Genomic DNA, 121,896 nt, shown 5'->3' with positions numbered 1-121,896 from the left:
AAGGACTTCTTTGTTTTGGGTAATGTTCCAGCTCCCTTTCCCTGTAAAAATCATCTTCAGCTTCTTGGCTTAATAGAGGGAAGGCTGCAGGGTTTTAAAAACAACCAACTAACCAAACAAACAAACAAAAAAAAACCCGACTCTGGAAATACTAAGGAGGAAAAATACATCATATGGTATTTCAAAGTATTGCGCACTGTAATCAGCCAAACTAAACTGTTTCTCTTCCTCAAATATGCTGGACTGCCCTGCTTCCACATCTTGCTTGCGTTGTTCCCTTCACTCCAGGAATTCTATTTTAACTTCATACTTGCTTTGCTGTTGCCTGGCTTTTTACATTGGTTGATGAGCCGATTTCTCTCTTGATTCTAGATTAAAAAAAAAAAATTAGCAACGAAGCAATGAAAATGACTCCTTACCGATGTCATAACTGACCTGGTGTGCCACACAGTCTTGGGCAGCCGTCTTACACTTTCTAAATAAATGAAAATACACAACATGTATATGGCAGAAAGGGCCTCCGTGTAATAACCTGATGTCCACTCCTAGTGGCTGAAAGTTCTCTGTTTTGTGGGAGAGTGACCTTATCCACTACGATTTAAATAAAATTGGCTCGAACCTACATAGAATGAAAGAACTCAACACTCTTCCATGATGTGTAGGAATTCTTGAGGGGGACATGTTTTTCCAGGTTATCTCATGATTCTGGTCACTGCTTGCTTCCTCTAAATGTTCAATTCTCTTAAGTCTCACCACTTACAACGATTCCCCTTTCCTTCTTCCTTTCACCCCCTTGTGACATCAGATGTGTAACACAGACCCTTTCCTTTGATTTCTGAAAAACGCCACTCATCCTGGGCAAATATGAGTAGGAGACGTTGGGGTTAGGACAGGACTGAAGAAAGTGTTACCCTGTCATGCCAACCTCAGTTCTGTCTCCTAGGCATTCTCACGATCAAGAACCTCTCGCGAACATCACCTGCCTTGCTGGACTCTGTCCCCCTTACCACCTATTTTCCTTTCCTACAGCCACGCCCCATTCTCAGCACTTCTGCCAAGTCCCCATAATGCTATATCTTCACAGACCTAAATATTTCTGCTTCAATTCGTTTTCATTGCATCCCAAACCGTTCCAAACAAGTGTTTGTTTAGCAATTAGGATTGGACTCAGCTGGCCACCTTCATGCATCTGCTGTTGGCGGCAGGATGGCTGTGCTTCTGATAACTGGGCTTTCACAAATCTGGGGCCTCGGCTAGAACAAATGGGCTGACTTGATTAGGCTCCATGCAGTCACTCATTCTCCGATAGGCTAGCTAGCCTGGGCTTGTTCACATGAGGTTGAGCTGGGTTCAGTGAAAACAGGCAGAAGCTCTCCAGGCTTTCTTAGAAACAATGTTACACCATCTCTTCAGCTGCATTCTATCAATCCGAGCAAGTCAGCAGTCTCCACTTGGTGGAGTGAGGTACAAAGTTACACTGCAAAGAAGCGTGCCTATGTCAGGGTACCGGTGCAGTGGGGAATAATTACAGCCATTTTAACAAATAATTTACCACAGTTTCTTAATTCTCTTATACAGAGCTGTTTAATTCTCTTTGCCTCACTATGAACCGTGCCAGCACAACTCCTAAGGACTATCTTTCCACAGTCAAATAATCCTTAAGTTGTTTTTACTAAAAAGACATTTCTCTCCTCTCAGAAGAATTTTGCAGCCGCCTCTTAAACTTCTGGATTTTTCCTTTCTGAGAACACATGGAAGTAATGCTAGCGTGTGAGGGGGAAGGAGTTGTAAGAAATAAAAGTCATTATTTTGGCTCCTTGGATTATGGTGATAATTTAATTTTTAATTTTCAAAATGTGTTATTATAGTGACTTTAAGATAAGCAAACAATATAAAGACATATTTACATCTGTTTTATTTTATTTTATTTCACACAGAATTACATGAGGGCTGGCATCCTAATACTCCAATGTGGCGATCGGACAGGTTTCTAACTACCCTGATATTTGCATTTTGTAGAAAATGAGTCAATCACAAACCATGAAATAGATTTCAAGTACACTGGAGATAATTACTTGTTATAAAATGTATCATAAGGCAAAGATTATTTCTAATTCAATTTTCAATAATAGTAGAGTTAATAAAGAACTAAAAGAAAATTGAAACTTCTGTGAAAGTCATAAAAATATATATAACATTTCTTTCCTAAGGAAAAGGAAAGAAACTGATGAGGAAAAAATAATCAGTTCTGGGAAAGCAAATTTTAACAAGTATAGGGCCCTGGCAAGAAAAAAAAAAAAAAGACTTGATGGGAAGGAAGAAAAGAGTCCAGAAGAGCTGGATGCTCTTTAAACAAACAATTCTGGCAGGTGAACAAACTATATGGGAAGTGCAGGACAGGGAACGGCCAGCCAAATTGGCAAAGCAGAGCTATGCAAAGTTCTGAAAGGCAAATTAGGGAACTGAGAAAAGATGTCCAGCCAGATCACCAAGGATGAACAAAAAGAAGGGTCACAACTGTGTAGGGACCACATCAAAAGTGAGATAGATAATACAGCGCAGGGTGGACATAAAAGACATCAGGAAGCAGTTAATCAGCTGCATTTACAAAACCCAAGTTTTTTTTAAAAAAGATATTATTGACTATGTTACCATGTGGCCAAGTAATCAGTCGTGGACTTCATATAGGGCTCTGCAAGCCTGTTGCCTAGCCCCACGATCGGCATCAATTAAGATATACTTGATTGCAAATAGCAGAAACTCTAACTCAAATGGCTTTTTAAAATAAAGGGAATTTATTGCTTTGTGTAACTGCAAAGGTAGAATGGTCTTCAGGTCAAGTTTCATCAAGGTTTGAATTCTATTTTTCTGAAATTATCTCAGCTGTGCCGTCTTCCGAATGTTGGCTTTATTGTCAGATTGGTTCCCTCGGGGTTGCAGAATGGCTGCAGCAATTCCAAATCTCATCTCCTCACGCTACACCGTTCCGACGACTTTGTCTTCTGCCAGCCCCTAAGCAAACTGTCTAGGTCAGGCTGATTGAACTGACCCAGGTAGTGACGACATAGATTAATTTAGGCCTAGGCATATCCATCCCTGAAGAGCCAAGTAAGGGGACGGATTTATGCTGATGTCTCTGGGTCATGTGCAGACTGGAACATGGGGCTCCATCTCACCCAGTCCACATGGCTGGCACTCAATGGGGAACGTGGGCAGTGGAGGGAAGAAGCCAGAAAAGTGCTAGCTTGGGTTAGTTTGGGCTGTGGAAGAGGATCAGGAATAGATTTTCCTTTACTAATCTGCACCGATTTGGATGAATAAACAGACAAGTAATCAGACACGAGGCTATTATGTAGTAAACCACGGCAGGTTAGAGAATAATCTCAGGACTGAACCTTAGCCTGGATCGCTCCGCCTTCAGCCTTAAAGAAAAGCAAGTTCTATGTAACAGAAGGTGTGAAGAGATGCTGTGCGGCCATCTATCTTCTAAATTACTGTAATCCCTTGACCTGTGGGGCGTGAATCCCACCTCTTAAACTGGATCTCGAAAGAGTCAAACATTCTTGTGCTTACAGCTCGCTTTGTAAGAAAGCTGAACACATTTCAATGCAAATTCGGTCCTCCCGTTAATGTCTGAATAAATTCTCATTTAATTGGTGAGGATAAATGTGAGAGATACACTTTATGCTCTTAAATTAACAGTGATTTTTTTTCTCCTACGATTACGAGTCTTGAGGTCTTTGCAATTTCTAGAAAAACATTATTTCTTAGAGAAAATGTTTAGAGCCAGCCTCTAAACCTCAACTGCAAAACAAAAATAATTACACCAGTTTCATAGGGTGTCATGAGAATTAAAGGAGCTAAAGGCACAAGAGAGCCGCATACCTAATATAATATCATTAATATTATATAATAAATACATCTATATCATATATAATGATATACATCTGTATCATTCATTATAGATGTAATATACAATATCATTATAATATATAATAGTAATATCATTGTTACCCCATTTTACCTGTATTCACTCAGTCCCATTTTACAGAGAAGGAAGCTGAGGCATAGGTAATAAACAGAACTATTGGTTTTCTAAAGTATGAAACTGGCAGAACTTTTTTCTTGGTAAATAACTGAGCAAGATTCATACCTTAAAAATAACTTTGATTTACTAATCTCTTCTACTTTCCTTGAACTTTCTTCTGATTACTAACTACTGTGTTTAGTTAAAGACAGTACATGCATGAATGAGAGGCTATCTCTGTTATTCATTCATGGTCAAGCTACTCTACTGGGTTTTTATTTGTTAGGTACCTTCTATCTTCCAGACTCTTTCTTTTATTTTCAGTTTATAGATTACATAATCTTACATTTACGCTTAACTATCTAGCCTTATAATTAGACTTAAATACCTAGCACTTAGTAGGCATACATTAATATTTATTGAGGAAACGAATGAATGTAATGTAACATTATAAAGAAAGAAAAAGACTTACAGGAAAGATGGAAACCCTAATTCTAACACCATCTCTCAGGCCAATGAAAGAACTAAAAGAATATAAAAATGGGAGAAAACCTGAACTAGCTGTGGAAACTAGAAAAAGGTAGCATTTACATGTCAGAAATATTACAGAATTTCTGCAAAATATAATGGGAACAGGAATAGACCAAAGGAAGTCATGGAATGCCAGCTGTAAATAGAGTTTTACAAACTGCTTTTATCCTCTAGCAACATGTCTTAAAATATTTTCCCAGTGAATATCAATATTACCACTTCAATTGCTTATAAACATTACCTTATTGATATGTATAATGATTTATTTAATTCTTGCTAACATTTAATTGCATCAATTTTTGCTTTCACAAAACTGCCATTGAACATCAAGAATGTTTCTTATGTTTGAAGGCAACTGCTTGTAGAATGAAAAAAGATTATAATTTTCAAAAATTACAAGAAAAATCAAATAAAACCAATACATATACCAAAATATTACAGAGCCAAAAAAATCTCCGAGAAATTGAAAACAGCAAAATAAGATCAAAGAAGAGCAAATATATTATTAAATGAATAAAAATAGATGAATGTACCTCTTAAGAGGTTAAAACCCTGTGTTTGGGTCCAAAACAACTCAATTTTATTCAGTTTATATAAGGCACTAAAAGAAAAGTTTCACATAAAAATTAAAAGGATATTCAAAAAGAAATTCAGCAAATGATTGCTTGGAGGACCTGAGTTCTTTCCATCTCTCTGCTCTGTCATCCCCTGCGTTGGGTTTTAGGCTTGTAGTAAGATGATTGTAGCAATTCCAGGTGTCATAACAGAAACAGCAATATTCAGGTGGCTCTTGCTCAGAAGAAAACTATCCCAGAGGCTCACCACGTACCAGCACACTTCGTTGTAGCTAGCACTGGCTCTCATGCCCAATGACCAATCAACTAAAAATCAGAATGGACTCGCCCTTAAACCAAACCTTCACCTGTGTAAGAGGAAGCTGGCTACCTGAACAAAACTGAGTTTTTATTGGAAAGAAGAGGGATAAATGGATCGTGGTTGGACAGTGATGATTACAATACCAGATAAATATTGAACAAAGGAAAGTTGAAATATACTAAACAGACTTAAGGGCAAAAAAGCATTATTAAGGATTTACTTAATGATAAATTCATCTGGGAAACAATTATTCTGATTCCGTATCCACCTAAAACATAGCCTCAAAATTCATGCATCAAAAAAGTAAGCAGAAATCTAAGGGAGAAATTAACAATCTACAATGATAGATCATGGTGAAAAAATTTTAGCACCTTTCTCAAAGACAGATTGAGCAAATCGAATTTTAGTAAGAGTTAAGAAAATTATTAAACTTGACATAATATATATATGTGTATATAATGTATACATATACACTCTATATGTATGTAGTCCTAGAAATAAATAAATACATATTAATTTCAAGCACACATTGAATATCTTCACAAATTGATCTTATACTTGACCACAAACACAGCTCAACAAAAAACAATGCAATAAAATTGCAGATGCTATCAATAGCTAAACATAGTCAGGAAACTGATAAATTCAGAAATTTTAAAACCTATAACTAAATAATTCATGAGTAAAAAAATCATATTGAAAATTATCATATAGAACTGACTGACAAGGTAAACCTGACTGACATATTAAAAACACAGGATTATTTGCAGGGAAAATTCTTTCTGAGCAAACTGGAGCTAATCTTTCTTCTACAGCATATTTCATCCAAAATGTTGACACTGATAGACAAATTTAAGAAAATATTTTACTTCTTTCATGTACATTGGGAAGACTGCCCTTGGTTCTTTTTTTCCCTGGATGTTTTCATGAAGCCTCAGCTAGAATCCATATGCTGTTTATTTTCTCTTTATTAAGCATTTTTTTGTGGGAATTCCATAGAAACAGTCAGTCCAGTAATGGTCAGCCTTTCTGCACTGCTACCCCACCTGGGAATGCTTTTCTTATCCTATCAGGTGGCTATCAGAAAAGTGTCCAGCTCCCCTCTTGGCCACTCCACAAAGAAATTTAAATGCCCAGGTATTGGCAACCCGACCATCTCCTCATCGACTGCTGCTACCTTCATAACCGCACATCGGCGACTGCCTCTTCCTTGAACATCCTCATATGTAAATTTAAAAACCTACAGAAAAGAGAGACATTAGATCAAAGCCATGCAACATATCCTTCTAACTGTAACTCAATTGAATTGCATGATCAACCTCATACAAAGAAGGAGGAAGAAAGAAATGAGCATTACAATGTCTGCCCTGTAATAGAGAGGGTCTGCAGGGTCTTTCTCTTTACTTTTTGTCTAATGGGGATGCTAATGAGCCCAAATAAAAAAAATGGATAGAATGATTTCAGTTTCTAGGGTATATTATAAAAATATTGCATTATTATTTTATTGAAAATGGATTTCTTCTCATGGGTACTTAAAAATGCACAAATATTTTTACAGATCATCTGTTATGGTAAAGAGTGGTTTTGCACATGGTTGCATTAAGGAAAACCCATTTTAGTTTCCTTTGACTTCATTCTAAGATCACAAATGTTGGCACTCTTAACAGAACAAAGGATAGACTTCCTTAAGCATGTTTCATGATAATAGCTTTCATTTTATTTTGGTTGGCTAGATGTATATTGCCTCTCCAAGACCTCAATTATATAACCTGGGATTTCCACAATGTTTTTGACAGAAAAATAGAACAAAAATAAGTTATGCAGACCAAATTTGAAACACATGATATGGAATCGAAAGGACTTAGTGATGAAAACGTTGTCTGAGTTAGTGGTAATCAAATCTTGAAATAGATTTCTTCTTAAACAAGCAAACAGCTCAAAGTATTTGGCTGTGCATCACTATTTTTTCAGGCTTGAAAAGATTATATTGCTCCGTCTCTCAACTATAGTATATTTACAGCTGGACTTTGAAACTAATGCAGTAAACATCAAACTCTTAGTCTAGTCCTGAGTTATCCTCTCCATTAAGCAGCCTCTGCAAGCGAGGCTTTGGACACTCTCAGTAAAATAACAGGTTTCGAAAACCATGGACTGTTGCAACAGATGTTGTGCTTTTGTCATTTCAAAAGATTAAGTTGCCTTAATCTTCTAATGCAGTAGAGCCAGGTTATAGTCAACTCTTATTTAGTATCTTTCATTCAATACCTTACGAGCTCTTAATCTATTTTGAGGTCAGAGATGCTTATGTGCATCTGATGAAAGCTATGGAACTGTATCTTCAAATTTTTGACTCTCATTTCATTGGACTTGTGAACTCATAAATTCACTCATGGACTCCAGTTAAGAATCTCGATCCTAAGGAATCTGAGAATGTAAAAATCTAGAGAAAAGAAGTAATTTATTTTTTTTTAACTTTTGAAATACAAGTTAGATCAGGTTCCATGTCCAGGCAGTTTTATTTTTTCCTCTTCATTCTACTAGATAAGAAAATTCTAACTCATAATTATGGGTCATCAGAACTGGCAGAAAGTCTTTTACGGCTTTGACAAATGGTTCTAGATAACTGGATTTAAATTATGGAGAAATTTTCAACTGAAGACTACTTTCAGTGTTCTGTCAAAGAGTAAATCAATGAACATACCACACTCAAAAGCTAGACTTGTTGTATACTTTGAGTTTGGATTTTGGTGCAAATGATTTCCATTCTTTGGTTGTATTATATTCTGGAAAGCATTCCTACTTCTGTGACAGCATATATATGTGGTTTTATAATGCGCCCAATATGATGTCATTATTTTTTCCCTCTGTAGATGGAGGAAAATTGAATATTTGCTGTTTGAAAAGAGTCATACGCACAGTGATAGAGCTGTTTGTACTAATTTGGTTTTCTCAAGATATTCTCTTTTTTTCCCTCTTCAACATTAAAAAATCAAGTTATTTTTGGTGCCGAAGTGCTAGAAACAGGCTATTAATCAAACCTAGTAGACTATAATACATGGTACTTTAGCGAATTGCTTGAAATCATAAAAAGAGTCTTTACTGGCATTCTTTAAAAGAAATTGAAATGTATAATATAACATTTCTTATTAAAGTTGAGGCCCTCCCTCTCATTTGTTCACTGAACACGCTGATTACAACTTACGACCAATGGTATAATTTGATTATATTCCCATTTTCACTATTACCCCAATATTTAATCAACAATAGGAAGCATATTAATGGCCACTATATCAGTTAGGACATAGACATCACTGCAGGTCCAATGAAAATACATAGTCCAAAACAAGAAAAAAGCTTATTTTTCTCTACACACAAATATCCACGCTGGTACCAAGGGTCTGTTCCATAAAATCAGAGATGTGTATGCTCCTCTCTCTTGGCATAGTGCTGTTCTGGATTGTTGCCCTTGTCTGAATAATCCAAGAAAGCCTACCAGATCCATAATTAGCCTGTGGCAAAGAAGAAAAGGGAAGGAAGGGTATAAACCTCAGAAGTTGTACATATCACTGTGCACATATCCCATCCTATAGTCATATGGCCACACCTGGCTGCTAGAGAGGCTGGACAATGACACCTTTATTCCGGGTGGCCATTTGCCCAGCTAAAATAGTCTAATACCATTCAAATAAGGGAACATAGACTTCGAGTACAATTAAGATTCTTTGCCAGAGTCACCAGCTATTCCCTGTGAATCAAGCATTATAGATTTGACTTTCGGTTATAATCTTTTATTCTCAAGCAACACCTGTCTTGCACACAGACTTATACTCAATTAAGTGCTTTCTAATTCAACTTTTTTCCTGGTCTTCAGCATGGATCACAATCATTAACTAAACAAACAAAAACATTCTTCGTCCCTAATATGGGTTTTTGGTGATAAACAGAATTTTTAAAAACCATTGAGCACTTTCTCTTAAAACTTTCACAACATATGGTTTTGAATAGATTAATATGAAGCATATAAATAATTTAATTTGATAGTAAAGCAAAATATCTAAAGGCACAACTTACGCAATTAGAGAGTTTTCTTTAGGTCCAATTTGAATTGGGAACTTGTTGGTTCTGATAGCAGGGACTTTCCAAGGGGTGATGCTGGCTTCCAGCACCAGTTATCTACAGTCCACATTTGGGGAACAGACTTAGGGGTATGTATAAATTAGAGGGGTTTTTTTATTGCAAACAATAGAAATCGACTCTGAAAAACAATAGAAATTAAGCCAGGGGAAAAGGAAGGAATGCATCACCATGTTACAGGGGTTGCTCATAGGAAAAAAGAGAAAGCAAAAGGACCAGGTCTCATGAATGACAGAAACCAAAGCAGGGCAGGCAGCCCTGGGGAGCTGTCGGAAAAACCCTCAGGACACCTCTGCCACAGTGAAACAGCCCTTACGGTCTTATGTCCTCGGTCATTGTTCTCTGGATTCTAACTCTTGGGAGAAGACTCTGAAGCTTAGTGTCATGGGCTGATTGTGTGTGTCACTCACCTCCATCCCCTCCTCCCCCCAAAATCTCCTATGTTGAAGTCTTAACCCCCAGTACCTCAGAATGTGACTATATTTAGAGAGTCTTTAAAGAGGTTATTAAATTAAAATGAGGACATTAGAGTGGACCGTAATCCAATATGACTGGTGTCTTTATAAGAAGAGGAAGTTTAGACACAGACACCTATAAAGGAGAGTGTCATGTGAGCATGAAGGTAGCCATCTACAAGCCAAAAAAGCCTCAGAAGAAGCCCATCCTCCTGATATCTTGATCTTGGACTTCTAGGCTCCTGGAAAAAAAATTTCTATTGTGTACCCAGACTGTGGTGCCTTTTTTTATGGCAGCCCTACCAGACATAACATTTGGCTTATCTTTTCTTTAAGACTGCGTGCAGTGAAACAGAGGCAGCCTGCCCAAAGAAGGGGGAAAGAACCAGGAGAAAAAGTTCAAAATAGAAAACATGATACATATCTCCAAATACTTGAGGGCTCTTCATATGGAAGAGATATTAAATTTATTCCATGTTAAGAGAAAATTAGTGTCACTGGAAGATCTGAGAAAACATATAATGACAAATATAATAAAGAGCTGCCTAATATAACAGAATACAATCAACTGTAATATAATAATATAATATAATAATAATTAAAACAAATATTATCAGTATTATAGGTAACATTTATTGAGTACTACTGTGGGCCAAGAACCGTGGAAGCTATTTTCCTGCATTATATTATTTAATACACTCAAAAACCTCATGAGCAAGTGACTTTTATAATCCTTATTTTTAAAATGATGAAATTGAAATTAGCAAATGATAAAAGCATATGTTGAACCCAGGCCTATCTGAGTTTGGAGCTAGAATTCCAATCCTAGCAAGCAATACTAACTTTAAAAGTATTCAAACAGCAGCTCAACTTATTGTGGAGGCAGAATTCATAACTGCAGTTTTCCAAACCCATAATCTTTGCTCAAGCTTTTGATTTCAAGAGGCGATGTACTTTTCTTTGTTTTAGCCCTGGTCGGTACATTCTTAGGGGAGGCAGAGACTGGCAGGCTTCAAGAGCTGCAGTTACAAAGAAGCTTTAGAAGGTTAAGAGATTGTTGAAGTATGTGCTGGACTGTATAAGGCAGGTAAAAATTGCTAGATCAAAACAAATGCTTGGAGTGTTCCCAAGATATTTAACTACTACCTATGTTGAAGAAAAGTCCCCTCAGTCAGAGTTTATATGTTTCATGTCTTATAACTACTCTGCACCTTGTAACCATAGATATGACTCAGTGCTAAATTTTTTATAAGAAGTCTACTTTTTGAGGTCAGGCTAAAATGTTTAGGGCTGTCTCCTCTATAATGGATCATCCTATTTAGTGTAGCATCTGCCGGCCTAGGCTGTGCATTAGAAAACGTGGAAGAGCTGTTAAACAATATATAAGCCTGAGCCTCATTCCCAGAAATGATAATTCAGTTGGTCTGGGATGCGGATATTTTTAGAACTTGCCCCCAGTGCTTCTAATATGCATCCAGGGTCAAGAACCACTGTCTAAGAACTCTATGTTCTAACTGTGCTTCAAACCAATAAAATTCTTTTTCTATAAGAAACCTACCTGAATTTTTTCTAAGTTAGAAAAGCATCAAACTGTCTCTGGATTTTATTCTTTCTAATAGAAAGGCTCATGGTATGAATAAATCCATCCTGTCAAACAACAAAGATATGAAACTTTTTCTTATTCACTATCAATGATGCAGGAAATTACTGATGTAGTTGCAAAATTTGACCAAATGATGTCTATACTTTTTTATTCTAGATTATTACATTTTCATATTCTGTTTAGTTAAAAAAATTTTATGAACATGAAAGAAAGTCGCTTAGAAATGGGACTTAGTTAATGTATGCTTATCTGTTGTGACGATAACACTGCATAACAAATAGCCACAAACCCTCACTGCCAGAGAATGTTGTGTTCGTAGACCATGCATATGAGGTGACTTGAGGATTGGCTTAGTGATTCTGCTGTTCTTGGCGGAACTAGTTCATACAACTGGGGATGAGCTGGCCATTGTCTGATCCAGGTGACTAGATGTGACTGAGGTGACCAGGCTCTGTTCACATTTCTCACAACCTCCAGCAGGCTGACCCAAAGATAATCTATGGCGATGGCAGAGGTGTCAGAGAGCAAGCCACAGACACCCTTTTCAAGACATTGCTTGTGTCAGGTCAGCTAACATCTTATTAGCCAAAGCGAGTCATCTGTCTGGCTGAGCCCAATATTAAGGGATGATGGGCAGTTACTCCACCCACTTGCAAAAGGCGTGAAAACAGGGAGGTAAGGAGAATTGAAGCCATCACTGTAATTCTACCACTGTTGGAAAAACAAATCCAATAATGTCAAGCTATGAATTGGAGTATAGAAACTAAAGAAAGATAATGATATGGTAAAAGAAAATATTGTAAAGATAATTTTTAAGCAGAAATGGGAGGCTAATGGTATACTTTTGTCAGCTTCCAATCTGCTAAATACCAGAGAATGTGGAGGAAGAAATTAGCTCCTACTTTCTACTACCTTTTTTCTATTTAATACATGACTGTTAAACTCTATGGAATATGGATAAATTATAATGTATTCGAGGGAACTTGAAGGAAAAACATGTCACTGTGAGTACATTTCAAACTATGTAGTTAAACTATCATAATACATCAATGAAGTCACCAAAATTATCAGGGAATAAATATGTGTTTGAGTCAACTACTACGAATACACCAATTAGGTACAAGCTATTTTCGTAAATCTCTTAATCATTTAAAAATCAACTTTAAGATGCTATTCTATCAAATTTCATATTATTTGTTTACCTGACTTTAAGCAATAAAACAGATGTTTGGCAGAACATTATTAAAATATGGATCCTGGCATCTGTTTAATAACTCTATACTGCAGTTTCCTTGGTCTTCTCAATTTCAGTTAGGTAATCCTTTAAATGATTTTATTTATATACAAATCCTAATAAAAGTGGTTCTTAAACCTTTTATCATCTTAAAATTTGGCCTAGCTCTTGGGATGAATAACCAGACATAGTTTTTTAAACTTTAAAAAATGATTTGAACTGACTGAATGATATTTAGTGAAACTATCACATTATTTTGAAGGTTTGGAACACAGAAGATGAGCTTCTATGTAAATGCTAATATTGCTTAATCTTTGGATCAGATTAATTAAAGAAACAAAGGAAAGACTTATTACTAACTACCTCCACATAAGACACAGAAAAATCAGAAAAATAGAAATCTGGCAGAATTTTAAAATCTGGCATAGCTAAGATAATAAGAAATTACAAAGTACGCATGGTTTTTTAATGTTTAGCTATCATTTTTTCCACATTAAGGAGTACTTTTCCATAAATGTGTTATATATGTGGTATTGGAACATCAGTGCCATATTTTTTAGACAAGAAGATTTTTGTACTTGAAGGAAACTTGAGGTCACCTGATTTAGCCCCTCAATTTATACAACTGGAAAGTAATCCTCAAATAAGTTGAAGTGATTTGCCAAAAATCATGCAGCAATTTAACCATCATCTTAATATCTAATATTTATGTAGTTTACAAAGCATTTTATAGTCACTATGTCTAATAATTAAAATTACAGACATAGTGTAATTTTAATAACACCCTCGTGAAAGTATGCAGCACAATTCTCATCATCTTTATTGTTTAGATGAGTAAACCAAGGCACAGAGACATTACATAGTTTATCCAATGTCACAGAACTATAAAAGGACACACAGTTCCACTATACCACTCTGCCTACTTACAGCATCAAAGTAGCCCAGTTGGAAATGCAAATGAAAACCACAGTGAGATGCTGCTACACGCCCATTAGAATTAGAATGTCTACACTCAAAAAGAGTGACCATATCAAATGTTGGTGATGCAATGAAAGAAACTGAACTTTCATCTCCTGCTGGTAGGATATGACATCATGGCCACTTTAGATAATAGTTCGACAGTTTTTTTAGAAGTTAAGCATTTACTTACCACATTACTCAGCCTCTCCACTCTTAGGTATTTATCCAAGAGAAGAGAAAGCCTATGTCCATACAAAGGCTTGCACACCAACGTTGATAACAACTTTTTGTAATAGCCCTAACCTGGAAATGCAACAATATCAATGACTCTCAAAATAGTTATGCTGATTGAAAGAAGCCAGACCAAAAAAAGAGTACATAATTGATTATTTCATTTATTTAAAACTCTACAAAATTCAAACTAATCTTTAGTGACAAAAAGCAGATGAGGTAGTGGGAGGGTGAGAAGGATCTGGAAACAACAGAAAGGGCCAAGAGAAAACTCGGGGGTGATGAAATGTTCGTTCTCTTGATTGTGGTGATGGTTTCATGGGTATATGTATATCAAAATGTATTAAATGATGCACTTTAAAATATGTAGTATACTATATATTTCAATAAGTATGTCTACCTTGCTAAAGTGTTAAAAACAAAAAAGTGGCCCAGCTAAAGTTAAGATTCTAAAAAATCTATTTAATTATACCTAAACTGGCTAGATCATACTAATCCAAAAAGTGCCTTTCTACTTTTTTGATTGAAATAAACCATAGTAATCAAAAACTTCACAATAACAATAGTATTGTCACACCTTTACAGCTTTTAAGGCAATTGCAATTATTTTTATGTTCTTTCTAACCCATAGTACTACAAATTCTAACAATAAGAAGTTAGTGGTGTGTTTTGTTGATTTGTTTTGTTTTAGTAAAAGTAAAGATTCAATCAGAGAGGCACACTTAACCCATGCTGGTGGGAGCACAAATTAGAACAACTTTTTTGGGTACATAATTTGGCAGAGCTGTTTCAAGGACCTTAAAAATCGTCCTATTCTTTTGTCAGGTAATTACACATCTGGCAGTTTAACTTAAGAAAATGATCTCAAAACAAAAAGATTTGTACAAAAATTACTCCTCCAAGCATTATTTATAATAGCCAGAAATGGAAACAAATTTAATGTCCAAAAACAGGGGAATTCTTAAGTAAATCATGTTACAGTCACTCAGTGGACTGTTCTAGGCAAGTAAATAAATAATTCGTAATGGTATTTGGGGAATCACCTGAAGACTTTCCTGGAAAAAGTGAATCGAAATCATAAAATACCCTTCCCTTAAAATTAATGAAATGAGAAAAAGTAGGTAAAAACAGAAGAAAAAACCCAGCAGTCAGAGAAAAGGCCAACTTCTTGTAATAATACTTGAAAAGTGGCAGTCAGGGCAAGAGAGAGACCAATTATGTCATTTGGATGAGCTCCTAACTCTCCATTCCTGAGCAGTGAGGGAAATGAGAGGGAGAAAGAAGGTGAGTGTATAAACTCCTAAACATTCTTGTGAATCCTATTCAGTTTGGGGAAGACTTATTTGAGACAGAGGGAAGCTGGTATGGAAAAAGAAAAGAAGCAGACTCTTGTGGAAGCAAAAGCCCTTGTAGCCATGTCTGTATCTCACTAGTGACAAAGAAAAGTGTCATGGCTCACCATTCTTGTTTTCCTTGACTAGAAGAAGACGTGAAGGGCACTGCAGAGCAGTCAGTAGTAAAGCACAAACAGTTCAGCAATAAACAAGAATGTACTGCAACAGAAAGCAAAGGAAAAGAAGACAAGTCCATTTGCAAGAGTTGGAGGATGGGGTGTAGCAATATGGGGAGTTTCCGTCATTCCTTGCCCTCCCACGCCCCGATCTAAGAATGTCTAGACCAAAACCCTTGGGTTTTCCTCTCTTGAAACCCTTGAGACACAGCAGCATTATTCACACTAGTCAAAAAGTAGAAACAACCCAAATGTCCATTAACTAAATGATGAATAAACAAAATGTGGGCTATCCATACAACGGAATATTATTTGAAAATAAAAAGAGATGAAGTACCGATACATGCTGAAACTTGGATAATGAAAATGTGTTATATACATACAATAGAACATTATTCAGCCTTAAAAGGAAAAAAGAAGGAAATCCTGTAATATGTGACATGGATGGACCTTGAGGACATGACGCTAAGTGAAACAAGCCAGTCACAAAAGGACAAACACTGTATGATTCTACTGCTTCTGCGAGGTATCTAATGTAGTCAAACTCATAGAAGCAAAGAATAGATTGGTGGGTGCCAGGGCCTGCGGTGAGGGGCAGGGGGAGGGGGCAGGGATGGGAAAATGGGGAGTTACTAATCAACCTGTGTAAAATGAATAAATCTTAGAGATCTACTGTACAACATTGTGCCTATAGACAAAAATACTGCTTTATAGACTTAAAATTTTGTTAAGAATGTAGATCACATGTTAAGTGTCCTTACCACAATTTAAAAAATAAATAAATAAATAACCATGGCTGAAGCCTGAACGCATCATGCTAAATGAAAGACGCCAATCACAAATGGTCATACACTGGATGATTTATTTATATTAAATGTCCTGAATAAGCAAATCCATAGCAAGTAGATTAGTGATTCCCAGGAAACTAGGAAAGGGGCAGGGAGGACTGTGGGTAGGGACTGCTAACAGGTGGAGGGTTTCTTTGGGGGAGTAATGAAAATGTCCTAAAATTAGATAGTGGTGATGATAACACAACTCTGTGAATATACTAAAAATACACTGAATTGTACTTAAAAGGATGAATTTTAGGGTTTGTGAATTATGCCTTAATAAAGCTAAGATTTAAAAAAAGAAGTCAGAGAAGAGTGTGAACAGCAGCTGGGGAGAGCTGGGGGAAGTGAAGGAAATGACTCTTAGCTGAAGTGCTAGATCCTGAGCCGGAGGAAGGATCTGAAGCGGAATTAACCCCATTAAATTATAGAAGAAAGATCAGGACTCGTTCACTAAAAAATGACTGACTAGGTACTCACCGAGCTTTCCCTCTTGATTGAGAACCTCAGGCTTCCTCCAAAACAGCCAGAACATTAATACCCACTGAGCTTTCAGATAAATGAGAAGGGAGACTCACTAACGGTCAGATGAGGGAGAAAATCTCGGCAGAGCTGCCTGCAGTAAAGAAATAACACAGTCACTATATATAAATACACTACGGCAAAGAAAATCAGAGAAAGATCATAAAAAAGATAAAAGGTGAGCAATCCTTGCTCATAGAAAACGCAACTCAAAGACTAAAAGAAAATCCCATACGAAATAGAAAACGACATGTTATAAAAAAAACATGAAAGAACATAATCAGATTTTTAAAAAGGTTTTTAGAACCACGGAAATTGTGTTTTAAAAAATGGCACCACCACTGCAAAAAAGTAAAAACACTAAAATAAACTTTTGGTATAATGCTAAATAAAAAAGATACATTCACACACACACACACACACACACATTACACACATACACATCAGGATTATAAATATTTATTTAATAGGAATACAGAAAATTCCCAAGCCTGATAGAAGTAACTGTTTAAGTGATTGGGTAATAGATCTTCTTTCCTTCTTATGTTTTTGTATTTTCTAAGTTTTCTATAATATGCATGTATTATTTTTAAAATGTATCTCTTAAAAGGTAATGGTTTTTAAATGGCACAGTTGTAAGTGAGCTTGTGCATGGGTCAGGTTCTGTGTGGACAGCGTGTGGCAGCAACGGACTTTCTATCTGAATAGCAGACTGACTAAAACAAGGTTTCTTACCCTTCCTCCCAAAATTTCATTGCAATTTCAAAGGAGGTAAATAGTAAAAGGAATAAATCCATAACAGTGCTAGAAACCAAGGACAAGTATCATTAATAAACCAGATATTATGAAGAACTTCTGTAGGACACAAAGCAAAAGGATTGATCATGAAAAAACCAGAGCCAAGTGCCCATAGCTCCGAGCACATCTAGGAGAAGATGGCCAGAGAAGCAAGTTACCATCTTCCCCTCAAGAACCCTCTCAGCGACCTTGGTGGGAGTCAGTAAACCCGTGGAGCCAAGTGAGCCATGCTCTCTCAGAGGAATACCTACTTAAAACTTTGCAGAAATATTAGTCTAGTAGCCCACAGAAACAGGCAGTTTCACCAGAATAAAGCCTGAAGAAACATTCTCTAGATAAAGCAAAGGGACTATATGGTATCTTTGTGGAGTCAGAGGTTAAATATGGTTAAGGGGGGGAGCGGGGGGAGCAATAGAATAAAACTCCAAACACTTAAGACAGACAAATTTTCAGATTAAAAGATATCCCCAAGCCAAAAGTCTGAGCAAGGATAGCAAAGAAAGCAAAAGAGACAACTATATATAGCCTGTTTTTCAAAGAACAGAAAAAGAGAAAAAGCTACCTCAATTATTTCATTAGGCTAATTAATATATCCTTGATACCAGAACTAGACAAAAACAATAGAAACGTAAAGAAGAAACCAATCTCACCTTTGAATATAGACGCAAAATCAAGTCAGAAATATACAAAAAGTAATAATATTTAAAAATTGTATCCTATTAATAAGGTGTTTGAATATTAAAAATAACTAACAATGTATTCTAATGCATTAAAAGATTACAGTAGAAAAAACATACTTATTTCTGTAATTGAAAAAAGTTTGATAAAATTCAAATGTGCACAATTTAAAAAAAAAAAATAAACCTAGCAAACTAGGACCAGAAGGCAGAAAAAATAATTAGTTGTCTCCTCACAAGCCACCTTTACTTCTTCCCTCCAAAAAGAACTGGCACTTTTATTCACTCTCCTCTCATGGCCATGGCAATTGTGGTTTTCAAATATGTCCACAAAGTCTTTGACACTCCTCTCCTCAAGAGGTAGAGTCTAATGATGAATAAAATAAAGTGTAAACAGCAGTGTGTGAATTGGGCAATTAGGTAATAAAAGGCAATACAGCTTCTTCCTTGCTCTCTTTTATAGTGCTTGCCCTAGGGGAAGTTAGCTGCCATGTCATGAGCAGCCCTGTGGGGAGGTTCACATGACAAAAAACTGAGGTCGCCAGCCAGCGGTCATACGAGCGAGCCATCCTGGAAGCAGATCCTTCAGCCTTGGTCAAGCCTTCAGATTGCTGTCATTTTATCTGACAAATGTACTGCAACCTCATTAAAGACCCTCAATCGCAACCACACAGCTAAGCATTCTCAGATTCCACTGTCACGAACTGTGTGAGATAATAAATGTATAATAAATAAGTGTAAGCTGCTAAATATGAGGAGTAATTTGTTAGGCAGCAATAATTAATACAACCAGTCTTCCGGGAAGGCTGGACTTCTCCCCAGCCTTAAGGGTAAGTGTTCACTGAAGCAAGGAGATCACGGTGATCTCATTGTTCAGGACTCGGTCCTGGACAGTTAGACATTAAGTATGCTTCATGGGATCAAAAACGCTTCTACACTTTGCAAAAGTCACAAATATTCCCATTTCTGCCTCAAAAAGTTGTCTGAATGAGACACCTGGAACTGTGGCAGCAATTTCAAGATCATGAGAAAAGAAAGAAAGACCTCAACAGGAGCACAATGTGCTGAGAACTGGAGAGTGAAAAGATAAAGGAACCTTGATGGAGTGGTAAGATTACCAAGACCTGGGATTCCTTGCAACTCTGATGTTCTTAAGAGGGGATAACAAATGCCTTGAATGTTTAACCCCTTTTAATTACACTTTCTGTTTAATTGTAGGTGAGTGTACCCTGATGGATTCAAAAGAAAATTCTTGTATTAGTTAGCTCGGGCTGCCATACCAAAATACTATAGACTGAGTGACTTCACAATATATCACAGCTCTGAAGGATGAAAGTCTAAGATCACAGAGCCAGCCTGTGCTGGTTCCGGTGAGGACCCTCCTCCCAGTTTAGAGACAGCCACCTTCTACCATTGTCTCCACATGGCACACAAGAGAGAGAGCTTTCTCTTCCTCTTCTTATGAGGACACTAATCTCATTATGGGAGCCCCACCCTTATGACCTCATCTAAATATAATTATCTCCCAAACGTCCCACCTCCAAATACTATCATATTGGGGGTTAGGGCCTCAACATATGAATTGGGGATTGGGAGGGAGGGGTTGGCAAAACTTTCAGTACATAACAACACTTTTAATCTGATAAAAGATATCTATCAAAAACCCACAATAAAGATCATATTTACTCATAAAACTATAGGAACAGTCTCACTAAAGATATGATCAAGACAAGGATGCCTGACACTACTACTTCCATTCAGCATTCAAATGAAAGTCCTAGCAAATAAAATGAGAAAAGAAAAAAACTGAGTAAGAACTGGAAAAGAAGTGTTTAAAATTCCCTTCTTTTGGTTAATGCTATGATTATTTATATAAAAATCCAAAGGAATTTTGGAACAATTTTTATCTATTTTTGATGTTACTGTAAACTAGTAGCGTTTTGTATGATAATTAGATAGCATCTACTAAAATTTTAAAGGTACAACTTCTAATTAAGTATACCAAGTTCGGGAATCTTATAGAAAAATTTCAAAGTGAGTAAAAATGTGTGTGTGTGTGCGTGTGTGTGTGTGTGTGTGTGTATATATATATGTTGTTTATCATAATATTATTGGTAATATAAATTTAATTGGAAATAACCTAAATGCCCAGTTGATCGAGGAATGGTTAAGTAAATTCTAGTAAATATAATATTATATAATTGTTTAGAAGAATGAAGTAATTTTATATGTTGACATAGAAAAACTATCAATAAAAGTAGGGAGAGATAAAAACTCGTTAAAAATCCATTTGCACATAGGTGTATGTGTAACATCTAGAAGAATATACGTCAAAGTGTTAAACTATTATGTACATATTTTGTATGTACCTCTGAATAATTTGAAATTTTTCAATGAGAAAATTTTATTTTTTATAAAAATAACTTTGTTAAAATACTTGGTAAACAATAATTTTCCTGGAATTTCTCAGGTATGTGGTCTCTCTGACTCATGTATGTGGGGTTCTCATATGTACATACATAATTAAACCGATTTTTTCTTGTTAAAAAAATAATTTTCCTGATTTTAAAAGAATTTTAAAATAAAAATAATCTAATATACCTACCCAAAATGAATTACTAAAGATAGGCTACATACAGTGTCCTATGTAAGAATAATTATATCAAATTTGAGTGTTAATTTCAGATTTGGATATCGGGAATACATCATATTTTGTCAGGTATCCAAACAGGTATTATAATCGCTTCACATCTAACTTCAGATCAGAGAAAACAAAAAGTCTAATCTGATAAAAAAAAAAATTAGACATGTTACTTGAAGCTTTTAAGAGTATTTTGATATTTTATTTAATTAATGAATGTAATTATTTTTAAAATTTGCAAAAAGGTGTTTATACTCATTCTGCTCATGTCGAATTGTTTCAAACATCTTAGAAGCTCAATATTATTTTTAAAGAACGTTTATTGCAAACACTACACTGCAAATAAGATTGATATCCTCCGTCCTTCCAAAATTGCAATTCTCCTTTTCTGTCTCTACCCCCACGGCACAAAGCATCGGATGGTTCAGCACTCCAAGGAGAGGAGGTGGAGAATGTAGAAGAGAAAGGGAGGAAAATGAAGTCGTCTTCCTACGATCATGGAAAGAGCGATCAATCCATTCATTAATAATAAAAATAACCACAGGAGTCTCAACTTTGTCCCCCGCCCCTCCCCACTAAAAACCTTTGATTTTTAAGTAATGCCAATTGGATTGTCTAAAGTGTCGTTTTCCTCACAATGTTCTGGAACAAAGCTTGTCCTTGCGGAACAGCTGCTCTCTCTGCCCGGGAGGCCATGGAAGTGACCGAGAAGCTGGCCTTGCAGAGAGAACCGCCCAGCTACGAGGCGACCTTCCCCAGACGGTGAGCCCACAGAGGCTACCTTCACAAGAAATTTCAACTCCCGAGCCTGAACCACTTTGCTTTTTTTCCCCAAAGACACCCCCTTTCCATGAGATAACTGTTCTTCTCTGGTTCAAAACTACTTCCAGAACAGTCGTGTCCCAGGGTGTCATATACAAGAAAGAGATAGTCAGTGAATTGAGAAGTGGGCATCTTTTGAGATATTTTAGAAATAAAGGAGTTTCCTAAAGTGAGAAAATTGGGTCGAGGTGGCCGGCTGGGGGAGAGGATTCAACCTCCTCTCTTCCTTAGCATTTTTCCCTTTTCTTCTCTTTATCACTTTTTAAACATTCCCACAACGTTCTCTGAGGAAGTAACGCTCATAAACACCATATTCTGGTAATCGACTTGTCTCTGCGAAAGCGGCTGTAGCTTCCCCTAGACAGACAGGGAGGAGCGGGGCTGCCCAAGTGTCTGCGGCATTTAGGGTCTCTCCTCACCCAAAGGAGGCAGTGATTTAGGGGCGCAGAGGCTCTCACCCAGGCCTGACTCACGACAGGTTTCCAAATGGCGCGTCTTGTGGATAGTTTGCGAAAACTATCCCAAGCAGCTTACGAGTTTCTTCCACATTTAAAAGGGCCTGTTAACACTGAGCCGCATGAAAAAATTATACTCTGGAGGGATTTTCCCCCCTCCGTGATGTGATTAACATCTGAAACGACTCAAATTGTGCTCCGATGAGGAAAACTTAAACAAGAAAAGCTCTCTTCAACATTAAAAGAATCTACTTGTTTTGTAATCTGCACTTTTATTTCCAAAAGTCCTTTCATTCCAGGTCTAATTCTGCAGGATCCTCCGGCACTGCTTTTTTGGGGGCTATATACTTTGATGTTAGTATCCATCTTACTGGTGGATGGTCACAAGTTTTGAAGTACTTTGAAAGCACAGTTCTTGTCTGCTAATCGTAGAGACACATGAGCTTCGTATGTCAATCCTTTGATGGTGAAAATCTCTGACAGGATTTGGACACTCAGAGTTTTGCTTATAAATTATTCTGCCAGGTTTCGTCACCCGAACTTGGCAGTTTATCTTTTTCCTTTCTATCTTTCTTTTCAGAAAACATTTTTTTTCTTGCCTTTGATCTCTGTGTGCTCTTACCTCGAATTTTAATTTAATAAACAAAAGGGAAGCTACTTAAAATGAATAAAAAGAGGCAGCAAGACACTGAGCACGAAACTCCTCTGACTTGCAGAGGCCACCAGTCTCAGAGTGGCCTCAGTTTCTTCATCCATAAAATGGAGTTAATCCGAACTCCCTAAGGCAGGATTTCCAAGATTTGCTTAATATATGGAGACCTTTAGGAAATATAAAACCCTAATGTTGACTCAAATCTCAAAATGTTTTTAATTTAATACTACTGAGCTATGTATAAACATAAAACTAGGTACGAATTCTTCATGCTTATGCTTCTTATACCAATTGGATTAGTCAACTACTACAAAAATAATGCTGCATAACTGATAACCCCCCAAATCTCAGTAACTTATGAATCAAATATTTGTTTCTCGTATTCACGATGGGATTTGGCCGATGTCAGCTGGGCGCGGTAAGGATTAGCACCAAGTTACAAGTAGATTCAGTCTGTTTCCCAGATCTTCTTCATTCTGAGATTGGAAACTACATGGGAAATGGGTTGGTTGGTGAGTTAGTTGGTTTGGGGTTTGGGGGGGGTTATTTTTAATGATGTATCACAGGACTTCAAAAGCCAAACAGACCATTCGCGCATATTTAAAGCCTCATCTCGTGTCTGTTCATTAACATTCCAGCTATGTCCAGCCTCCATGGGGTAGTCAAATTTATTCTTGCCTGTCGTGAAGGTCCTGCAAAGTCCCATGGCAACAAGCATGGAGGTATGAATCTACAACTGAGAGGAAGTGAAGAACGGAGAAAAATAGTCTCCCTCACGGAAACTATTCATTTTGTTCTCTTATGTGGTGCACTCCTCCGGTGCCCCTCAAAACATGCCAAAGCCTCATCCAATCACGACATCAAAGTTCAGGATCTGTGTTCCACAGTGGGGCCAGGCGTGGCTCTTCTTGATGCACATATGTCTAAACAAAAAGATAATCTGTCGCCCTACAGGCCAACATACAATCGTGAAATAGGAATAAGGAATAACAATAAGTTATGTAGTGGTCACCAGCCCGTTGAAATTCTGCAATCCTATTATAAAAGTATTGACCAGTTTCCCCTGGGATTGGGAGCATTCCATTACGAGGTAGGACCTGTCAATGCCCCAGAGAGTCATGCCCCAGTCCACTGTTCTTGAATGCCCCACTGTGCCTCGGGCATGACCTTCCTTTTCCTGCATCCTTCCTGGCCACATTTTAAGAGAATATTGGAGAATCTGAGCAGCTCTATCATTTACTTGGGCTCCTAGTCCGGAGTCCAGAGCTCTTTTATCCTTCTCAAAGTCAGTCTCTTTTCATCTAGCATGGCGGCAAACATAGCTCTTAAAAACCCGCAGGTTTTTGATGAGGTTAATGACCTGTGATCCAATGCGCCAAAAGCCATGCTTGTAAGATTTGTGAGGCAAGTCTCCCTAGACTTAATTACAAGTATGTTGGGTGCATCAGGCATGAGTGGGACCACTTATTCAACCACTTTTCTAAAAGTAATTTTGTCCAGGTAAAAGTACCCACTGTTGATATCACCTTGAGGTTTGTCTTGGATCGTGCCAGGTTTCTGTCATTCCCTGGGGCTATTTTAGTAGATCTTTCAAATATAAGATATTTCTCAATTTTGGAAACCAGAAACAATTTGATTTATCAACCCAACAGCTTCTGGAATTTCCAGGCCCTCCGCATTCCCTCTCCATTTTGCTTACAAACTGGCCAATTCTCTTCTGAGCTCATCGCTTTCTTGTACCTTTTCAAATGTAGCAAATTGCAGCCTATTCGCATAATCAACATTCTGACTGAGAACCTCTTGTCCCATGCCACAAGTTTATTAGGTACAATTTTTTTTTGTCTTCACGTTATTGAAAGTGACAGTTTTGCCAATGTTTTACTGCCACATAACACAGGTTGCCTTTTTTCCAGGCTTCTATAACATTCTGCCTCTCTAATGAGAAGTACTACAAAGTCACAGGGTACAAGCTTGGCTGTATAAAGCTATAACAGAGAGAGAGTAAAAAAACGAGAAGAATAATCTAATTTACTACACCGATATAAATCAACACAAATTTGTAAATCTGTTCAAATACTCATCAAAATAACAAAACTCAAAGAAACAATATTAACAATGTATTAGTCTTGCTTATAGCAAATTGTAGCTTTTAGAATATGACTTCACTACCGTATGCCAGGTGATGACTCAAATCTCTTAGCCCTGTTCTGAACAGGAGCTCCTGCAATGCCATCAACCATTTCATATATTATGAGGTCTTTTGGCCTTTACTTGGCGTACATGTGTCGTTTTCATATTAAATCTTCCTTGGTGTCTTTCTCATAGTCTACCTCATTTAAAGTTGTGCAATGAGATGCCATATGACTCTTTAGCTTTAAGTAGTTTTGATTATAAGATGATCTTTCTGATGATCCAGAATATGCTCATCTATAGATATCAACTAAGAATGCCTGAGGGCACTCACCTGGGCCCATATCACTTGTGGGACTTGACACACATTCCCCCCGACCAAAGCCAGTGTTGTAGTTGTAGACCAGCCCTTGTAGTTCTTATTATGATTGCAAGACACACTTCAGCAACAATCATGGGGGAACTTGAAAAAAATAAGGGTTATTATTCACAGGTCCTAGAGCTACGTACATGGCACATCAGAGGGCCACACACCAAGGTAGTGAGTAGAGAAGGATCGAGTGTGAACTTGGGGTTCTGACTTTATGGGGTCCAAGGGTGGGGTGCCTAGGGTTTTGTGAGTTCACTCTTTATGGAAGAATTTAAAACTTAAGAGCAGGAATTAAAGCTTGGGAGGGAAAAGCAAGGTCACTCAAATGGTTAGTTATCCAGATTACCAAGAATTTATTGGGTGGGTCACTAAATTCTTTATCCAATTGTTTAGCTAGCAACTGTGTAATACAACTGGCAATATGTTTATTCGAATTAGATGCTTTTGAAATGGATGCTTCTGCAATCAAAATCTTACTGTCAAGCACTTACGCTTCATCACGTCGAACGTTTTAATATTATTTTTGATGTGAAAACAGATTTTTAAATCTCCCCACTCGTGTATTAGTGAGAATATGGTCTGTAGATCCCCAAGCTTAGAACATTGATCTGAAAGGTTATTGGGGATTTTAAATGACATGACATTGTTTAAAGAGCTTAACACAATACTTGAGTAAGTGCTCAGTAATTTTCAGTTTCCTTCCCTTCCCTTTTCACTTTATAGATTAGAGTTTCATAGTCCACTGTGAGCATTAATTTGTTCAGCTCAGGCTTCAGGTGGAACATCTGTATAAATCCAGCTTTGTGAATATTTTTAAACTGAGAGCTTTTCCATCTGTTTTGGAGTCACGGCCATCCACATTATCCTCATTTGAGCTCTTAATGATATATGTGTGATGGAAACAAGACGTTTTAATGTGTAAGTATTCACAGCCTCCCCATTCTTGTCTGTGCAGATTCTACCCTCCCCCACCATCTGAGCCATTCTTTTTCTCCCAGTCTAGTTCTTGGTATTTTTTGTGATGCAAAAATTAAGAGACAGAATGCTACCAGGACAGAGATGCAGAAAGAAAGGGGAAAGGATTTTGGCTTTTTGGGTCAGCCCTGGGTTCTTTCTTGTGGAGAATCCAGGTAATGAGCAAAGCAGAAATGAAACTATAAAAGCTCAATTCTGAATTGGTCTATAGAAGAAAGAGCTCGAGGTGAAGGCAGGAGGAAGAAGGTTGAAGAGCCATAAAAGGTGGATGTTGGGAGAGTTGGGGGAGTTCTGGAAGACTCTGGAACAAATTTGGAGTATGAAAGAAGAGTGGAAGAGAGACATTGTATTTTTAAGGATTGTTGTGGGTTATAACATAGATCTTCTTAACGTTTCTTGAGAAATGCACATAGAATGTTAAAATTTCTTATAAATTACTTCGGGCTGCTGAAGTGCATATTTCTTTAAATGGAACGCTATGTTAAAACTGACCCATCTGAACCCTATACACAGACATTAGCGCAAGACACACACACACACACACACACACACACACACACACACACACACTTTTATTTGGATTTTATATGGTCCTTCCTAGTTAAACAGCCAGCACCATGATTACACATTCTCTTTCAACTCAGCAAAATCATTAAGGTTCATTTTCTGGAGTGTCTTCTGTGTATTTTGTGTAAGATTTTCGTTTAAACATGATTTTAAGAAGAGAAAGTTACTAATATTGATATTACCTATAAACACAGGTACTTTTTTTCAGATTTCGAAATACATTTTAAAACTTCTAAGTAAGGTTATTTTATAAACACACACAGAGTCGCATAGTGTTGAAGGTTGCTTATCAATCCTCAGTTTATCTTCCCTTATCTAGCCTCACAGCTTGAGGTTGAATTTCCCAGCTTCCCTTGCAACTAGTTGGCCATTGGACTATTTGTGCCAGTGGAAAGTAAGCAGAGGTGATGGTACAAGTTCCACATCATACACTTAAAAGAAAATTGCATGCTCCCTACCTTTTCTCCTGATCCTTTTCTGCAGGCTGAATTCTGGACAAGGAGGTTAGCCAGTTTCAATCATTTGGATAGAATGCCACCATAGTAACAACACAGAAGGAACCTGCTCTCCATGACCTTTTTTCCACCCACCCTGGACAATGACTTCCCTCGAGACTGTTTGCATGAGAGAGAAGTAACACTTCTATTATGTTTGAACCAGCGACTTATAGTAGTATCTGTTATTGCCACCTAGCCCATACCATAATCAACACATTTAGAATATGTTTCTTTCAGTTTGGGAGTTATTGACTAACGGATAATATAACATATATATATAGTATTATGAAAACAATCTGTTGTAGTGAAAAATTCAATCATTGGGGATCATCATGAGGTTTGAAAAGTACCTTTCCCTGGTATGAAAATTCATCCCTTCCTGTACAATTATTTTTGTGATTGATTAAAATAAAGTTCAGACTTACAAAACTAGAGCAAACAATTATAGTGACCCAGCTGATAGCTACACATTCTTATAGCGTCTATTCACTTATTCATAAAAAATATTGAAGGATATCCAGTCCAGAACTTAAGGAGCTTAGATGTCGTCTCTCCCATCCATACAAAAGAAAAATGCTGAACAAACCAAAAATCAATAACTCTCTTAGATCCATTAGAGTATGGAGGTCACAGAGCAAACCTCTGTCCCAAAATTGTAGAGATAAACAGGTGGATCCCACCAGGAGAAACCTCCTCAGGAACCAGTGCCAGAGTAAAATCCTAAATTATAATTGACAAATTGCTGGAGGTTCCATATGGACGAGTTTGAGAATTAAAAATCCCAGGGAGGTCTGGCTTTGGGGAAATGGAGGGGAGGACACTTTTATGAGTTTTACCCCCAGGATCCCTTCTAGCTTCTCATAGTAAAGATCAGAGAAAATTAATTCCCCTTCTGTTTCTGGCAGAGAGAGGGGGAAGTAGCCATTCTAAATACTCCCAGAGCTTTCTGCTATTCTTATATATTTTTTTTTAACTTTTGTGACATTGGTTAATGAAATCTAGTAAGTTTCAGATGTACAATTTAACAGTAAGGTATATATACTGCATTGTGTGTTCCCCTTCCATCGTTAGATTTCTTTCTGTAACCACATATTTGACCTCCTTTACCCCATCTACCTCCCTCTTCCCCCACACCCCCACCCTCTAGTAACCACTAGTCTATAGTCTATGTCCATGAGTCTCTGTTTGTTTATCCTGTTAGGTTTATAGCTCACGTATAAGTGATATCATGCGGTTTTCAATTTTTTCTGTCTGGCTTATTTCGCTAAGCATGATTATCTCGAGGTCCATCCAGGTTGTCGCAATGGCAGTATTTCATCTCTTCTTAGTAATATTCCATTGTATATATGTACCACCGCTTCTTTAGCTAATCGTCTATTGTAAGACACTTCGGTTGCTTTCATGTGCTGGCCACTGTGAATAATGCTGCTATGAACATGGATGTGCAAATACCTTTTCAGATATGGGTTTTCAAGTCTTTGAGGCAAATATCCAGTAGAGGGTTTGCTGGATCATATGGTAGATCAATTCTTAGTTTTGTGAGGGACTTCCAAACTGTTTTCTATAGCGGCTGTACCAATTTGCAGTCCCACCAGCAGTGTGAGGGTTCCTTTTTCTCCGCATCCTCTCCAGCATTTGTTATTACTTGTCCGGTTAATAACAGCTATTCTAACAGGTGTGAGATGGTATCTCATTGTGGTTTTGATTTGCATTTCCCTAATAGCTAGTGATGTTGAGCATCTTTTCATGTTTCTTGGCCATTTGTACGTCCTCTAGGGAAAAGTGTCTGTTCAAGTCCTCTGCCCAATTTTTTATTGGATCATTTGTTTTTTTGTTGCTATGAGTTCTTTATGTATTTTAGATATTAGGCCTTTATCGAAGGCATTGCTTGCAAATATCTTCTCCCATTCGGATGGTTGTCTCTTTATCTTGTTGACAGTTTCTTTTGCTGTGCAGAAGCTTTTTAGTTTGATGTAGTCCCATTCATTTATTTTTGCTTTTACTTCCCTTGCCTTTGAGGTTAAATTCATAAAATCCTCTTTAAATCCAAGGGCCATGAGTTTAGTTCCTATGTTTTCTTCTATGCACTTTATTGTTTCAGGTCTTACATTCAGGCCCTTAATCCATTTTGAGTTAATTTTCGTGTGTGGTGACAGACAACAATGTAGTTTCATTCTTTTGCAGGTGGCCTCCCAGTTTTCCCAGCACCATTTATTGAAGGGGCTTTTCTTTCTCCACTGTATGGTTTTGGCTTTTTCGTCAAAAATTATTTGCCTATATAAACCTGGGTTTATTATGGACTCTTGATTCTGTTCTACTGTTGTTCTTAACAAGGCCTGCCTTCAAGAGAAACTATTTCTTCAAGAGCTAACCTACTGAGATTATACCAGAGCCTAACTGAACTGGAGGAAAGGAAATACCCAACTCCATCTCATTCTGGATATCCTGTCTTGCTTAAGGTCAGGGAGAGTGGGCAGGAAGAGGGCACTGAGAAGCATATGTGAAGGTCACAGCCCAGGGGCACAGGCTCACTAAAGGACTGAGACCTAATCATAGGACTGAAGAATGCTTCACCACCCCCCACAACTTACCACCACATCAATAGGGCTCCTGTGTAATAACAGAGGAATAAAATTGAAAGAACTGTGCATTTCACATGATACTTAAGAATAAGTCTCTAGGGAAACCTAAAAAATATTGGGTGTCTACTATGTAGCAGGCAATATGATATTTGTTGAAGATACAGTGGTGTTAAATAAAAGCTCTCTCTTCATGGAGCTCATATGCTAGTGGAGAAATAAGACGGTAAACAACGTAATTTCAGTTAGTGGTAAGTGATATGTAAAAAATAAGGTAAAGCAAGGGCTGGAAAATGATGGGGAGGAAGGCACAGCTATTCTAGGTACGGTGGTCAGGGAAGATCTTCCTAAAGAGGTGGTATCTGAGCTGGGGCCCGAATAGACAAGAAGTTCACTTTGTAAAAGCAGAGAGACCCACATTCAGTCCATTTACATTTTTGCTCCTGATCCTCTAGACACTCATGAACACTGTGGATCCTAAAGTTGACGGAAATAGAGTCCAACCTCCAGCGTATCAGGAAAATCAACTGCTTGATCTCTGATGCCTGAAATTATTACAGGGTAATGTTTGATAAGGAAAAATCATCAAATCTCTGGAGGAGTCATGTGAGATGGGTCTGTGACCAAAACTTCCCCCCAAAACTTGTCAATCTTTCAGAGAAGCCTTTCTGAATTTTGTGATCTATTTGTTGAGATCGATTTTCATGGGTTGTTTGGTTAGTTACACTGTACTATGATAATGTTCTCTATTAAATAAAATGTTCTGTGATTGGTTAATACATCTTCTCATTTATTAAAATCACTTTATTTCTATATGCTAATCAAATATGCTATTTCTAGCTCGTTAAAGATAGTATCTGTAGTAATTTTTATTTCAGAAATTGGGCTTTTCGTCTTCACCTTATTTTAACATTATTTTAGTCCCTATTTTAACATTATTTCTATGGAAATGTCAGATTCAAATGATATCAAATTATATCACTTTGATGAACAATGCTCTTTCCAGTAAAAGGAACTGGATTCCATATATAAAACTTTGAAAATATGAAAAGAATGGTTTTCGCACTCTTTCTGAGCAGTGGAAGTTCTATGTTTAAAACATAAATTCTTATGTTTGAAAAAACATAAATTTGTTGTTCTCAACAAAGTGCAATGAGCAAGCCGTACCTGCCTTCCCCATCCCCTTCCTGTCATCTCTGGCCTTTTCTGTAATTGTCATATTCATTTTCATAGTTTTTTACATTCCAAACCCAGAGGAGAGAGTATTTTAAAAGCCTAAAATAATGGCTTACAAACTGTGCTCCCCAGAAATACTCGTAGGAGTTGCTTTAGGAGATGGGGGCAGGGAGAGAAGGAGAAGCAGAAAGAGACTGGGAACAGAATGATGAGAGGTGGTGACTGCAGGACCTCAGGCCCATGTGTGTCAAGAGCGATGGGCTCTGTTGTGATAAGATACAATCTCGGTGACTTCATACTGCAAATGTTTATTTCTCACCCCACAAACATTGGTGCAAGTCAAAAGGTTTTCTCTTCCATCTGGCAAATCCAGGATCCAGCTATCATCATTGCATGATGCCACTATATCAACATAAGATCTCTGCATTGCTGCAATAAGAAAGGGAGAAATGGAGAGCCCACAGGAGGTTGTAGGGCTAGCTTGGCAGTGACATGTTCTATTGAGCAGAATGCAGTCATATGGTCCCCACTCATGGGAGTCTGGGAGACATAAGCAAGCATCTATAACATACAGGGACTGCAAGATATTTCTGCCACAAGGCCCTACTGCTGCTTCAAAGAGAACAGCTATTTATTTACTTGTGTATGTTTCCAGGGGCTATTTTATTGAAGAAAGAGTCCTGGCCAAAGAAAAAAATGTATTAAGGCATTAATCCAATAATAAAAATTCAGGCAAATCTAAGATTGCCTGATTTTGGTATACTTCTGAGAATATAGAACTTTCATGGTTTTACCAAGTTGAGAGAGATTATCGATAGATTAACACACTGACTTCCAGATTCAAGAAAAAAGACATCATCATATATAGATGTGGAGTTCCTGTTCTAGAACTAGAATTTTGGAACAGGGTGTGAAATCTTGGTGCCCATTGTCTATTCCACTCTTTCTCTAGTTAACCTTCTTATGCAACAGAGACTGGAAAGCTAAGATCTACATTTCCTAGACTCCCTTGCAGCTTGGATTCTGAATGCAATTTAGATTTGACAAGTCAAATTCACTCTGTGTGAGATTGATCTTTGGAAGTAAGGTAGAGGCCTTGCCTCTGTGGTTTTGCTGTTTCTTCTGGCAGGCCTACTTCACAGAGATATTTAAAGTTTTTCACACCAGCATCAGCAGATGTTCCAGTGTCCACGCACAAGTTCCATGGGTGTCTGAGACATGGTACAGGCCATCATACTGCTCATGTGAATCATAGTTCAGGAGACAGCAGCAGAGGTGGCTTCTTAATTATGCCGTTTCTTGACCGTAGCATGGGATGGTGGCATTCCAGAGTAGGTAGCTCCTGGATCAGGAACGAGGTAGAAGCCCTTCTGGTGGTACCGCTGTGCAATGTACCTAGGGAATCGTTTCTGAAAAACCTACCCAATGCTTACTTATTTAGCATCTCCCTGCCCCTCTTAAGCTCTTAATGATTTTGTATGTCATTGAATGTCCTGTAATAAATCCATTCCCGATTACACTAGCTAGAGTGAATTCTGTTTACATCAGTTAAGCTCAGACTGATACAAGCCCCAAATGTCAAACAATTATGCATCTTATCTTGATAAAAAAAAAGTAGTACTATGTGGGAACATCTCAGTAACTTACTCAGATGGTGTCCCTAACATCCTATACCAGGATATGTGCAACTCTTGCTCAGAGTCTATTTTTTCCCATTCTGTATAGGCTGTTGATTTTATCAAGAATCCGAACTTGGTTCATTTAAGAAAGATGAGAGAAGAGACTAAGAAATGTCACAGAGGCTGCAGGTTGTCCCTCCTTTTCTTTCATAGCGAGGATCAGAACACATTTTCAATAAAGGACCAGCAGTAATATTTTAGGCTTTGTGCGCCGTTGATCTCTTTTAAAACTACTCAACTCTGCCATTGTAGTGTGAAAGCAACAATAGTAATTATGTATGTGGTGACATTAAAGAATTAAAAATAAATTAATTAAAAAAAAAATTATGTAAATGAATGAGCATCGTTCTGTCCTAATAAAATGTTATTTACAACCCTGTTCCACAGTAACAGTATTCTCAATTTTGAAGATGGGCCCACAGCCACTTGGAATAAAGACTACATTTCTCAGCCTTCCTTGCAGGTAAGTGTGGCCATGTGAGTAAATGGGATGTATGGGGTAGAAAGAGCAGTCGTGTGGAGGTAGAGGAAGCATGCATTTCCTTCTCCTGTTCTCCCCTTCTGCTGATTGGAATGTGGTCATAATGGCTGAAACTCCAGCAGCCATGTTGGACCAGATAATAATCTCAGGACAGAAGGCCATGCTTTGAGGAAGCAACAAGACAGAAGGTGATGACATCCTTGACACATTGGAATGTCAGGTGGACTCTTGGGTTAAGAAAAAAGTACACAATTATCTTGTTTAAGTCATTTTGATTTAGGGTTTTTCCATTACTCACAAACAAACAACACTAACAGATCATACTCAAATTCATTAAACATAAATAAATAAAGAGTTGCTCAATAAATAAATTTTGCTGAATTAATAAATGCCATGAATTGAAATATATACTATATGAAGTAGGGCTGTTGGGGCTTGGCACAAAAGATCTAAATGTTAATTTTAGGTAAAAATATTAAAAAAAAAATTTTAGTTTATGGCATTTGTAATACCAAATTTCTGTACATGAAATTTCTTTGCAGAAAGCAATTTGGTATTTTCATGATGTGAAAGAAAAAAAATAAAATCATTACCGGGAAGTAAAACAAGTCAAAATCTATTTATAAAGTGTGAATTAAAAATTCACAACTAAAACAACTCAGCAATTAAAGGCTAAGCTGTCATTGTAGGTATTGTTCAGATTTATATCCACATTCCAGCCACTGTGTTACAGAAACAGGTTTTTAAATTAGTTTAAAAAACATTTCTCTACACCAGTAATACCATAAAGGTCATTTTTCTCATCTCTATCCATGTTCCCACCCTTTTCTATGATGACTGTATCTCATTGATTGCTATTTGTTTTTCTAGGTTAAGAAGAGAAAGACTGGAGTAAACTATAGTCAAGCCCTTTACAATCTCACTGTCGAAAGCGTGGTCCTTGGACCACCAGCACTATCTAGGAGCTCGTTAGGAATGCAGAACTTGGGCCACATGGCATCAGCATCATATTTTAATAAGATGCTCCAGGTGACTTCGTGTGCATGCTGAAGTCTGAGAATGCTGCTTTTTAAATTCTTCTACACTGACCTTGAGTAGCAAATGCCCTTTTAACTTCTGTTAGCTCTTTCCATTTCAACAATACTGATCACTTAGAGAAAATACTTTTGTATTTCTAAACTCCCCACAAAATGCAATAATTCAGGTCAAAACTCCAGAAACCAGAAGAAGAACTAAAATTAAAATATATGTCTCATAGGATCATGTTATTTCTCTTTTATGGCCTCGAAGCACTTCTTTTTACTAGAAAGCATCCGGGATTAGGCTCATTTCTAGTCCTAAGGATGAGAAATGAGATTTTAATGATAAATCCTAACAATAAGAAGCCATATCTGTAGAGCTATTGAGAGATCCTACAGATTCTATTAAACTCTGATAAATAAAACTAGTAGTTTTATTTCTTTAGAGATCAATTTATTAAGGATCTGCAACACTAGGCTGTTATATATACTATTGTCACTATAAATATGTCAGTTCCATGAGTGCTATTCTTTTAAAAATATAAAAACTTGTATTACAAAGCAGACATTGTTTTCTCCCCACCCCCATCCCCCCCAAAAACAGAACTCTGCTTTCAGTTCTGCTTGATTAATACACCAAATAATCTGTGCTTCAGGGGTTCAGAGGAAAGCCACAAATGCAACTAAGGGTTTGAAAACACAAACTTTGAAGAAAATTTAAAAGTTTCTAGAATTAAAATGCTAAAAGGCGATTGAAAAATAATCTCTAACCTTTGTCAAAGAATAATTCTCAGCCAATCACAATTTCTAACATCAACCAGAAAAAGTTTAGGGTCATATAAAGCATGAGAATTTTAGGTAAGATATAAAATGAATAACAGAATATCCCCTTCTTTGAGGGATTTAAAAATATACTGGATAGAATCTCATCATGGTCTAATAGTGGCCTTGACTAGATGTGCAAAGACAGATTCCAAAACTTTTCAAGGTCCCTTTCAACCTAACGTTCAAGGAATAGTCTCTGTAAAGGTACTTACTACAAATAAAATTCCATAGTGAAAAACAACTCAAAAATATTGTACCTTACTCCATGCCATTTTCCAAGCTTTGGCCGAAATATTCAGAAATATTGGCAACTGTATGACCTCTTCTGAAGAAAATATAGGTAGTGAGATACTTGGGCCCTTTTACACTGGCAGTTCTAGAGACTTTTCGTACATTCCTGATATTGCTTAGAATTCATATCCTTAAGCATTGAAAAAGTTATTTTCATGCCAGCTTGAAATATCAGTTCATATATGCATTAAAGACCTTGGTAAATATCTGAGTCAGTAACAGGAAGATACATCAGAGATCTGTCACTTGAATGCCATGCTGTTTCTATTCTGGCAATTTTAGGGTGACTAACCAATTCATTTTGTCCGGAACTGGAAGGTTTATTGGGACACACATGACTTTCAGTGCTGAAATTAAGACAGTTGGTCACTCTACAGTTCAGTAATATATCTTTTGGTGTGTATGTGGGTGTGTTTGCACACTTGTGCACTCTGACATGCTCACATGTACCTGCTTACACACACTTATCATTATCATTTTCTTCTGGGTTTAACTTCATTTTAGAGGATAGAATAATGACCAAGCGAATATAAAGCTCTTTTCAATGCACAGGCTATGTAATGAATTGTGTAATTTAATCAATAATTAGTTATTTATCGACTCATTTTTTTAAAAAGAAAGAAAAAAAAAAGCTTCAATATCCATATTGTTAAATAAAAAAGAAAAATTGCCCAAATGGAGACATCTTGTCTTGATTATGGTACAGGTGAATAGTTCTTAAAATGGTGTTTCTCTTTCAGTCTCAGAAAATCCATTTTGCAAGAGTAAATCATTTTAATCATGTGAGGCTGACAGACTAAACTTTACACCACAACTGGCAGAGGACACTCTTTGGGCCAAGCGGCTCCTGGTGTGCAATAAAAGGGATTTTCAGTGTCTTGTCAATCTCATTTTTTCAAAATACTCATAAAACTGTAAAACTGTAAAAACTGTCTCTTTTAAATAGTACTTCAGTGTAAAACAACTGATGCTGAATTATTCAACTTATAACTTTTAGACCAAAAATACTGCGGAGATGTAGGAGCATTGATTGAATCAATGAAAAATCTATGACAAGATAATAAAACTCAAAAAAAAGAAGTCCCTCTCCAACTCATGTGTCATCATTTGAAGTAATTATTAAGTAAGCTTTTACATTCGAATGCATATATCTAATGGGGAAAATTACATCTTTATCCTGCCTTTCCAGTAAAACTTTATTTCAGACTAACTGAAACAAACAAACAAATAAACAAAAACAAAAAGATTCTTGCTTTTGATGAAAGCTTTATTTTACAGAAGAATGCCACCATTTAAGAGTAAAAAAAAATTGAATTAGATTTTAAGCATTGTCAACCCCTAATAAAAATTATTGACCCAGGCAAGGATTGCCAACTAGTATTAAAAGCAGCAAGTGCGTGATTTATGGGGACTCTGACACCCACAGAGTGCCCAAGTAACACCACAAAGATTTCTTTCTAGTCACAGGAGAAAAACGTAAGTGTATGTTCACGGAGGGATCAGATTTTCATCGCCCTAATTCAGTGGTCAAATTTAGCCCTATAAATGCTGAAACCATCAAATATTATGACTCCTGATGTGATACACAATAAAGTACAAACCGTAACCTGTGGCATATTTTAAACAAAATGTTTAACATGAATCTAGAAAACATTTAGACCTTACTTTCAGCATAAGAAAAGAGAGGGGATGCAGAGAGTTCAACAATAGCACCAGAAGGCACCCAGACAAATTGAGAAGGCAAATCATTCTAGTTGGCACAAACTAGCTCTAAAGAGTATTTTGGAGATAAATGAGGATATTTGAATATGGATAGATTAGATTAGATTAAAAATTTGACTTATAAAGGTAAAGATCATTAACTTGGAAAATTAGAATACAAAATAACTTGCAAAGTATTATCTCATTTTAACAAAAATATATACATACATATATATGTTATCTGACAACATAAAAAGATATTAAAGATGATTTCCAGTGGGAGGTATGCAGTGCTTTTTCTTATTTTTATTTATCTTATTTTCTAGCTTTCTCAAAGCACACATATGCTTTTGTAACAAAATATAGTTCTTTATTAAAAACTGAAAGAATTGTGTCCTGAGGTGGAGGTGCCACGATTCAATGACATTAGAGTTTTGGACCTTCCTAGTTGCTGCAATAATTTTAGATGACTTTAAATAGAGAACTTTTAATCCTAGGTAAGGACTATTAGTGAAGATTTGCTCACCCCCCTCTTGTTTACTGCTCATAATACATCTTCTGAAGATAAACAAGCGATTCTGTTTTTAAAAGAAAAGAAGAATTAAACAGGAGGGTGGATGGAAGGAAATTTGTGAAGAGAGAAATGGGGAAGGACACGGAGATGGGGGATAAGGGGGAACACATGATATCTGTTTTCAAATTCTTCGATAAACAAATGAATTAAGCCTCATCTCCAGCCCCCACCACTCTACCTAGCCAACTCCATCATTCCTTTAGGAAGTCTTCTCTGTCTTCCCAATCTATGCATAGCTGTTTTGTTCCTATAAACAGTCTCAACACACTACATCGACTACCTACCCACTGACCTGTTTCTCTCTAGACTGTAATTTCTCTGAGAGTAAGGGACAGGTATTTGAAACCACTCTATCTCAAGAATCTAGCTTAATGCCTGGAACAGAACAGATGCTTATGTATTGACTCATTCAGAGGAAGCCCTTCAAGAAAACACAAATTTATAAGGGTCCAAAAACATGCACTAGCCACTAATATTACATCTCTATATGTCCAAGAAATTAAAGGAACATTCTGAAATAAACGATATCCAAAACAACCAAACAGAGAATTCCTGCCAAGAAGTCTGTAGACTTTGGGAAATTAATGCTTTGCAAGATCAGCTCATGATTTCACACAGTCCACCCTCTGTTATGTATGCAGATTTAAGGTTGGAGAGGGCAGCAGCACAGGGGTCCGCCTCCTGAGCATGTGGTATTCGGCCCCTAAGGCACCCTCAAGTACCTCCTCTGTCTTACTTGGAAGCCAGAGTTGAGTTTTAATCAGTAGATCTAGGACCAGACCAGCACTTCAATGCCCCCTGTCCAAAAGTGCAGTCACCGTCATCTCTCAAACTTGCTGGACTCTTGGCTTCATTACTTAATAGCTTTGACCTCGAGCTCAGATTCCTCATCTGTAAAAGGCCGATTCTTGAACTGTCCTGAGAGTGTGAAATGGAGTGATTCACCTAAAAGCCCTAGAACAGTGGCACCTACGAACTCCATAATTATCAGCCCTCATTACTGTTATTTTTCTCTCTTATCGTGAAGAGTTCCACTATCTACCCAGTCACTTAAGGCTGAGAATCATCCCAGAGGCTGCCACTCTCCTGCAGTGAATCAGTGACGGCTGTGGTGGGCATTTATGATTGCTCTCGCTTATAGAATAAAAATAAAGCAGTGGGCATAAAATACAAGCCTGCCGTTATCTAGTCTTTGCTGATTTCTTGGCAGTCTTAAGATTTTCATCATTTCCTTTATTTCTCCTAATCTTCAGCCTTAAAGGCACAGTAATTTATTCGTCTTCTAAGGGATGTGACTTTCAATGGAAATCTACCTTAGTTATTTAAAAATTAAAAAAGAAAAACATATAAAACACTCTGCATCTGCCCTCTTCAGGTAAAGATAACATTTAAATAACTGGGAAAGTAACCGCTTTCCATAAGACACTCATGATTTAGAAATGTACTTGTTATTGTCTGATTTTGTTCCTGAAAATGACTTGAATTGCCTGTTGAAACTCTCATCACACTTCAAAAACTTGGAAACAGAATTTTTAAATCTACTTTAAAAACTTTTAAAGAATTTCAGTGAATTATTAAACATGTTTTTTGAAAATAAAATTGTAACACTTTGTGACCAATTTGCAAGAACTAATTGATATCAAGGAAAATTTATAAGCATAATTTCAATCATATCTTTAATATAATTTGTGGATGTGGCTGAAAACAAATAGTAAATAGTCAGAAATCCATCTCTTCTGTATAAATCTGTCTTGTCCTGTATTACCTTTTTTAGAGACGACGACATTAAAAACAAGTCTCTAATTAATCTGAACTTGGGTCTAACCTTTAAATCATTATTGAACCAAGATTTTTTTAAAGTTTGAAGCAATTCAAATTACATCATTTTCACTGAAAATAGCCTTACTTATACTATTAATTACTTGTTCATTAACAATGGTATTTTTGGGGAGAGTAAAAAAGATTTTGTATCATTCATAGATAAAACAAAGTTACATTAAAATATTATTTATTTCATCTTTGCCTTTTGAAAAACTTTCTGTTTTTGTGTTTTACAATTTACATGCCATATTAGCACAATAGTAAACATATACCATTTAAAACTAAATAACTGTATATTAGAGCCACCTGCCAATAATATGTTTTACTGATAAGGATGCACAATCGAAAAAGCTTAAGAACTGTTACTCTAAATTAATTTTTTTCAAAGTATGATTTGAGAAGCATCTGTGTCAGCATCACCATAAGACCTAAGCCCAGAAAATCTGACTTTGGACATGTAATTGGAATCCAGAACTTGCGTTTTTAATGAGTACCTCTCTTAAGATGATTCACAGGCACCATGTTAAAAACGTGTCATTGAAGGAAATAAAAAGCATTCTGGAGAGAATCCGGGTGCCTATGAACAAGGCATGTGAGTGGTAGCCATATGCCATGTGCAGTGCACATAATCCGCTGTCTCCTCATCAGTCTTGTTAGGGAAAGAATTTGCCAAACTGACCTTGCCCCAATGTATAAACCTCTGACCTTCAGTGAAGACATCACTTCCTAAAAAATGATTCTGTAATAATTGCCCCCCTTAAAAATGGACGCGGCCCTGAGAGGGTTTTAAAAGCAACCCTGCTTTCTGTAACTTCAGATGCTGCGGTGTGTGTGCATTAAAACCATGAACTCATAAAAGGGCTTTGGTAAGCATGATTTCATTTTGATTCACAGAGTGACCAAATTTAATAAACCTTTTAAAATAAATAAAAAGGTAAGTAAACGCAAACATACACACAGAACATTTAAAAAACATTCCCAACAACCAGTACCACCCTTAGATCCAGGCAAAGGGCCACTGCCTTGAACCCTTCTCCTTAAAAGATCTCTCTCTCTCTCTCACACACACACACACACACACACATACACACACACAGGTAAATGTTTTAAAGAACACATGATACCTCTGTCATTGGGGATTTAGCACTCAACAGGATGTAGTGCAACCTTAAACCCAAACATCTGTTCTGTGACTAACGCCATTCAGGGCCCACGGAAATGCTACTATACCTCGTCTGCCATTACATCCTTAAGGTAAAAGGTGATCACATCCAAATGTTACAAAGGCTTGGGATGTGATACTAAAAGCACTGGAGGTGAATACTGCTTCCAAGAACAGGAAGAAAGACAAATTAATCAACTCAGCAGATCCCCTGTATGCAATATATCTTTACCTCATGCAGTGTCGTTTCCGAGCGGTGCCTGGCATGCTTTTCCTGCTTCTCCAGTCCACGGTTCTGAGGTATTCAATATTTAATGAATCTTTGCAATAGTTGCAGCTGGCAAAAATAGAGAACATTTACAATATTAAACAATTCATACCTCTCCTAAATCGGTAAGTATGTAGATCTAGACAAACCATTCATGAAATCTGATACCAATACTCTACATTGACAACCAGCTGTGCATTGAACACTAGCACTGCGAATAATTTGTTTATATAAAATATTTTAAATTCATTTTCAAAACATTAAGTGCAATTTCAGCTTTATTAAAATCTTACATTAATTATACTTTTTCTTTTCTATTTTAACTTTATGTGTACTTTGAGTATTTTCTAATAAAAATAGCATTTTATAAACAATATATGTTAAAATAAGTTTAATTTTAAAATTTCTTATATTTGTTTTAACGTACATTCTTGATAAAAAGATATTCAAGTTGCATACACTTTAAATAGAATTACATTTTATTTGTAATCTTTTAGAACACAAATTATGACAAAATATTGATGATAATAACACAATTAGTGATTTTTGCTGACATAAAGACAAGAATAAATTGAATGGAATAAAATACATAATAAGCTATGAATTATGTCTCTTCCATTTTATTACTCATCTACATAATGCCAGCCCAACAACAAAACATCTGGACATGTGCAATAACAATTAAACTTATTTGCCTTCGATATTTTCCCAACACAAATCATAACTTTACAGTTTTCGATTTTTCATTATAATAGTATATTTGTCGAGATAGAAGGATGAGACATATTTTAGATAACAGTGTTTTGATTTATAGACAATTATGAACAATTAACAGCTTGATTTGTCACATTTAAATATTTAGACATATGGTATGTGGGCATTCGTTTGTACTCTTGCTTTGGGCTCCACAAATGTGAGAGGCAGGCCTGACAACTATAACAAATGAAAACAAGACATAACAAAACAAAACAAAACAGAGACAAAACAGCAAGAAGAAGACTGTAAAGTGGTAGAGACAACTATCATCCCCTTAAACTTCTTAAAACTACTGGTTTTCACCTCACCCGTGACATGTCACTTATGATTATGAAATGCCTGCTCCCGCAATAAAGCGACATTTCAGGATTGCTGGTGTGACTCCAGAGTGTGTTGTTTTCACTGCTGAGCCACTTCATTGCCCAGTGGGAAGAATGCTCTCCAGATTTAAAGAGCAATATATGGTCACAAAAGATTTGCCTTTGGGGGTGAACACACAATATACAGATGATGTATTATTGAATTGTACACTTGAAACCTATATAATTTTATTAACCAATGTAACCCAAATAAATTTATAATAATAAAAAAAGAACTCTCAGAAGACTCAGCAGTTATTGACTTTTGAGTGTGAGCTCACACATGAAGATTAAAATGAAGTACAGCCTTTTACCCATGACATCGGAGCTATGCAAAGTCATCATATTCCAGGCAGCACAGATTCTACTTGCTTCCCACCTAGGAAAAACAAACACGTTGGCATTGAACTTCTTCCTGAAGTTTAAGCGAGGAGCCAAAAGTGTGCTACTCCATAGTTAGCTGTGCCTACAATTACGCATTAAGTGTTTGAAGTTCTTTTTCTCTGTCTTTCCTATGTACCTTCGATGAGGTGACATAATTTGAGTCTGAAGCTCCAGCATCTGCCTGGCTCTGTTCAAATTCTGGCTCCACTAGTTATCTACTTGTGATTTAGGGCTGTTCTGTGCCTCGGTGTCCTCTTCTACAAAATGGGTATTAATGAGTACTTACCCCCAAAGGGTGCTTGTGAGAATTATATGGTTTAAGTGTCTAGAATAGTGTGTGGGCATGTAGTAAATGCTGTATGCATATTATGCAAAATTTTTAAATGTCCTTAATTATGTCCCCATTTATAAGAGTCTGGAGGGCAGTGTCAGGACATATGTCTTGAACTCACTAATACTGCAGGTCCAAGAAAAAAATTGTGACATCTGGAGATTGGGAGGCTCCCTTTATCCTAGACTTTGGGCTGTTTAATGAGTGCATTGACATGACATCTTTTTCCTTTGCCCTTTCTCTTAGCCCAAACTCCCTTCTAAATTAGGATTTGTGGTAGCTTACAACATCAAGCACACTCAACAGAGATCAGTGAATATCAAAACAAAGAGATAACTAATTACTTAGTGTCACTGTGTAGTCTCAGATGCAGACCTGACCTCTACCTCCCCACCAGCTGCCTTCCTGTGGTTCTGTGGTCCAGATACGTGGGCGAGAATTAGTTTTCTTGTGCTGGGGGTGAGGCGGTGCAGTGGAGGCGTCTCTGTTTAAGCCTCAAGAATCAATACACTGCCGCGCATGACAACTTTATTCACAGCTGCTCCCCTCCAATACCCCTCTTCCTTCTGCACTCTTCCACAAGAGAAGCATAAGAGTGGAAGACCCAACACAGGTTCAAGGAAGGCCTGGACAAGGGAAGGGGAAAGAAAGATCATGAGCTAACCTCAGTGTGTTTACTCCTACTGTATTTTTTTTTTCCAACGGAAGACCTAAAAATTTCTCTGGAAACCCAGAGTTTTTTGGCATAAAACTTGAAAAAGTCTGATGAAAATGCTGTTTTTCAATCAGGCTCAAATTTCTGAAATAATGATCTCTTTATGCATGTTTTCAGGAAGGATGTCAGGAATATGGTTACAAAATTTTAGCAGACACATAAAATGGCCCTTCTATCATCTTCAAGCTCCCTTATGCATTTATTTCTACAGATGATTTACAGATTTACTGGGTTCATGCAATCTTTATATCAGATATCCTAAAATGTCCTAGATGACGTATATTTGTCTCCCTGTGCTTTCTTAACAGGTTTGTAAGCTAGGCAAGAGTCGTGTCTTTTAAATCAAATTTGATGTAGTTCTTGGCACAGGGTTTTGTGTGCAGGTGCCCCATAAACATTTATTGTTGATTATCAAAAGAAAACAATGAGAAAGTAGTTTCAATTGTATGTTTTTTTTTTTTGGAAGGAAGGGAGTGAACCAAAAAATAATAATTCTTAAAAATGAATCACCATTTTCCGTGACAACAAAAATCTCAAACACCAAAACTATGTCTGAATGTATATAGATACCTTAAAAAAATGGTTAAAATTAAAAAAAAAAACAACATAGAATCAAAAATTATTATAAAAACAATTAGGCCGATTCTCTAAACACATGCAACATATTCTCAGAAAGAGAAGGGAAAAAGTATTTTTTATTCCATCTCCTTTGCAGTTCTCCCTGCTTGTGGCAGCTGCTAGTCCTCTAAAATGCACTTTTGTTAAGCCCATCTGTGGTAACTAAGATCATCTTTGTATAGGTGTGCATCACGTAGAGTACAGGCTGGAAATCCCAAAACATAGTGACTTAAATAAGGGGAATATCATTCGTTCCCTGTAACAGTCCAGAGATAAGTAGTCTAGTTCAGACTACTGGTCAAATCTAGCCTGTTTTTGTTTCTACTTCTGAGGTAGGAATAGTTTTCACATCTTTAAATGGCTAAAAAAAAAAAAAAAAAAATCAAACAAAGATTACTACTTTGTGGCACACTAAAATTATATAAAATTCAAACTTCAGTCCATTAAATAAATTTTTATTGGAACACAGCAACATTCACTCATTGACTCATTCATAGCCATGTATCCGTTCATTCAAATCAAGCATTCATTCATAGTCAAGTCATTATCTAGGGCTGCTTTTTCACTACAATGGCAGAGCTGAGTAACTTCAACAGAGAGTATGCCTCACAAAGTCGTAAAACATTTACTATTATCTAGCCCTTTACAGAAAGAGTTTGCTGAGCCTGAGCTGGGGAGCTCTGACCCTGTGGTTTTATTCAAGGCTCCAGGTTCCTTTCATCTTGAGGTTCTGCTGTTCTTTGGCTTTTATCTAATCAGTGGATGTAGGTCACTGCCACATCCACGTTCCAGCCCTTGGTAACAAGGAAGTGTTAAAAAGGAAGACAAGCAATTTCTTTTCAAACACATGAAGCAGAAGTTGCGCACATCACTTTTGTTCACACGCATTCTTTTGGTGAATTTATTCAGATATTCTATACATGATGAAAGCAGGGAAGATGAATTTGGAACGGAAGGTGGGGGTCAACCAAAAACTTAACACAGCATGAAGTATGTAGAGTAAGTTAAATCTTAAAAAAATCTATTGAGTACCCCAAGTCTAACAGGTTAAAAACACAGACTGATACTAACCTATCGTTGAAATTCTTCATTTTATTTATTAAAATGGCCACTTTTTGATGTAAAGGCAAAGTGATGTTCAAGATAGATTAATCTTCTGGAAGGAATCTAGTATTTTGATGCACGTTTTGAGGATGAAACATTCTCCAGTTTCCCCTCAGGATGCCAGTATATAGTGCATTTGCATGTAAGTAGTAGACTCAGTAATTGGAAGTTACTGATACTTTGGTGTCAAAGGAAAAGATCGGGCGTTGGAGCTCCAGGTTAATTCAGGTCCTGTCTCAAGCTCTATGAAGTCGCATAAGACACTAACCCACCTACTAACTGCTTATTGTTTGTATTTTCTGCACTTACATGTAGCTCATGATTTTTAGAAATGGTGAGGACAAACAACTTGCACTTCTGACCACAGCGAATTTGACTGATATACAATTATATCAAAGGTTCTCATCCTGGCTGCTTCTAGAGAAATATTAATTCCCATTCCATCAAAAGTTGAGCAAGAAGATGCAATTTACTCTTTCAAATCATGGATGCGAGGGTTCATCACTTTTCCAAATCTCGTATTGCTCAGGGTCAGTTCTCACTTTGTCATCTGACATGTTTGGGAGCTCTGCGCAGCCGTACTCTGCTCTGGAGAATATGGTTGCTTAAAATTGCTCTTCTGCTTTTGAGTGGGACAAGGACAGAATAAAAGATAACTTCATCCTGGAACAGTATTGAATTAGCCTTCTAAATTAGAACTATAACCAGGCAATGCACATTACTATTTCAATAATTGACGTGTCCTGAAATTAGAACAGATTAATATTGAAAGTCTTTGGAGCACAAGATGGTTTTAAAATTTTGAAGCCTATTGTAAATTTATTATAGTCTTGATGTTTCGCAACTCTTCTCAAAGCCTTGTTAGACCAATCGACATATGAAAAGGAATTCACCACGTATATGAGAAAAGTTATTTCTAATCAATGGGGGAAAACTCTTTAATAAATGGCCTAGAAATAACCAGGCATTCATTTGGAGAAAAAACACATCAAATTAGATTTCTACCTCACAATATATACATATTCATTCCAGAAGGATTAAAAAGCCAAGTGAAAACAATTTTTTAAAGTATTGGAAGAAAACATAGAAAAAGCCTTTGTAAGGAAGATACAAAACCCAGAATTCATATAGGAAAAGACAGACTTATTGACTTATACTCACATTTAAATCTTCAGTAAAACAAAAGACAAAGTAGGTAAATGGCAGACTTTAGACCAGGTGACATATTTGCAATGTATAAAACATATAAGTCATGGAAAAAAGTGATTTATGAAGAACCTTTATAAATTATAAGACATCTTATAAAGATGTAAGCAGTGGATATAAGCAAATTTCTTCAATTAAGAAATGAAAAAGTCATAAGTAAATGAAACGGTTCTCTAACAATGAGACATTATTTTACCCATCATTTAGGTGAACATTATGAATACTGAACATGCGCAATGTTGTGTAAGCATGAGAAGAAATGGGGACTTTCATGTGTTAGTGGGGGTGTAGGTTAGAGGGAAATTTGGAAGTATCTATCAAAATTTTTAAATCATGTTTCCTTCAACCCAGCAATTCTACATCTGTGTAACTACTTCTAGAGAAGTACTTACATTTGTGCAAAAAGAATCATATACAAGAACATTTGATGTTCAGTATAGTGAAAATTGAAAAGACAGAAACATTCATAGGGGAATGTCTGAATGGATGATGGAACGTTCTATAATGCTTAAAAAGAAGGAATTACATTTATATGTACTATTACAGAAGTTCTCTATGAAATCATGGAGTGAAAAAGTAAGTTTTAGTTTAATACTCTGTATGTAAACACTTCTATATAGTCTCATTTATTTAAAAAAACTCATAAAACGAAACTATAATGTTTTGCTTGTATTCACGTATGTGAATGAATAGGAAAAGGTTTTAAGGATGCACATGAACCAGTGGTGGCCACCTCTGGGAGCTTGCCTCTGAGAAATGTGATTGGGTGGAGCTGGCTGAAGAGAAAGTTTGACTCGTACTCTGTTCTTGATTGCTCAGAGTGAAATTTATGAAGAAGACCTTCTCTGAGAGAATTTATTCTGTGATTAAAGTATAAATAAAGCAAAAATGGCTTGTGAGATATTTGGGGGCCACCCCGTCTACTAATTCACTCATAATGTTTCTGCTCATAATGTTTGTTATGTTGTTCTACTTATCACTCCAGTATGTATCTCTCCCACTAGCCAAGTGTGAGGTGAATCTGCTATTTGTTCCTAAATTTCCTATTTTACACCATTTGAATGGGAAGTGATAGTCATTCTCTGACTTTCTGATTTATTTCATTGCCTATAAGTAATAACTGGAAAAAGAGAGTTTAAAAACAATCATTACCTTCAAAAATTTTGACAAATATTTGTTCTGAAATGTCAGTTTCCTTGGTAAAATATCGAAACGCTAAAAATTAAAGTTTCTTTTTTATTAGAAAGTAAAAATTACTTATATTTATAACTATACTAGAAGTACAATAGAATAAATTTAGATTTCTGCTAAATGTTCTTAACATTATTCTAGCTTTAGCAATACTTAGCTTTCACATTTTAAAAAATATCTTAATAGTGTAAAGCAAATTTGTAGAAAACTGAATCAACTTCATTTTACACTTTAGTAAATTCAGGCTAAACCAACATCAAATTAACCAGAATTTAAGATTAGGGCTCAAGTCTTCTGACTTCCGGCCTAAGTTTTCTTTCTCTCTTACATATGGCCATCTCCCACAAACTACATCCACTTTCTTAAATCTTTCTAAAATTGAAAGTTTTACTTCTGAGGATTATAATACAGCATTTCATTTAGTGAGATTGGGATATAGCATAAGAAGCTGAATAAAATTCAGTTTAGGAAAAGGTGACATTTAAGATCATGATAAATGTATCTGAATGGTGTATTAAAATGAAGAAGATATTTCACTCTTGCATAAAGGATAAAACTTACAAAAATAAAATTTTGGTCTATCAAAAAATTCATGCTCATTTGTATATTTGAAAGGGATTCTCCACACAATTTCATTTTAAAGTGGACTCTCCATTGTTCTTTCATTTTTAAATGCATTCTAATGACTAAATTATAGTCTAAAAGAATTCTCATATATTAATTTTCCAACGACTTATCTGAGAGCAAGGTATATGTTACTCCTATACTAAAAAAAAATAAAACATTTTAAGAAAGATTGTTATTGTATATTTTATATCAGATTTAAAAAGAAACAAATCTTACTTGTAACTATATCTTAATTCAAAATTCTCTAAATGCATTTTAAATTTGTGTAAGTACAGTTAAGACTAAAACAACAAAATTCATTTGTCCCATAACAGCCTATATTAGAGCATACAGCTCCATAAGTCAGTGAAACAGTAAGCAACTGCATACATGCCTGTTGCTTTACCTAGCATAGCTGACCAAAATGCATGTCAGAGCGGCGTGTTACAGCTGATTTCATTATCATGTTTGGTGACTGTCATCAGTCATAGAGATCATAGAAGGGAACAGGCCTCTTTCCTCCTGTAAATTATCAATTAGAACTGCTTTTGTTGTAAAACTTAGTCGCTGCAAGTCTGTAGCTGAAACTCTATGATGTATCCCTGACATTAAGTCCCTACAGCGAGGCTTGCAGACCGATGTCTGCACTGAACCCACATCATAGCAAGTCAAGTGCAGCGCCAATGACAAGATTCTTCCGCTGCAACCGCAAGTTATATAATGAAAGAGAACCAAGAAAATCGGCAAACGTGATCAAATGATAATATTTGTCTGCTTGATGAGCAAAAATGTAAACCTACGTCCCTTTCTGCTTTAGATTGTGCCACTGTCCGATTTGCTGCCACGTATTTTGGGAGATAACATAATGGAAAATTCGGGGGTCTGGTTAGTCTTTGAAAAAAATAGCTTCGGTATATATTTTAACCGCTTCTAAGCCGTATATAAGGAAGATGTTTAGGTGGGCCACTGCCCCAGCGCTGGCCAGCCACCTTGAGAGGAGAGAAAGGACAAACGATGCTATGACTTTCAGGTTTGGGTAAATCTACTTTCGCTCTTTAAAAAAAGATGAAAGGTGTCGCTGCAGCAGGGAGGCCCGCGGCGAGAACGCGGGCGCCTTGGTGCTCCGCGCCTTGACGATCTTCTAGGCTGCCAGAAGGTCTGAGCTCCCAGTTGCACCTAAACCACAGGTTCGTTACTCTTATATTTGGAGTGACGGTGGGAAGCCAAGTATCTATAAGAGGATCTGATCGCCATTCTTTCTCCTTGCACCGCGTTCTCGCTCGGGATTCTTCTAAATTCCGTTCACTTTGCTTCGTGCAGATCCCTAGCCCGGGGGCTCGCCCTCTCTTCCACATCTGGGTCATCGTGGGTTGGATACCTGGGCTCGCTCGTCGCAGCCTTGCCTCCCTCCACCCCTATGCCTGGAGGCGAGCACAGCCTCTCCAGCCTCGGAAGCTGAACGTGTGCCTGGCTTTGAGACAGCTAAGACCTCAGAAGCCCAGTGACACCAGAAAAGAGGCTCCCGGGGCTCAAGCGCCTCCTGCAAAAGGCTCTCGCGTTGTAGGCGCAAACCCAAACTCGAACTTGACTCCAGCTAACCGCGAGGAAAATTAAGGGCACGCTGTAGTGGTCTCTCCCGCCCAGCCACTCGTGAAATTTCCTACACTTGGGCCAGCTAAGACACGGGATTTGCACCGCAGCCTTTCAGATCGAAGAGCCGGAGCCCGGCGCTACTCGAGGCTTCTCCAATTTCTTCCCTAAGTGCGAAGTAGTAGTCTCCTTGCGGGGCTGGGAGCCAGACCCGGCTGGGAAGACTCGGCGGGCCGGGGGCTCCCCAGCGGCGCCTGCAGCGGCTGCTCCTCTGCTAGGGTTAACTGAAGTACCCGCGGCCGGGCGGGCGCGGAGGCTTCCTCTCGCCGGCCCGGGAACGTGGATACCGCGCCCGCAGGATGTTCGCCGGCTGGGCCAGGCAGTCAGGAAACATGAGAAGGCCTCGGTATTCCTGTTCCCGGGCCGCGCGCGCCCGTCTGGGTAAATAAAGCCGAGACGACGGCGGTGGCGGCGGTGAGCGCGCTGGAGCCCGCGCGGAGAACATGCGGCGGGGATGGGAGTGCGCCTAGCCTCGACGCGGGAGAGCCAGCCGCCCTGCCGCCGGCCGCCGGTCCCACTGTCCCAGGTACAACCCTCGGGTCGCCGAGTCCCCGCCCGGGGCCGCGGGATCGGAGGCTCCATCTGGACGCGGGCTCCTCGGAGACCCCCGCCCTTTCCCCCACCGCCTTCGGCGGCCAAGGCTGGCGGGAGGGTCTGCTAGGAGCCTGGGAGCCCCCACCTGGCCGCGCCTCCTTTGCCTTAAAATTGTTCGCGGGCGTGGGGCGGGGCGGTTCCGCCAAGAGGAAGCTCCCTAAGTGACAATTTGGAGTGAATCGGGGTAAGTGGGGAGCACAGGAGCCGAGAAGAGGCGTGGGGGACCGCATGTGGGCTCCCAGAGAAGCTTAGGAGCCGCGGCTCGCTCGCCCCCGGGACCCCTTGCGTCAGCACCCAGCCCTTGGACCTTTGCCTCCCAGTCCCACCGCGCCTGCTGCCTGCGGACCCGACCCCGCCGGGTGTTTGTGGTTGTCATTTCTGTGCGGGCTGGGGGCAGCCAGGGAAGGGCCCGCTCTGCCATACTTCGGGACGGATTCGTTGGGAAACACGCCGTTGCATAGAGGAGGACAAGGCTGGGGCGGGGGGAGGCGCGGGGCTGAAATGGAGTATGTTTTACAAACAGAGCAGTGTGAACGCAAAGCAATAAGCGCACGGATTTAAAAGAAAAAAAAAACAAGGGGAGTCCTGACCTTCGAACCGGGGCTGCGAGCACAGAAATTTGCTTTCACACATATCGCCAAGGCTGTATGTGTCTACACCCCAGACACGTACCTGTCTGCGCGGGAGGACTCATTCTTATGGGACGCGGGACCGCCAGCAGAGGTCTGACTTCTCCTCCCTACGAATACTGACGGGAACCTCATTTAATCGCTGTGGTCACGGCCCTAAATGTCACGCGTGGCGGCTGCTGTGGTGGCTGGAGGGCGGGGTGGGGGCGTTGGCGGAGTGGGCGCTCGGTGGGGCAGAGGATCTGTGCCTGGGTGGGGGTGACAAGCCCACGCAGCAGAGGGGCGGAGTGAAGGGCGCTGGCAGGGAAGCGGAGGTGGCTCGAAAAGAACGCCAGCTGCCCGGAGTCGCGAGGCGGGGAGATGGGGCGGGCTGAGGCGGCCGCGCGCCTCGGGGCGGTCACTCGGCTGCTAGGCGGCGGCGCGGACTTGCCCCTGACGCCTGCGCGCGGCGGGCAGAGGCTCCCTGCCGACACCACACGGGAGGTGAGCTGGAGGCTTTTTCCGACTGTGGCAGCAGCAGGCCGGACGGTGCGCGGACCACGATGCATTCCGCTCCTAACACCTTTGCAGCCACTGAAATGGTTCCCCAAGACCCCAGAAAGGGGCGAGTGTGGAAAGGCTCAGAGTTGGAGTCTCACACCCGCGCTGCAGAAGAGGACCACACTGAGCGGGCTTCAGAGGTCCCGCGCCTTTGACCTGCCGGGACCCTGCACGTCCCAGAGCGGGCTGGGGGATGGTAGGAAGACTTGGGGGTAGAGGGAGTATGTGGTGCATCTGCCACTGACGCCAGTTAACTTCCTAGCTCTGGAGTCTGCTAACTTTCCCTGCCCTCAACTCCCACCCCCAGGGACCTTAGCCTGAATAAAGACGCAGGAGGTTCAGCCAAACTATCCAGAATCTAGAGAACATGAAACTCCCAGAAATCCCCGTACGGCCTGGGACTCATTAACTGGAGCCTGCGGATGCGGTCGTTCATGTTATCCTAAATTTAGTACAGTTGTGACTGAAAACGCGGGACCCAGCGCCGATCCCGCTCCGTTATCTGGTGTGTGCTTCGTCCAGATTAAATCTCAAGCAGGAAGGCTCATTTAAGAAATTATTTTTCTTTGCCTCCGCGGGCACACCATTTCTGACTGAAGTGCCCTGCGGGCCAGATTGCCGGGACAAGGTGGAGAGTAGGGACCTGTGCCCAGAGTGTGCAGGGTGGGGGGTGGGTGGGCAGCGGCGTAGCCAGGTACAGAGAGGCGCGAGTCCCTTGGATCAGGTGCGGCAGTGCCGCTCCTCCCCTAGACTCCGCAGTCCCTGCGCTTCGGCCAAGTTCGGGGCTCGAATCGCTCAGGGTGTGAGCGCTCTCAGCTAGTAACGTAATGCACCTTCATCTCCTAGAACCCGAGCCCTGCGGAGCTCCCGGCGGCCCCGCTCCGAGGCACTGCGGCCGCGCCGGGCGCCCCTCCCAGCCCGCACCATGAACACCATTGTCTTCGACAAGCTCGGCGGCGCCGTGCTTTTTGAGGACCGCAGCGTTCCGGAGCGGGAGCGGGGCGGCCGGCCCTATGGTGGCGTCCTGGACAGTCCCCACGTCCGCCCTGAGATGGGCATTCCGGACGGCCCGCCCCTCAAGGACAACCTCGGCCTGAGACACCGGAGGACCGGGTATGCGCACCTTCCTGGGACCCCTGCCCGCCCGCGTCCCAGAGGGGTTGGGGCAATGAGCGGCGCAGGCGTGAGAGTGTCAACTGGGGCCGGCGGGTTAGGGGCGCGGAGTTTCCCCAGAGGGCAGGTCTCCGCGTCCTGGTTTGGCACGTTCTCATTTTAAGGTTGTGGTTTCTCAAAATATGAGGGGATTCATTCGTCAAGACATCTCAAAAGAGGTTTGTTGGAAACTGAGGACACCTGGGACTGCCCCCGCAGTCCTCCCATACCTGGACCTCAGGGTGGTGGGTTACCTGTCCCTCTCCGGACCACGGTTGCAAACGCGCGGCTGAACGCCAGGTAGAAAGGACTGAGCAGGAAGCGTAGGAACATGGCAGGGCCAAGCAGTCGGGGCTTCCCAAGTCAAGCTAGCCCCGTGAGCATCCCCTCTCCTGTCACGGCAGGGCCTCTCTACCGCCTCGCGGCTCTCCTTGCCTTCTCCAAGGTGTTGAGAAGGTCGACTTTTCGCAAGGCGTCATAGATGCGCACGGAAAGGGGAGGATGCGGGCCTACCGGATTTCAGTTTAGCAGGGTGAGGGGCTGCTTGGGGTGGGACCGGCGGAGGGGAAGGAGAGCCGCGGGTGGGCTGCAGACGCGTGGACGGCGGTCTCTAGCCGGGCCACCTCTTGGTGGCTCCTGGAGCGCCGGGTTGGGGAGGGGCGGCCGCCCTGGCCGTCTCCACCTGAAAGATTGCATCAGCTGCTTGTTCTGCCGCGCTGCTGGTTAGTAAAATAGAGATTAGGTTTCGTCAAAATGTTACTACCAGTCCGTTTGGATGGAATTGCATTTCAAAGTGTTTAAAGAGGCAAAGGCCCCGAGGCTGCGGCGCAGGCGCGCGAGCCTCCGGGAGTGGCGGTGCGCGCGGGCGGCCGCGCGGCGACACCTCCCGGAGCCGCCTGGGAGCGCAGCGCCCAACGTTGAGCTGCAGGCTGCTTGTCTTTTCTTTGAAATATGCTTTTCCCGAGATTTTTTTACTTTAGTTGATGGGACAGAGTTTTCCAGACTTTTTAACTCTCATCGAGAAAAGACCCCTAGAGTGTTTTTAGGTTCGACATCCTTCCTCCACGAACCCTTCCATTGGAAAGTTTCTCCCTTCCCCAAGTATCAAAGGAAACCGGAGAGATCTCGAAGAGAACCAGGGGAGCGGGTTGGCCATCACGCCTTGCTTTACTTCCGCCGTCCAGTGGGCGACCTTTCCTTTGACCACAGGCAACGGGAAGGCCTGAGACGCAGGCATGAATTCCCTGAAAGAGCGTTCAAGAGCCGGCAGCGACCTCTATGCGGCCCGCGAGGCCAGGGCCACTTGAGGAGGGTGAAGTGAGGAGGCGGGCGAGGGAAGGGTGACAGCCCTGCTGCACAGATCTGTAGTTTGAATAACGTTTCCTTCAAATCACTTAACCATTGTCACCTAAACCCCTAACCTCGGGTTACTGGCTTCAAGATTTCCCCCTTTTCAAGATAAACATAACGTCTTTCACTGCCACATGAGCCCCCTGCGACAACCAGACCATTTTAAAGAGAGATGCTGATAAACAGATATCCCCACCCAGAAATTGTGTGGCCCCTCCGCCCCAGCCTCGTGGCGTGCCGGTGGGGCTGGGTGACCTGGGGTGCCCGGCGGGAGCTTGGCGGCGGCTGAAACGCTTCCCTGTATGGGGGACACCGGCGAGCTGCGCCCAGACTGTGCGGCTCACCAGGGCCTCTTCCTCCCCCTGTGTCCCAGGGCCCGGCAGAACGGAGGGAAGGTGAGGCACAAGCGGCAGGCCCTGCAAGACATGGCGCGGCCCCTCAAGCAGTGGCTTTACAAGCACCGTGACAACCCGTACCCCACCAAGACCGAGAAGATACTCTTGGCTCTCGGCTCGCAGATGACTCTCGTGCAGGTAATCGGGACCCACCCCTGATCCGTCTCCTGGCAAAAGGGTGAGGAGAGCGCACACTTAGTTTTTGTGCGCATCTCCCCCTGGCGCCTGGTCCTTGGGAAGGCTGGAGCAGAGAAAGGGCGGCTGGATGCTTTGGCTCTGATGCTGAGGATGATGAAGGGTTGGCACTGAGAAAGTGTTGTGTTCTGGGAGCAGTTTCTGGGTTTCCTCTCAATCCTATCGATCAGTTCAGGGCTTATGTTCAGTCCAGGAGGGATCGCGTGGTGTTCTATTAGAGAGGGTGGTGAAAAGTCAAAAGCAGAGTTAAGTGAAGATGTCTGGGAATCCGGACTCGTGGACCGTATATAGATGGATACAGATGGGACTACCCGCAGTGATTTTCAAACTGGAATGTACATCAGAATTGCCTGGAGGACTTGTGAAAACACAAATTGCTGGGCCCCACCCCAGAGTTTCTGCTTCAGTTGTAGGTCTGGGGTGGGGCCCATGATTTACATTTCTAACAAGTTCTAGGGGTGATGCTGAAGTTGCTGGCCCTGGACCAAACATTGAGAACCATGTAGGAAGGCAACTTTCATTAAGACCTCGTATTAAAGGTTGAGGACGGAATAACTTTCAAAATTGCCTTTACAGACAAAAAAAAAGGAGGTAGGTTGAATGGGCTAGAAGTGGGTTTGGATTTTTTTTTTTTTTTTTTTCTTTTCTTTTTTTTTTTTTTTTAAAGAAGCGACCTAGGCATTAGCTAGAAGCCACAAAATTTCCCTGGTGGTATCTTCTTCGGGATTAAGAGGCAGATTTCAAATGGTTGGGTTACTTGTCAAGTGTAGAGAGATAGTGCAAGTTCGTTTCTTCTCTAAAGAACATTACATTTGACTAGGTTTCTCTCTACATAATCTTATTTGATATTCACAAAAATATTGTGATATACAGGAGTTATTGTCAGCATTTTACTGATGATGTAACCAAGATATGTCACAGCTAAGTAAGGTTAGAGGTAGGTCTGGAAATGTAATATAATTCCAGATCAAATGCTCTTTCCAACACACCACAGTTTAATAAATATGGTGACATGAACTTTTATATATGCAGACAGAACATATGTATTCAGAAAGAAGAGGAGGAGCTAAATGAGCTGAGAAGTTCAGACATTATAGTAGCACATCACTATACTTGCGAAATTTTGGTCATTTCGATAACTTTATAAAAAGGAGAACCCCAAAATAAAAAATAAACTTGAACTCATAGATAATATAAAAATTGTTTTTAAAAGTATTTAAGATTATCATTTAGGAATTACTGGAAAGTTTAACAAAGCATGAAAGTTGACTTGTATTCAGGCATATAAAAACTATAATATGCATTTCTCTATTTTCAGAATACAATTGTAGAGAAAAACATCTGTTTTGCTTCATATTAACAAGCAATGGTATTAATAGTGATTTGCTGCAGCACTAGAGGGGAAAATTAATTTAGTGGTCTTGGCTTAATATCTGTTTAACATAAAACTGTAACTTTCAGTGATTTACAAAAGTAGTTTCTAAATAAATTATTCCAGTCAGAAAAACTTGACTTATGAAAATAAACGCATATGTTTAAATTTCATTTTAAACAGGTATGCTATTTATTTTGAAAATACACTAAATTTTAGAGCAATTTCAGTATTTCACAATGATGTTAGCAATAAAACATTATATTATTTAAGTTGATTATATAGTTCCATATTTAATGCTTGCTATTCTTTCATATAAAAGCCAAAACTACTTATGATATAGAATATTTTTTAATTATAAAAAGTAACATTAGTTATTAGCAGAGACATTTAAATTTTTATTTGTGGTAGTTTTGTTGAGATGCAATATAAGTAGTTTTGATACAGAAACAAATTATTTTCTAACTGTAATGATAGTGCAAACACAAAGAATTATTTTTCGCCTTAAGATCTCGGTAAGGCTATTACACTTTTCTAATTTACATGAAGTTTTCATTGATGTAACAAAAAATTTTTCCATTACATTTTCTTTCTCTTACACTAGTCTTCAAAAAATGAAAATGCACAAAATTCTGTCATTTTCAAATAGGACAAAGATAATTATTTATAATAATAAATGACACCTATTTAATGATTTCCAAATTTTATAGTAAATGAAGTTGGTTTCTGAAACTTTAAAATGATAAATGGGAAAAAAATCAAAATATATAGTACAACCAAGAGACCATATATATAATAAAGTTAGGTTCAGTTATTTTCAATTAAGCATAAGGGATATCTACGTAAGAAATATGTGTATATATATGAATACACATATGTATCTATCTCCCCACTTATATGATTATATATATGGGGGAGTGTAAAAGTCAGATATACATTAAACATTCAAAGCAAATTCTGACTCTATGGGAAACCAAACACATTATATAAACATATTCTGGGGGAAAATATAAAGTTGTAATCTGAATAAAGCTTTTTGATTGCTGCAAATTAGACCCCTGTTTAAACAGGGTTCTCTCACTGAATAAATTTCTCCTGTGGAGTCAGGCTTCTTGAGAAGAGTGATCACGTCTTATTTATCTTCATACCTCCATACCACCTCAGCACAGCACTTTCTATATAGTAAACTATCTCTCCATGGTGGTTGAGTGAATAGGTTCTAATAGGAAAATACCATTATTATCACCACGTGCTTTCCAAAACACCTTTCTGAAAACTAGAGAATGTCTTGAAATCTGACAAAGATAAGATAGTTTTTAAATCCATCCCATTGTAAGGAATACACAGAGGGTAGCTTGTTATCTTTAAAGCTATATGATGGTTCTACAGAACAAGCAAGGGTATAATTAATTTTAGTATTTTAGCATATCTGAAAATATACCGTATTTTTATGTCCATAGCAAATATGGAGTGTTCCCCTTATTTCTCGTTCCAAACTCTTATTTCTAATTTATTGTGAAACCTCCTATCTCTGTTTCTCATAATTTATATGAATAAGCTGTTAGCATAACTTTTATTCCTTAACTATAAGACTATCTTATACTTTGATCACTTCTTTTACATTTAAAGCTTTTCTTTTGGTTGTGTGTCAAACTTTTCCTAAGAAATATTTTGCTTTATTTTGTTGCTTTTAAATTGATAAGGAGGGGTGTAAAACCTGGTCAGCAATCTGCATTAAGACTACAAACAAAAAGCTGAAACTTGAGTGGAAGAAATATCTTTAGGACCACAAAATGTACTTTTTCCGATAAAGAAATCCTAAGGATACAAATCAGCACCTACTTTATCCCTGAAAAATGAAGCAGAAAGAATATTATACAATTTTTGTTGTTTTTACTCACTAAATTTGGCAATTTGTCTTAATGTGCTATAACTATGTTTGACTCTCATCTGCATTATTAATCTGTCATCTTACTTCCTAATGAGATATGAACATTTTTATAAATTTAACAGAGAGATGATTTGTGTGTGTGTGTGTGTGTGCACATGCGTGCGTAGTTTCGACTCTAATCAACCAAAATTTTCCACTGTGCTTGATTCCTATGGCTGACTATTATGCAAACATTATAAAAATATACTCTGTACTCTCAAAATATAAAATTTTATTGTGGAATAATATAAAGTAGTATACAATTGGGGTTTTGTATTATTGTAAGAAATGGATCTTACCAAAAAATAATTGCCTTTGGAGAGTTTTTAAAAGGGCAGAGGCTGTATCTGGTTTGAATATTTTCCATTGTTTATGTATGTATATATTTTAAAATATACTTACAATTTTTCTGGATTATAAGAGTGAAATATCTCCTTGGGATGGTTTCTTTCATCACAACACAGAATGCAGTTTAATGATTGGATGTTAATGCTTCCTCCTCTTACAGTAGAATTTTCAAATTCCTAGGATATGTCCATGCACCATTTGGTTAAAACTGCTATGTTGCAAGATTTTGCCTCCTATGTTGACATAGCTCTGTTTTTGCTTGATATGAGTGCTTCTGCTGAGATATGTATGTAGTTAATAACTGCAAGGACTATGGCAACTGTTAAATATTCAACAAAATCTCAGAAAGGTCCTTCTATGTTATTACAAGTGCCATACAACATGGCGTGGAAATGAGGTGTTCAATATTTCACATGAGTAACCCACAATAAGTTTGTTAATTCTGTAAGTTCTCAGGTGGACAGATGCCAGCATATCCCTTTGGGTTTACTGTAATGATTGCTTGGTCAATATGATGAAATGTAAATACCTCTATCAGAGTGGGATGAAAATTACTTCATTTTCTTTTCAGCTTCTAGATATTTGGTTCTTCAAGCATTCACTATAAAGTACAGTGTTTTTAAAGCTCTGAGTTTGACCTTAAAATGCTGTTCCAGAACTGACCCTTGGTAAGGAGGCCTGCTTCATGTAAAATAGGATTTAAGGAGAATTTGTATGATAACCTGAAGGAATCCATAGTCAGTTAAAGGTAGAAAATTTGAGCTGATATTTTTACCTTCGGCGAAACTGATGGAGTTTGTATTAATTCCTCAGGAAAAAATTGCAAAAAAACCATTTTTTCAGATTTGTTAACCAACTAAGTCATGGTGTTTTCACGATTTAATGCAAGTAGATATTAAACATCTTATATCCAGCCCTTTGGCTGTACTGTAAATTTCTGGTAATAAAATACTTTCAGAATAAATATATTAGCAGATTGGGTACCCATCAAACTTATGAAATCAGTTTAGAAACAGCCTATATTAGATATCAGCAAACCTTTCTGTAAAGTTTCCTAATATGTAATTAATATACTATGGGTATATAAAACATTAAAAAATGGATACAACCCCTATATATGAAAAATCTAGTTAATTCCACCATGACATTTAAAGATCTCCATTTTTCTATGTTAGAATTATATAAATTTTTTTAAAATTAAAAGGCTGTTGCATTTTAATAAAAATATAAAGTTTTATAAGAATTGGATTTTACACTGTACTATGTGGTAGTTGTGTTAGGATTTAAGGTTAGTTAAAAATTAGGGTTAGCTAAGATTTAAAGTTTGTCTGAATTATAGAATGTTTAGTAAAGAAAGTAACACAAGTTTTGGAGTTGGAGTTTAATAAATATGTGACATAGGCATAGAGGAAGTTGCAGTGTGTCCTCAGTGTGTGAGGGGGCAGAGAAGGACATAAAAACACATATTTCATCACTAGAGAGAGTAGTGGTTGAGAGCAGAAGGTAGGTTGGCACCAATGATAAAGAGAATTATCACCGTTGTAGGAGAGTGTGGGCTGTGTTCACAGATGTTAGTTTTTAGAGTTGACAAGCATGTTAGGAACATCTAACACATTTTATAGATGAAGGATTTGAAGTTCAGAAAAGCGAGTGACTTATTTCTATTCACACAGCATGTTTTTGGCAAATTCAGAACAGCAAATCAGGTCTCCTTCTATTATACCACAGTTATAGGATAATGGGACATCAATGGGGATTTGAAGATGTTAAGTGATTAAATTATAATGGTGCATCAACTTGAATTTGATGATAATTCTTAAGATCCATTCAAGTGGAATGGAAGTTTAAAAAAATAATGTTCTAAAATTCATAGTAAGCAGCAAAGAGGTCTTGGACAAATATTTTGGCCATGACTTGGAGACTAGAAAGAGGTTCGAGAAATGTAGTGAAGAAATGGACCAGGCATTTGGTGTTTCCATAGCAATAATTCTTGTATCACAGTTAAGCATGTATAAGTTCTTCACTGCTGGTCCTTCTGTGTGTGCAGGGGACAAAGTTTATCCATTCTGAACACTTAGCATCATGGCTAAAGCACAAGAGCTTTATATATAAGAGATATATATTTCTTGAACAAGAAGTCCTAGCAGTTGTCTGTCTATAGAGATTAGAAAAGACTGAGGACTTGAAGTCAGACTAAATCATAGTAATAGTAGCACAGCTTGACAGGAAGAGGGGTCGATGAAGACTTAGATTTCTGAAATGCCATGGTGAGTTATTACCTCATTGTACATAAGTTTAAAAGAGTGATTATTGTTGCAAAGACACAAAGGAGGCAATATCGAATATGTATGTATTACATATGATATATTTCACACATATATGCACACATATAAAGTCGTATAACAAGTACATCCCAGGAGGAGCTTATATATATATAAACTGGAAAAAATTGTCATGTTTTACCCATGGGGATAAAGAGAAAAAAAAGATGTAGCTTTGTTTTTTTAAAAAGTAGAAATCATCACAGGTCCGTTCAACAATTAGAGCTTGAGCGATATACAAAAATTCTGTCTTTATAGTTTAAATCTAAAAAAAAAAAAAGGAACTTCCAGTGCAAGCATTGCCACACAAACCATTATGGTAATGTGGGGTCATGTTCTGGAACAAATTGGCAGAAAGTCGTAATTCTCTTTCCACATTTCATTCTTTTAAAGGCAAATATCAGCCCCTCAGGTTTTTGGTGTATATATTCTGATGATAGCCTGATATTTTAAAAGAAACCTCAAGTACCATGTTAGCCTCTGGAAGTCCAATAGCACCTTATAAAACCATTGGAAGTAACTTTGTTTTGCAGTGTTCATTTCTTTGGGAGCTCTTGGCTTTCAGCTTAAAGCTGGGTGTTATTTGGCTTTTTTCCCCCCTCAACTTGTCTGATTGCTCTGTCTCTGACTGTTTTGCCATCTACTCTTTTATAGTCCTACTTCCTTAATCGATGAAGGCTTCCAGGGATTGGTCCTTGACCATCTTTTCATTTTGCTTACTCTCACAACTTCAGCTATCCTCTCTGTGCATTTGACCCAAATCTGCTCTTAATCCTCTCCCTTAAGTGTCAGGTACCATTTCTATGATTTCTGTATGCTTTTCTGGTGCCTCACACTAAACACTAAACATTCCCTAAACCAAACACATCATTTTACCCTTAAACAGTTCTCCTTTCTTTCTCAAGAAGACACGATCCTTTCCTTGGTTTACACAAGTTTAATGACTCAAGGTCATCTTTCTCTCTCCCCTCTTCCTCACGCACCACAATGTCTCTAGAATTTGACTTATATTTGTTCCAGTGTCCTCTTTATTGGGAACACACTTCTCTTGCCATTATACCTGACATATTCCTCCATAGCCTACCTTAAATTCTCTTGAAAACTTGAGTCACATGTAAAAGTAACCCCATCTTCCTTTGGACTCCTATATGGTTTTATTTTAATGCCTCTTCAGCCATTCTTCACATTCTTTTTTATATTAGAGTTATTTGTATACTCTCCTACCTCTCTTATTAGACTGAAAATTTGATGGCAAGGTCTCTTTATTTTTTATTTATTTTTTTTATTTCTAGAATACAGTAAGTGCTCGATCTCTTTAGTAAGTGCTCAGCACATTTGTTGAATGAATGAATGAACGAATGGAATGATGTCCAATACTGTTATGTCCTGGGAATATTCAATGATCAGAGATACTGAGAGAGGCTTAGGCCCCTCATGGGAAAGTAATTGCATGATGGATAATTTTTTATGTCTTGTTAATTGAAAAATAATACTTTTTTAGGTATCAAATTGGTTTGCTAATGCAAGACGTCGGCTTAAGAATACCGTTCGACAGCCAGATTTAAGCTGGGCTTTAAGAATAAAGTTGTATAACAAGTATGTCCAAGGAAATGCTGAGCGGCTTAGTGTAAGCAGTGATGATTCGTGTTCTGAAGGTTTGTTCATATTTTTATTTTGCTTTCTTGGCTTTGCCTCTGTAATGAGAAGTTCACCTCAGTTGCTATTTTTAAGGTCGATCCCACAAAACATGATGGTGCCATAACGGTTCTTTTTTATTGCATGAGGTAACTTTGCTTTTACAGTACTATAAATGACCAACAGAATTATGGCTGTTTCCTCTTGTTTATAGATTTATTGTGTGTCAGAATAACATTTTCTATGAAATTCATTAAAATTAAAATACCGTAGGGAGAGCTTATGTACAGTCCTCCTTTCCTTTGCCTAAAAAATTAATCTTGAATATCAAGGATAATTTTACACACTTTAAATATTTTTGCTTTGCATGTATTTTTAATGATTAAATATAGTAGTTGGGTGGCTGGGGAAAAGTGTATGCAAATGCTACCTGGTGATATTTTTTTCCCCCTTAGATGGAGAAAACCCTCCAAGAAACCACATGAATGAAGGGGGCTATAATAATCCGGTTCACCATCCTGTGATTAAAAGTGAGAGCTCAGCCATAAAAGCTGGAGTGAGGCCAGAGTCACGAGCCAATGAGGACTATGTGTCACCCCCAAAATACAAGAGCAGCTTGTTGAACCGTTACCTTAACGACTCTTTGAGACATGTCATGGCCACAAATGCTGTCATGATGGGAAAGACAAGGCAAAGAAACCATTCAGGCTCTTTTAGTTCCAATGAATTTGAAGAAGAATTAGTGTCTCCCTCATCATCAGAAACCGAAGGCAACTTTGTCTATCGCCCAGGTAAGTCCGTGTTTTTTTGTGATACCTTATTTAAAACCATTAAAACTGCAGCAGAGGGGTTTATTTTGACAGGTATAAAGGCATAATTTTTATTGCTTTTGCATCAGATTATTTACATATTGCCCTTAATTAGGTTTTAAAGGTTTTGTTTTGTTTTTAATTACTAGATATGCTTGTTAGTAGATGATGGGAAATTTTCATTCTTAATAATAATTTTTAATCTTAATAATAAATATTCTTAGAGGAGATATATATTGGTCTTTGAATAAATTTTAATGGAAGGATGTCCAGGATTCCATTGCCAGCCATGCAAATAGTTTGTATTCCATCTTTTCTCTTAAATTCTTTAATTGCTAATAATGGTGGAAAATGAATACAAATTAGCATGGCAGCCAAGACTTTTGTGATGGAACAGTTTAGGTCTGGCTTAAGTTGTTTGGGAAATTTTCCTTTTATTCCTGGAGAGCACAAATAGGGCTGATAACCAGCTTTGGAATTTTTACTTTTATTCCAGAATCAATGAATTGATTCTTACTTGTACAAAACTTTCAGATAGAATAGCGAGTTTGGTAATATTTGACTTCAGTTCCCAGAGAACTTTGCTCCTGAAGAGTGCTTGAGCAAACTGCTTCAAAACAAAGGATATGTGTGACCTACATTTAGTGTAGAGAGTCGGGGTCCTGAAAACGTCAACAAATGAGGTTTGAAATGTTAGAGCTGGAGATAACTTCCGAAAGTATCTAGTTCAGCTATGTTACGTCATAGATAAGAAAATCCAGGCCAAGAGCACTCAGCTCACTATTTTTCTCCAGATCAATAATGCAGCTGAGCCTGCACAAGAGGTAGGAAGCACGTTAACTACTACTAGACTACTGTTACTCTTATTATACATACTAGTGTAGCTGCAACTAGACTACTATTACTGTTTTATTACACAAACTAACATAACTACTTCTAGACTATTACTGTTATTATTACACATACTAATATAACTACTACTGAACTATTACTGTTATTATTACACACACTGCCACCAATTATTTATTGATTTGTTATGATATGCTAGGCCCTATGCTAAATACTACACAAATGTTACTACATGTAGTCCTTAGCATATCAAGGAGCTTGATATGTGGCTAAAAGGACTTCATAAAGGAATTTATAAATTTATTCTGTTTTACATACCTTTCAGATTATTCAGCCAGAAATCTGATTTTCAAGTGTCTACAAATGTGTATAAGATATATTACCTCTGAGGATTCAGAAAAATAATCTCAATGTATTTTTAAAGACTTAAATCAACCTTATTATCTGTTTGCATCTCCAATTTCAACTCCAAACAGTACAAAATACAAAAATAGTCTTGTAAACAATAACTGGATCTAGGAAGAAGTAACAGATGCAGTAAAAAACTATTAGCTAATAACAAAAAATTTTAGAACTAGATACAAACATCTAACTAGTGTGACTAGAGCAAAACTTGGAGGTAATTTAGAGCTTTGTGAATGCTGATTTACAAAGAAAGGAAAATAAATCAAGTCATTTAAGTACAAAGCATTGAAAGAAGAATAAAAGAAAAGAAAGGTATAAATGAAAGCTGAAAAATAGATAAATAAACCAATAGTTGATGCTTTGAAAGCAGTCATAAAAGGAATAAGCAAAAATTGACACAAAGTTAGAAATGAGAAAGGAGATAAAGCAATTAATCTAAGCAATTATATAGGCATTAAACAAAAAACACTGTTAAAAATTATGATGAATTACTATACATGATTGTTGACAATGTACTATATGTGAATGTGTAGATGAAATGAATTGGTATTATCCACACAATTTAAATTAAAAACTCATAATGAGAAAAGTTTTAAATCACTACTTATTCAGGAAAAATTAAGATTTGCAGTAGTTAAGTTCCCAGAACAACATGATAGATTCATTGAATTTCTTTCAAACTATAAGAAATAATTAATTCCTATGCTTTATACATTTTTCTGAAACATATAAAAATACGGGAAGTTTCTCAGTTTTTAAAAATGTAAATGTTATTCAAACCCCAAACCAGATTAAGATAGCATAAAACTCAAAAATTTTATTTATGATACTAATACTGACTATGAAACACCATGAAAAGTATTAATAATGTAATGTTAAGTGAAAAACAATTTAAAAGTATGGGAACACTGAATACAATTATGACAATACAAATATGTATAGAAAAAACAAGAAAGATTTTTGGAAACAATGAAAATTAATTTTGATGAAGTAGAGTAATTGAAGGTCTATTACTTTAAAAAGTTTCATATAAATATTTTTATGTTGTCCAATAAAAGCAGGGTCATTGTCTGTGAAATTTACCCAGTGTAATGAGTCTTCTGAAAATGCATGCTCTTTTCAGAGGTGACAAACTAAAAAAAAAAAAAAAAAATCAAAGCAGGAATAACATGCCTGTATAGTTGATGCTTTTCGAAGTTAAATATCTTGGCCATTTATTTTTATTAAAGCATTCCAATGGACTACTCATTTGCCAAGTTCTATTTTTAAATGAAACCTATTTTTTAGTTATGCAAGCAATGAGAAAGCAGCCTAGACACATAAACTTCTGGTTTTTCATGCATGTTTATAAACTTTAAAAGAACAGAATACATTTTTTGGGTTTTGTGGATGGAGAATTAAGACAGACTGGTGGAGTAAGACTGGTCTGCTAAATTTCAGACCAAAACAATAAATGGCTGTCTTCTATGAGAACTGAGTGACAACATTGCTGCAATTGTAGCTGGGTTACCGCTCATGCATAAATAGTAGAACAGGGGATTTCAATAAATACTTTCTGAGCAACTGCTATGGTTTTCTCTGGCATACAGACTTACTTTGGATTCCTTCAATTCCTTCTGGTTATAACTTCCTTTCCTCACCTAAATAGAAATCTTCTAAGTCTGCTCTTAAATACCGCTTCCCTTCCCAAGTCTATAGTAGTACAAAGATTTCAACTTTTAAATTCTTTTTCAAGAATCGATCACCTTTAAATACAATTTATCAGTTTATCTGTGCTAAGAAATGTATCAATTTTTCATTCATTTTTGTAGAAGAGTTGCTATCTCATGATGCATTTTTTAAATATATGGAATCAAAAAGCCAAATGAGAGAATTGGTGTATGGAAGGATAATATATCACTGAATTTCATTTCACTTATTTGTGTTAAGTTCTAGGAGGGAGATGCCTGGTATATTATAAAAAAGTAATTGTAATTGAAGATATTACTAGATACTATCAAAATATATACAAACATGTTTTTATTGATTTTTATGTGAACATTAAATATTTCTCTATAATCCACAGTCTCCCGCATCATGCGGGGGAAAAAAATGTTCTTTTTTCAGGGGCATAGTAGGCTCTCAATAATGTTGATTAAACGTTTCCGATGGTAACAATTATAATATTAGAACTGATCAGAATTATAAAGGTCATTGCTTCTAAATACAATTAAATAATACTCAAGAAAATTTAGCGCCTCCGTGTCATCTGTTGAATTAAGTCATCTAAATTAAAATTACAATCCGTTTTCATCATGTTAGGTTAACAGATGACAATTTTCAGATATTTAATGGAGTGAATTCCCCATCACAAACTGACCTGCAGACCTCTAGCCCCTAGATGGGTCTGCTCTAAGTTATCAGGATAAGGACTCTCGCCATCATATCCACCTCCATTCCTGATGGATCAGTCCTCATAGACTCCAGATGGGACCATCCACCAAGGAGTCATCGTCCATCTGTGCCACTTTACGGAGTGAGTCCTCAATGGAGCCTTTCCTAACTTGAATTAGAGTTTGTCCTCAAAACCAAATCTATTAAATTTCCTTTTTTTTTTTTTACTGAAAGAGAGAGGAGAGGTTGCTAAGAAATGTACTGATGGAGGAAATCAGGAAATTAGGAAATTTTCCCCTCTTCTTTTGCTAGACTTGAGGACAAGTGCCTATTCTGTTCTCTCTTTTTGCAGCTCACAAATGATCCACTTTTAAATGGCTAGTACATTCTGAGCACCACAGCTCTGCCGGCATATAATTCATAAATAACCTGCTCTCACAAGACCGAATGTTTAAACATCATCTTGTTATACTGCCTAAAATCCACCTTAATAATACACAAATGATGTTGCAAAAACATAGGAAGATGGGCGGGGGGGACTCTTTTCTCTGTTAGTGTGAATTAATCAGAATAGCTACCTCTCCCCTTGACTGAGGTGAATATACCTGAAGAAATGGAGATTTTGATTGAGAGGAAAAAGAAGTCATTTATTTAGTACATAGAAGACTGGGAGGTAGAGTGCATTTGAACTCACCTGCCACAGGTGAAGCAAAATGAGAGAAGGAGGCATTTTGGTTTCTGAAGAAAGAGGAACTTGGAAATAGAAATTTGGGGAGGATAACAAAGGCTAAATGCCATTGCCGAACATTTTTTCTTGGCTAATGATGACCCGTAAGGGAAGAGATGTTCTTTTTGCTCCCTCTTCCTGTACACTCGTGTACTTTAGAATTTAAGCTGCTGTCACCAGTAGGAAAACCCTGGTATGCTCGTGAGGTCAATGAACCATTGAATTAGCTTGGCATTTAATCTTAATTTATTGCATAGTTTCTTTGGAGATTTGCACTCTCAGTTCTAAACAACTGATTTATCAAGTACTTTTCTGGGACACAATCCATTCATATATGAGATGCTCTTTCGTACATTCTTTCCACATATAAAAATGTTTATTAAGAGCCACTCCCCACAGGCCCTGTTCTAGGATTAGTGGAATCCTGGGTTTTGTGCTAGGCTGCTCATCAAAGAAACTAGTCAAGTGAAGCAGAAGAAAAATTTAAAGAGATGCCTTGGCAGATCTTTTTGAACAGCGAGTAATCACTTCAATTTATGTTTCATCAGTTTTAGATTTTGTTTTTGGGGTAGCTTGAAAGCCACATGGCCGTCAATAGAAGACTTCCTCAAGAGCCAGCTGCTAAAGATAGCTGGTGTTTCTGTGTACAGTTGACTCTTGAACAACACGGGTATGAACTGCGCTAGTCCACTTACATGTGGATTTTTTTCATAAGTACTGTAAATATATTTTCTCTTCTTTCTGATTTTCTTAATGAGTTTCTTTTCTCTAGCTTACTTTATTGTAAGAATACAGTATATAATACGTATAATGTACAAAATATGTGTTAATCGACTGTTTATGTTGTTGGTAACAGTTGAATATTAGTAGTTAAAATTTGGTGAGTCAAAAGTCATATGTAGATTTTCGACTGCATGGGCGTCAACGCTTCGAACCTGGGCATTGTTCAAGGGTTAACTGCATATGCTAGGTTTTTCTTTGGGGTTTTGTAGACTAGTAAGTCTACTTTGGACCCTTTTATTTCCCTTTTTATTCTTGTCACTTCCTTGTTTTTAGCGAAAGAATTAAGCTTTGCCATTTTGGATTGTTCCCGACATTCTTTTCCTGGCATGCAAATGACTGTTGATGTACTCCAGCAGAGAATCATAAAACCCTCTATCAGCAGCCCAGTTAGTGACATTTAAAGGGTAGTTGAAAGGTTATCCAATTTCTTGTCTTGTATCTTTACTACAAAAATACCTCACCTTTCAAACACCATCTGGGAATGAGGTATTCTACTTAAGTGAAATTTCCAGATAGAAATTTAAGTTCCAATTTTTAAAATGTAGGATTTCTGCTCTCTTAAACTTATAATATTAAACACAGCATGTGGGCTGTGTATCAACATCCTCTCTCTTCTCCCTCATTTTATTGCTTTTTATATGCTCTTCCACCCTTCAAATCAGTAATGTTAGGATTAGCCACAATCCTAAACTTGGCCCTCACTCCTTTGAATACAGAATGATGTCTTTCTGATGACATTTTTAAAAAGGATCTTTTCTAATCAGTTATTTCAAAGGAATAATCTTATAAATGAGATTTATAGAAATGCTGACCTTTGAGTAGGCATGGCATTTACTATAGAATTATAAAAACTTAAGCATTATTATAAACACCAGAAATTCTTAAATATTTATCAGTGATGATGATGGGAAAACACATTCACATGGATTATTTCTGAAATTCAAATTAGCTTGATTTTTGAAATTAAATGTTCTCATGAATTCACTTGTAAACTTTAAGTGAAATTTATAAGTGTTCCACCTACTGTTAAAAACGGAAAGGTTAATGGCAGACAAAAATAGAAAAAAGGAACAAATATTGGCATGTACAGTTTGCTGGCTCCTTCAGGGGTTAGCTTTTCATTCACTTTGTTTGTTACTCGCGATCACGTGAAAAACCTAAATGTAGATGCTGAAACTTACAACTCCGTTCAACGACATGATTTACAAACAAATCGAAAGTATTCAGCAGCGCAGTTTAGAAAATGTACACGTTTTTTAGGACCGTGTTTGATCCTGACATATTTTGTTATTTTAGGTTGTATTTCCTTCGTGTGGTACCTAAGAATGGTATAACACTGATTTCATATTTGTGCGAATGTAAGACAAACTGTTTTCTGAAATGCAGCTGTATTCTCTCTTCTCGTGTGCTGATTCTCACTGCCTTGTATGTATTAAAATCTCTTTCAGGCTCTGAAATAATGTTTTACTCATTTTTATAGTTCTCCTAGCACTTACTACAGTGTCTTTCACATATTTGCTACATAACTTTCTTAAATGAATGAGTTAGTGTTTTAATGATTTATTCTGTCTGTCTCTTAAGTCATAAAAGGCATTTTGTTGTACATATGTATATGTTGATCTGTGTCTGTGAACATGATAAAAGAAAGAAAATAGGGCTATATAACTTTTAATGGGTCAAAAAGAAAAGGCAAATACAAAAAAGTTAAAACCGGAGGAAAAAAGTAAGCAAAAAGAAGCTTAAAATTATGAGATGTCTAAGAGATTCAAAATAAAAACTTAGAATTAACTGAAACTAAACAGATTTTTAAGTAAAAGAGTGCCTTTCAAGAAAATGCAAGAGTGAGAAATAGAAAAGGTTAGCTAGTTTAAAGAAAATCCACCAAAGAATAAGAAGTATAGCAGAAAGACAAATAAAAATACATGGAGCTTTAATGATTTTGACTTGACTTAAGTAGTGATACTTTTTGTCTCTATCTAGAGCGTTGCCTTGTAGGTGAGACTTAAAAGGAACAAAGCACAGATTTAGACCCATTGATTTAAACTCTTCTGCCACATTCACTCTCAGGGTTGATGTGACAGTTTTGACTTTTTAAGAAGGACTATTTTTAATCATATGATAGAATTGGAGAAAGTCTATGCAGGCATTTTACATTTTCTCTCTCCTCCATATGTGAGAGTAAAGATCCCATACGTTTTACATATTTTCCAGTAAAAAATGAGTTTATGAACATGAAATTTTGATTCTGCAGGAGAATTTTCTGTGTTTTGGCATTACTTTCTACTGGCATTCAATCAGTTGTAACTGATTTTCTGATACTCTGTGCGTTTCAAACTTGCTGCAGTGGTCAGTCACATCCTGGTGCAATCTCATAGAAGTGCTTGTTCATGTCACTATGTTTAAGACTGTGTCAGTATTTCCATTCAGAGACTTTTTCATTCCCCAGGGCTTCTAAATAAGTCATAAAAATTCAAGCCAAACTCAAAGTTGGCATAAAAGGGCCTTTTTCCCCCCCTTTCTCCTATGTATAAGGGATATAAGTACATAACTCCCACTAATTCTAAATTTAGTTAGGTTTGTAAACTCTTTACACACTGACAAGACCAAATAAGATCTGTTGACACCACTCCAGTCTGGTACTAAAAAGGATGTCAGAAAGGTTTTACTGTCTTTGAAAATAACAAGACATTCTATTTAATGAATACGGAAGTGGTTTCTTTTCTTTCTTTCTTTTTTGGTTCGTTGCAGTTAGTTTTTCTTTCTGCCTCCCTACTTTGTCTCTAAAATTAAACAGGTATGTTTCTATGTCAAAATTTGTCTTGTTGATGTCACAGAGGTTTTACTCAAGATAAATATGTGTTTTCTTCCAGTTCACAATTTTGGTACTTTTCAGTTTGGGAAGTTTGTGTTCTGTTTCCTATTAGAAATTATACCATTTATAAGTATAAGTTTTGAGGAAGCAAAAAATAATAGTTTAGTTTACTTTGTTCAATTGCTTTCACAAAATTTGAAGTTTTTCTTGGTTTTCAGTTTACACAAAGAATGACATTTAAATAGCAGCTGTATAATGACTCTTTTCTCTCTTTCTGCTTTGACCATTTCGTTACCCAATTTCTCTCATTTTCATTGTACTAAAAAGGGGAAGAGTCAAAGATTTTATAAATCCAGCAGTGAATTTTTAAAGAGTCCTCTACTTCAGTCCCTCAATTTGTAGATGAGGAAATCATTTTAGGCTTCTCCCTAGGCATCAAAATTGTTGGTTTTATGGGGATCAGTTGCTTGATTAGCTTGGAGATGTGACCCTGGTCCCCAGTACAGTAAGTATAATTGCTTTTGAGAATTTCAGGTACTTAACTGACTTTTACTGAAAAAATATTTAAATCATTAGTGTCGAACTTTTGAGAATTGAGGCTAAGCATGTGTACATTTTTTAAAATGTCTCTTTGAACGCCTGCAGTGTAAAGGTCTTCACATATGTTGATAGATTGCAGGTTACAGTCGTCATACAGTAGCTAGGGGTCATCCTTGGTTACTAAGGGAAATAGGAATGGTTTGCAGAAGATCTCAAACAGTTGATACTGCTGGGGTGTGTGCGAGTGCATGTGCGTGTGTGCGTGTGTGCGTGTGTGTGTTTGCGTGTGCACACATGCGCATGCGTGTGTGTCGAGTTGCGTAGTAGCCGTAAGTAATAGAAACTGAACATAGTCGGGTAAACGAAGTAGCTTTGAAAATGACCAATGATACCTTCCCTCTTTGTGCACACATCGAAGACACTGAGCCATTACCTGAAAGTGCTCAGAAAAAATGTGACTGATGATAACAACCCACCTGGAAGGTGGTGCTGAGAAGATTGCTCTCGGCTTTAAGCAACAGCATCGCTCATCGCTTCTAACGATTTTGAGTCTTCTCAGTCAGAAAAGCCAGTCATGAACCATTTTTCATGCCCAGTAGGACATGACGGTGCAAGATGCAATGGTGTGTTTCGGTGTCAAATTCGCATTCAGCGTTTCCTCGGGGGAGGCACTTCACTAAATGTACCAAGAACAAACTAAATTGAAGTTTAGACTTCACTATCTCACAGGTTTGGGTAGCACCTTAGTGATGGATGACACTGTGGTTAAGGTTAGGATGCTCTCAAGTGCATGTTGCTGCATCTTCTACAATCACTGGGCTGCAGATTGGGTTAAAAACAGCCTCTCGCCCACTGACTTCAGTGCTTGGAGCTTCTTTGATACAGTGACCAAGATGGATATCTTTGACAGAAAGAACGTGTTTCCTTTATACGTATATTTATATGTAATACATATTACACAGTGAATATATATATAATACACAAAGGCAATTTTGCCTTCGATCAGGCTTTATTTAAATAAAGAAAATAATTTTTTTAAAATAGTAATTTAGAGAGGAATATTTTGTTAATATAAAATTAAAATTTAAAAAAATGCAAATGCAAATGAAAGCTTTTAAAGCGCTGAAAGCGTGATTTCCAAGAAACAGTTTGCTCTTTAAGTTTTCACATCGTTGCCGGTATATTTAAAATTTAGAACTGATAGTCCCTTCACTGGAGCCAGACTCGGGTTATGGCGGACAAAGCCCTCAGTATGGCAGAGACATTTCAAGTAAGAATGCCCTGTTCTGCCAAGATTGTCATTATGACACTAAAACGTACCCTTTTGCTAAGGGCCAAAATTCAGAGTCTCTCCTTCCAGTTTCTACACTGATTTAGACAACAGATGCAGAAAAGGCAAAGTGGTATTCAGGATCGTTTGTCACATGGCTTCAGGGCAAGAGGATGGCCATCTGGCAAGAGCGAGAATTCCTTAAATGTTACTGGGTCTTACATTTCTAAACGTAAAATCCCTGGCCAGAAGTCGCTGGGTGCCAAGTGCCTTTGCTGTGATGTCTTTGCCCTGCGCAAAGCTAGAGGGTTGCTATCTTGTGGCTGCCTGAGGAGCCACAGAGCCTTCACTTGTTTGCAACTCAGATTGAATGCTATTGTTGTTTTGCATTTTCTTTTATTGTTGTCTTGGTTGCATTTATTCCTGCTGTATTTTTTTTTTTTCTCCTTTGATTCTCTTCGGAGCTGCTAAACCTTTCCAGCTGGATCAAGGAGTTTTTTCACAACCTGTCAGTAGTGCAATTGGTCTTGTTTTAGCTTTTATTGTGTCTCCTGGGTTCCTTTACTTTAGACCTTTTCAGAAACATGGCACCACTTCAGATTTACTCATAACCCATGGGGCCTCCAGTTTATCTAACCTGTGTACTTTTTCTTTCAGAAGATTTAAAAATTTTTTTCTTAAAGTATACTTTAAAAAGGATAAACATAAATCATCTGGAATAGTAATTCTCAACTATCTTGAAAGGTGTTTGAGGACTATTTCATGGTTACTATGATTGAAGCAGTAAAATTTAGTTTATAGTTACAATAACTTTCCTTTCATTTGGAAAATATAAAAAAGCTCAACTTTATGATTTCATGACATATTACCAACCCCAAATACCGTTCCTAATCCCCACCCCCTCACACACACACTCAGTGAAGTGCTAATAGGAAGCTCAGAGAAGAAGCATAAAGGCAAATGATCTATGTTCTGTTTGACCTCAGCCTGTCTGGAAGGTACTCTAACTAAATGAGAGCATAAAGGTCTGGGTAGCGGCTTGGTTGAAGCAATATGAATTTAATCTACATTTGACTATAATTTAATTACCTTTATTTTAAATTTCTGCTGCTTCATCTGTGGTTTGGAAAATGACTTTGCTGGCCCCTCATTTTCTCTCCATTCAGCCTCCTTGTCTGACCTGAAATGATCCATTTTCAGATTAGGCCATAGGAGGTTATAGTGTGGAAAGAGCAGAGAGCATTGCCTAGAAATCAAGAGCTCTGGATTCAGCCAGAACTGCTAGCCATTGGGTATGTAGCCAGGGCCTTGGTCCTTTTAGCTGTAAAATGAGGGCTTGTGACAAGATAATCTATAAAGACCTTCTTACCTCTGATCATCTGAAATTCTGTGAAATGCGTAGAGATGGAAGGAAGCCCACAGTTTACAGAAAGTCATAGTTAAATGCATACTGTATTACCTCTATTAGAAACAGAGCTTGGGCTCTGAGTAATAGGACAGGACTGGTAAAGGACCATTGGGGAGATGGCAACAGTAAGCCCCCCTGGTGGCAGACAAAGGATCCTGGTTTAGGAAGCCAAGAAGGGGGAAGACACATGGTTAAATCTGTCTATGTATTCTTTATGTCTTGTGTGATTTTTAGGAAGACCTATCTCAAGATTATAAAAGTTTGCTTTTACATCTTCTTCTAGTACTTTTATTATTTCAATTGAACATATGTATACACATAATCTACCTAAAATTTTTTTTGTAAATTGTAGAGGTAATGATTTGATTTCTATTTTTTCCCCAAAATTGATAGCCAGTTGTCCCAACACAATTTACTGAGTACTTCCACCTTTCCTTACTAATACGAAATGCTACCTTTATTACATATTAATTTCCTTTATATGTGTGTCTACTTCTAGACTAATGTATTCCATCAGAATATTTATATTCCTATATCAATAGCACACTGTTTTCATGTCTGTAGCTTTACTGTGCATTTTGACACATGGCAGAGTATGTCTACTTTCACTTTTTTGAAAATATTCTCATCAAGGCTCTTGAATTTTCCAGTTGAACTTTGGAATAAGTTTGACAAGTTCTATTTTAAAAATTCTGTTGGAAATTAATTTCTGATTGCATTGAATGTATATATTAATTTGGTGAATATTTTTAATTCTTATTTTATCAAGACTTCCCACTTTGGAACATGGTATAGTTCTCCATTTATCTTGATCATCTTTCATGACATAATAAATTTTTATAGTTTTCTTTACATAGGGTTTACATATTTCTCATTGAGTTAATTACTAGATATTTTATTTTGTTAACTTATTGTTTCTGTTGTGGATGACTTCTTATCTGTTACATTTTCTAATAGTTATCACTGATATGTAGGAAATCTGTTGGGTTTTGTTTATTTTTATTATATCCAGTTGGATTGTCAAAGTACACACAAGCCTATAACCTACAAACAATAACGGCTTTATGTATTGATTTCTATTTTTTCCCCAAATTGATAGCCAGTTTATCCTTCTCCCCCCACCTTCACTTCTTCTTTCCCTCTATTTATTATGCTACACTGACCAGGTTTTCCAAACAGTAATGAGTAATAGAAGTGATGGCAGACATTAAAAGGAATTTTTCTTATGTTTTACCTTTAAGTATAACATTTGCTGAAGGTCTCAGGTATAATCACTTTATTAAGTTACGAGATTCTCCTTCCATTCCTAGGTTATTTAGTAAGAGATTCTCCCTACCCCCAAACACACAGATAACTAAATAGGCTGCTGCCTTTATCACATGCTTTTTCCACAATTTTTAAGACCATCATCTAGTTGTCCTCTTTTAATCTATTTATACAGAGTAGATTTACTAGTCTTAAAGTGTCCTTGAATTATTGGGAAAAATCCTATTCCATCATGATATATTATTCTTTTAATGTTTCTGTATTGAATTTATTAATATTTTACTTTAGTAATTTTATATCAGAATTCTCAAGTGGAACTTATCTACATATTTATTCAAATGTTCTCCTTGCACAACTTTTATATTAGAGTTATGCTAGTCTCATGGAATTACCTGGAAACTATTCATCTTTTTCTACTGGACAAGTTTAAATAAAGTACAGATTAGCCCTTCCTGGTATCATGAGGATTTGAAAGAATTCCCCTGTGAAATGATCTTGGCCTGAGGTTTCTTGGTTTCTACTGTTTCTCTCACATTTTCTATTTTTTCCCTCTATGTTATGAACACCTTCTTTAATTTTGTCTTTCCAGATTACTAGTTTAGTCTTCAACTTTTCCCTTTCCATTTTAGTTTTATCTTCTTTTTATTTTCTCTGAGCATCTTTTTTTCTTATTGCTCCTTTTTTCATAGCATCCATGACTCCTAAGTCCCTACTCTGCACCTCTTAGTGGCCACACAGCCTTTACTAGGAGCCCTCTGTAGACAAGTGACCTAACCCGTTTAAAGAACATTTGTAGCTGCTGTGTCTTGGAGTCAGATGACCCATAGGCGATCTATAAACTCAGGAGGAAAGACTTGACCTAGCCTTTCTAATGTCCCTTAACTGTAACCTTTATGAGTCTCTTCATGGCCCACTTATTGTCTATGAACTGCTGACTTGGAATATTTTCTATGCCCTGTTGGAAGAAGCAGCTCACACTCTTCCTGTTCTGAGTTGTGGTTCTGTTTGGATTTCTCCACCAACTTGATGCCATATGCATTTCATCTTTTATGAATTTCTCAACTTTTCTGATTTGGCCATGGTACCCTTTAATGTTTTTGGGTATTGCTAGGCATTTACTTGCTTTTAAATTTTTTATTCTGTAATTTTAATGGATTTTGAGAGAAGTAAATAAAGCGTATTCAGTGCACCATCCTAAAGGGAAGTCTGTAACACAGACTTTTAGTAAATGATTTTATCATAAAAGATGTTTCCTTTTTTTTGATAGTTTTTCATGGGAATTTGCACACATTCAGAACTATGCACAGATTCTGAATATCAGAATAATAAATATAGAGTAATTATATACAGAATGGAATGTGGGAGCTCTTGGAAAATTCCTGATAGGTTTCATGTGCATAAACATGACACGTTATGATGGGTAAGATTTTCTAAGCAACAGTGCTTGAGATAAAAAACTGAATATAATTAAAATTTTTAAATGCCTGTAATTATAACATTATAATATAGTGGCATTTGGCAGTCACATACCTAATAAATACTATATTTTTGAAGTGTGATTAGAATCCAAATGAATACTGTTTTACTGTGTAGTTAAGCATGTGGCAGGGCATGCTAGAATTCACATTTCTTTTCTTCCTTCCAGTGGAAAACTTAAATTTTTAGTTTGAGTGAGTAGTGTTGGGAGTTTTTAAGTTAAACAAGGAGCTAAGAATTCCATTTCTTTTTGCCAGCATTTCCTTCAAGCAAAATGATCAATTAATGGAGTATTAAATAATCATATGCTTCATTTTTTTTTACCCTTTCTGACTTGGATTACTTTAATAATTTTAGCTAGTGTTACAGATGTACTTAATTGAAGTTATACATCAAAATAAAATGATACCATGAGAAAGAAAGAGCTATCTTGTTTCAAAACATCATATTAATAAAGTACATATGAAAATTTGCATATTAAACTTATTTCAAAAATGTCGCAATGTCTTGGCTTTCTTCTAACCAAACTTCCTTCCTTCCTTCCTTCCTTCCTTCCTCCCTCCCTCCTCCTCTTCCCTCTCTCTCTTCCCTTCCTCCTCCTTCCTTCCTTCTTCCTTCCTTCTTCCTTCCTTCCTTCCTTCCTTCCTTCCATCCTTCCTTTCCTTCCTTCCCTTCCTTTTCTTTTCCTTTTTAAACAATGAAGTGCGTTGTCTTTGTTCAGAACTCCGCTGTCCAGATTCTTCCTTGTAGCTGAGCTGACTGAATATTTTGCTGTATTTCTGTGTCTCTGGAAGTGGTGGGCTGACCACAAAAATACTTTTCTATGAGTTTTCTTTCTTCCTGCAGGAATATGCTTGATTGTCCAGCTGTCGACATGTGGAGACTGTGCTGTTTATACAGTAATGAATTAAAATGGGCCTCTGTTCCCAATATTTTCCTAGAGTAGCACCCTCTTTTATTGGAGCATCTAATATTTCCACAGCCCTTTGCTAACAGTGACTTTATTGTCATTGTATTAGACAGTACCTGTTATACTGGGTGGGTCTTTCCCTGGATTATGGAGCTGATGCTTTGGTACGCCTTTTGAATCACTAGGATCATTCTGACAAGGTCAAGAGCTTTTCGTATTATCACAAGTTGTTCTTGCCATTGGACAGACAGGTAAGTAGCAGATATCCAGACCTAATTCTTAGCCAGTGATTGCTGCATACGCCGCTGATGACTGTGGTTATAAATCAAAAAACAGTTTTCCTGCCTGTGTATCGGTTTTCTATTGGTGCATAACAAATTACCACAAACTTAGCAACTTAAAACAATGGCATTTATTATCTCAGGTCAGAAGGCTGGCATGGCATGACTGAATTCTCTGCTCAGTGTCTTACTAGACTGACATCAAGGTGCCTGTCACGCTGTGCTCTTACTCAGTGGCACCAGAAAAGAACCCATTCACAAGCTTATTTAGGCTTTGGCATAATTCATTTCCTTGTGCTTGTAGACTGAGGTCCCTATTTCCTTGCCTCTCAGCTTTTGGAGGCTGCTCTTTCTCGCTGGTCCCCTGCATTTTTAAGCCAGCAACATCACATGGAGTCTTTCTCACACTTGAGTCTCTCTGTGTTCCCCCTGGTACCACCAGCCAGGAGAAAGGTTTGCATTTAAGAGTTCATATAATTACATTGAGCCCATCCAGATAATCTCAAGTAATCTTCCTATTTTAAGGTCAACTGGAAATCCTGATTACATCTGCAAGTCACTTTTAACATGCAGCATAACATATTCGCAGATGTGGCACTAGGAAGAGAAGTCTTGGGGGCATAATTGATTTTTAGATAAGGTTTTGCCTGTTCAACCTCAAATATTTAGACGATAAACATCATCATTAGTGCAATCTTTTAGTTATAAAGTGTAAAAAACAATACTGTTTTAAAGGCTTTTGGTATGGATAATCTATAAAGTGAGTAATCAAAACTTATCTAAATATGTTTGTTGAAATTTATGTAATTATTTACATAGGAACCCAAAAAACCCATATGCATATGTATTCTCTTTATACATCTGGGTTAGCTTGCTTTCCTTAAGGATACATATATTTTATCTCATAATATAAGGCAGGCATCTTAACGTGTAGGCCAGCATCAGGCGGTGTGTTTCTAAGGAATGTCTAGAAGGGTCCCAGTGACATGAGGGATGTTAACTACACGTAGTAACGACAGCTGCCATTTACTGAGCACTTACTATGTGCCTGGCATTGTGCTTTACCTACCTGTGTTATTTCATTTAATTCACGACAACTCTATGGTGCATGTACTACTATCCTTATTTTGAGGATGAGAGAGCAGACTTCAATAGTAGAATTTGCCCACATAATCTGTGATGTTGCAGAGCCAGGATTCGAACTTAGATCTGTTTGACTCTAAAACCTTGCTCTTGACCCCTATCTTTTACTATTTCTCAAACCTGGGAGTTACAAAGTTGGTAGTTTACCTTTGAGAGATGCTTCCATCTCCTTTTCTCAGTCTTCTTCTACATGCTGGTTCCTTTTCAACTACCTTCCAAGGTGCTTATGTCCTTCAACTATGCTCAGTCCCAGCCCATCCTAGTACATACTCTATCTGCCCCTTCAATGCTCCAAAGTTAAGGTTATCAATGTCTCAATCAAAAGCTGCAGGCCTTTGTCTCAGGACAGCTGATACCTGTGAGGCTGTAAAAACAGCATGGGCAAAACACTTAATACGGGATGTAATAACGACAATAATGACAGCTGGTAGTCTGTTATTACCGAGCACTTATCAAGTGCCAGGTACTCTGCTAAGCACTCGTCTTGCATTTTCTTACTCCTCATAATAACCCCATAAAGTCAGTACCATTATTATCCCCATTTCCCACAGGGTATTTTGAAAGCAGAACTGATAAATCTCTAAGTGATAGAATGTGCGTGAGAATTTGAAGAGCGCCTTCTGGCCTCCTCCGGCCATCCTCTTTCCCCGTTCCTGGAGATTAGGATCCGCCACGTGCCTCCTTTGTCTTTGATGACAGCCTTCAGTCTAGAATTTATTTCCTTGCCTCTTCCGTCGTACTGCAGATCATGTCTTTTGTAGTCCCAGTGTGGGCATTCGAGGCTGGAGATGATGCCATTAGGATGGAGCCTTCTCTGTAGGATGGGCAATGACATTCTGGCCTTAGACTGCCAGGAGGGAGCATGGAGAATATCTGTAGAGAGAAAGGGAATCCGGAGACATAACAGTGGCTAGAAGGAGACAAGCATCTGCCTGAAGCAATTCACCCGAGAGCTATAGAGTCCAAAATTATGATGACGGTAGATAAAGCAATTGCACAGAACAAGAATGGTGGGGCCCTTCCTCAGGGGGAAGCTGTACTTTTGGAAGGAGCAGCAGACCTTTTGCAGGAGAAAGCAAACAGGACTGCAGTCAGATTTCTTCCTGTAGCTTCCTGAGTGGCCCCAGAATGCTGAAGGCAGGAGAGGAGGTGGCACTTGCTTGGAGCCCAGGGCTTTTGCTTTCGCTTGTCCCTGTGGTGCATTTGACGTAAGGCTTCTACTTCAAGTCACTCTTTGTAAAGCCACAGAAGATAAAATTGTGCCTTGAATTTCAGAATAGGTACATTTAGGAAACTTTAGATTCACATTGAATCATATTTGAAGGACAGTGCGGACACTTGATATTTTTAAATAATCCTTCAGTGAATCCTTTTGTTGTGTGAACAATAAAACTCAATTTCTGTGTTTCATGTTTAGATTCTAAGATATTGGGTTTTTCTTAAATTTAAAGTTAAACGACAATATCAAGCGCCTTTTTTTTAGGTCTGTCATTGTGTCAACAGTAATGCCTATTAAAATATTGCATCCTGGTCATACAGTGTAACTGAAATCACTGAAAAATATAATGAATGGATGAACTGTGACTATCAAGTTTTAAAACCACAAAAAATGTTGTCTTTATGTGTGAGTATATGCTCTCAGTTTTTGACCTTCCCATGATAATAAAGATTGTTACTTTAGGAGAATTAATTTTTTAAAAAAAAATTCACATGCTTTCTCCAAAAGTGAGACTCAATAACATTTCTTTAAAAGAAAAAATGCCTATCACTTTTAATCAATAATTAAAGCCAAAGTTTTCTTTTTAATTTTAAAAGCTTGTCCTTGAACTAAAATAACATGGAACGTTTTAAAACATGGCTCCAAGCTGCTGTAGATACATTTTCTTTAAACCACAGAGACTGCAGTTAGATTTCTCAGTGCCAGACAAACTGCAAATTATAACTGTAGCAGAAGTGACTGAGTTTCTGGATGTTGTAGTACCAGCAAGGCTGGTTGTTTTTTTGGAGCTGTTCCTCCCTTTGGGTTCTGCTCATGAATGACTTAATCCCTGGGCGAGATCAAATGTCATGCCCGTTGCCATGCGTTAAAAAAGCCTCTTCTGCCTTCGCACAAATTTGATGTGCTGGCCTACAGAGGAGCAAGGCAGTAGGCAGGAAGAGACACAGAACAGACATTGTAAAGGGAGACTAGAACACAGTGAAATTCCAAAAACTGGATGGCTGATAAAAATATCCTTTAAAGCAGAATGCCATTGTTTATTGTGGCAAGGAAGGGGGATAATATCCATGATTGAATTGTAAAAATATTTTTACTAAGGTCATTTTTGTACTTACTATTCTAGTATTAGCTTAGCAAATATCATGCCAGATTAGTCTAATAATATATTGTGTTGCTCTATATACTGTAGAAAGTACATGAACATCTGTTATTTTATTTGGTCCTCATTACAACTCTGCGAGGTAAAAATAAGGATAATTATTCCTACTTTCTTGTGATTGGGAGGGAGTGATCCAGCTCCTTCACAGAAGAGCCAGAAAGAAGTTGAGTCTCTTAGCTCCTCATTTAGCTTCTTTCCACTGGATTTTATTGTGTTTTCCATCTTGGTTGAGTGTACTCTAAATAAAAACTCATTTATTGAGTAGAAGTCTCCAAAACAGTGACTCCTAACTTATTTAGAGCTGCTCTTCCTTTTGTACAGGGACTGCTTTGAAAAGTGGATGAAAAGCTTTGGATCATTCTCTAGAGAAATGTGCATCCACTCCTCTCAACACCACACTTCTGTGGAACCCATATAACAACAGGAGTATCTCTGATCCTTTAGATTGTCAACAAAAAGTGGCTGCCACCAATCCAATGCTAGCAAGAAGCCCCAATCCAGGTATGGTAAAAGGAGAAACTTTATTCAAGTGAACCAGGGATATGCAGCCTCTGGTAAAAAACGAAAGTACGTTCCATAGAAACAAAAGAGAGGCATGCTAATGTAGAGATAATGCCTGCCCTGGTCTCTAATTGGTCCATTTTTATGCAAATAAAAGATCCGAATTTGCACAGTCTGATTGGTCCAAATAACATTGTTTCGATTGGTCTGAATTGTGGTTCCTGGTAGATTGTCAGGGAGCCACTCTGACTGATCAGTAAAGATGTAAAGAAGACTATAGCTGCACAGCTCTTATTGGACGGAACAAGTTTCAGCTCATTGGTCGAAACAGGATTCCAGGAACTCCTTTGTAAGGTTCAGCTCAGGTGGCACCTATGCAGTGCAGGAGGCTTGGCAGTTTGGTCTGGCTTTTCCTTGAAATGCAGTGTGTGTGAGGGGCGCCTTGTAAACACCTGCTGCTAGACTCTGGTTATGAATATGGGCCCAGTTGACCACAAGGAGTTCTTTTTGGCAGGTATATTCCTTTCCGAGGTCAACAAGATCTAAATAGGGTTCTCCTGGGCACTTTATTCGTACTGTGGAAGATTGGATCTTTCTGAAGATTTCTGCTGATGCCTGAGGGTTCTGTCTTCAAAGCATACAACACCGTGTACTTGCTTTCCAAAGTGCATTCAGTTCATGGTTCTTTTCATCATCCTACACATGTGGTTCCTGTTCTGCATCGCGTTGATTCAGATATGAATTTGACCCCTTTCCTCAAATGCCAAAAGATCCCCCCATTTTTAGAAAGAGTGTACAAGTAGCAGACTGTCTGGACAATTTGGAGCAAACGAAAAGAAGGCTAGAATCTCGCAGTTCTTCTAACTTCATACGGAATACTGTGTTTCCTTGTTTGTAAGTATCCTATAACTACCACACATGGGACTCTTCCCTGCCTGCTCTGCCTCAGGTGGCTCCCAGCCTCACGACATCTCCCTGGCTCCACACATCTCCCTCCTTCTCTACTCATCCCCTAGCTCCCCCGTTGCCTCAAAATCTCCAAGCTCTTTTCACAAAGTATAATGTAGTCCAGATCTCCCCAGATTCAGCTCCCGAACTCTGTCCCAGGCCTACTTTTCATGCTGAAACCCATCCACCCGGATGCTAAGCAAACCAAAGGGGCCTTGTAGTTCTTAACATGCACCTTCCTTATAAGGCATTTACGATGTTCAATAGCAATTTATTTTCTTCAATCGATCATTTTAGGGGTTTCAAGAAATTCCTAAAACCCAACCATTGTCCTTGCCAGGTTCGGAACCCCATTTGGAGATAGCTTCTGGGGTTTCTGATCCTTAAAGGACTTAGTTTAAAACTTTCTTGGGGTTCTTCTTTGGAGCAGAGTTGGCAATTAGGCACAGAGCACTTGGATGATCACCGCGGGGTCCCATCCAGGTCAGGACAGCTGGCACGGAAGTGATCTCTGGGCTCAGGACCCCATTCCATTCACATAGCAGTCTAGAAACAGAGGGTGATATTGATGGACTGGGGGATAAAAATCAGTCCAACAAAAACCGCTTTGGTTCATGATTATGTTCTTTATAGAGGAAATGATACATGTATTATTAGGAAAAGTGAAGAGCATGATCGAGGAATAGAAAATGGCACAAAATGGTATTAAAAAAAAGTGAACAGTGATTTTTGGAAAGAGGTCTTTTAGATAATTTCTTCCATTTGATTTAAATTTGAAACTTATGTTGCTTTAAGAGATGCATTATTTTTCCCAGTGATGGAACTTCCCTTCTCGGTGATGGTCTGTGATTTCGAAGCACTGCTGCTCGAGATTTACCTCTGTTTCTAGGGTATTAGAGCATGCATGGTTTTGCTCTTACTTGTGATGGGCAGTACAAAGAAGATTTTAATCTTACTTGAAAGCGGTGATATGATTGGGACAGAATTTATCACATTTCTGAAGGAAACTCCCTATTCAGCCCTATAATGTAATTTTAGAGTACCACAGGTAAACACAAATGTTGAGAAACTGGCAGAGGTGTGGCGTTTGGGATAGGCCAGAAATGTCGTTACACCCACTGCAATTATGAAGTTGCGTCGAAGAGGTAGAAATCTTCAAACTGAAAATCAGGCCCTGTCCATGCTTTCCTCCAGCACTGGGTACCTTCTGTGGTCCTTGACGCCTTAGCTCACTCTGATCAATCGGAGGAAGGCTGGGAGGATGCAGTATCAGAAAGTTGAGTCAATGGAGCAACTTCGGACACATTTTGTGTCTTCTCTAACCAGCTTCTCATGATTAGACCGGTCTCTTTAAGTCCTTTCTGCCTTTGTAAAAAAAAGTCACGCAAGGTAAAAGGCACTCGATTCACCTCTTTATTTTAGCCACTGACCAGTTATTGATCAATTGGTATTCCTCCTCTCTCCCTGATTGGAAATACCACATTTTGAATTGAATCTATCTTCTCTTTCTATTCTCCTCTATTTATTTTTCTTTCTCCTCATGTTCTAGTCCCACACTATTTTATTAAGGCTTTAGGATATGTTTAATATCTGGCTGTACTTATTCTTCTTTTTTCAGAGTTCTCTAGCTATTATTGCTTGTTTATTTTTCCTTATTAACTTTAAGATCAATTTATCTACTAAAAAAACCTTTTATTATTTTATTGGAATTGTGTTACATTTATGTATGTACATTTATGTATTGGGATTGTTACATTTAGGAATTAGTTATAGAAAATTGATATTTTTTAGGAAGTAGATTCATCTTATTCAAAAACTTGGTATTTCTGTTTGTGTCTCTGTGGCCATTAGTAGTTTTTTAAATGTTCAAAATAGGTCTTCTACATTTCTTGTAAAATTTATGCCCAGGCATTTTATCTTTCTGTAGTTTTGTTATTTTAAGTAGAGTCCTTTCTTCCATCCAATATTTCTAACTGGCTGTTTTTTCTCATATGAGAAAGCCATTAATTTCCATATTAATATTGTACTCTACAACCATAAGTTTGCTGATCATTTTTGTTAGTTTTTCAGTTGACTTTCTTGTGTTTTCTAGTAATACAATTGTATTATTTGCAAATAGCGATGGTTTTACCACCTTTCTGAAATTTTTGCCATGGTTTTCTTTCTCTAGCTTATTGCATTGAATGATACCTCCAGTACAGTGTTAAATAATAGTGATGATTGTGTGCATTTTTATTTTGTTTTGGATCTTTGAGGCAATACTGGTATTTTCCCATTACCTATGACAATGGCTTGTGGGTTTCAATCAATGCCTTCAGATTATGGTTTCAGACTTTGAAGATATGTGTTCAGATTTTTTTCCTCTACCACTGAGAAATGTTAGATAAACCATCTAACTTTCTTGATTTATTTTTGTATCTGTAAAATGAGGGAAAGAAAAATACCTACCTCACAGAGCTGTTGATAATGATTGTGAAAGCATCTGATGAGCTGTGCTATATGAATGTTCTATGTTATTTCTGTTTCTTCTTGTACAAAATGCTTTCCTACAGAACTCTTTCAGGAACTGGAAAATGGATTTCCCTTTGTGGCTCCGAGTTGTTTTGTAATTCCATTCACAATACAGTTTCTACATGTATTCCAAGGTTGGAAAGAAAAAGTGCTTTTTGAACGATGAGCAAATTCCTTTACTGACATTTAACTGAAATGTATTCCAAACCTGCAGCTTTTTGGAATGCTAAGAAAATGTTGGTCACCTTCTTGTAAAAAAAAAAAAATGAATCAAAAAATGTTTATAGACCTCGGAACTTCCTGACTAAGCTGGAAGTGAGTGCACTGAGGTGGTGTTATTTTGTGGTGTTTTGGTTCTGGGAAAAAACGAAACCAGAAAATATAGGAAAAATTTCAAGATTTTTGGTTTTGAAACTTTTTCATTCTTTCTTTTTTTTTTCCCCCCTACTTTGGTTAACATTTGAGAGGGCCACGTAAGTTTGATCCAACTGGGGCTCTTCTGTAAACAAATTCTGGTCAGTGATCCTTAACTAACATTTTCTTTTGTGTTAAATTCTGTGTGTTAGAGAATGAACTGCATGTCTAGAGAAACTGATGGCTGGTCTCACTTTTTTAGACGCTGCCTAAAAGCCTTGACTGAATGTAATGACATTTGCGCATGTAGGATTTTTGTATTCCTTTTTAAAACTGAGCTTCCGTACTAGTTTCCATGCAGAGTTATGTCTTGGTCCAATCTGATACAATTTACAAATTGACTTTTCCTTTGTCAAGTGGCTCTGCTTCTTAAAGGATTTTCATTACTTGAAATTTGATCTATCAGCTGCTCCTTCCCTCCATGCTTGAAAAGTAAAATGTGTGGTCATTTGTATGTTCCCTCTGCTTACTAACACCGCTTACCTTCCTCTTGTACACAGTTGTCATAGGACCTCAGTATTAAGCTGTGAAAGTTATTTTTGAGCAGCAGCAGCCTTCTTCGCCTGGGCTGCTCTTACGTCAGTGGCCCTGGAGATGCCGCTAGCTTTGTCATGTGGCTGGGCTTCAGGAGAAATGGTTGAAACTCATTTTCCTGGATTCAGTTCTCTCATTACACATCGAATCTGAGGAATCTGCCCTTTCTACAGTGTGGATGCAGTTTTGCATTAAAAGCTAATGCCTTCTCTCGAGGAGACGGGTGTGAGGAGGCCATTCTAGTCTCCAGCAGATGTTATGGATTTGTTTGCTAACCTTAAAGGCATGCATACTGGAAAACATATTCCTTCTTTATATATATATAATGTGTGTGTGCATGTATATATATAATTATATATATAATTATCTTTTGTGAATCTCAAAGTAAAAGCATAATGAGAAAAAACAGTGGAAAGAATGGGCCATAACGTACACCGATAGATTAAAATTTCTTTCGAGGGAAAGGCTTTTGGAAGCACTTGCTTAATAAATGTAAGTACCAGTAGCAGTACAATTGTTTACATTAGTTCACTTTGCAGAGCTCTTATCAAAGCAAATTTAGCAGATTAGAATAAAAGTCAGAATAGAAGGCATTAAATGAATCGGTCAAAAACGAGCCCCTTTACAGGCATAGCCCGAACTGCTAGAGGGAGCTGGCCCAGCAAGACAGTCACAGCTGTCTTAACACACCAGCATTCCAAACAAAGGGCTGCATCCCTAAGTTAATTCAATAATAAGACAGGAATCAGGGAGGGAAATATGTTACTTTCAATGAGGGAAAACTCTTCATAATTGTATAAATTAAAATGAGCAAAAGAAATTGAGAGCATGTGTTCAGTTTATCATCATTCTCAGAGATAAACTCCAGAGGACAGAGACCATGTTCCTCTTGTTTACTACTGTTTTACCAGCTGTTAGCAAAGTGAGGTAAAGACCTGTTGATTGATTGGTTATTGATTGATTGCTGAGGAATATAAGTACTTACACTTTTGAAACGATCTTAGTTCGGAGAGGAAAGTATGTGTAGCTTTTGTTATGTAAATATAACAGCAAGAAAGTAAATATGATGGACCAGAATCAGTTCTTGGGTAATCAGGAACAGACTCTGTGCCATGGAAATGGTTTACATTACTCCCAAAGCCAAATTCTGCCTTTAGTGTAAGATATAGTGGTAAAACATTGAGCTTTTGCTTTCTACCGATAGTGTAAACATTACTCCAAGATGTAGTCTCTGGAAATAATTTAGCAAACTCTTATTTTTATAATGCATGTTCTGTTTTGGAGACTTGTTGCAAAAATTGATGGAAAGTTATTTTCTTTAAGTGACAGTTTGTTTACAGAAATTCCTTGAAATCTTGATGGTTATTGAAAAGACCGAAATAAATGTTGCCTGAAACTGCCTGTTGCTGAGCTACTCCACACCTTCCAGAGTACTATCGTACTTTGTTAGTAAATCACCTAAAATCCATAAAGGTCATGGAAGCTGCTCTCTTTGTTAAATGAAATATTTATGTTTCAATCCCCAAAACATACTGTGGATCATTTTGGTGTTTTAAGTTGGGGGTACAGAGTAAATTATTCCAAAATTATGGAGGCCGAATGTCATTTTCTCCAAAAGTTTGTGTAATATCTATTTATCTGTGGGCAGATGACTGCTCAGTATAATCAGAGGCAGACTTCGTCAAGTTAAGTCTAAGTAAACACAACTGAACATAAGCAATTTGGACTACAAGGTTTTTTTGAGCTTTGCCAACAGCATATGACCTTGGAGAATGCCGCTTTTTCACTACAATCTGCTTTCAATGGAAAAAAGAATTCTTTTTGTTTCACATTAACAAGTGATGATTAGAAGCCTGTTATGTTCTAATTTTTAGATACAAGGCAAATGAACATCATGCACGCACCCAGCGAAAAGCCACCTTCCTGAGGGAGTTATTCCCCCGTCAGGGAGCCGACTGTAAACTTCGAGGGTGGAAGCCAATTAGATGGAGCTTCTTTCTAAAAGAAAACCTTTTTTGTTTATTTGTATTTTGTTTTTTGTCTTCATGCCATTTCAACAGATTAAAATTGTGGTCCCAAATGCCAGTAGAAAACGAACTTTATTGATTTATCCGTTCTTTAAGAAGCATCTGTTCTCAATCGGAAAGAAACTGTGTTGTCGTTAACTTTCGGTTTTCAATAGAAATTCTCATTAACTGCTTTATGCTTTCCACAAGTCCTTTTCCTCTTGTTTTTTTTTTTTTTAAAATAGTTGTTTCTTTGCAATCACCTAAAACCACCTTCTTTTAGCCTCGTATGGAATCCAATATTAAAATTTTTAAGGGCAGTTCGTGGTTCAAATAAAGTCCCCATTAAATATTTCATGTCAAAAGGTGGACTTTACGTGAGAACTTTGGTAAAAGATGGATTTGTAGAGATTTGCCTTGAAACTGCTCGCTTTCCAGTCCTCTCTGACTGGCTAGCAGCCAGGTACGTCCTCCGTTCTTTCCGTTCTTTCACTTAAGGAAACTGTTTCTTTCCCCTTCACCCTTCGGTTATGCATTTCCTTCTGAGGGTGTGTATTAAGGGTATGTGACTAATAAAGATTTTTAAGTAATTCATTTTTCAAGACTTTGGTATTTTACACATTTTTTTTAAATCACATGTTGAATAATATTAGCCGAGCATAAGGAAAAATATTTAGATCTCTGTGCTAAAATATGATTCTGTAATTAAGTTTGTTTAAGACCCTTTCTTATTTATGTACTTATATGTATACCTCTTTTTCCTGTATGCTGATGACTTTCCACATTAAAGTGAATGCTTCGAGGAGAAAATATCAAAATATTTCTGAATATGTTACTAAGTAATTGGCAACACAGTTTTTCTTTTGTGTTGAGGACAGCATCGTACATCTCTAACTGTACATCTCTAAATGTACGTCAGTATCCACACTTGAAGGTCCTCCAAGCCTTCCTACTCTCCACATGTCAAACTTGAACTCTTCGTGGGCTGCCTTCTCCAAAGTGAAACTCACTCTTCCTTTCTTCCCTAACTCAAGAGAACGCCATTGCCATCCACCCAGTCATCCAAGGCAGAAATCTGAGAGACGTTACGGACCTTGCCTCCTGCTCCCAACCCCCACCTCGTCATTCAATAAGTCTTCCCTCGTAATACTGCTCAAAGCTTGTCTTCCCTGCCACTTCCTTAATCTCAGAGCTCTTCACTTCTCTCTTAGGTTTCTGCCATGATCCTCCTGCCTGGTTCCTTCAATCTCTTCTCCCATGAAGGCAAGAGACATCTTTCTAAAATCCAAACCTGATCAAATCACTGTTAAGTATCATTTAAGAATTCCCCGTATATTTCTGGATAGAGTTCACATTTTCCCTCTTGGCACCCCAAACCAAAATCCCCTCAATTCCTGGTCTCTGCTGATCTCTCTTGGTTTATTTCCCAATTGCCCCTTCACACATCTCATTCATTTCAGCCTCGCCAGAAAAAGATTCCCAGAGGAGTCGTGTAATGGATGACATTGGCTTTCATATGGCTATTCCTTCTCCTTGGAATGCTTTTCCCCATCTTCACCCTGTAACTCCCGCTCATCTTCACCTCAGGCCTGTGCTTTCCCATCTTTTCCAGGTCTTGGCATTCAGATAATGGTACCATTGTTTGGGCATGCTGGAATGAATGCAGGAGGCTGCTTGCCACTGGAAGCAATTGCCCAAGGCCTCTTCTCCACTGCCCCAAAGGTATCATCTCCTCATTTCCTTTGGAGCTCCTTTCTGGACCACAACCCCCCTGCGCCTGCCATTGCTCCCTCCCCTAGACGCTCCCACACACTTACCATGCTGAGCCGTTATCATTTCCAAACTGCGAGTTGCTTGGTGATGAAGTCCAGTTGTAATTTGTATTTCTAGTACCTATCACAGGGCTTGCCATATAGGATGCATTCAATAAATGTTTGCTGAATGAACCATGAACTTGTGAATAAGTCGACGAAGACAGCATAGAGAGAACAAATTTTGTTGCACTTAAAATTAGGAGATCTGGCTTTTGGTACTAGCCCTGTTATTTACTAATAATTTGGCCTTGGACCTGTCAGTCAGCTTTTCTGAATCTCGATTTCTACATTGTAAAATGGAGAAATGATATAAGTGTGCACAAAAAGGAAATGAGATTAATTGCACATTTATGACTTGCAAAATGTTCAATAAATGTAATCATCACCATGAATTGTGTTATGTTAGCCTGGCCCTTAATTATGCCCAAAAAATTGAGGGTGGGGCAGATAAAATGCTGTGTACAAAGTGTAATTTTGCATTTGACATTCAACAAAAAGATGATTTGCTTTTCACTTGGAGAAGTTCAGATTCACTGTGGGTGCTCATTATCAAAACGCCAGGCATCCAAACATGGCAAAAAATATTCCAAGGGAAATTGCGTTTTCCTCTCATTCTGCTATGCAGTGGGAAAAACTTTTTAATAATTGTCTCTTTTCAAGAGTATCTGAAATAATCTATATATTCTTGCTTCAGTCAATCTAAGAATTTAAAGATACCAAGTACAGTTATTTATGTTAAAGCGGTGATACATATATGGGTATATGAGAGATACACACGTGAGTAACATGTAAGTTGCTCATCCGATTGTGGTTACATGTGCCAACCCCAAAAATGAACAGCAAAAAGACTCATTGCTGACATAATCCTGGAATTTGCCTTGGTACACTCACTCTCACTGTCATTGAAGATTCCATTCTAATGTTTTGCATGTTATGGCTACTAAGCAATTTAAGTGACCTTCTCCAAGCCCTTGCAAAACCGAAGCCTCTATAATAAGCTGTCTCGCTCTTTTGAGAATTTTCCATACCAGGGCATCACAGACATAACATGGCCGCCCTTGACCTAGCTTAGACAGTTCAAATACAAAAACTATTTTGAATTGTTATGTTACTTGTTATCTGTTCCATTCGAAGGTCAAGCTTTGACCTTCAGCAATGTTTGCTGGCTATTGTGGAATGATTGTAGCTGCTATTTGTTGAGTATGACTGAGTGTGTGGTGTTTCATGGCAATTATTACTAATTTCCACAACAGTCCTTATTGTGCAGTATTTTCTATCTATTTTACAGATGAGAAAATAGGAATGAGACCCAGAGAGATTAAGTAACTTGACCCAAACCACACGCTAATAAGTAGCAGAACCGAGATTCAGACCCCAAGCTCTCTGGTTCCAAATTTACTCTTTCCAGTATCCCTTAGCGCTGGAGAAACAAACTGTGATTAAGTAAATCCACCTGCAGTTTACGCTGATGATTGGTGAACAGGTGCACTCATCTCAATTCAAGAGAAACCAAAAAAAGGTTTGAATCCCATTAAAAGCAGCATAGGAATTTTAGTAACAAATTGGTTATTCTCTTTCTCTGTGCCTTAAAGACTATTAAAGTTATTGTGGAATTCCATTTGAATAATTCTTCAATTAATCATACACTCTGATTCTGTTTCTAAAACAACCTTTAGGTAGATGCTCCCAACACTTCCCCCCATAATTCCCATTACTTCCCCCTTCCTTTAGTACAAAAATAATCATCCTTTTTTTCATTTCTGGGTGCACATTTTGCTTTTCCTACTTCTGCCAATTATTTTTATTATAATAATTAATCATATGAATAGTTAATTAAATGTATTTTCAGCTTAGGCCTGAAAGATCATTACTAATCTTTCATTTCTTCACTCTTCTGTGAGCTCCTGTAAGCCAACACAAATACAGATTCTTTGCTCCTTTCACTTTAAAAGTAATCTTTCTGCATCTTCTTGTCCAACTAAGTCTATATATTACGTTGTCTAATAAACTATCTATCTTGTAGGATAATTTTTATAAACCTCTTAAAATAAGCTGAAAACCAGCTGGATAATGTATCCAGCTACTTAGAATTTGGAAAATAAGAGAAATACTTTTTCTAAAAAGCCTTCCTGACCAACTCCACCTTCCCATCTCCACTTCTTGGGCTGTGTAATTCAGTGTTACACTGAAGCCTGAAACAATTGCTCACTTTTTCACGTGTGTTCTGTAATGTCTTATGTTCAGCTCCCATTGCAGGTGGCCTGGGAGGAATGATTTCACCTCCTTATGGTAGGTAGATGCCTTTGGTTCCTTGGCCTTGGACCCATGCACAAACTGTATTCATAACAGAGAGTGATTCACTCGTGCTGGGCATGAACTGAGTGTGAGTCTACCTGGATAGACATCCAAATAATAAAGGATGTCATGAGCAATGGTGCTATGGCACATTTCTAGGCTCAGGGGCCTTCCTAGCTCTTGGCTTTTTGTGAGAAACTACTCTGCTCATGAATCCACAGCTGGCCTATGCCAGCCCCTATGGCTTCCACCTCCTGAATGTGGAAAAGTGACTAGAACTACCACATCCTATTAGGGACAGGGAGAAGGCCGTGTGCCTGCAAGAGCTTGGGAATCTTACAAGGAATGTATGATTTTCCTCGCCATTATTAGTCCTCCCCAAAAGACAACTTTTTGTGCCTCCATGATGAAAGTATGTGGTTTGTTTATTCTTGTCTATGAGAGCCAGGCTCTTTTGTATAACACTTTGATTCAAGGCAATAACTACTATCTTCTCTTTGCTTATTCACCATCTATTTCTGGGCATCTGGAGAGAATTTAGAATTGGAGGATTTGATTCTTAGGTCACTTTCGAGTATGTATAGTATATTCTATCACCAAAACCAAATGTGTCAATAAATGTATCTGGTTTGTTCTAGAAATGCCATTTTTGCTTTTTTTCTGTTCTGCACAGTGTTCTCAATCTCTCTCTCTCATTTATTTTTAAAATTGGTTTATATTATTGATTGTTAAAATATTATAGTTCTCTGTAAAGTCAAAAAAAGGTATGAGAAAGGGCACAAAATATAAGAAATAGCAGAGAGTTGCTTTTAGTCCAAAAAAATTATTAGGTTCATTGTCCCTTTCTCTAAATCAGTAATTTTTAATGACTAAAATAAATATATTTTCTCTTATTTTTAAGGTATCTTATTTACTTACAACAGCATATGGCATTTATAAGACAATATGTGTGGCAGCTGCTAGGCATTTAAATATATTTAAATCATGTGAACATGCATTCTTTTGTATTAAAATTTCCATGAAATAGCTTTGCAAGATCTTTTCTATAAATTATACTCATTCTTCTTTCCTGGTAGTCATTGAACCCTAGTATTTTTTAAAATCTAAGGTCATAAGAGTGTTTGCTCTCTTTTATAATTTCTTTGGTTCATGTGTAAGTACTATGTTTTTAATATCTTGTGGTGCCCACAGAAATACCCCTCCCGAATATTACATTTCTTAAGGCCGTACTTGTGGAGCCTTATTATTTTAGACTTGCTATGTCTAACTTGTATGGCCATTGGCAGCAGTGGTCCCAGCACAGGATGACTCCGAGTGCTCTGAGGAATTACCAGCTCAGCTCACCCTCCATCAGACACCCAGCCAAGAGTCATTATCAGTTCTCGGCCTGTCCCTGGATCTTTAGGTGGCTTTGAGACAACTATCATTAGCATTTTGGTTCTCTTTAGCCCTTCGGTCCAAGGTGCTATGATATTTCACTGTTATTCAAAAGCAAAGCTATCAGCGGCCTAGAGAGGACGCTCTCAAATCTCCTTTACAACTAGATTCAACATCATGACCAGTGCACTCTGTTTTAGTGATTCTGGTCTTGGTGGTGGCCAGCTTGTTTGCATGGTGGCTCTGTACTGCTATCCGTATTCCTCTTTAGAGACTGTATAGCTCCAGCTACCTCTCAGGGCTGCTATAAAAGCAACAGATTAAAAATAACCAAAAACTGTTTTTAAAACCTTATCACTATGTCGATGTATAATAAAACAATGCTCTGTTCTTTCCGAGAATAAATATTTTATCTGAATAAAATATTTTACTAAGGGCAGCAGAAACTAAGTTTACTTTGGTTTATAAAAGCTTATTATGCTACCCAAGAAAGAAAAAAAATTCTATATTAAGTTGAATAATTAGTTTTTGATGACCCCGTGTGGATTAATGTATGTCACCCTATTTTCCCAAAGGAAAGATAAAAAAAAATACAAGACTTACAAAAATAAAAGGCCCCAACATCACAGCAATATAGAGCTTGGCCAACGTGTTTATTTTCAAAACAGAAAACAGATCTTATAACAGTATATTATTACCATCACTGCTCCAATTAGAAGAAGGAGGGTGATTTGATTATTCTGAAGTAGTCTGTAATGTATTACAAGGAAAATCTTGGGTTCTTTATTTTCAATTTTGTGTTTGTAATGACTGTCCCTCAATGACATGTCATAGCATAGTAAAAATGGTAACAACTGGGGAAAGTAATGTAAGTGAAGTATCTTATCTCCTCTGCCCTCCGAAAGCATTTTTAGTTGTATTATATTCACGTATAAGAAAAAATAGATAATAAAAAGCATTTCTGAAGCTGGTGTCACCCATTTCTGAAAACTATTTCCCTATAAAAATGTTATATCTGCTACTCATATGAAAGGAGAATCAAGAAGTTGGTTAAATACAGCCTAACACTGTTATCTGACCCTTTTGGAATACTGGGAATCTATAATGATTTTTGAAACATAGCAAGGAAATACTGCCTCGTGTGGCTACCCTCGAGCAGACACCCTGGAATTCCAGAGTTCTGGAACACCTCAGGGTACCTGTGACCTCCATAATCACAGTCTCAGAGAAGAGACAGGAGCATGCCCTTCTGAGACCTCTCCCTGTGAATTTTATCTTCTCTACAGCATCCCGAGAAGATGAGTGAGAGTCTGGAGTGTGACAGTAGAAACCCTGTGTGAGGCTTGGCACCTCCGTGGTACTCGGAGTGGCCCCATGACAGTGAAGGATGACTGAGCGTGGCTTCTTCACGTTAGGACTCTCAATGCCATAGCCCTTACTCGCCATATGCCAGGCACAGCTCCCAAGATCTTTACACGCAGTACAGCTGGTCCTCGAATAACATTGCTTCATTCAACATTGTTTCGTTATAATGTTGATGAAAAAACAAACAAAAAAAACCTTGATCCCCAGCCAGGGCCACTGTTAGTGTGGAGTTTGCACGTTCTCCCTATGTCTCTGTGGCTTTTCTGGAACTAGGGACTCCAGTTTCCTCCCACGCCTCAAAGATGGGTAGTCAGGTCAAAGATCGAGTCTAAGTTGCCCCAGTCTGAGTGAGTGTGGGTATGTCTGAATATGCCCTGCGATGGAAGGCCATCCTGTTCAGAGTGACTCCCACCTGTGCCCTGAGCTCCTGGGAGAGAACCAGCCACCTGTGACCATGAACTAGAACAAGCGGGGGTGGGGGGTAGGAAGGAATTCTCTTACTTGCTTTTTATTCATCTTTCCTCAGTGCGTATAGAGCTTACATTTATTTCAGTGTTTAATATTAGAAGTACTCTGAGTCTTTGTTTAGAAGTTTGATGATGTTTTCGTGACCAGAAATATGCCATAGAAATTTAACTCTAGTTTCTATCAATTAGCCTGTGGTAAAAGTGGTTTTGTTATACGTTGTTTTGCTTAAAGTCGCAGTTTCTGAGAACCAATCAATGACGATGTGAGGACTGACTGTACCTCATTTAATCTCCATGGCAACCCCGGGAAGCAGGCATTGCTATTATCCCCATTTTGTAGGTGAAGACACTGAGTTACAGTGTGAGTAAATAACTCATCCAAGGCCACACAACTGTTGAGTCGGCTCACTATTTTCCTAGGGTCCCAGGACACGTTCTGTTCTGTGGACAAATGATCGTACAAAAAGGGGATTTTGATCTATAAAATGTTTTGTTTTCTCCCCAACCATGTCAACTTGTTAGATTTAGGCAACTTATCCCCTACTTTTTTCCTAGAAATTTCTTGTATTCTAAATTTAGGTGATAATAGCGGAATATAACGTGTAAGCCATTGGAATTTAATAAATAGTTTGAGATATAAATTGCTGGGCAAAATTTAGAGTGGATCCCTTTGATAAAATTTAAAGTAGAGAGGGGCTATTTGGTATTCTTTTAGTCAAAATGGATTATCAGAAACCTTCTGGCTAAGGGTATACTTGGATCTCCAGCCACAGCCAAGGCATGACAAGGTGTTTACCTCATCGTTATGCTTAGTTCCTTTTTAACTTTTCTTGCCTTTCAATGTCATCAACAAAGTTCTTCCCAATTTTCATTTCAAAGCCCCTCCCTACCCCAGTTTAGACTTTAAATGACTGTTTCTGAAATTAAAAGCAGAAAATGGCAGAACCTTTAAGTGTAGAAATGTGTGAACACAGAACATGACATGCCAAGCACAGTTAAAACATCTTAAGTATATTAAGAACATGGAAATGTATATGAAATGTAAAAGGACTGGTAATACTGTTCTTCTTATGTCTAAAATATGTGTTTTTCTATTAATAAATACAGCAGATGAACTGTGAGCAGGGAAACTGTCATTTGCTACTTTTTTTTGAAAGATCCAAGAAGCTTGTGAACATCATTCCTTTTATTGTGCCATTTCTGGCGTTAACGCAGTCAGACAGGGTTAACACCAAGATCCTCTAGTCTGAAGTGTCGTTTCTAGAGATGGTAATTTGAGGAATTTGAAAAGCATGGCAATAATATGAGCCAATTCAAAGATACACGGTAGTTCATATATCAAAGGAAAAATACTTTTTGATGGTTTTTCAGAGATACTGAAGAGCTTCAAAATATGTGGATGGAGCCAGACTTTCCAGCCAATTTCTATTATTATTATTACAAATGCATATTTTTCATTTAAAAAGCTTTTTTGCTGAAGGAAGTCATATTAATATTTTGTAACAATGCTGTTCATCTATAAATTTATTAAACAAGTCAACCTTCTACTAAAACTGCAGCTATAAAGTTGATCTCAGGAGGAATAGCCCTCATTAAGCTTTAGCTAAGAATCAGATTAAGTCCATCCAGTTTTAAGAACTAGTAGCCCAACTTTCATGTAAGAAGGAGTGCTTTTATAAACAATTAATTCTCTTTGCAACACACAGGCACACACAAAAGTTATTCATGCATATTTAGGAAGTCATTTTCTGAGACTTTGGCTGGAAACCCACCTTTCATGTATGAAACATCTTGGGTAACATCTCCAATATTCCCATTGGGAAAACGAAGTAACGAAAACCATTAGACACTTGAAGTTAGTAGATATTCTTTAATGTGGCTCCAGTGCTCTTTGTCTTGGCATGTTGTGGTACTTTGGCACAAAATAGCATCAGGAAAGCCATATTGTCTTTGAAGATGATAGATTCTGCACACTTAATCCATTAATCTGAGCTGATGGGCTTTGCCTAGGGTAAAAATATTTCATCCTTACATAATGGTTTTCATATTAAATCGCTGAACAATACTAATTTTTCAGATGACTGCATTCAACTCCATATTTTAGATGTAAAAAATAAAGTAAGAAAGAAGGTTAACCTTTTTAGATTCACATAGTGCTTGATATATGTGCTCACACTGTCTTTAAATGAAATCATGTGGTCCTCGTAACAAACCTATGTATCTAGAACTATTAGACCCATTTTATAGGTGAGAAAATTGAAGCACGAAGTCAAGCGGCCGGCCAGTTGTCACGCAGATAGTACATGAGTTCTACTTCTGCTGTCTGGTGCCAGAGTCCGGGCTCCAACCACTGCACTATGCTGCCTTGTGCCTCACACCAGACCACACTCCTAGTTCGCGACGATGAGCTAATAATAGAAGTGAGAATATTTAACACTTCCAGACCTCTTTTCTGGTCACTCACCAACAATTTCCTCCCCATAGACCGCATTCTAATGTTCAAAGCGAAGTTTCAGACTGAAAGTTTGATGGAGCCTTTGAGATCATAGAGCAGCACCATTGCTAGATGGGCCTGTTGCAGAATGACTTAGCGTCAATAATATTTGATATATTTAGTTAAAAGCGAAGTTGAGACATTATAATTGGGTGGTACTCTGCTTATTTTTAAAGTTTCTTTCAAGCTACAAATTCCATTTCCTACACTTCTAGTACTCCAGCCCAGACTGATGAGGTCAAAATAGCTGTGCATTTTGTCAGAACAAAGGTAAAGGGGATTAATAAGGAGCCACCAGCCTCAAGCTTTTGCTCTCTGAATAATAAGCAAAGCCATCAAAGATATAGCTCCCTGACTGAAAAGGAACCAAGCAGACATGGGTACTCCTGCAACAGTAAAGGTTTTCTGTTGGTGGTGCTGTTAGTAGAAATATATTCTGTCCTGAAAGCTTTGAGATGTTGACTTGTCCCCATCCTGACCGAGAATCTCTTCTCTGTTGGTCCAAAACAGAAGGGTGTAATGGCTAATACTGATTTTTCTGGCAGGAGATAGAAAGGATAATGCATTGACAGAAAGGCAGCTGAAGGTGGGAATGCTGGAGATCCAAGACATCTGGGCATCATTAGCCATGGAAGGACCAGCCCACATGAGAGGTAGCAGGAAGGAAAAGGATATTTGGCCAGAGGGTGGAAGTCATGGCTGGAGGTAACACTGGCTTAATTTTTGGAAAAGATTTTTCTTCGAACTCTAAGATGATCTTGGAAGCCACTCATTCTTTAAGGCCCCAAGATAAATAATTTAGCTAGTATATTGCAAAAAAAGAAAAAAAATACTAAATCTATTCATGAAGATGAGGTGGGTTTCATTGTATAATTCTTGCTGTTCAGAAAGCTTGCAAAGTTTCCCCATCTCAAGGCTCACAAAACTCGGGCTCCAATAACTTCAACAAGAGCAGTAACCTTGATATTCACCAGTCTTCGGTTGCAGTCTCTTCCTGTCATGCGAAATTTTAAAGTCGAACTCACTTTTTTGGTCAGTGGAACTGGAAGAAGCAGTTTAGTCAACAACAGATAAATGTTATGAGTTATTGGGTGTTTTTTTTCCCCCTTTTTTGGAAAAAAAAAATCACTTAGAATGATTTATCTTTACTCATTCGAAAGCTCTAACTACCCTAAAGAGAAAATAACCACAAATTTTTTTTCCAAAAGTGATGCAGCAACAGCTGTCTAGGAGTTATTTAGCAGTAATTTACTCTAGGCAATAGAAGAGTGATTATGCAGATACCACATCTATTAAAATGTCGTTGCAATTAAAATGTGAGAAATTTCTCAAGAGATCTCATTTAGATTCCCTATTCTGTGATTCGGAAGGATATTTTGATACTACAGATTAAATCATAAGGAGGAGAAAAAAAGTCTTTTGTACCTCTATGGTCTTAAACACTAGCAAACAGAACAGAAAATTGTTTTTTTTAATAGGTTATCATCCCACAGGCTTTCTGTATAAACAACACATTTGACCTTGCCAGGGTCCTTGAGGGTGGTGTTCGAGAGCACTTGGATAATGGAATGTGGCAGTTAAAAACATGACCTTGGAAGTCCCTTGATAGGGAGCTGAGTCTCAGCTCCCACTGCCTACCTGAGTCCTTTGCGTGTTTGAATCCTCTAAGCTACACTGTCATTTGTAAATAAGGGCCATGGTGCTCGTTCACAGGGTTATTGTCATTTGTAGAGTATCTGGCATAAGAATAAGCATTCAATCAATTTTAGTAATTGTTGTTTTAAAGATAACCCCTTCTTGTCACATTGGAGTCTCTCAATATTCACATTTACACTGGATGAAACTAAATTTTGAATTCTTTCAAGCTGTTTCTATTTCACGGGCAAAAAACCACTACCACATCAGGGAAGGCCAATGATAGATCATTATCTTATTTATTAACAAAAGATAAGGCTAAAGCAGAAGTTAGGAGAGCAAAGAGAGTTATAAAACATACAGAGTGACTTAATTTTTTAAAACTTGCTTGGAAAGCCACATATCCAAATATTAATATTAGTTAGCCTTAAATGTCCTTTATTTTCTCTTTTATACTTTTCCCCAAATTTTCTGCAGTGAACTTGTATTTTCTTACCAGAGAAAATAAAACAACAACAACAAAAAATGCTAATTTTATAAGGAAAGAAAAATAAAGTCACAGTGGATGCAGTCGATTGGTGCATGCAAGCCCAGGCTGGACCTGGGGTGTGCAGAAGTAGAGAAAGATTGTGGTTATAGGAGAAGGGGTCCCTGGAGATTGCTCTGTCCGTTTGGTGTAAGGTCCTGCAAATTGGAGCAGTCAGTATTTCAGATCTTCAGTGAAGTTTTCTATCTGCCTTATTCACCACAGTCTTGTTCTTTATCTCACTTATTCCAAGTGTTTAAATTACTCCAGCAACTGATCTGGTGTCCTGGAGGCTCTTGGGACCTCTGAGATCAGAAACACACTAAACCCTGGCTGTCCACACCTGCTGTCACCAGTCATGGCCCCCAAAATGAGAGTGAGGAAACACAGTTGTCAGGCGTCTGGAGCTCCGACTCTATTTTCGCTTAGGGAAATATATATTATATGATTTTAGATTATTTAATTAAAAATATTCATATTCTGAATCATACTCAATTTTTATTTACATTTCAGTGGCGTGAGTAATATTTCGTGGGAACAGTTAAAAACGTTCCTAACTTTAGGGCTGCTTGATTAAATTTGAAAAAGGAATCTCAGAGCAAAAGATTTGGTCATGTCTCTTTGACTATAACTCTTATTTCAGGAATATGTATCAGAATTAATGTGTTTTTAAATTGCATTGATCAAAGTCGAATGGACACTTTGCCCGCAGAGCTTTGAGCTTACCCATCTTGAGTTGCAGTAGAACTGAATTTTCTGTATAATTGTTTCTCTACTTAACTTTATAAGGAAACACATGTCCAAACCGAGGATAGCCCCACTTTGTTTCAACATGGTTTGGGTTTTGCAGCGTTCAAGATTTTCCCAACTCCGCACCCCTTTTTTTCCTTCCTTTTCTTTTTTGGTCTTAAAACACGCTCTTTTGGCTGGTTCGATAAGTTGTTCCTGCCAACCAGTTGCTTTTATGGTAATTGACAGCGTAGCTGATTTTTGGAACCTTAGAATCTAAAAAGGCATTTTAGCTCAGACTTTGGAGGGGCCGAGCCAAGCTACTTGCAGAGTAAGAGCTACAGCTGAGCAGACTGCAGGGCGGTCAGACCGTAAGTCTGTGCATGTTAATTAATAGCAGTGAAACGTCTGCTCTAGCTCAGAATTATGATTTCCCTCTTTTCAGCAGCGTTCAGAATCCTTCCTTCTCCTGTCGGATTGTTTCTTGAGCTACTGGATGCCACTTCTGGAGGGGAGCTGGTGAGACGACCTGTCTGCAGTGGACAGAAGTGGCACAAGCTCCTGAGCACCGGTGATGGGTCAACACCCACCACTCCTTAAATACTGACTCTTGGCTGAAAAGGCACAGAATACTTGAATGAGATAAGGGCCAGGAAGTTTATACTTCAAAGGAAAAGAGCATAAGAAAAAAAAATCTTCACATTTAATGCAATTTTTTAACATAATGAGTGGGTTGTAAATTTTCTGAGTTCCCCCCAAATGATACCAGTTCTCTAAAATAACTGGGGCATTTCCCCAGATTTCATCTCAGCATAATGAATAGAAAAAAATCTCCCCAAACTACCAGATCTTTATGGCCCTTTGCTTTCCTTCAAAAGCATAAATGTTTCTGAGTTGAAGGGCCCCTGTTTGCTGTCTTCCTTCTGCTACTTCTTCTGGGAACTAAAACACACTACACTGAAGGAGGTGGCTCTTGGACTCATAATATCCTAGTGATGCAGGACAGCCCTCCAATAACAGAAACAGGAAAGTGTGCGCTTCGAGCACCACTTTACGTTTTGAACCAAAATCGCCTGGACGCAGAGAACCCCCAAAAGCTGTGGTAGTCAGCTTTTTCTTATTCGTTTGAAATCTTTGACATTGAGCCTTATTACACGCTGTTTTAGCATTGACTATTGACAGAGAAGCAAAATGTTTTTCTTTTCCTTCTTATGAAGACTTTTCCTCTGCTGCTCGGAAAGAAAACTGAGTCTATACCTAATGACACTGCACGTGCCCCTCTTGCCTTAGAAACAAAATATAGGATTCAGTCTTTTGAATCCTGCCGAGTGCATTGTTGAAATTTGTGAAACTTATTAGGAATACCAAATGGGGGATGGAGTCTGTGTTTTTTCACTTCAAAGGTATTTTCATAGGCACCAAACTGTAAAACACAGAACCCCCCAAAGAGTAAGCAGAATTTTATAATCTCACAGTTGGCTGCAGTAAACTTGTTTCTCGGTGGAACAAGTTCAAGGAGGCAGCCAGAGGGAGCATAAGCAGTGTCCGTGGGGCTGTGGGACCTTCAAGGTCACTCTTTGTCCCAAGCAGGAGCTCTCCGTGGACCTGAACTGCATGCCAGTGAGTTACATGCCATCCTCCCCCAGGCGGGCTCCCTTCATGTCTGGGCTCTGTAAAGCATCACATATTTGCTAGCCACAGGCATCCTCCTCGTCGTCTGTGTGGTCATCACTCTCAGGTGGACCGTTCAGGTAGGGGTCCGAGTGTGGCCCCTCATGCAGTGAGACTGCTCGTTTGCGAGCCAGCGCATCGGTTACACGGTCTTTTCTAAATTGCGTTTTGTTATTTCCCTGATGTTATTTAAGCTTCATGGAACTTATTCGGCTTCTGCCAAGTCGTTCCGTCGAATAAATATCTCCATAACCTATTGCTTCACTCTGGCAACGGACTTGTTGCAATTTGTGGGCAAAATTGAGCAAAGGCCTAACTCTTTTTAAAAAATTTTTTCTCCATAAAATATCCACTGTCGTTGGCTTTCCTCCTCCTACACAGGGGCCTTGACTTGTTCTGTGTTCTGGTAGCACCTTGTCTCTGTCACGACTGAGTAAAGATGTGCCGATAACAGCACTAAACAGAGAACGATTTAACGGCCATTACAGAGACATTCACTGTCCACACGCAGAGTCGCTAACACTAAATAAGATACACAGCGCTTAGAAGAGTGCCTGGCACAGAGGCAGTGATCTGTGAACTAGGATGAGCAGAGTCCTGTGAATTGAAAGTTGTCATTCATTTCCTCCATTTCCATGAAGAATTTTATAATTCCAAAATTTCCAGGAGCAGCAGTGGTGTAGTTAATTAGGCCGACCTGGTAGGAGCCAAAAGATCCAGAGGCTGACTGTCCAACTGTGCCCAGATCCAGTTATTTCCCCAAAGGATCCCCAAAATGAAAGGAGACCCAAGGAACTGTTGTTCATTCGAGGCCAGGCGCGCATTATCTCATTCATTCTTCCTAACGACCTTGTCATTTTTTCACTAGTTTTGTTTTGTTTGTTTGCTTGCTTTTTGTTTTGTTTTGTTTTGTAAGCTCCCTGGTTCTCTGGGTGAGGGGTCGTGCAAAGAGCCTATAGCGAGCGACCTATTATTATCTCCTGGTCTACTCTGTAAGGGTAGGTTAATAGAATTTCCCGATTCTTCTTCACAGAGGGCATCAAAGTTTAGCTGCCTAATCGACACGTCATGTAATTATTTTCTCTTGACCACGTCTTCCCTGGGAAATCTGGCCCTGGTTGGACTGCGTTAGGATCACGTCGATGTTCTTCTCAGGTCTCTTCTAGATCCATGAGTCTCTCAGAGGCCAGAACTAGAAATTATGCTGTGCAGCCTAACTAGCCTTGAGCATCACAGAGGGGAAAAAAAAATGCCTTCAGAAATATCGAGTTGGGGGTGGTAAAAGGAAGGGAGAGGACTGACGGCAGGAAAAGACAGCTTTCCAAAGGCCACAGAGCTAGCAGAGCGCCTGAGCAAACACTGCGAAACATTGTGTTTCACGTTTCCTGTAGGCAGCTCAGTGCTTCACAGCTGTTCGGTAATGGTAGTTGCTGCTACCACTGCTGCTGCTGATGGTGACGATGGTTACTTAACCACTATCTAGTTTGAGAGTGTCATGGGCTGATGGGGAGTCCCAAACCCACTCTTTTGTCCCCACTCCCCTGCCATGCTGGTAGCCCCCTCTTTCCCTCCATGTCTCTATTTTTGTGTTCCCAATACCATATTCTTTTAGCCAGAGGAGCTACCCAGACAGATTTAATCAAGATCAAGAATCCGTTTCATCTTTCCTTATTCTGATGTGGTATTGGTAGACAGATATTAGCGTTCTGAGGGAGGGAGCAAATCTAAACCAAAGGTGAGAGTGCATAAGCAAAAGCTCGCTCCATAGCTTTCATTTCCTGCAGCAGCAGGATGAGTTCATTTGGAGCTGGAAGACTGGTGCCTGCTTATCCTAATATGCCAGGAAGTCCTGCGTTGCCGTCAGCATTGGATCTGTTATTCATTTGCTAACTAGCCAGAGGGAAGTATTAGCCAGTCCTTTTTCAAGATGGAGGTTTGATTCCCATGAAATCATAGGATATTGAGCCAGAGGCACCCTGAAGATCTCCTAGGAACTCCCTTATTTTATAGTTAGAGAAATTGTACCCCAGACGTTGTGGCACCGTAGTCTGCCCAAAGGTACACGGCAGGTGAGTGGATGGGGAGAAACCAAAACCTGGCCCCAGGTACACAGTTCACACTCTTTTCTCTACACCATTCGCTCCTCATGAAAAGGCCCAATTTCTCAGAATAAATTTGCCTCAGAGTTTTCTGTATCTACGAAAGCTACTTTTTCTTCTTTGTTACCTGTTCTCACCTTATTCCTGCTTCTTTGCAAGAAAAAATTTTGGGGACCTTAATTTAAACTACTTTATCTTTTCAAAAAAAAACAAAGCTAATTTTTAACCGTATTTTCTGATGAACTTTTATTCCCGGTAATTCATGATGACACTCTTGAGATTAAAAAAGAAAGAAAAAAAAAAGTAATTAAATTTTTGCTTTTCTTTACAGACGCTCTGGAAAACGGATCCAATAGAGGTGACAGGTGAGCAGTGGGTTTTATTTGCCATTTGTGCTTTTCAGTGATGGCATTTTCTGCATACGCTGCAGTGAGTTTGATCATTTTCTTTCTGTTTTGCTTAAATCCAGTGCAGCTAATAGAAAGGGACCGAGCAAGGATGACACATACTGGAAGGAGATCAATGCAGCTATGGCCTTAACAAATCTTGCACAGGGAAAAGACAAACCACAGGGAACTACCAGCTGCATCATCCAGAAGTCATCACATATAGCAGAAGTAAAGACAGTCAAAGTGCCACTGGTTCAGCAGTTTTAAGAGTCTGTTGCTTTTCAGATCAATGGCTATTCTTCACGTTGGTGTTTTGTCATAAATCTTCACCATAAGAGCCGAAGCAGAAGTGAAAATGACTCCCTTTCAAACCTTTTGTTATTTTTAAATATCTTAAATATATCATTTAGTTGCTTCTATAAAAGACATATAAATTATAAAAAAACCCTCACTTTAATCAAAAATATTAACTTATTTTATGTTACTCAAACTATGCATACAATGTCTGTGCATTGCCATTACAGTAAGTGCCTTGCTTCCCAAAATTAAGCTACAACGTGGGCACAGCAGAGCAGCTATGCCTCAAAATGACAACGCCATAATGCTTATTAGTCTGTGTTTGTCATTCCAGATGGACCTGACCATTCCAGGACTGAAACCATAATTGCCGAAAGCCCTTGAAATGTATTCAACAATTCACATGTTAAAAACTTGGAAATCTATTCAGCCCAAATGAAATGTTTCTTTTAAAAAACTTCTGCCGTATTTTAATTTGTTCAGTGTGCTTTTCAGAGTGACAGTGAGAATTTTATGCATGTGTCTTGCCTGCATATCTGATACGTTACAAACCTCCAAAATGAAAGGTGTGGTGATCATATAATATGTACATTTAAGAAGAATCGCAATGAATACTTTGTGAAGAGAAAAACTTATTCCAAGCATTACTGGAAAACATCTCAATGCCCTTTAGAATTAATTTGGATTTTTTTTCTCTAGTTTTGCTGAAGTTTTAAAAAAATGTATTATATAAATAATTCAGAATTTTCCTGTGTAGAACTAAATCTATAATTTAGTTTTAAAACATAATCTTGTTTGCATTAAAGTTCAGGTTTTTTTAATGGAAATTGTTTTTCATATGTAATGGCTAAAAACCTTTTATTTGATTCATTTCAAATTACAATTGCTGATGGGCAATTTATATTGCAATGAGAACAAGACAATGAAAGAAATGTACCTCTGTGAATATGCATATATACACATAAAATTGATTTTTAAATTTAAAACATATGGAAAACAAAACACTGAATGGTCTCTGAATTTTGCCAATTAAGACACTAAGGTAAAAATTAAGTCAAACCATGCATCAAAAAAAGAACATTTTGTTTCTAAATTGGACTATCTTTGAGTGAGAATAATCAATATTGAGAAAGAAGAATATCTTTTTTAATCAAACTATAATATTCTAATCAACTTGATGAGACTCCAAACTTGAATAAACAATGGAGCCGTCAAACAATAACAGAGTATATGTGCTACAGAAAAGTAAAAAGGATTTGACTCTTTTATGGTGGGATGTTTTTTCTGCGTATGTAATCTATTTTGTAATTTTTTTTTTTTAACTGGAAAGCATTTTTGTGAGTGTGAATGAGAGCCAGTAGTGCAGCCTTGTGGTGACATTTTTCTTTGTTTTGCAGAATGCTTTTAAAACCAAAGGCTGCTCTAGTTGATATAAGGACAGTACCAATCTTGATATAAATTGTAGGACAATTTTTCATGTAACATAGCATTTGGGGATTGGGTTTATTTAGTGTATTGAAGATGATTTGATATAAAAATATTTTGTATATATATATTTTTACTTTGTTTTCTAAATTGCTGTTTGCAGTAACAGTAAGTGCAAAGCAAGATATGTAAGTTATGACTGTATGATCAGATGAAGTATGGGTTCTTTTGGTTTACATCCTTCAGTAATTTCAGATCCATGATAAAAAACAACTGCTGAATCTTTATTAATCAAATTTGCCAAAATGAGATCAAGTCAATGAAAACTAAAGACAAGTGCTTCATTCTTTATCATACTATACTATTCTAAGTTATTCTGGTACTAAATATTTTAATAAAATTGTCTTTGTTTTGACATACTTCAGTTAGATGAATGGATGCTGGTTATTTTTTATTTGAATTAGTTGTAATTCATTTCTGCCATCTTTTTAAAAAGAATCAGCAAATTTGTTCTGTGTTATAAACTATGGATGACAAGCCAATATAGGACAGCTATTCACGTGATTTTTTTTTTAAATACCAAAGCTTGGAGTCTGGCCTATAAACACATCAAGAAGATTTTATAATTAGCACATCTTTGGCAATATCTCCAATTGCAATTACTTTTAATTTATTTTTTCTATTGCTGCTTTACCATTTTCTGGAAATCGAAGTCATCCTTTAAAAGAATCTTGAACAATGCTGAGCCAGCAGCTGAGACTCTAACTCATAATTTATGTCGTAGAGAAATAGAATTACCTCTATGCTTTGTTTTGCCATATGTAATCATTTTAATAAAATTAATAACTGCCAGGAGTTCTTGACAGATTTAAAATAAAAGTTAATTTCTAGACCTCAGTGATCATATGAATTTTGTTTTCTTTTGAGACTTGACCAGGTGGAGAAAGAAGCAGAACAGAAGGGTCCATTATATGCCATAATTCTCCTTAGGTTGGTAAGGGCTATGCTATGCTACGAGAGCCCCGCATCTGTGCTAGGTTTGATTTCATCACCTAAGACCACCAACCCACCTTTTAAGAGCCGAGAATAAGGGATTATGATTCTAACCATTAAAATACATAACTTTAAAATGAACACATTCACTAAATACATTCCTTCAGTGGCTGGTACAATAAGCATTATTTCTGTGTGCTATGCGCTGGAGAGAACCTTGGCTTTGAAGCTAGACAGATCTACATTGGAATCCGAGCTCTGCCACTCACTACTACAAGATCGTGCCTCGGTCACTCTAGGCTTCATTTCTTCATCTGTGAAGTGAGAGGAATGAGTTAAACCTCGTGGAGTTTGCCGCAAGGTTTACAGATGATACACAATAGATAAAGTGCCTTCCAGAGTGCCTGGCATTTTTATAGGTGCTCAATAAATGGAAGGTATTATCACATAATTATGCTTCCTCTATATAGGGCTTATGTTCAAGAAAGTAGAACTATAAATGGAAAATGAGATATGGGCAGTTTAAGGAAGAGCCTTGGGAAAGGAAATATATCCGACGTGCGAGACTGCAATGAAACGCTAAAAGTTGGCATCAGAGTCAGATCTTCAAGGAAGATTATTTTATCATTAGTTTTAACTTCCTGGAGAAAGGCATAAAGCACAACAAAGAGAAGAACAGACACGCCAATAGAAAACACAGCATGTGTGAGAGCTTCCTTTATTCAAATCAACGAGAATTGCTTTTCCCTCTATTCGTCCTGCATGATCCTGTTTAAGATGACTGAGAACTCAAGCCACTGTCTGTATTCTCTGCCCACTCCAAGCGGCAATGTTTACCAAACAGTGGCAACAGCCATGGTCAGCTTTTAAACTCATCCAGCTCAGTGGCACAACATCATGCAAATAATTACAGAGAATGAGAGCAAGCCACCCAGACTCTTCTGTCTGGAATAATTTAGGTTGACCATGCCATAGAGGGCAGTGTGGAGTGGTGGTCAGAACTGGGCTGGCACAGCCTGGCTTTGCCTCTTCGCTCCTTAGTGACTTTGGGAATAAAATAAGCCTTCTATATCCAGAGTTTACATCTATAAAATTTGATCTATGAAATTTACCTACTCCAAAGATCTGTCGTGCGGAGTAAGATAGTGGATACAAAAGTGCTTTGCACACTGCGTGGTACATGTTAATAGTTATTAACGTGTTCCAGATGACTCTGAAAGGCCTAATATCCCATAATTTTTGGCAATATAAATTGTGGTTTTCATGAAGCATATAAGACCCCTAGATTTTGTCAAATACATGTTATGATCTACCATCTTTGGGACTTTTTAAGCACAAAGAGGCTTTAGTCCCGTACTTATTTGAAACAATTATGATCACAATTAGGTGACTGATTGTCACACTGCAGGTAAAGAATCCTGGCTGCACCTTTTCCTAGCTTTGAGACACATCTTAGAGATGGACTAAAATTTGGTTTGGGAAGTGTGTGTATTGCAGATAATAAACTTTTTAAGATGAGAAAAAAGATTTCTGAGTTTGGAAAAACAAGCTGACGTGTTTTACACAATCTTTACACAAATAACTGGAAATTCATGTAAAAGGGAAGCTCCAAGGGGTTGGCTGAAGCCTTTGTTGGGATGGTATCACAGAGCAACTTCTCCCTCTGCTCAATTAGGATTTTATTTTTTAAAATTAATTTTCTAGTTGTAGCATTTGGATTTCTAGGTATACGATCATATTATTTCCAAATAATGAAAATTCACTGACCCTTTTTTTGATATTTATACTCTATTTCTCTTACCTTGTGGCACTGACTGACATTTCCAGAACGATTTTTAACGAGAGGTGATAGTGAGCCATCTCGTATTTCTCCATGATAATGGGTTTACCTCTAGGGTTTAAATATTATATGTCATAATAGATATTGGTTTGAGATAGTTGTTCTTTTTCATATTTTAAGGCAATATTCTTTCATTCTTGATTTACTAAAAGATTTTATAAATGGATGTTGATTTTTTCCTAAACATTTTAAATTTAATTATAACATAGAAAACTTCACGAATCGTAAGTGTACAATTAAGCAAACTTTATAAAGGGGAATGTAATTGTGTAACCAACACCCAGGTCAAGATTTAAAAAAATATATATGTGTGTATGTGTGTGTGTGTGTGTGTGTGTGTGTGTACATATTCATGGAGTCCCCTAAAGGTAAACATTTTACTGACTTCTGCCTATTTTTGAAATTTAAATAAAATCAGAGTTATACTTTTGTTTCTGTCTTTTTTTGTTCAATGTTATATTTGTGAGATTCATCCATTCTATTGCATATAGCAGCAATTCATTCTTTTTTATTATTATATACTGTTGTATCATTATATGAATATACCACAAATTATTAATATGTCCCATTGCTGATAGACATTTGGATTGTTTTCCATTTGGGGGACTATGACAACTACTACTGTAAACATTCTCATACATTTCTTTTGGTAAGTTTATGTATGTATTTCTGCTAAGTGGGAGTGAACTTGTTGAGTTGTGTTCAGTTTTAGTAGATATTATCAAACAGTTTTCCATAGTGGTAACATCAATTTACATCTTGAAAAGGACTGTATGAGAGATCAATTTTGCTTTGCAAAATTGCCAGTTTTTAATGTTTTAGCCATTATGGTAGATTCACAGAGCCTTCTCATTATGGTTTGAATTAGTGTTCTTAATATTAAAAAAAAATATTAGATATATTGATATTTTTAATATTAATATTTAATTTGTGGTTTTAACATGTATTGAATATTTAGATTTCGTGCAGTGTCCATTTAAGTTTTTTTGCCCATTTTTGTATTGTGTTGTCTGTTCTTTTCCTATTGATTTTGAAGTGTTCTTTTATACATTCTGGGTGCCAGTCCTTTATCAGATGTATATGTTGCACATGCCCATGTGTCTGTAGGAAATATCTTCTAAAAAAGTATCTTGTAGATATCCTGAATCTCCTTAAATGCATTTGTTTGATTCTTTATTATCAAGTTGTCATAGTTCTCCTCCAACAGTTGTCTCAGCAGAAACTGCCTGTTCTGAATATCATTTGTTATTCCCCTGTGGTTGCCCAACATCAATTTTCATTACATGCTCAAGATTTTCCTCAGTTTGAAGCCCAAGTCCATTGTAAGCAGTGGGAAGCCTATGAGTAGGAGTTGGGGGTAGACACGTTCAGTGATCAGGAGACAGACCACCAGAAAGCGTACCCAGAAGCATCCCCTCTGCTCTCCAAGCTGCCTAACTGCAAAAGCAGGAAGAACTCAGCCAATTGCTCAGCAATCCCACAGTGTTCTGAGGGTCAGGACCTCACTCCATCTAGGCTGCCTCTTCTCAGAGATCCCTGTATTTTTACAAGCCAGACTTTCTCTAGGAACTTAGAATTCGATGCTCACCTTGGGGTTCTCCTTTACAGTTCTCCAAGTCTAGTCCGGACAGAGAGAAACAAACAAATGATTCCCTCCCTGTGTCCCTCCCTTCTCTCTCCCTCACTCTCTTCCTTTCACTTCCTTGCTCTCTTCCCTCACAGGACCAAGTCCTTCCTCAGCTCCACAGGCTCTGGCTGATAGCTCAAGAACAGCTTTCCTGAGGAGATGAATTGAAGCCCGCAGTGAAGGGCAGGCAGCTGAGATTTACATGTGGGGCTGCCATTTCCCAGCCTCTATTTCTTGAGTTACATGCTTTAAGTACCACCCGTTAAACCCTCGATATGAAAGATGAGGTAACCAGAACTCTTACACTTCCTCTCATTCTCACATGCCGTTTTAACAACCTTCTTGCTAATTTTACATTGTCTGTATTTATGCTACTTAAATGATTCTCTGAAGCCATTACTTTCACAGTTACTAAAAATGAGTTTAACGCTTACTGTGAGTCCTTTCATATACTCCTTCCCCTACCCGAGTTCTCTATTTTAATTTATCTTTTGATTAGATGGGTGTTGTCATAATTTTTTTTTTTTAAAGATGAGCTCATAAATGCCATATTCTCTTGGGTTGAAGCTGTCTTCTATTCCTTTATACATTCACAATAACCTAGATAGGTACCAGTCTCGGGTCTCACTTCTTCCCTCGGAATTTTTGTTACTGCTGCACTACTAACTGACTAGTCAGAAAGTGTTGTGATGCCAGCATTATATTCCCACCAATATATTAGTTAGTATTTGTTTTTTGCCTGATTCCATACAATTTTTTATTTATGCTTAATGTTCAGTAATTCAGCCAGATGTGTCTCAAGGTTATTCTAGAGTTATTCCAGATGTGTCTCAAGGTTATTCTGTGTCTTCTGCATCTACAGACTAAAATCTACTTTATTTCAGTGAACAATTTCTTATAGCGAAATTATTTAATTTCCCTTTTTCTGTTCTTGTCCTTAATTTTGCCAATTTGCCATATTCACTTATTCGATTATTACTTGTTTTGTATCTATACTCTGCCAGGTACTTTGCTAGGTGTTAGGTATCATAATATATACAAACAGAGCATAGAAAATTCCAGTTATAGCCAGCCCCTGTGTCAGTCTTTCATATCTATTTTTAGCAGTATCAAATTTTCTGGTTGTTTCGCAACTCTGTTTTGTTTTGTTTAAATTATCTTCTATTTCTTTCTTGCCCTCAAGAGGCTTATCATTCTCTCCTCTGTGATAGGGATATCATTTATATCCTCTTCGAGTTTGCTTTTCACAGTGTATTTCCTCTTTACCTTCTTTGAATATACAGAGTAATATTTTTTCAGAAACATTCTCCTTTTCCTGGAAAATTTCTTTTCATGCAGGTTCTTTATTTGCTTTTTGCTTGTTATGTCTGCTTTTCTCTTTTTTGAGAATTGTATACAGATCCCATTTTTTTTTGTCCTTTATACTCACTATTACTCTTTGCTCAAGAATGGGTGCGGGGGCGGGGAGGGCACAGTATCCCTGGCGGTTTCAGTCTCGGTATGTGCTTTAGAGCAACACCATGCTTGTATTTCTCCTCAAATCTGCTCTGGGTCTCCAGGATGGGCCGGTCTCCTGGAGAGACTCATAGTGAAATATGGTCGCTCTTGCAGATTACTTTTTTGTTTGACCGACTCAGGCAGGCCTGGCTCACTTCTAGACCATCTCTTGATAGAACAGAGAAAGTCTCGTAGCTCCACTTCCTTTCTAGTTCTATGTTATGAAACGGAACTCCCACTGGGATTGAACTCCCCTTTCCTGTGGACTGCTCATGACACAAGTGCTTGTCTTTCTAAGTAAGAGATTATTAATTGGCTATTTTAGAATTTTGTTCCTCTGCTTGAGATGTCAGAGGTATGCATCACCTTTTACATGTTCCCTCAATTTGGTCAAAATATCACTGCACACAGCAGATATTCTTCATAATCTGTGGTTGGGTCCAAGCCAAGTTTCATCAAAGATGGACTTTGCCCTATATTTTTCTTCTTGTCGGTACTGATAAGAAGCAAAGGGAGTAAGTAGAACTGCGCTACCATTTTCTACCAAGAGTCTCAGGGGAAATTACATTCTTAATATTTTTCTTTGTTGTGGTCTTATATATATCTTTTTCGTACCTTTCCTAGATTTTCACAACTCTCTCTCTCTCTCTCTCTCTCTGCTTGACAATATCATGTTACCTAGAAATGATTTTCTCCTTTAGCCTCAGTCTTGCCTTTCCTAGTGAGTCATAAGACCCCATGAAGTCAATAATGAATGGAGTGGCTATGAAGAAGTGATAACCCCTATTTCCTGTTCATTTTCTCACAGGCGGTTAAGCTTAAATGTGTGCTATAAAATCTCTTCAACCAACAAGCCCAACCATTTATCACTACAGTCTTAACTACCTCTGCTTTTTGGATATCTTAACTCCCCAAAGGACTGTCAATTTAACCATAACTACCTAACAACTGCCAAGCCTCACTTTATGAGCTGCTGTTGAGAGTTTAGCTATTTAAGGTTGATTTTTTAAAATTTTTATTGGCACTTCATGGCATTTGCTTGATTTACAGTGCTTGCTTGCTGTAAATAACTACAAATTAGGAACATTTCTTTCTCTTTAAGGTGTAGGTGAAGATTAAAATGAGTACCGAATTGTCTTTCTCCATGTATTTAACTCCTTGACGGGTCAGTCTTCCAAGTTCATGCAACCCAAAAGGTCGAATGTGGTCAGTGCTTGATGGGGAGGAGACCTCCATGGAAAATGACTTCATGCATCTCATCAAGCACTCTGTTTTTGCAAAGATATCCAAAGTGGGAGAAATCTAGTGGTTAAAAAAGAGTTATCAAATGTTTTTTGGCCATAAGAAGGATGAATTTTGAAGATATTATTGCTAAGTAACATAAGCCAAATACTAGAAGACAAATATTATATGAGTCCACGTAAGTGAGGTACCTAGAATAGGTGAATTGATGGAGACAAAAAGTAGATTAAAGGTCGCCAGGGACTGAGGGAGAGGGTATGAGGAGTTACTGCTCAAGGGGCACACAGTTTCTTTTAGGGGTAATGAAGTTTCAGAAATAGACAGTGGTGATGGCTGTACAACATCATGAATGTAATTAATGCCACTTAATTGTAACTCAAATGGTTTACATGGTTTTTAAAATAGATATGCATTACTTTGCATATTAAAAAAACGATGCCTGGAAGTAACTTCAGGAGTTTCACTTCCTCTGCACTTACCTCTTCCGAGGGAACTGCGAGTAAAAGCTCATCCTGCGGGTCCTCCACATTCAGGATGCCAAGACCCCGTGCCTGGGTTTGGGTGGATCTTTCTCCTTCGCCCTCCAAAGTTTCTCCATTCGTGGTCCTTCCTCCTGAATAGGTCACACTTTACTCCTCTCTCCCACCTCCTTGAACAGTCTGACCCCAAGTCCCTCTACCTCACTTCCCAGGCTGAGTGACACTCCCTTCAGCAGTCCTCCCTGTCTCCAGAAGGTGGGTGTGGCAGTGTGAACCAACACTGGCTGAGATTTAACAAAACACACTCACTCATTCTGTGCCGGTGCAAAAACCTTCTGTGCAGAGGCCACCAGGGCTCCTCACCCTCTGCAGCCCCTCGGGAGAAATGGAAGGGACCTCAGACAGAGCAGTTGGCCTGCTGAGTGACCGTGGCTATGAAGAACAGCAGCCTCGCCTCGGCTGTCTGCTAGGGAAGCAGGCAAGATCACTGAAATCAGGGTTCTAAATCGCCAGGTGGGCTGGTGACCAGTTTGGTTTCTACCTTCGCCCTAAATCCTCAAACCAGGTGGGCCAGTTTGCTAGGGTTTCACTGCCAGAAGCAGGGGGCACGTATAGACATGTGGCAAGAGCAGGGGCACCAGAGTGGCCACTTGGCCCAACTCAACAAAATGGAGAAGCACCTCAACCAGATTTGAAGAAGGATTGCTCCTTTTTCCAAAACGCTATAGAAGCAGGGTCAGATACTGCTGGGAAAAACAAACAAACAAACAAACAAACAAACAAAAACAATTACCAGGCTAGGGGCTAAATCTGCCAGAATAGAAAAGAGAGTTAGCCGCCTGATGTAGTTAACAGGGAAGCCTCCCGTTTGTACAGTCGCCTCTCTGTAGCTTTGCGTTCGCATCCACAGATTCAACCAACAAGTGGTTTGGTCCAGGGTTGGTTGAATCCGCAGATGAAGAATCCAAGGATGCAGAGGGCTGACTGGGGACTTGAGTATCCCTGGATTTTGGTATCTGTGGAGTCCTGGAACCAATTCCCCTCGGATAGCGAGGGAATACTGTATACAAAACACTAGTGACCAGACAGAGGTGGGCAGAATAGAGACCTGTGCAGAAGCCAAGGCAAAACTAAAATTTAGGAGAAATCCTCATTATTTTAGGAAATTGGCCATTAAGTGAATTGATTAGTGAATCTGCTATCGTAATTGGAATCCGTAGCCCTATGACTTCCTGTCAGAACAAACCTTGGTTCATATAAAGCTTATATTCAGATTTCTTAGAAAATAGCCTTTATTACACAGACACAGCGGGAGAGAGAAAACATGCCAATATACGTATTAAAGATTTTATGTAGTCATGACAAATAATTCCAGGTTCCAGGGAACACAGAGTTTAATTGCGTGTATCTGCTTAAATTTGCTAGAAATCATCAAAGGCACTTTCACGTGAGCAGGTGAAGGTGGCAAGAAACAGTGTCAGAGCTTCTGACTCAGCGTGGACCAGCAGAGGCATGAAATGCAGGAGCATGAAGGGGCTGCCTTATTAGCCTAAGAAAAACATCATTAGGAAGGAAATCCGCTACTGAAAACTCTACCATCATATATCATGCAACCCAAAGCCAAATACATTGGAAGGTTTTTGTTTATCCACTGTCTGGAATTTTCCATACTTTTGCCATTGACCAATGGAGAAACAGCCTCAGCTTCGGCTGGCTCATTAAGGCCTCTGAGAAAGGAGCCAGTGGACTTAGCATCTTATCCCGGAGGGGAGGCTCCTGATCACGTTAAACCAGAACAGAGCTGACTGCTTCCTGCACTGCACTCTTAGTTCAAAGTGTAGCTGCACTACAGTATCTGGAATTACATTTGCTCTCTTTTCTGCCATGTTGTCCCCAGAAATACCCTATACGAGCATGTGATTACTCTAACAAGGCCCCATACTTTCGTTTTATTTTCTTCTATTCAATTCTTTGCCCACCCCTTCCTCCCCTACACCTTTTTCTCTCGCCTTTTTCGTCCTTATGTAGCTACTTGGCAATTTGTCTCTGAATCAAAATCAGTGCCTTGGTGATAAAAACAAATACAACAAATTCAGTGCCTTGGTGATAAAAACAAATACAACACTCACAAATTCAATAGCTCAGGTGTGAAAACTTTTTTTCTGGAAACTCCTCTTTACTATATTTGGGTATCTCATTGAATGAAAATGACAGGAGAATGCCGTGTTTCAATATGATTTTACTGTTGAATCTACAAGGGTTGGATGACACTTCCATTGGTAGGTGGAGTCTCGCTGGAAAAATGGAGTGATTTGTGGGCCAGCTTCTTTGAGAAAGAAGTTTGAGCTTCAAAAAAGAAATTGGAACCAAGAGTATGGACCAAGCTGGGTGTGAAAGAGGGTTCAGCTTTTTTCGGTCTGGACAGCGCAGGGTCCAATGTCCAGGGGACCACTCCTAAATGCTGGTTGTTAAATATGGCATTTTCAAACCGAGACCTAGAAAAGAAAGTCTCAGGACAAGGCTGGTATCCCACATGCAGCTGTGGTCTTTAGGCCTCAAGCTCTACTTTGTAAGGCAGACTGCCTCTATTTTCAGTGTTTTCCACGTTTATTTTCCCTCGGTTGTACCCATCCATGATTAAATAATTTTTCTCAGGGAGTCAAGGAGATGCAGCTTTTTGTCAAATGTTTAGGTCTGAGTATCTTAAAGATGTGATGTGTTCCTGAGACCAGCATGACCCTATGAAGAAGAGTCTAAGGGAGGGACAGACTTGGAGTTTCTCTCAAAAAAAGAAAGTCCCCTTCTAATGCTAATTGAGTGTGTCTTGGCCTTAATTCACTATGGAGTTTGGTGTTTCTTTTGCCTTTTCCTGGCCAATTCACTTAATGATCTCCTTCTTCCTTCCTAAAGCATTTACAGCCAATTACTAATTTTTGCTCAATAGCATTAACTCAGTTGAAAGAAATCGTGTTCTATTCTAGCCAACAACCAGCCTCCCACCTCTCTCCTACCCCGCACACACAGAACTTGCAATTAGGGTACGCTGCCACCAGGTGGCGCGGTACAGTGAAAATAAATAAAGGAAAACCTCTTTCAAATTGAAATGGAGGTACCTCTCTCCCAGATACCTGTCACAGCTTGCTTTACAAACCTTGGCAGGAAGAAGCTTACTTTACATATCCTGCAGGAGGCAGATTTTCTCTTTGCCCAGCAACAAGCCAGCCAATGAAAAACGGCCACATCTCAGCCAATGAGAAGTGGCCACCGCCCTGAACTCTAGCTTTTCTCTAATGGACTTTGATTCAAAGAAGCCCCTCCCAACGCTTCCTTTTCCTCTCCAGAAGAAATCTCTTTCATTCTCTGGACTTGCCTGTGGTACCCCCAGAGTTTGCATGATACAAACTAAGACACGTATTTATATTTTGCTTAAAATCCAACTTAAAAAAAATTTAACCAAAGCTCCCTCGGCTTTATACTAAATTTTTCTATCTTGTATTTACCAAAATATAGAACTCGACTAAGTTTACAAAGCTGACCTCTCAAACTATTTTCTCTCAGAATATATTTCCTCCTTTTCTCTTCATTTGAGAAATGTTCTGAAGCTTATCTTTCATATTAGTAACTTCGTATTAAGCAAGATAGTTTTTATTTCATCTTATATTTCATAGCATTCATGCCTTAACCCGTTTAGCGTTTTAAGAAAAACCTTGATGACTAATTTCAACCTATTTCATAGAGTCCACGTTTTCTTTAATGTTATTGAGTCCATAGCAGATGCTATTTAAAATCAACTTCCTTTTTCTGCAATAAACCTTTTATAAAATTATATTCCCTCTGCCTTTTGGGTATGTTTTCCTTTTCCTATTAGAGAATTTCTTCCTGGGCCCGTTTATGTCAGAGTTCAATCAGGAAAACACGAATACTCTGGATATTTTAAACAGGGGAGTTACATACAATGAATGGACTATGGAGGTGACGGAGATGAGAGGTCAAACAGGAATGCTGAGGCGGCCACCGAGACTGCCCAGGTGAGAGGCACGGTTCTGATGGAGTCCAGGAGCCAAGCTTCCTGGCCAAAGCTGGACCTCAGCAGCCTGCTTGTGAGAGTGGGGGTGACTGAGACCTCGAGGGGGACAGGCTGTTCTGTCCCATGAAAGCCGAAGCTACAGGGGAGACATGGCCATGCTGAGGGGCCTCTGAAGCAGAGAGAGAACATTCTGGCTTTTCCCTTCCTCCCACCTTCCAGTCTCTAAAGGCCTCCAGAGAAGAAGAAAACCTTCTACATAGAGCAGTATCAAAGCGGAAGGATCTGAGAGCAAGGAGAAAAAACAACCGCATGTTGTTGGCAGCTGTTGTTTCTTTTCTACTCTTGTTTGAACAACGAGGGTTCTATATAGGCCTAGTATTTGTGCCCAAAGGATTCCTCATGGAAAGCTTCCTACCTCCTAAGCTGGCGTGATCCACTAACTGGGGGAATGAGGAAAGGGTGTGGGGCTTTCCTGGCAGTGGAGTTCCCGTCTGCTTTGGGTGATGCTGCCTCACCAGGCTCCAGCTCCCTGGTATCTGAGCCCCCTCCTAGGTCCGCATCTGCTTCATCAGGGACCAGCTCTGCCTCTTTGGGAGCAGCCTCCTCTCACAGCTGCACTGGCCCCTATGTGGCGTGGCCACCTTGACAGCCCCCCAGCCCAGCCAGCTTCTTTTTTTTTGACCTTCTGCCTGATGCTGCTGCCTGAGAAACTTAATAAAACCCTAACACCACCACTGGCTGTAGCCTGGCCAGGCTCCCAGAGCTACATACTCTTCCTTGACCCAGCTCCTAAAAGATAATATGTTGACAGACAACCCATAGCACTTCTGCAGAGACTTCCTTCCCCAATGCTGCTGTCCAGGTTCCCACGTCCTTGTCATGCCTGCCTATGTGTGAGGCTGTGGGCCGAGCCTCCCTAATACTGGCCGAAAGGACTCCAAGAGGGGTGTGCCTTCTATGTCTGGTCATCTTTTCTTCACCTTGGACTCATAGGATATTCGTGGAGTTTGAGATCCTCCCTCTTTACTTTCTATAAGGCCAATACAACCAGAGACTCCATGAGGCTCTAAGGACACAAACTTAAGAGGACACCGTCCCTGCCCCACTAGGAAGAGAGGCAGATAGAGGACAGAGGAAGGTTCATATGGGAAAGGGCAGAATTTGCAGAGGCTGCAGGCATGAGAGGCACTCTGCCTACCTTGGTGTGGTGGTGGTCTGGGAAGGCTTCCTGTGTGAGCACCTCTGAGGGGAAACCTGAGGAAAATAGCAGAGACGAGTCAGGCTACTTTTGGACATGGGAGGCACAGGGGAAGGAGGGCCTCGAAGGCAGAGGGAAGAGCATGACCAGAGGCCCGAAAGCGGAAGAAAGCCAGGTGTCAATATGGGCCCGCGTGACAGGAGGAGAGGGTAAGTTGTTGAGGAGCAGGGATGGGGGCGTTTTGAGAGATCTGAGAAGCGTGGCATCAGATTGTAGAAGGTGTTACTTGCCAACATGTTCCAACTTTATGCTGATGGAAATGAGCCTCTAGTGAATATATGTATTTTAGCAAGAAACCCTCTCACTCCAATATGGTTTAGAGAGAAGCCAGTCCGGAGACTGGGAGATCAGTTAGGAGATTAAGGCTAGAGATAACAGCATCCCATATTGGAAGGGAGGGAGGGGGGCGGGGGCCAGAAGGATGGAGAGAAATGAAATAGATGGTTAGGAGAAATTATAGCACCCAGTGGCTGATTAGGTGTGAGCTTCAGGGAGAGAAGTAACCAGGGCAATATCGAGGGCCTTCTGGCTTAAGTGACTGGAAGAATGACAGAAGGGCTGAGGTAGTGAACACTGAATGAAAACCAGGTCAGTGGGATTAGGAATAAAGATCTGATTTCTTTCTTTCTTTTTAATTTAATGAGACTGAAACACTTGTGGACAATCTGCTTAAACTATATAGCTCAGAAATGCAGTTGCTACCTAAAAATTGTATGAATGCTTGTGGATCTAGATGACATGGATGTTTCAACTAGCAATATTACATTACACTATAAACTCTTGCGATGTATGATACAAGTGGCAAATAACACTGAAAGTGCTCTATTTGCAAATGATTCCAGATGCCGTTTCCAAGATTGTGAAAGGATACAAGTTAGTTTTAAAAATGACAACTGTGATTAGAGTCTGTCTTGTAGTGACTCCTATTCAAAGCTTTACAGGTCAGCAGATCCACCGAGGGGCAGAAGACTATTTAAAACACATTGAGCTGGCGGCAGCAGCAGCAGCAGCAGCAGCCTACACGCACAGGATTTGTCCCTCAGTTGTCCTTGGATGGTCCCTCAGAAGCTCTACCTCACGGTTGCTGAGGAGACTAAACAAGATCGTCTCCTCAAGCAAACATGGCCTCGTCAGAAACTGTGAACTTTGATGTCTATCGGAAAAGGTCCCCAGAGAGCCTGAAACTCATTTAAAATTGTTTCATAGAGAACCCATTTGAGGAACATGACTGGCTTTGCACAGCACCTTTAAAATAACAACTTTCCATTAAGCCGTGAACACTAAGGAAAACGTTTATCACGAATATTTTTTAACTGCGTTCCAGCTGAGTTGCCTTATACAGCTGCCCTGGCTGAGACACTGCTTTCGTCCTATGAGGGGCCGTAGGACCTCCTGCAGCCATGCGCATGATGTCAGGGCATGGCACTTTGCAGCTTTTATAGGAACAAAACAGAATTCTTCAAATAATTTGTAATGTGAAATATTCTTTGGCTGTGTTTCTTCAAACCACGTATTAAAATGAAGGTAATGGTAAGGCAAATATGGATTTATT

The 121,896-nt window shown here is 38.3% G+C and overlaps 1 protein-coding gene and 1 long non-coding RNA gene across 14 annotated transcripts; one reads left to right on the top strand and one right to left on the bottom strand.

Annotated features, from left to right (window-relative positions):
• Positions 1–8,600: 8,600 nt before the first annotated feature.
• LOC120584095 (uncharacterized) lies at positions 8,601–51,518 on the bottom strand. Its single transcript, XR_005647957.1, has 5 exons — positions 51,260–51,518; positions 41,038–41,142; positions 16,872–17,007; positions 14,011–14,123; positions 8,601–8,943 (listed from the first exon to the last, which is right to left on the bottom strand). It is a non-coding gene; the product is annotated as an uncharacterized LOC120584095 (long non-coding RNA).
• On the top strand, positions 50,281–108,278 carry MKX (mohawk homeobox). 13 transcript variants are annotated; one of them, XM_039839685.1, is made up of 8 exons: positions 50,281–50,519; positions 52,603–52,869; positions 54,632–54,791; positions 62,321–62,474; positions 62,910–63,245; positions 99,156–99,315; positions 105,602–105,635; positions 105,745–105,882. In XM_039839685.1, exons 2-7 carry the CDS (start codon positions 52,682–52,684, stop codon positions 105,624–105,626), a joined length of 1,023 nt encoding a protein of 340 aa, XP_039695619.1. In that variant the 5' UTR covers positions 50,281–50,519; positions 52,603–52,681; the 3' UTR covers positions 105,627–105,635; positions 105,745–105,882. The 13 variants fall into 13 exon arrangements, 12 of the variants coding, with proteins under 12 accessions (XP_039695619.1, XP_039695618.1, XP_039695617.1 ...); XM_039839684.1 differs by lacking the exon at positions 105,745–105,882 and adding an exon at positions 106,291–108,278 and having other exon boundaries at positions 50,282–50,519; XM_039839683.1 differs by having other exon boundaries at positions 50,282–50,519; positions 105,740–105,881.
• Positions 108,279–121,896: the final 13,618 nt, after the last annotated feature.

This window comes from Pteropus medius, unplaced genomic scaffold (genome assembly GCF_902729225.1).
Source record: "Pteropus medius unplaced genomic scaffold, Ma_sr-lr_union100, whole genome shotgun sequence".
Taxonomy (NCBI): domain Eukaryota; kingdom Metazoa; phylum Chordata; class Mammalia; order Chiroptera; family Pteropodidae; genus Pteropus; species Pteropus medius.
The sequence above is the reverse complement of the archived record's forward strand: the minus strand, read 5'-3'. Positions and strand labels throughout refer to the sequence as shown.

Excerpts from the sequence above, each read along its gene's own strand:
- MKX (XM_039839679.1), top strand. The coding sequence starts at position 52,682 with ATGAACACCATTGTCTTCGACAAGCTCGGCGGCGCCGTGCTTTTTGAG. Across the intron at positions 54,792-62,320 it reads CGCAGATGACTCTCGTGCAG|GTATCAAATTGGTTTGCTAA; the intron begins GTAATCGGGACC and ends ATACTTTTTTAG. Across the intron at positions 62,475-62,909 it reads TGATGATTCGTGTTCTGAAG|ATGGAGAAAACCCTCCAAGA; the intron begins GTTTGTTCATAT and ends TTTCCCCCTTAG.